General features: G+C 35.0%; 18 protein-coding genes, 2 long non-coding RNA genes, 1 other non-coding gene and 3 pseudogenes across 40 annotated transcripts; 12 read left to right on the forward strand and 12 right to left on the reverse strand.

The window, feature by feature from the left end:
• The first annotated feature begins 2,885 nt into the window (after window positions 1–2,885).
• Window positions 2,886–9,786, forward strand: LOC125189142 (glutamate--cysteine ligase, chloroplastic-like). Of its 4 annotated transcripts, none has more exons than XM_048086379.2 (17): window positions 2,887–3,070; window positions 3,726–4,051; window positions 4,339–4,489; window positions 4,754–4,861; window positions 5,432–5,524; window positions 6,608–6,691; window positions 6,771–6,839; window positions 6,906–6,976; window positions 7,091–7,159; window positions 7,497–7,590; window positions 7,685–7,774; window positions 7,857–7,937; window positions 8,289–8,381; window positions 8,867–8,947; window positions 9,107–9,176; window positions 9,322–9,412; window positions 9,494–9,786. In XM_048086379.2, exons 2-16 carry the CDS (start codon window positions 3,735–3,737, stop codon window positions 9,408–9,410), a joined length of 1,560 nt encoding a protein of 519 aa, XP_047942336.1. In that variant the 5' UTR covers window positions 2,887–3,070; window positions 3,726–3,734; the 3' UTR covers window positions 9,411–9,412; window positions 9,494–9,786. The 4 variants fall into 4 exon arrangements, 3 of the variants coding, with proteins under 3 accessions (XP_047942336.1, XP_047942335.1, XP_088915554.1); XM_048086378.2 differs by having other exon boundaries at window positions 2,887–3,061; XM_089059428.1 differs by having other exon boundaries at window positions 2,887–3,061; window positions 9,504–9,786.
• A 4,889-nt stretch (window positions 9,787–14,675) lies between these two features.
• Window positions 14,676–19,346, forward strand: LOC125186112 (putative transcription factor GLK1). The gene is made up of 8 exons (XM_048082430.2): window positions 14,676–14,928; window positions 15,062–15,144; window positions 16,412–16,735; window positions 17,042–17,182; window positions 17,398–17,730; window positions 17,802–17,849; window positions 17,982–18,107; window positions 18,837–19,346. Exons 3-8 carry the CDS (start codon window positions 16,424–16,426, stop codon window positions 18,984–18,986), a joined length of 1,110 nt encoding a protein of 369 aa, XP_047938387.1. The 5' UTR covers window positions 14,676–14,928; window positions 15,062–15,144; window positions 16,412–16,423; the 3' UTR covers window positions 18,987–19,346.
• A 1,037-nt stretch (window positions 19,347–20,383) lies between these two features.
• On the forward strand, window positions 20,384–29,379 carry LOC125188218 (26S proteasome non-ATPase regulatory subunit 2 homolog A-like). The gene is made up of 25 exons (XM_089059490.1): window positions 20,384–20,643; window positions 20,756–20,856; window positions 21,323–21,443; window positions 21,542–21,601; window positions 22,470–22,537; window positions 23,025–23,067; window positions 23,722–23,787; window positions 23,977–24,015; window positions 24,105–24,187; window positions 24,587–24,701; window positions 24,880–24,954; window positions 25,584–25,742; window positions 25,949–26,056; window positions 26,147–26,251; window positions 26,335–26,475; window positions 26,626–26,730; window positions 26,828–27,049; window positions 27,226–27,339; window positions 27,422–27,637; window positions 28,004–28,063; window positions 28,161–28,274; window positions 28,362–28,447; window positions 28,557–28,665; window positions 28,802–28,980; window positions 29,054–29,379. The coding sequence occupies exons 1-25, from the start codon at window positions 20,533–20,535 to the stop codon at window positions 29,127–29,129; spliced, it is 2,676 nt and encodes an 891-aa protein (XP_088915616.1). The 5' UTR covers window positions 20,384–20,532; the 3' UTR covers window positions 29,130–29,379.
• An 860-nt stretch (window positions 29,380–30,239) lies between these two features.
• Window positions 30,240–35,631, forward strand: LOC125190901 (uncharacterized). The gene is made up of 17 exons (XM_089058175.1): window positions 30,240–30,396; window positions 30,484–30,573; window positions 30,686–30,797; window positions 31,012–31,039; window positions 31,280–31,378; window positions 31,477–31,543; window positions 31,642–31,676; window positions 31,808–31,882; window positions 31,964–32,059; window positions 32,272–32,335; window positions 33,074–33,127; window positions 33,619–33,704; window positions 33,812–33,872; window positions 33,965–34,029; window positions 34,252–34,357; window positions 34,654–34,742; window positions 35,225–35,631. The coding sequence occupies exons 1-17, from the start codon at window positions 30,331–30,333 to the stop codon at window positions 35,385–35,387; spliced, it is 1,356 nt and encodes a 451-aa protein (XP_088914301.1). The 5' UTR covers window positions 30,240–30,330; the 3' UTR covers window positions 35,388–35,631.
• A 1,195-nt stretch (window positions 35,632–36,826) lies between these two features.
• LOC148926939 (protein NUCLEAR FUSION DEFECTIVE 6, mitochondrial-like) lies at window positions 36,827–39,495 on the forward strand. 8 transcript variants are annotated; one of them, XR_016130452.1, is made up of 5 exons: window positions 36,829–37,081; window positions 37,203–37,324; window positions 38,211–38,266; window positions 39,030–39,082; window positions 39,301–39,495. XR_016130452.1 is itself a non-coding variant. In XM_089058476.1 (4 exons), the coding sequence occupies exons 1-3, from the start codon at window positions 36,927–36,929 to the stop codon at window positions 39,047–39,049; spliced, it is 297 nt and encodes a 98-aa protein (XP_088914602.1). In that variant the 5' UTR covers window positions 36,827–36,926; the 3' UTR covers window positions 39,050–39,082; window positions 39,301–39,495. The 8 variants fall into 8 exon arrangements, 7 of the variants coding, with proteins under 7 accessions (XP_088914602.1, XP_088914600.1, XP_088914601.1 ...); XM_089058476.1 differs by lacking the exon at window positions 38,211–38,266 and having other exon boundaries at window positions 36,827–37,081; XM_089058480.1 differs by lacking the exon at window positions 39,301–39,495 and having other exon boundaries at window positions 39,030–39,299.
• LOC148926940 (reticulon-like protein B17) lies at window positions 39,493–41,729 on the reverse strand. 3 transcript variants are annotated; one of them, XM_089058472.1, is made up of 8 exons: window positions 40,945–41,729; window positions 40,685–40,835; window positions 40,514–40,588; window positions 40,275–40,431; window positions 40,116–40,185; window positions 39,972–40,037; window positions 39,765–39,887; window positions 39,493–39,680 (listed from the first exon to the last, which is right to left on the reverse strand). In XM_089058472.1, exons 1-8 carry the CDS (start codon window positions 41,378–41,380, stop codon window positions 39,493–39,495), a joined length of 1,266 nt encoding a protein of 421 aa, XP_088914598.1. In that variant the 5' UTR covers window positions 41,381–41,729. The 3 variants fall into 3 exon arrangements, with proteins under 3 accessions (XP_088914598.1, XP_088914597.1, XP_088914599.1); XM_089058471.1 differs by having other exon boundaries at window positions 40,685–40,838; window positions 40,945–41,725; XM_089058473.1 differs by having other exon boundaries at window positions 40,275–40,422; window positions 40,685–40,838; window positions 40,945–41,724.
• Window positions 41,730–43,461: 1,732 nt separating this feature from the next.
• LOC148926941 (uncharacterized) lies at window positions 43,462–45,303 on the forward strand. Its single transcript, XR_016130453.1, has 3 exons — window positions 43,462–44,128; window positions 44,840–44,921; window positions 45,011–45,303. It is a non-coding gene; the product is annotated as an uncharacterized LOC148926941 (long non-coding RNA).
• A 513-nt stretch (window positions 45,304–45,816) lies between these two features.
• LOC125187295 (nicotianamine aminotransferase 1-like) lies at window positions 45,817–48,984 on the reverse strand (annotated as a pseudogene). Its single transcript, XR_016130378.1, has 7 exons — window positions 48,656–48,984; window positions 47,214–47,553; window positions 46,918–47,136; window positions 46,752–46,811; window positions 46,468–46,623; window positions 46,281–46,374; window positions 45,817–46,154 (listed from the first exon to the last, which is right to left on the reverse strand). The product of XR_016130378.1 is annotated as a nicotianamine aminotransferase 1-like (transcript).
• Window positions 48,985–53,842: 4,858 nt separating this feature from the next.
• LOC125191168 (putative aminotransferase TAT2) lies at window positions 53,843–56,626 on the reverse strand. Its single transcript, XM_048088658.2, has 6 exons — window positions 56,318–56,626; window positions 54,839–55,397; window positions 54,671–54,730; window positions 54,358–54,513; window positions 54,173–54,266; window positions 53,843–54,078 (listed from the first exon to the last, which is right to left on the reverse strand). Exons 1-6 carry the CDS (start codon window positions 56,575–56,577, stop codon window positions 53,909–53,911), a joined length of 1,299 nt encoding a protein of 432 aa, XP_047944615.2. The 5' UTR covers window positions 56,578–56,626; the 3' UTR covers window positions 53,843–53,908.
• A 1,413-nt stretch (window positions 56,627–58,039) lies between these two features.
• Window positions 58,040–60,299, reverse strand: LOC125187852 (putative aminotransferase TAT2). The gene is made up of 6 exons (XM_048084501.2): window positions 59,950–60,299; window positions 59,272–59,830; window positions 59,099–59,158; window positions 58,818–58,973; window positions 58,631–58,724; window positions 58,040–58,507 (listed from the first exon to the last, which is right to left on the reverse strand). The coding sequence occupies exons 1-6, from the start codon at window positions 60,210–60,212 to the stop codon at window positions 58,338–58,340; spliced, it is 1,302 nt and encodes a 433-aa protein (XP_047940458.1). The 5' UTR covers window positions 60,213–60,299; the 3' UTR covers window positions 58,040–58,337.
• A 3,367-nt stretch (window positions 60,300–63,666) lies between these two features.
• LOC148926942 (aromatic amino acid aminotransferase 4-like) lies at window positions 63,667–64,514 on the reverse strand. Its single transcript, XM_089059643.1, has 3 exons — window positions 64,376–64,514; window positions 64,176–64,269; window positions 63,667–64,064 (listed from the first exon to the last, which is right to left on the reverse strand). Exons 1-3 carry the CDS (start codon window positions 64,385–64,387, stop codon window positions 63,895–63,897), a joined length of 276 nt encoding a protein of 91 aa, XP_088915769.1. The 5' UTR covers window positions 64,388–64,514; the 3' UTR covers window positions 63,667–63,894.
• Window positions 64,396–65,815, reverse strand: LOC125187374 (nicotianamine aminotransferase 1-like). Its single transcript, XM_089059644.1, has 4 exons — window positions 65,553–65,815; window positions 64,865–65,423; window positions 64,692–64,751; window positions 64,396–64,530 (listed from the first exon to the last, which is right to left on the reverse strand). Exons 1-4 carry the CDS (start codon window positions 65,813–65,815, stop codon window positions 64,414–64,416), a joined length of 999 nt encoding a protein of 332 aa, XP_088915770.1. The 3' UTR covers window positions 64,396–64,413.
• A 2,080-nt stretch (window positions 65,816–67,895) lies between these two features.
• LOC125188217 (putative aminotransferase TAT2) lies at window positions 67,896–69,103 on the reverse strand (annotated as a pseudogene). The gene is made up of 5 exons (XR_016130791.1): window positions 68,810–69,103; window positions 68,648–68,701; window positions 68,361–68,522; window positions 68,174–68,267; window positions 67,896–68,064 (listed from the first exon to the last, which is right to left on the reverse strand). The product of XR_016130791.1 is annotated as a putative aminotransferase TAT2 (transcript).
• A 1,219-nt stretch (window positions 69,104–70,322) lies between these two features.
• Window positions 70,323–72,360, forward strand: LOC125187375 (uncharacterized). Of its 2 annotated transcripts, none has more exons than XM_048083956.2 (5): window positions 70,323–70,708; window positions 70,791–70,828; window positions 71,225–71,516; window positions 71,649–71,800; window positions 71,869–72,360. In XM_048083956.2, the coding sequence occupies exons 1-5, from the start codon at window positions 70,382–70,384 to the stop codon at window positions 72,197–72,199; spliced, it is 1,140 nt and encodes a 379-aa protein (XP_047939913.1). In that variant the 5' UTR covers window positions 70,323–70,381; the 3' UTR covers window positions 72,200–72,360. The 2 variants fall into 2 exon arrangements, with proteins under 2 accessions (XP_047939913.1, XP_088914451.1); XM_089058325.1 differs by having other exon boundaries at window positions 71,291–71,516.
• Window positions 72,361–73,812: 1,452 nt separating this feature from the next.
• On the reverse strand, window positions 73,813–75,841 carry LOC125187373 (putative aminotransferase TAT2). The gene is made up of 6 exons (XM_048083955.2): window positions 75,514–75,841; window positions 74,859–75,417; window positions 74,684–74,743; window positions 74,369–74,524; window positions 74,170–74,263; window positions 73,813–74,056 (listed from the first exon to the last, which is right to left on the reverse strand). The coding sequence occupies exons 1-6, from the start codon at window positions 75,774–75,776 to the stop codon at window positions 73,887–73,889; spliced, it is 1,302 nt and encodes a 433-aa protein (XP_047939912.1). The 5' UTR covers window positions 75,777–75,841; the 3' UTR covers window positions 73,813–73,886.
• Window positions 75,842–77,839: 1,998 nt separating this feature from the next.
• LOC125187372 (tyrosine aminotransferase-like) lies at window positions 77,840–79,900 on the reverse strand (annotated as a pseudogene). Its single transcript, XR_016130181.1, has 6 exons — window positions 79,574–79,900; window positions 78,908–79,466; window positions 78,735–78,794; window positions 78,454–78,609; window positions 78,267–78,360; window positions 77,840–78,140 (listed from the first exon to the last, which is right to left on the reverse strand). The product of XR_016130181.1 is annotated as a tyrosine aminotransferase-like (transcript).
• Window positions 79,901–83,092: 3,192 nt separating this feature from the next.
• On the reverse strand, window positions 83,093–85,206 carry LOC125187371 (putative aminotransferase TAT2). The gene is made up of 6 exons (XM_048083953.2): window positions 84,880–85,206; window positions 84,217–84,775; window positions 84,043–84,102; window positions 83,760–83,915; window positions 83,574–83,667; window positions 83,093–83,462 (listed from the first exon to the last, which is right to left on the reverse strand). The coding sequence occupies exons 1-6, from the start codon at window positions 85,140–85,142 to the stop codon at window positions 83,293–83,295; spliced, it is 1,302 nt and encodes a 433-aa protein (XP_047939910.2). The 5' UTR covers window positions 85,143–85,206; the 3' UTR covers window positions 83,093–83,292.
• A 12,120-nt stretch (window positions 85,207–97,326) lies between these two features.
• Window positions 97,327–98,373, forward strand: LOC125190225 (ethylene-responsive transcription factor 4-like). The gene has a single exon (XM_048087468.2). The coding sequence runs from the start codon at window positions 97,465–97,467 to the stop codon at window positions 98,080–98,082; it is 618 nt and encodes a 205-aa protein (XP_047943425.1). The 5' UTR covers window positions 97,327–97,464; the 3' UTR covers window positions 98,083–98,373.
• A 4,551-nt stretch (window positions 98,374–102,924) lies between these two features.
• On the forward strand, window positions 102,925–106,179 carry LOC125188215 (caffeoylshikimate esterase-like). Of its 2 annotated transcripts, none has more exons than XM_048084979.2 (8): window positions 102,925–102,974; window positions 103,656–103,746; window positions 103,842–103,874; window positions 104,470–104,616; window positions 104,778–104,908; window positions 105,060–105,197; window positions 105,282–105,380; window positions 105,770–106,179. In XM_048084979.2, the coding sequence occupies exons 3-8, from the start codon at window positions 103,850–103,852 to the stop codon at window positions 106,103–106,105; spliced, it is 876 nt and encodes a 291-aa protein (XP_047940936.2). In that variant the 5' UTR covers window positions 102,925–102,974; window positions 103,656–103,746; window positions 103,842–103,849; the 3' UTR covers window positions 106,106–106,179. The 2 variants fall into 2 exon arrangements, with proteins under 2 accessions (XP_047940936.2, XP_088914565.1); XM_089058439.1 differs by lacking the exon at window positions 102,925–102,974 and adding an exon at window positions 103,386–103,561.
• A 2,013-nt stretch (window positions 106,180–108,192) lies between these two features.
• LOC125191088 (uncharacterized) lies at window positions 108,193–109,341 on the forward strand. The gene is made up of 2 exons (XR_016130963.1): window positions 108,193–108,457; window positions 109,120–109,341. It is a non-coding gene; the product is annotated as an uncharacterized LOC125191088 (long non-coding RNA).
• Window positions 109,342–118,704: 9,363 nt separating this feature from the next.
• Window positions 118,705–119,986, reverse strand: LOC125187525 (zinc finger CCCH domain-containing protein 2-like). The gene has a single exon (XM_048084131.2). It carries the CDS (start codon window positions 119,931–119,933, stop codon window positions 118,995–118,997), a length of 939 nt encoding a protein of 312 aa, XP_047940088.1. The 5' UTR covers window positions 119,934–119,986; the 3' UTR covers window positions 118,705–118,994.
• Window positions 119,987–122,862: 2,876 nt separating this feature from the next.
• Window positions 122,863–125,159, reverse strand: LOC125190371 (putative protein phosphatase 2C 58). 3 transcript variants are annotated; one of them, XM_048087653.2, is made up of 5 exons: window positions 125,030–125,159; window positions 123,791–124,042; window positions 123,445–123,721; window positions 123,210–123,364; window positions 122,863–123,118 (listed from the first exon to the last, which is right to left on the reverse strand). In XM_048087653.2, the coding sequence occupies exons 1-5, from the start codon at window positions 125,060–125,062 to the stop codon at window positions 122,981–122,983; spliced, it is 855 nt and encodes a 284-aa protein (XP_047943610.1). In that variant the 5' UTR covers window positions 125,063–125,159; the 3' UTR covers window positions 122,863–122,980. The 3 variants fall into 3 exon arrangements, with proteins under 3 accessions (XP_047943610.1, XP_088914559.1, XP_088914560.1); XM_089058433.1 differs by having other exon boundaries at window positions 123,791–124,036; window positions 125,030–125,140; XM_089058434.1 differs by having other exon boundaries at window positions 123,791–124,081; window positions 125,030–125,111.
• A 5,590-nt stretch (window positions 125,160–130,749) lies between these two features.
• Window positions 130,750–135,342, forward strand: LOC125187335 (protein TPX2-like). The gene is made up of 20 exons (XM_048083902.2): window positions 130,750–131,048; window positions 131,414–131,493; window positions 131,589–131,659; window positions 131,740–131,820; window positions 131,913–131,974; window positions 132,058–132,223; window positions 132,307–132,400; window positions 132,474–132,590; window positions 132,687–132,977; window positions 133,066–133,128; window positions 133,217–133,294; window positions 133,398–133,556; window positions 133,656–133,787; window positions 133,867–133,947; window positions 134,031–134,150; window positions 134,236–134,402; window positions 134,500–134,608; window positions 134,707–134,766; window positions 134,867–134,961; window positions 135,044–135,342. Exons 1-20 carry the CDS (start codon window positions 130,892–130,894, stop codon window positions 135,162–135,164), a joined length of 2,304 nt encoding a protein of 767 aa, XP_047939859.1. The 5' UTR covers window positions 130,750–130,891; the 3' UTR covers window positions 135,165–135,342.
• Window positions 135,343–137,422: 2,080 nt separating this feature from the next.
• Window positions 137,423–137,644, forward strand: LOC125191462 (small nucleolar RNA U3). The gene has a single exon (XR_007171144.1). It is a non-coding gene; the product is annotated as a small nucleolar RNA U3 (small nucleolar RNA).
• The last annotated feature ends 166 nt before the right edge of the window (window positions 137,645–137,810 follow it).

Genomic DNA, 137,810 nt, shown 5'->3' on the forward strand with positions numbered 1-137,810 from the left:
ACTGGAAGTACTCGTCGCGCGCCTCCAACGCGTGAACAATCTGGAGAAACAGCTCTCGCCGCATCCTAAACCGTCGACGAAAAACCGGCGCGCCCCACCGGGGATGTTCAGCGAAGTAGTCCTCGAACAGACGTTGATGAGCTAGGACATGCTCTTGACGGACGGATGTCCGTCAGCGGATGGGCCTCGGGACCTGCTCTTGGGTCTGTTGTTCGGCTTGCTCTTGCTCATGTATTGCACGAATACCAGCGAGAATCTGGTTCCTGAAAGCAAACATTGCGCGTTCCATAGACCGACCAATATCTTCCCCGGGAAACATTTTGGAAAAGTGAGTGAAAGAGATATTGCAATGGAGAGAGATGTGTGAGAGTTGTGTGAAAAATGAGTGAAATTAAGGTATATTTATAGAATTGAAAAAGAAAAAAAATATACAAAAACGCGTTGATCGGGCCAACGCGTGATCGGGCGCGCCTCTGCAATGGGCGCCCGATCTCACGCCCGATCGATCGGGCTCGCGATCGATCGCACTCGGGCGTGACCGGGGCTTGCAATGGATGCCCGACCACGCCCGAGCCCGATCTCGGCTGATCGGGCGCGCGATCGGGCATCCATTGTGAATGCTCTTACACGGATGAACTTTCGATTTAAACATGACTCCATTCTATGTTGGGAAGTATTTATTTTTCGGCATAAAATTTTATGAGTTTTATGGTGATTGTTGACTATATATGTTTTAAGTATGGAAATCAAATAAAAAAGTTTTTTATGAATTCGGACAAAGTTACTCCCGGAGTAAATGCGATCAATGTGATCTTATTATGCATTAATCAAGATTCGTGTCAAAATTACAATTTATTAATATTAAGGTGGTATTCGGTTTACAAGATAAAAAATAGCAAGATACAATTTAGGATTGAGTTGTGAGATTATTGTAGTCAAAGAGGGTTAGCTATGGTTAATTATCCCATGATTATCCATCTAGGATTGAGTTGTGGAGTTGAATCTCATGAACAAAATTTGATCTCGAATACAATCTTACAAACCGAACCCCCCTAAGTTGATGGTCCCATTAGATTTTCTATATGTATTTTGCACCATTATAGTTTATACATTAGGTAGGTAGCTAGAGATTAAATTAAATAATGTGTTTTTTGTTAGTAACAAGTGATGCAAAAGATAGTGGTAAAAGATGAAGTACTACTATCAATCAGATATTTACCTTTTGATTTAAATCAAACTATATATATATATATATATATGTGCATGCAAAGAGTGAATTTACCTTTTGATTTAAATCAAACTATATATATATATATGTGCATGCAAAGAGTGAAACAATGATTAATTATTAACATGCTTCCTCCATCTTATCTAAATAGGCAATTTTTCTTTTTATATAGTCTCATGAAAATAATTTATATCTATTTACAGAAATATCTTATCCTTTAATTCTTTCACTTTATTATTTATGAGTCTCATCAATCTAGTACATTATTTTAACTTCATTTTTTTTTATTTTACTTTACTAATGATCATGCATTAAAATCATCATCTACTAGCCTATTTCTTTAGTATCAAATTAAAAAAAAAAAATACTATACTCCATATAGGATTGATAGTCAAACAATGAATCGATGATTGCAATGTGAATAAGACACTTTATTTAATTTTGTATTTAAACTGATTGTATATATAATGATATCTGATTAGATCAAAAGTTTGGTAGGATACATAATCATCTATTTTAGAGTTATATAAGCAAAAATAACTTAAAATATTATATTTTTATCATATTTTATTAGAGTTATATAAGCAAAAATAACTTAAAATATTATGTTTTTATCATATTTTATTTATTTGTCTTACCTATATCAAACTGCCCCATAATATAAATACATATATTCGTAATAATGTTTTAAATATTTTTGGCTGCATTAATAAAAAATTTCTTTGGCCGGTGTAAGAATGGTGGGGAGACATAGACACCGTTACTAGGATATGAAGTGATTAAATGTAAATAATTAAGTTTTTTTTATCAATAAGTAGACACCGTTATAAGTTACGATCTTAATTTATCTTCCCTCATTCTCTCCACCAAAATTATTTAGAGGCAAACCTAAATTAGTAATCTATTGCTCTATTTTAATAATACTAAAAGTAGTTTAAAATCTAAATATTTTAAAAATTTACAAATTTGAAATCTAAAAAATACCTACTACTGTACTCCTATAATTTTTTTTTTAGTTTCTATTCTTGGAGGCGTGTGGACAGTCATGAGTATCGCTGTTTTTTATATTGTTCGTAAAATTCCATCCTGGATGAGTTATCATCCCTACCAAATATGTCATTACAAAATAAATTCAAAATAAGAGCAGGTCATTTCTTATAAAGAAAAAATGAAAAATAACTAATACTCCAGTAAATAATTACTTAATTAGCTAGGCAAACTGGAAAAGTCAAAAAAATGAGGGGAAAAAGGATTGACGACATTAACCATATAGCTCTAACATTTTATACTCATATAATTTTGTCAACGATATAACTCTTTGTTCCCTTTAAAAATACAATACGCAGTCAAATATTATACAAATTCTAAACTAAATGACAAAATTACAACAACAAAAAATATTAACAAAATTTTAACACTATGTCAACACATTATCAACGGTTGACACTGTGTTAATATTTTTCTTTGCTAGTATTTTATATCTATTGATATTTTCTAATTGTCCAAATTATAGTTTGCCGTTTCTATAATATTTAGAGTTTGAATTTAATCACCTCCTAAAAACTAATATAGTTTTTTTTATAAGAGAAGTTTATTTTATAAAAAGTTTTATTTATAGAAAGTAGAATTTCATTTATAAACTTACAAAATTTTTTATGACAAATGAAATGGACCACAGCAAAAAGAGTGAACGGCGCCGCACATTATAGTAGCCCCATCGCCTTCTTTCCCTCTTTCGTTCAGGTTTCTGCTCACCAAATCCTACTGTTCAATCACGCCATTTTCCTGCTGTGACTTGTGCTTCTGATTCTGCTTATTTGAGGTCGATTAAAGGTAGATAAGGTATCGAGTTTGTTTCGTTACTGTTGAGTGTTACTGTTACTGATTGTGCTTTTTTTTTTTCTTCGGATTTTTCTGGCGTTGGTTTCTACGCCATGGATTCTGTGTGTTTCTCGATTTAAATATTAATTTACACTAGTTTAAGTTTCTCCTACTTGTGGATTATTCTCAATTGTTTAATTAGTTAACGGAAATAAGTGAGCTGCTGAGAATTTGTAATTCAAGTCCGATGTTATAATTGTTGGTGAATTGTGTGTGTGTATCTGCGTTAACATATGTGCACCAGCTAAAAAATTGTGTGAAGTTTCTGATTATGGAAAAAAATGTGGAACATACACTGAAACAGGGTTAATCTGAGCATCAGCATGTTTAGAATTTTGATGATCATTCCGCTACTGCCTCTCCGGCTCATAAGATAATATTTTGCACCGTTACCATGAGAATCAGTATTGCTTTGATTTGCAGGTTTTGCATACTTAGTTTGAAAATTGAATGAATGATATAATTGGCACTGATTTGCGTAATTGAATGAATTTTTTCATGACAAAAATGTCGAGAACGCGTGTTGTTGGATATTTTGTTATGTGCCAGTGTGTTGATTTGATTGTGAGAACATTTTTCTTAAGCCCAATATTGGTTCTTTGGTGTTTTTATGCAGGTGCTAGTCATGGCATTGATGTCCCATCCTGGGTCATCTCACAGCATTCATTCCAGGATTATACAGTGTAAAATTAGGCAAAATGGAGTTAATAGCTTTGCCAACACAGTTGACTCGGCCAGAATGCGGTCCCCTTATTGGAGTTCCCTGAAGGTGAAACCAAGCTCAAGTTCCATAGGCATTGGACTGGGAAGCAGGCATGGGCGCCAGGTAACTGTTGCTGCAAGTCCTCCTACAGAAGATGCTGTTATCTCGACCGAGCCACTTACAAAGGAAGATCTCGTAGGTTACCTTGCTTCGGGTTGCAAACCCAAGGAAAACTGGAGGTTGAAGTTATAGCTTTTCTTAGTACTAAGATTTTGATTGCATCTTGTTCTTACAAAAGTATTCTCCAGTTTCAATATGTACCGATGTGCTTCTAGAGTTGCTATTCAGCATTTCGTGTTGTTCCAAACACCAGTACTTTTTTTGTTTATTTGAATTTTATGGATGGATTTTGCTTCATTATGAGAATCCAACTTCTAGTTAACATAGTATGATTATGCATACTTTATTTGTTTTATTTTAATAAAATCTGATAATTGATGAAGCCATATATCATTCTTTTGTACAGGATAGGCACTGAACATGAAAAATTTGGGTTTGAGATCGGAACATTAAACCCCATGAAATATGAACAGATAGCAGAGCTTCTTAACGGTATATCTGAGAGATTTGACTGGGATAAAATAATGGAAGGTGAAAACATTATTGGACTCAAACAGGTACGTTATTTATTTCTTCAATTCCCAAAAAAATATGTGGTCGTTCCTAAATAATCTGTCTACGCTATGCACACTGGTTTCCATGTAAAATTAGGCAATTACTAATACATATTAATTGCTAAACTCCTATTCTATCAGGACACATATTGCCTGACTTAATTCCAAGTTAATGATTAAGTTAATTAGAACAACACTATTCTCGTATCTGAATTCTATGATGCTAAGGACACACTTAAAATTGTTTAAGTTTTTAATAACTGGCAGAATAATCAAAGTATCTCGCTGGAGCCTGGTGGCCAATTTGAGCTTAGTGGTGCACCCCTTGAAACTCTGCACCAAACTTGTGCTGAAGTCAATTCTCATCTCTATCAGGTTAGTAGTTCTGTTTTGTGGTACAAAGTTTGAGGAATCTAGTGTTTTTGGTAATCTGTTTCTTACACGGAAGTTTCATTTGTTTGTTTGTTTTCTGATATGCTTTGGCCTGGATGAACATATGATTGTCTCTTGTTACCTCAACTGCATTAAAAGAGGAACCATAGTTTTGCACATATTGACTTCTTTAACTTGAAAAGTTATTTCATCTGATAAATATGTTCCTTTTAGATGTAATGACAAACCAGAATTAGTGGGAATGATATTGGCTAGAATCGATTTCTATCACGAAATCATATGTTTTTTTTATCATATTATAAAAAGATTTATTCAGAATCGCAATGCGCCTTAAATGAGAGAAGCTTTCCTCAGAAGTATAGTTCAGCCCATGGGCCCTTTAAATTAGGTGCCTTTATTTCATGCATGATGCATATGATCGAATTTTGCGAAGAACCTCCCGATGCCCAGTCCATTGAATTTGCAGAAATTCTCTTTAAAAATCTGAATTCAAGGGATAATAATCAGTTCAATGAAATACACTGGATGATATAAGTTTAATGAAATGCTCAGGTTAAGGCTGTTGCAGAAGAAATGGGGATTGGATTTCTAGGAATTGGCTTCCAGCCCAAATGGAGACGTGAAGACATACCAATAATGCCCAAGGTAACATCACTTGCACTCATATATTTAAATTTCAAAATATCTTGAGGCTGAAATTTCTAGGAATAAGAAACTTAATCATCTACTCTCTACATATAATGCAAGTTATAACACGTTTGACAATACTCTTGATGATAATGTTATGATGCCATATGCACAACTCTTGAATGCTAATGTCAAAATTTCAAAGAGTGCCCACAGCATGACAGCATATCCCCATCTCATTTCCTGAGAAGGTTGTGATTGAAATTTGAAAGATAATGTCTCTGCATGATGGCTTGAAAATTGAGCAAATGTGTCAAATAGTTATTGTGCCATTCTCTTGAATGCTAATGACAAACTTTCAGACAATGCCCACAGCATGACAGCATATCTCCATCTCATTTTCTGAGAAGGTTGCGATTGAAATTTGAAAGATAATGTCTCTGCATGATGGCTTGAGAATTGAGCAAATGTGTCAAATAGTTATTGTGCCATTCTCTGCTCAGGGATTAAGAAATTGTTCTTGAAACATAGTATAAGATATTGATACTAGAGGCAAAATTTAGAATAGAGAAACAGATAGAAAATTTAAATAGGTGAAAGAAGGTAAAAATGGATTACTTAAATGAAGGGAATTTATGCGTCTTCAAGTCAAACTTGTCTATATATATGTTGAAACAAAATTGGTGCATAACTTGTAGTCTTGACTATCTAAAAGTGCTATTACTCACTTATTATTAGCTAGATACCTATAGAATAGATAGAAACCATGTTGGGGAATTGAGTTGTAGATTTGGACACAGTTAGACAACTACTATGTCTGGCATGTTCTCATCGCGGTTCTAACTGATCGTACGTAGAATTTCCAATTTTCACTGCACACTGATCTTTTAATTTTCTTGAGATGTTTCAATCAATTGTACATATCTTAATTCCGGATTGTTTTTTCTCATATGTTTTGAGATATTGTATTTCATCATGGCATATATGTTTCCTTAGTTATGGTATAATGTATTGCATATTGTCCTTTCCATGTTTGTACAAGTTTTAATTCTTATATTGTTGAATTTCTATCTATACTGCTGACAACATAACTATTCTCAGGGAAGATATGTAATCATGAAAAATTACATGCCCAAAGTTGGGTCGCTGGGACTTGATATGATGTTTAGAACATGTACTGTCCAGGTGAGGAGTAATGCTGAATTTTAAGTTGGATGTCAATATACTATGTTCAGTCTTCCATTTCTCACTTTGTCTTATATAGGTGAACCTGGATTTTGATTCCGAAGCTGATATGATAAAGAAATTCCGGGCTGGTCTTGCCTTACAGCCTGTAAGTTGACATTACTCTTTTGATGGAAATAATTAATGTATTGGATCTAATGTTTTTATTAAATAGATAGCTACGGCATTGTTTGCAAATTCACCATTCACTGAAGGGAAACCAAACGGATATCTTAGCATGAGAAGGTAGTTATGATGTCCCATGATTAAAATAGTTCTGTTTTTTACTGCCCTGAGTTATATGTAATTGATATTGGCTTTTAATAAGTTGTTGACATGATAATTCATGTTTCTGCACAGCCAAATATGGACAGATACTGACAATGACCGGTCTGGAATGCTTCCTTTTGTCTTTGATGACTCCTTTGGGTAAGTCCTCTACAGTACTATTTCTAAATAGCCTGTGTGTTTGTGTTAGCAGGTGTACGAGTTTTGTCACATCTCCCAGAATAATCTCTCTTTAACTTTTGATTTTTGGCATGTATATGTTGATAATAGAAAGATACAAATCTAACTAATCATAGCAACTAAACACAATGTAATAAAAAAGCTCAAAGTAGATGTTTCCTTTTGACATTCCTCATATGAAGTTTTCTTATTCTGTTACTAAATCATAAAGAACTTTGAGGCACCTATGATTTTATTTTCATATGTTAATGGACTGTTTGTATGATTGTATTTAGTGCGAATTTGTTTGCTGGCATAGGTTTGAACAATATGTAGAGTATGCTCTTGACGTCCCAATGTACTTTGTCTATCGGAAGAAAAAGTATATAGATTGTGCTGGAATGTCCTTCCGGGTATTTACCTCCACCCGATTCTTTCTATTTAGATTATTTCCTGTAATTCTGCTGGGCATGACATGACTGTTATTCTCTTATAAATCTTCTGCAGGACTTTTTGGCTGGGAAACTTCCTTCTCTTCCAGGTGAATATCCAACTCTCAACGACTGGGAGAATCATTTAACAACAATATTTCCGGAGGTTCGTATTGTGAATGATTAAGCAAAAATGGTTGGCAGTTATCTTCCCCGCTTTACTAATATCAGTTATTATCTTTCCCCAGGTTAGGCTTAAAAGATACTTGGAGATGAGGGGTGCTGACGGAGGACCTTGGAGGCGGCTATGTGCACTACCTGCATTTTGGGTGCATTCTCTTAATCTGCATAGTATTTTATCTTGTTCTTTGTTTATGTGGTTTATCTGCTTGCGTTTATCAAACTATGAAAATGAGAACATAAATATTTTTAGGATTTATAAAGAAAAATAATTGGTGCTGCATGTGCCTTAAGCATGACACTTCTCGAGCTCTTCATATATTGAAGGACAAGGGTGGTAGGGTTGATAAGGAATGTGATATAGTGAGAACAAGCCTAGACATAGCTGCATGTTCATAAAATAGAAGATGAACTGATTCAAGATTCTGAATTTGCTAAGTCTTTATTCAGGTTTTTGACCTCTGAATTTGGTTTGCTATACTAAGATTACTGTGTTTCAGGTTGGTCTCTTGTATGACAATGATTCTCTGCAAAATGTTCTGGACATGATAGCAGATTGGACACTCGAGGAAAGAGAGATGCTTAGAAATAAGGTAACATCCTCACTCTTTAATGTCTTAAGAAACGGATATCCAAGAGGTCTTGATCGTATGTCTTTGCTAATTGAAAACTATTGGTTCATTTACTATGAATATTTTAAAAGATTTCTGCACGTCCCAGAGGTGATGTAGGTGCTTTTACTTTGGTTTATCTTGCTGAGAATCAATGTTATTCCAAAATAACTTCTTTCCAGTTGACTTGAGATATCTTCACAAAATTAGTTAATGTTGGGTAGAACAATCATTTGGTGAGACAAAATTTAGTCTGCTTCGACAAACCAAAGAAGATTTGTGATGAAATAATGGGCAGAGCCACAGAAAACTAATCAGCGTGTTACCTTCCTTCTCTGTAATTTCTAATTTATGTCTCTTGCATCTTCCAATACACACACTCTTTAATATATCCCAACCTTTAGAACTTGCGAAATTCATTTATAGCTAGCCATGAAGATCCCTTTTAATCTAAAATTTTGTAGTAGGTCCCAAAGGAGGGGCTGAAGACGCCATTTCGTGATGGCTTGCTGAAGCATGTCGCGCAAGAAGTTCTCAAAATTTCCAAGGTGACTTCATTAACAGTAATCCTGTTTTGTCTTGCTCTGTCCTGGTTTCCTATGATTTTTACGTAATAGCTTTCACTCAATTACTGTGACAAGGCTAGGTTAAGCGGTCTTGCTATTTCTGTGTCTACTGTTCATCTTTCGTTGTGTTCTTTCTCATAGGATGGCTTGGAAAGAAGAGGCTTCAAGGAGGCTGGATTCTTAAATGAACTGACGGAAGTCGTTAATACAGGTGAGCACCGACCATCAAACTGCTACTAGTTTCTTTTCATGCATAAGTTCTCGGAATCTTGTCAAATTTGTTTCTCATCTTAATCGACTTCCTTTTAATACTATGATTTTGGCTTGATGTTTTTTTGTGAAAATTCGTAATACAGGCATAACTCCAGCGGAAAAGCTCCTCGCTCTGTACCACGGGAAGTGGGGACGAAGTGTCGATCCTGTATTTGAGGAGCTGCTCTACTAGAGGTTGTTTGAGAAATGAATGCTAAGCATGCTTGATTTTATTTCATTTTGTTATTATTGACATTTTCCATTCTTTTTTTCAAGATTGGAGCAGGTCAGTTTGATAGTATCAAAGCTTGGGGAGCAAAATAATGAGTTGTAAGTTTTTTTTCAAGAGGATTCAATAATGGTTCCCCTTAGTCGAGGAAGTTTCGGTTACGACATGTTTCAATACGGTTATGAAGACATTTCATGTTTACTCTTTTCTGTACGAGTCTTACATTGCAGTTGCGATTCGCAAACTAGATGAGAGATATTGATTTGTAAATTGTATTAAGAAAATTGTAAACCGGGTTTACAATTTTCCGGGTTCAAGAAAATCGACATGTTATGATGCAGTGTGATGGATATTGCCGCTCCTTGTTCGCATTCATGCATCTGAAGTGATTCGAACTCCCAATCTATTGTGACCCGAGTCTATGCAACTTTATTTTTCATGAAAGCAAATGTGGTTTTTTTTTTTTTTTTTAATACTACATAAATATCGTCATTTCACAACACAAATGATAAGATTGAAATATATCTCGAACCCTATGTTTTGCTAAAACAAGGTCAAAATTTACCAAAATGACATAAAGTAATGATGCTCTTCAATATTCAAACATACCAAGTTCAACGAAACAATTCCAGCAATTAAATGTTTAAAAGGTTCGAGCAATAATAGCATATGCATAATCATTGATGGATCGACAACAAAAATAAATTACTAGAAATTGCATAGCTTGGATATTGAAGTATATGATTAATTAATTGCATTTATAGTTAGTTGCTGAATTTAAATACAGAATCTAGTTATATTGTGACCAGCAATAAAAGAATAGTTTATAAAGTCTTATGAAAAGAATAATAATTAATATAGTACTAAGTAATTACTCTTTAATGCTCAAATCTATTTATACTATTATTCTCAATTACTTACTCTTTGTTCTAGAGACATTCTAATGGAATGAATCGATGGAGTCACATTGTGGCTTTACATAAACACTTTTTTGTAAAACACTTAACGAATGAATACTACTCTCTCCATCCCATAATAGATAACATATTTGGGGATTGGCACGTGATTTTAGGTGATGTTGCTTTGTGTGTTAGGTAAAGAGAGAAGATAATATATTTATATTAATGTGAGAAAGAGCTCAAAAAAAAATGTGACATCTTTTGTGGGACAAACTAAAAGGGAAAGTATGACATTTATTATGAGACGGATGGAGTAATATTTTTTGTTTAAATTGAAATTATGTGATATGTTATGTTGAAGTGAATTTCCATCAAAATTGGCAAAGCATTTATAGGTGATGGGAATTACAAAATTGGAATTTTCTATGTTAGGAAAGAAAATTGAAACAAATCACTAAGGCATGGGGCTCCCAAAGCAAGCACCCAAACAAGTACTAAAAGGTGTTATGTGGCTTATTTGGAGCCTCACAATTCTGTTTTGGACTTTTCATTGTCAATTATTATCTCAATTTTTTTTTATAATACTCTCTCTTTTAATTATTCATTCTTGTTCATATGGGGTCATTCTATTTTCATTGATACAGTACTATTCATTTTCCTTTTTATGTATATCCAACACCAACAAAAATCAAAACAAAACAAGACCAACAAAATTGAGCTATTTTTGGGACCTATACAATATATTTTGCTAGTTATATTCCCATTTCAAAGATTTGACTATAGTGTATTTTTTGTGGAATCTTGAAAATAACAAAGACAAACACAACACTATTTGAAAATGCTAATAATTGTACCCATACAATGTGGAGAGATAAAAAGAGATATGATTAAAGGATGGATTTGACTAGTTGAAAAAACAAGGGGCCAACCTCTAAACATAGTGGTATTCTTCTCACCTACTATAGAGAGCAACATAATTCGGCTTTTTGTTTACTAAAATTAATTTATTTTTAAGATTATTCTATATTGAATTGCTTCAAGATTATCCGAGGGTAATTTTATTTAAGAAAAATCAAGAATCCTAAAACTAATCATATATGCTAATGTTTTGAAATTTAGTATCAGACCCTATAAACTCAACTAAACAAGCTTCATAAAATTCAATAGTATTATCTAATTCATCGAACCTCATACTTTTATCTAGGGTTAGTTTTTTATACTTTTATAATTTTATTCATTTTCCTAGATAATAAATCCATCTTTTATAACTTTGCAACGAATGCAAGAGGTTCACGTGTATTGTTTGGCACACACGTCAACTTTAGGTAACTGATAATAGGTTCATATTGTAAACCACACAAACTATAAACGTCATAATATTTTTAATGCCAAATTAATGCTAGTAGTATGTGTATATTGTAATATAGGATGACATAGGAATATTTAGTTCTATGATAGGTCTAATGTGATCTATCTTTTTAAGAAAGGGATATTGGCATCTAATATTACGGAACTTTAAAAAAAATTGAGTTTTTACCATGAATTTTGAAATTGAAAAATAATATCACGAACTTTACCCCGAATTTGTTATTTCTCATCAATAAAAAAATTCACACAAATAATATTATGATACATATTTTTTTTCGTAATTTCTCGACAACAATTTTGAGAGCTTCAAGTTTTTCAAATTTTGAAGATAGTTTTTCTTGAAGCACACGTTCCAAAATCAATCTATTAAAATAACATGAATTTTTTCATTCATAGGAAAAGACAAAACCGGGGTAAAGTTCGTGATATTATTTGTTAATTTTAAAATTTATGGGAAAAACATAATTTTTTGGAAGTTTCATAATATTAGATGTCAATATTCCTTTTAAAAATTATAGCAAATTTTCCATTTTGTATCAAAACCATTAGTACATTATTTTAGGAAAGTACTAGGTATTCCTTATTTTATCATGTACTTCAACACATGGTGTGTTAAAAAAATACTAGGTACAAAATAATGTGTGTGAATTAGCTTAGTGTGGTAGAGCGGTAAGCCGTTAATGCATGGTGCCAAAAGTTTCCGTTTGAGTCCATTGTGACGTGGTTTTTAAATTTTTATTCATTTGCCTCAAAAAAAATAATTGCAAAATAATCAAATTCTATAAATTGGAGCAAATTTATTTTTATATAAATTATTTAATTTTTTTCTCTTTAATATTTTGTGTGCTTTTTTGTGTGCAATGTGTTTTAAGTATTTTGTTTTTATGTGTGTTATTTTAAGTTTTAAATTTGCATGAACTAATGTTATTGCAGATAAAAGTAGAACAATATTAGCAAATGTCTCATATATACAGTATATAACGTAATGGTAGAAAAAGAAGGATATTGGGTAACTTTTTTATTGTATTTTTTCAGAAGAAACTTTTATTTTTGAGTGTAAAGAAGATTGTCTTTAAAAAAACTTTACATAGATAATTTAAAAAGAGTAATGATGAAATCAAGAATTGTTGTTTGATTTTGAATCATTAACATTGGGGAAATGAATATTCCTTGTCGCATACAACGGAAATGGAAATTCACACATGTGAATTATACATTATAACGGTTCTTTGTATGCTAGAATTGTTTAATGAATTCTCAATTTTATTCATTGTAAATTAAATTTTGAACCCTCAATTTTATTAAAAAAACTATAGTGGAGTATAATTTATCAAGTATCCATACTCCATTTATCCATTATTTATAACAGAAAGTGGAAGAACAAGTACGATCGAGAATTATACATGAAGAGAGACGAAAAGATAGAGCAAATGAAACAGCAATACGATGCATGCGAGCAACCCCTCATCGACGGTGCAACACTGATCGCTCCGCTCGTACATTCTCCTGGTCCTTATATAAATATTTGTTGAACTTCTATTTGAAACACTATTGATATGCACCCTCAAAAAGTGTGTTTCATACTACTTTGCATGATTTAAAACTTTATTCATGCAAATTATTTTAAAATATTATTATGGCATTGTTAAAGTACTCTTTGCTACTAGCTATCATCACTAAAAGATTGCTTAATCATTTGTTTCATTTGATTACTTTTTGTGTTCTCTCTTTAATACTTTATTTTCATTATCTTTAAGACCTCGTTCTTTCAAATGTAATCTCTTCATTTTTTACAAGTAATTTTTAGTCGAATTTCGTTTGAATTACGTACTACTAGTATTTAATTTTGTTAGTACAATAGCACAAAATGATGCATGAGACTTTCTATAATATATACTCTAATTTAACTTTTTATTTCACACTCTCTAGTCAAAAGCCATATCGTTATAATCGCAAAATGAAGATTATAAATACATAACAGGAAACGAATAAAATAAATAGAATATTGAAATTTAAAATACACTATCAAATATTAATGCTGACAGCATACTCTCGAAACGTCATAAATCAATGTGTATTTATTATTTTCAAATTGATTAACTTTATTATGGAATAATATGATTTAATCTTATCATTAATGTGAATGAGCTAACATTTATACTAAGGCGAATAGTCAAGCATGCGCCGTTGACATTTTTACTAACAATATTGATAAATATGACTTACGAGTATATTATGTAGATTATTTTTTTTAAAAATAAAGTAGTTTATTTATTAAACGCAATTAGAGGTGCCCACGGTTCAGGAACCGACAGTTACGGTTCAGAACCGCCGGTTCCGGTTTTGGAAATTGTTGAACCGGAACTGAACTGCGAGGGTGTTTTGCGGTTACGGTTACGGTTCCGGTTCCAAAACCGTCGATTTCGGTTCCGAACCGGCGGTTTTTCACGGTTCCAAACCGCTAATTTTTTGCGGTTCCGGCTTGATTTCACGGTTTTTCGGCTGTTTTCGCGGTTCTGGTACGGTTTCGGTTCGAAAATTTTTGAACCTGAACCGAACCACGGTTCAAAAATCGACGGTTTCGGTTCGGGTAAATTCTCACGGTTTCAGTTCGGAACTGTAACCGACCGTTACAGTTTCGGTTTTAACCGCCCGTTCGATAAACCTTGGGCAGGTCTAAACACAATCAATAACAAATTTAGGTTGAGAAGGGGGATCCGATCTCTCATCCAATCATTTCCGTTATTCCCTCGTCATTCATTGCCAGCATCGAATTATCATATGACCGTTGGCTACTAATGCAAATGCGACATTCTTTTACTATGTCCGATTCTATGAGTTTCGTTTTATGAATATATATGTCATAAAATAAGCTTTTAACTTTTTATCACCTAAAAAAGGAAAAGAAAAAATGAATGATAATTATCTATAAGTGAAAATAAGAAACTGAAGCCACAAATAACGTAGTTATGATCACAAGCTTTTTGCAGGCACTCACTCATTCTCACTCATAAACTCATTAATGACTGTTAGCTCTCAGCAAAGAGAGAGAAACAGCGAAAAGCGGAGGAGGCGATCAGAGCCGCGCAGCGCGCACGTGACCGATCTCTGCTGAAATCGCAGCTCGCCGATCCACGGAAGCGCCGCTCGCCGCTGCTGATTTCGACCTGCCGCCGCGCGCATGCCGTCGGAGACGGAAGAAACGCGAGGATCTCGTGAGTTTTGAGCTGGATAATGTTTTGTGGCGTGATTTCAAAGTGTCTACTGCTTTTGATTTGGAGTGGAAGTCGGTGCAGTTTTTTTTTTTCTTCTTCTTATCGATGAGTTAATTGGTTTTTCTGATTTTAGTGTTTCTGTGAGTCGGAGAAGTTGGCGGCGAAGCTGCGGAGTCTGATCCTCGACGGCAGCGAGTTGAGCTTTGAGAGCATGAGGTTCGTAGTTCCTTAATTTTGTGTTTTGCAGCTCATTCCGGCGAGAGATTTGTTGTTATGAGTTTATCTGAAATTGAAGCTGCGTAATGTGTTGTTCTATTGGAGTTTATTTATCTGAAGTTAAGTGCTTCTGTACCGATAATCACTTCTATGGAATAAATGTTGTGCAGTTAATGCTTATCAATGTTGATAGGAGGTGCAATTTAGAAGAATATTAGGCGTTTATGAGCCTTAATTAGACAAATACCGATGTATTGCAGATTTGCAGTGTGTATGTTGGTTTTTTATAGCTAAGAAGGATATAGTGAATATTCTTCTCTTTAATTGTCCCTAATTATTTAATTCCCAATAATTTTGGAACATTATGATAATATTATAATCTCTTACTATTCAGCATACATATACTTCATTAGATGTAGCGTTGTGGACTTGGTGGGAGGAGTAAAATGGAGTTTCAAGGATGTGAACGCATGGGGATTCAAAAGGTCTTATATAAAGAGAATAGCGAAACTAAAGATTTCACTAATGCATGGGGTCATTAATTGTGTTTCTAGGGCTATTATGTGCATTGGAAAATCTGTGGATTTGGCATCTATCTTTTGTGACTACATCTCCCTGTCATTTAAATCGGCAGGACATATGAATTCAATGTTTGTTTCTCTAACTCATAAGGGAAATTAGGCCATCCGGTCTCGTGTGCTTGTTGTGAAAGTTTACTGGAATCAAATTAAGTATAAAGTCAAATTGGGATTTCTGAGATCCAGTTCTTTATAATTCAATGACACTAGAAATAAAAAACAGAAAATAGGAGGAAAGGAGATTGATTTATAGGCTATAGCTAATGCAGTTTAGCATCTTTCTACCAGAAAGAGAATTGATGTGCAACCTAGTTTATATAGCTTATAATATCAGCAGCAATGTAGAAATTTCTATTACTATTATGGAAAGAGAAAAAGATTATTTTTTTATTAGATATTTTATTGAATGTTTGTATGCAGCAAATTTACTTTATATAGCTTATAACATCTGCACTAATGTAGTATCTACATCATTATGGGATAACGCACTTTAAGTTTTTCATGTGTAAACTACCATGGATGTATAAAATACTGCAGAATGCTTTGTGTCCATCAATGAGTAAAAGTGAAAGACAAAAGCTTGATGGACAGTTAGTTTCTCAATGAAACGTAATGAGTTCTTACCTTCTTCTGTAATGGGAATCTGCTTGACAATGCTGACCTATTGTTGGGATCACCAAAATATGCAGCTGGACTTGGAGATGGACCGAAAAGTTTGTGCTCAAATCTCTTCTAGTGCTTGTGACGAATCGGAGATGAGTTCTAATGCTACTGGATCTGTTCAAGTTGACATAGATGATGAAGGAAATATTCTTATCAAAGAAGAAAAGGCTCCTGCCGCTTCTGCCTCGGCATCAGCCTCAAATCATGGTTCGGGGTCAAGCATAATTCAGGAAGAGGAAACTGTGAGTGTAAAGGAGAAATTGGTGGCTAATCTGTATCCCAGAAAAGTTGATAAAGGAAGAAAGTCATCAGCTCATACAAACAGTTCTTCAGGGAAGAGGAAAGTGAAGGTAATTACAAGTAATCTAAAAAAAACTAGTATAACTTATATTCAAACAGTTTAGGCTCGATATATGATTTTTTTTTTCCTTATTTGGAAAACCGATACACATTAAATTGCTTCTACCAACTTAATTTCCACAATCATGCTTGTGGAGTATGACATGGCACATTTACTATCACCATCTTAAGTTTGGTGGTTTTATGAACATTAGTTTAGGATTGATGTTGGGCTCCAGTGAGTGATGTAGGCTGAGTTGCATTCATTTGACTTTTGGAAAGAAGATGCTGAATGGCTTCTCAATTTATGTGCATAGGTGGATTGGACACCTGAGCTGCACAAACAGTTTGTTCAAGCAGTTGAACAGCTTGGCGTGGACAAGGCCGTGCCTTCAAAGATTCTTGAGCTTATGGGAACTGATTGTCTTACTCGCCATAATATTGCCAGCCATCTTCAAGTATGCACATACCTTTTGCTTTTTACCTTCAAGTATGCACATACCTTTCCAGAAACAGGATGCATCAACTCTTAATCTCATTTGTAAAATGGTTTAGTTTGCAGTTTTCCTTTTTCCTAGGCTAGCCTACTATGTTGGCTAATTTCTTATATTTGTCACTTTTTTTCTGGCTAATTCAATAATGTGTAGTCAAATGAGTTTCTCTTAATTTGCAGAAGTATCGATCTCATAGGAAACATATGCTAGCTCGAGAAGCAGAGGTAGCAACCTGGAGCCGAAAGAAGCAGCTATACAGAACCACAGGGAGCACAGGCAAGAGTGATGCAAACTCTTGGGCTGTACCCGCCACGGGGTTCCCCCCAGTGACATCAGTGTCTCGTTCTAGACCCTTCCATGTTTGGGGTCATCCATCACCAAACCAATCGTTGGTTTATATGTGGCCTGGTCATCCAGCCTCGTCACCTTCTCCTCCTGCTTGGGGTGCTGGTCATCCTCCGCCACCATCTCTACCTGGGGACCCTTCTTTCTGGAACTGTCACCACCAAAATGTAAGTTCATCACTTATATATTGTTCTGTGGTTACTCTTCTGGTTCTAATGGCTCCTTTCGACATATGTAGGTTCCTGCACAAGGAATGCCTTACTATCCCTCTCATTTTCCTCAACCGGTAACTACTAATAACATACTAGTTGTTTGATTTTCAGTGGCATCACTGTGGTTTTTCGTGTTCATGTCTAATCTGAAAGTGCCGATTCACATAAATGATGATATGTTTCCATTTGACCAAACAATGATGCAGACATTTGCAACTCCACCGGTCCAAGGACTACCACCTTCTTCTATGTACAGAGTAGCACCAAGCATAGGTGTCCCTGTCGGCCTAACTGGACAAAAACCGGTACAACCACTAATGGAATCTCACCTGGTGAGATTTTTTTCTTCAGCCCTTTACTTCGCATCACATTCGTTCAAAAGTAATTCTAAGATGGTCGCTGAAAAAAGGCATCGACTGAATCAGTTCATTGGCTCTTTGTTCTAAATGCTGTTAGTTTCTTTCTAGCTTTCTGACATCCAGTAAGACTGAATGTAGCGAATTTAACCAGTGAACAAATTGTTTCCAGCAGTAACTAAAAAACTTAGACGAACCTAATGATCACAGACAAAACTAGGAACAAAGTGTCTCATGATTTACTTTTATGTAAAGACTAAATAGCCTACACTTAAGTGATTAGAAGGTAAAACTAAACTAAACTAAAGAAGAATTAAACAAATAACGCTTGATTGTAAAACTGAACTAAAGAAATAAAATCATTAGCAAGTAGCAACCTTCATCCAGGATCTTCCCATGAACAAAGTTTAAATCGAGGATGCTTATTTCTTCTAAACTTCCGACTTGGTTCTTTAACTGCGTCATCCTAGCATTATTGTTACTATTGTGACTCAAGTATCTACACTATGGTCTATTTACATTATATTTGAATCTTGTAACACCACTAGATGATGCATACGTACTAAATCTTTATCCGTGTCACATGTAAGTGGTAACTAGATGTAGTTTGAATCTATCATGGCATTACATTCGATGCAAAAGCTTGAAGTATGTTGTCAATATTACCTTATGTTTCTGACTCCACAGTCATAAATGTTGTGGCAGTCTACGGAGAGCATAGATGCAGTTATAGGGGACGTCCTATCAAAGCCATGGCTGCCGCTGCCACTTGGGCTCAAGCCCCCATCCACAGACAGCGTCGTGGTGGAGCTGCAACGCCAAGGAATATCAAAGATACCACCAATCCGTGCTTAACCAGAAGTTCGTACGATCTCTCCCATGTTACCTTAGATGGAAATTATCTCCGTGTGCATAACTTGTCTCCTCAGTCCTCCTCCGTTCTTAGTTTTGTCTGCCTGACGAGTTGAATCGAGCTACTCCAGCGAAAGTTCTTATATGAATCGCGTGAGCATAGAGCGTGTTCGACGTCGACGACGTGACATAATCTTTGGCACCAGATTCATATGAATTTTCCATATAAGTGGAAGTATGGAAGTCGAATGTTGTGAAAATATTTGTAAATGAGGACACTCTGTGACTGGCTTTAATCCAACAGTAGTCTCAACTGAGGACACCATGCACTTGCGTGGGCCCCCTTGCTCTGTTTTTCTCTCACATGTTTGAGATCCACACATTTGTTCCATTTTATGCACTTCATTATCTCTAAAGATAAAATTTGATTTGGTTCAAAATTGATCGTGCACATGTATGTATCTTTTAAAAAAATCGTATAATACTTATGACCAGTGGCGAATCTAGGAATTTATATTCGGGAGTACGAGTAGTCGAATAGGAATAGGGGTACATTTTAATATAAAATTAAAATTTTCTATATATATATATATATATAATAGTACTAAATAAATAAATAAAAAGGGGGGGTCACTTGAACCCCCTGGTTACCACCTCCCTCCGCCACTGCTTATGATAATTCGCTGCAACAGCACTCGGTCTTGCCCCATGTTCGACCCCCTTTTTTGGTGTTGTTGTGAATGCTCTCCCTTGGTTGCGCCTCATGTTAGATCCATTTTTTTCGTGTCGTTGTGAATGCTCTAATAAAGGCATTTTCAATCATTTATACCAAACTCAAATCCATTTTTTGAGCGTATACATGTATGTATCTTTTAAGAAATCGTATACTTTATGATACTCCGCTACAACAGCACTCCCTCGGTCTCGCCCCATGTTCAACCCCCTTTTTTTGGTGTTGTTGTGAATGCTCTCCCTCGGTTGTGCCTCATGTTAGATCCATTTTTTTTTTCATACAGTTGTGAATGCTCTAATAAAGGCATTTTCAATCATTTATACTAAAACTCAAATTCAAACTTAAACTCATTTTTGAGTATATGTGTCACACCAAAAACTAATTTTACATCAATCATTTACACCATTTTTGAGTATATGCTTTATATTATTCAATTATTTTTTCTCTTTCGAATTTTATCAATTATATATTAAAATTTGTGTAATCTTCAAATAATTTTTTTTATGAACCTGAGGGAGTACATTATGTATATATCAAATCACTCATGATTTTCCAAAAGGATGGAATAAACAGCAAAGCCCAATCTTGGTTTGAAAGTAAAAGTTGGGCCGTCGTAAGTAGCCCAATTTTGCATCTCCTTTTACACTAACTTCACACTTTGCTTGGCGAAAAGGAAAGCTTCTCTCTCATTATTTATTCATATACACTCACTCCCGGCTTCGTTCAGCTCAATTTCATTCGTCTAGGGCTCAAGATTGCTGTGTCGATCCACAAATTGTGTTTCTCTATCAATTTCTCGGCAATCTAGCACTACACATGGCACCTGCGGAGCCTAACAGCAGTGGCGGAGCCACCCAAGGACAGCCGCCGGTTAAGGCGCCGGCGAACGACGCCAAAAAAAAGGATGAGAAGAAGGACGAAGATCTCGTAAGTTTGTAGAAATGATTGTGTCACTTAAATGAGCTCGGAATTTGGCGCCGATCGACATTTGAAGCTTAATTCATGGATTCATGCCCCTCCCCTTTGTTTTGTGTTGTAGTCGGAGGAGGACTTGGCGTTGAAGCAGCAATTGGAGCTGTACGTAGAGAGAGCACAGGATACGGATCCTGGATTGCAGAAAGTTGCGCTAGAGAGCATGCGGTGAGTGGTCTTAGTTAATCTATTCAGAATTGAAGTTAGCTGGATGATTTTGTAAACTTTTAGCTGTGCTGCAGTTTAGTGCATTGCCTAATTGAATTGGAATTCTCTCGATTCAGTTAGATTGACATCAACCACTACGTTTACAGCAACAAAGTTGCATACCAGAAATTCCTTACCAAATATTTGAGGATTAGATATAAGCTTATGCTGTTACTTGCTTTTCAAAAAAGCCTTATACTGTTTGTTTTTTAGTAGATTAATCCTTTTATTTTTTACCTTTAGGTAATGAGCTTCAGATTTTCAACTTGCCTTTTTTCTAGTATTAACCATGCAAACCTTAAAGTATGCAAACCTCGCATTAGTTTCTGTCCCTAGTTCACACTTTGTAACATTTCCATGAACTGAGTTTTGCTTCAGCATAGAACAAGTTGTTTGTGGATGCTTATAGTTAATTTTTATTATCTAGGCAAGAAATTCGTACTGCGACCAGCTCTATGACTTCAGTGCCCAAGCCACTGAAGTTCTTACGGCCTCATTATGGAACTCTACAAGCACACTACGAGAAAATGTCAGAATCAGATTTGAAGGTGATAGTTATTGATTTTGTTTTTTTTTTTCTTTCTTTCATGCTCACAGCTCACCTCGTCTCCGTTTATTTATCTTTTGACTTTGTTTGCTCCTTCAGAAACTGCTTGCGGACATACTCTCTGTTTTGGCCTTGACAATGTCCCCTGAAGGAGAAAGAGTATGTGGCATTTATTATTTGGTGCAATATAAAATAGTCTATGGTTCCTTTTCCAGCATATTAGTGCCTGTCTTTGGTGTCACTTATTGTCCCTCTGGCAAGCTTCTGGGACCTCTAAAAGACTAAATTATTCTATTTGCTGTTATGAATGCTGTTTTATTCCTTCATTTCTGATCAAACTCCATTGTTCAGTTAATTTTGGTTTTTGCTTGGCTTAAACCTCAAGCTGAGGTTCTTATTGAACAAATGAACAGCATATTTACTTTTAGTTACATGTGGGAGTCAGAACTATGTAAGCTAGAGCTAGTGAAGAATCTTTACCGCTTCTTTTTAGCTACAGAAGCTGTAAAAGAAATCCATTTTGGAATTGAAGTACTTTTGTAAGCTATATTATTACATATTGGATGCTCAGAAGAATCTCAAATTATCTCTGGTTGATTCTACTCATGAGTGTCATCATTGTCAGAAATGTTTTATTTGTTGGATATGGTCACTGCCTCATTCTTTATGAAAATTACATAATATATAATATTTTCTGTATGCTGGTGTAGAGTGTTGTGAATTTTAACCAAAGAAATTACAGAGACTTACTTTGAATTCCCAATTTCATACTGAGAGGAGAGCCAAAAGTAAATGGTGACAATTTACGAATTTTAGATTAATTTTCAAATTCTTGGATGGTAGTAGGAATATTACTTGACAAAGCTTGGGTCGAGTCCTTTCAAGTGCATGAATGAACCTTATGTCTAAAATAGTGCTCCTAGAAGTAGCCTGAAAATGTTTCATCACCTATCATATCTTTCTAATTGAAATGTCTGCTGTATTGCATTCTTCTGTGTAACCATCATTTCAAATTCATTAATTTCAGGAGAGCTTGAAATACAGATTACTTGGTTCTGATGGTGATATTGGTTCATGGGGACATGAGTATGTCAGGTGAGGATTTACACTTCTTGTTCTTATTATCTAACAAGTGATGATTCTCCTGCATGATAGCAGAAATTTCAACTAGTGCATTCTACATAATTATTTCATCCCCCGTCAGAATGCTTTTTATACTGCTGCTAAAGATTTTATGTGAGTATGGAGTACGATAATCTTCATTTGTAAATTAGAAGTTCATTGGATTCATTTGGGACATTTCTTAATCACCAATTTCTAAATCTTTACATAATGTACCATAACACATATCTTCTGGCACAGTTTATTTATTGCATTCCAACTGTAACTCTTCTTATCTTATACTTACATGAGACATGTAGAGCATATTACCATTTACTGTCAATGATTATATGTGTGTGTGTGTGTCTGTATTAACTATAAATTCAATTTGGCTTGAGGTTATTATTTTTCTTATATACTAGCTGAATATAATCCCAAAAATTGTGTATGAGTTCAGTCTGAAGTTATGAATGTGTTGCAGGAACTTGGCTGGGGAAATTTCTCAAGAGTATTCAAAACGACAGGTGATAACTTCTACACGTGATTTGAGGAAAATGCTTATTGCTTGCAAAAAGTTTGAGCTTCTTCCCTTGCATCTCAAAAGTATAATCGCAAATCGATTCTAAATTGGTTACCGATTTTCTTTAGTACATAACATATACTCCCTCGGTCCCCAATAGCATGCAACATTTAAGTTACCCAAAGTTATAAGAAAATGGTTGGTAGATGTATTTGAGTTGATACTTGATAAATGGTATTGCAAGGGTCCCACTATGTAGAAATGTTTTTGCTAAGAGTGCTTGTAAGCTTGAAATGTAAAGTAGACTCTAAAGGCAGGTTCTAAAATGGAAAGTGGTATGCTTTTAGGGTAGAGTCGATTAGTCGAAGACCAAATATAGTATTTATTGCATACTAGTTCGGGACACAAGGAGCATGATCTACATTACATATAGTCAACATATATGGTTAATGCATTAAAATGTTGATAGTTAATGGATATAATATGATACTATCACTTTCCATGTATAGTAATTGAATTTGGGAGGAAACATTTACTATTTCTGTATTTTAAGAAGCCTTGTGATATATTTGTACACCCACATATATACGTTCTGATGAATATACCAATTTGGAATGCTAAACATTTTCCATACCTTCTAAATTTCCATGTATTACAGATCGAAGAAGCACCAATACATGATCTAATGGACCTGGTGGTTCAAATTGTTGCGTTCCATATGAAGGTATACTAAATTTTTTACTCTTTGTGAAACAATTAATGCATAGCATGGTAAGTTAGAGGACTTTGTCTGGGGTAGGCAGTTCATCAATCTAGAAAACATGGAGATTTACATTTATTAACGTGATGCCTTCATATATGCTTCTCACTCTTGTGATATGTATCTAAGCATGGAAATTTTATGTATTTGCAGCATAATGCTGAGCCTGAGGCAGTCGATCTTCTTATGGAGGTATTGTAACCATCTTTTATAATTGGATTTTTGATGCTACTTCTAAACAACTTTATATGTGACTAGAAGTTTGGCCTATTTACTATCAGGTTGAAGATCTTGATCTGCTAATGGAACATGTCGATAGTGCAAACTATAAACGGACATGCCTCTATCTTACTAGTTCAGCAAAGTAAGTGTGTTGTCATGCCTATAGCTTGGCTTTTGGTTTTGTTAATTCTGTATGTTAATGCTAGGGTGTTGTTATGTTTTCAATGGAATCAAGGTTACACAGAACTGTCTTATTTCTCCTGATGTTGGAGTTAGTTCATAAGTCGCACTTGTCCATTATTACTGCCTATATTTTAGAATAAGTATGATATGTGGGTGTATTGTTTGGTAGCTGAGCTCTGATAGCTAAATTTCACTCGTTAACATTGCTGCTTTTTATTTGAAAAAGATTCCACTGAAATTCTGCATCAGGTGACCTTATAAGTTAGTACAGCAGACAGCCGTCTCTTCCTTTTGATAGCTAATTACTCTTATATGGTGATGATTGCTCATTGCAATGCTGCATATCGAAAATTTCCAGATATCTTCCCGGACCAGATGACATGTTAGTTTTGGATATTGCACATTCTATCTATATGAAATTTGAAGAGTATCCAAGAGCACTGCAGATTGCGTTGTATCTCGATAACTTCCAGGTTCATACTTCTGTATTTATGAGATATTGTAGCAAATAAAAAATTATTGGGATCAAACTTAGTAACTTTATATTTGTTACGAAATGAAAATTCCAATATGATATACTTAACACATTTAGTGGAGAAAACTATTATCAAATTTCCGCATTAGTTATGTTGACTGGGTGCACCATTGCAGTATGTGAGTGAACTTTTCCAGCGTTGTAAAGATCCTCTGAAAAGGCAGCAGTTTTGCTTCATCCTGGCTCGCCATGTAAGTTATCTTGAATTTGGTCTTTCAACCCAATTATGCTGCCATCAAAACTTCCCCTTTCTCTTTCCCCAATCCCATTTAGATTTTTCTTCTTTTATGCTGTTTTGGTGTTGTCTTGGTTAAATGGGTGCATGGATAGAGTTCACATCTTGTTTCTAATATTTGGATAAGTAGTGTCCAATCGGGTAGCTTGTAAGGGCTCTGCCAATAGAATGAATAATGTGCCGTGGTGGTGGTGCACATATTTTGTCATACAAGCTTTTGCCATGTAAGTTTAGTTTTGTTATGATTCCTTTGTAAGGTGGTTCGTTTGATCATGTCCTGCAAGGATACTTTTCTTTTGCCATTATGGGGGTCACACTGAAGTTAGGTGTGGAGGATGGAAACTGGAAAGTCTAGTTGATGATAGTTTGGTGCCCCACTTACTTGATTTTATTTCATTGTCAATGCATATCCTCAATAGTGCATGATTTTCTGAGATTACACTCACTAAAATGAACTTATGTCAATGCGCAAAAATGTAATCTTGTTACTCTTGTTATCCTAAGAGAGAGGCACTGTTTTGCATTTAGTCTCACCTGAATTTCTTCCCATCAGTTACAATGTGCTAATGGTACTGTCATGTGCAGGGTGTTTCTTTTGAACTTACTGAAAGCATGATTGCAGACGATGGAGAAAGGTATGCTTTGCAAGAGATCATCAACAATACCAGATTGAGTGGAGGCTATCTAACACTTGCTCGTGATATTGAAGTCATGGAGCCCAAATCTCCTGAGGATATATACAAGGTAGACTCTCTTTAGCATTGATGTTCTGTTAGCTATGATTGTTGCATCATGCATTTATTCTTGACTTGTCGATAAACATCCAATATTAATATGGACATACCCCATGCTGGTGCTATTGTTTTATTTATTTTCCATATAGTTCCTTCAAGATGAACGTAATGCTCAAAATAATTTGTTTGTTTCTATATTTTTTGTTGGCTTGGCAGGCACATCTAATTGAAGGCCGTGGTAGTGGTGGGGGAACTGTTGATTCTGCCAGGCAGAATTTGGCAGCAACATTTGTTAATGCATTTGTAAATGCTGGTTTTGGTCAGGTTCGTATAAGATTGCATGTGCTAATCGCAAGGGAATATTTTCCTATGTTTCTTTTATGCTGAGTGTGGTGTTCCCTTTCGCCTGTGAAGGATAAGTTGATGACAGTTCCAGCTGAAGCATCTAGTGGTGGTTCTTCGTCAAGCTGGCTCTTCAAAAATAAGGAACATGGGAAAGCCAGTGCTACAGCAAGTCTGGTGTGTCTCTACTCTGTATTGCGCTCTTGCTTTTTATATTTTCTCATTTGGCCGGGCTAATCCTTCTGTTTGAACTTCTCTAGGGCATGATTATGCTTTGGGATATTGATTCTGGACTTGCACAACTGGACAAGTATTTCCACAGTCCTGACACTCATGTCGTAGCTGGTGCATTACTGGGAGTTGGGATTATAAACACTAACGTCCAGAGTGATTGTGATCCTGTAAGTTGTAAAGAATTTTTGCAATACAAAATCTTCTCCAAACGAAATTGAGGAAATACATTTGTATTTAGTGTTAATTTATAACCACTATGCTACTAAATATGTAATTTAATTTGTTCCTGAGCTCTAAAATGTTATATGCTTTCTCAGGCATTGGCACTATTGGCGGAGTATGTGGAGAAAGAAGATGCTTCGATTAAAATAGGTGCAATAATGGGTCTAGGTCTTGCATATGCAGGTTCTCAAAATGAGCAAGTGGGTTTTCTTTCTCTCACTTTTCATTCAAATTGGCCGACCAAAAATTTATATCCCTGATTATATGCAGTTTATCTAATTTTTATAACATTATCAGATACGTAGCATATTAATGCCCCTCCTCCTAGATGGAAGATCATCTGTTGATGTGATTGCATTTGCTGCTATTGCGTTGGGCCTAGTATATGTGGGTTCTTGTAATGAAGATGTTGCCCAGAACATTGTACTTGCATTGATGGAACGAAGTGAGGCAGAACTGGGGGACCCCTTAGCTCGTTTCTTGCCTTTGGGCCTCGGTCTGCTTTTCTTAGGGAAGCAGGTAATCATTATCTCCCTCCGTGCTTAAAAATTAGCTACCCCGTGCCTCTTCGCCTTCCAATTAATAAAACTTGATTATCATTAGGGACCATTCTGTATAAAACCGGAAAGCTTCTTGTTCTGTCTTCTTTAATGCTCCCTTTATAGTTGCTAATATTTTATCTCTATATCTGACAGGAAAATGTTGAAGCTACAGCTGAGGTTTCAAAGACATTTAATGAAAAAATTAGGAAACACTGTGACATGACCCTCCTATCTTGTGCATATGCAGGAACTGGAAATGTTCTGAAGGTAACAAATTCTTAATGTTGGTTGGACTGAGGATGAACTTTGCTCCAATGTCTATTATTTTACCAAATTGCATTTATCACAGGTGCAACACTTCCTGGGTCAGTGCGCACAACATCTTGAGAAGGGCGAATCCTACCAGGGGCCAGCTGTTCTAGGAATTGCTATGGTAGCAATGGCTGAAGAACTCGGGCTTGAGATGGCCATTCGTTCACTGGAGCATCTTTTGCAGTACGGGGAGCAGAATATTAGAAGGGCTGTTCCATTGGCACTTGGTCTCCTTTGTGTATCTAATCCTAAGGTAATATGCTCTTGGTGTCTCCAGGTGTAAGAACTCAAGGATGGAATTCTATGCTCTTATTAGAAATGATTGTATGGATCTGCTTCTTTCAACCCTAGAAAATGAACTAATGGGTTATTGTTGCTTGACCACTTGTATATGATAGCATCAGCAATAGTTACTGAACTTATATAGTGCAGGAATCCAAATATGTTTATGATGTGGACTAACCATTATTGATAAATTTGTTTTATGGAAGCAATTTCTGAAATGAATCTTACGATTGTCCGGGAAGTTTCATCTAGAAGGACCAGTCTTCCTAGACTTCCTGTTAGTGCTTGTATTGTTATCTACTTGTCAAATTGATTTGGTGGCTGTTTTGGACAGGTCAATGTCATGGACACATTAAGCAGGCTCAGTCATGATTCAGACTCGGAAGTTGCAATGGTTATATTAATCAGCCTGTTCATTATTCCTTGATATTTCACATTCTGTGTGCTAAAAACCTTTGTTTCTAAATACGCATGCCTTCTTGATGTTACAGGCTGCCATTATTTCTTTGGGTTTGATTGGTGCCGGGACCAACAATGCCAGAATAGCTGGAATGCTTCGCAATCTGTCAAGCTATTATTATAAAGATGCTAGCCTTCTTTTTTGTGTATGGGCTCAATCCGACTGTTTGAACAATTCTCCTTTTTTTTCACGTCGAAATGCAAGTATTTATATTATAGATTCTAAAATGCAGGTCCGCATTGCTCAAGGTCTTGTTCATCTTGGCAAAGGGTTGTTGACTCTTTCTCCTTATCATTCTGAACGTGCTCTCCTGTCACCGTAAGTTACATATCGAAAATTCTATTTGATTTTGATCATTCCCTAGAGCCTGAAATAGGAGGCCTATTGGAAGATAATAATCTTGGCTCCGTTTTATGCCTTCTACCAGGACTGCACTTGCTGGACTTGTGGTCATGCTGCACGCATGTCTCGATATGAAGGCTATAATCTTGGGGAAATATCATTACGTTCTATACTTCCTCGTTCTAGCCATGCAGGTAATCCGAATAATGATGGATCCGAAGCAATGACGGCTTCGTATTCTTTTTGGTCCCATTCTTCTCCGTTCTTCCCCTTCCTCAGCATCACTATGCTATTTTTCTAAACAAAGCTGTCTGTCTCACTCACCCACAGCCAAGAATGCTGTTGACCGTGGATGAGAACTTGAAGCCTCTCTCTGTACCCGTCCGTGTTGGCCAAGCTGTTGATGTCGTTGGCCAAGCAGGTCGACCCAAGACCATAACCGGTTTCCAGACCCACTCAACTCCCGTCCTTCTGGCTGCTGGTGACAGAGCCGAGCTTGCAACTGAGAAGTAAAATTTCATCTATATTTTTCGTTTTTCGTCCTCTACCTGAACTGCACACTAATGTCGGATGCTTTTGCAGGTATATTCCCCTTTCGCCCATTCTCGAGGGCTTTGTCATCCTGAAAGAGAATCCAGACTACAAAGAAGAGAGTTGATAGTTGATCCTAAATAGGGTGGGCAATGGTTCAACGTCGCCTATTACCTCGTTTAACCTTGCACGGGGTGCAGAACCGCGTGTCCAGTAAGAAGTCTGGATGAGCAAAATGGCAATTTGGTGCTATTTTTATTGTTTCATCTATTTAATGCTGGATGGTTTTATACTAACTACACCATTTTTGAATATTTACACACACTGTAACTTAATTTCAGCTTAGGGTTTAATAGATTATATACATGTTCTCTCCATATATGATTTCTTATGTATGCGTGTGTGAATAGTCACTTGCAACTTACAACCTCTTACATGTATCCAAAATCTTGCATTGTAAAAGATGATAGATTCCAATGTGTTCTGTCAAAATACAAAAATAAATAAATTTAAATGTTATATGAACGTAAATATCATATCATATCACGTACGAGTAACTAATAAAATATTCTAGTCTATAAAATACTTGGTTCTAAATGTCAAGTGAAAAAGAACCCGGTGATTATAATCTAAATTAAAAAGTTATACATATATCTAAAAAATACTTGATTCTAAAAAGTCCAAAAAATGAAAATGGATCTTGTGATTATATCTTGATCCAGAGATTGGTAGTTACTCTAATTTACCATAAAGCAAAAAGAAACTAAAATGACATGCTACCTCCGATGTCACATTTATTTTTTTCACTCAGTTCTGTAAAAATGATAGTAATAAATAATTAAAATGAAAAATAATAAAGTAAGAGAGAGAATAATGTAAAGAAGACTCTTCTTTATCTTATTCTCTTTCTTATTTTACTATTTCTCGATTTTAACTATTTATTATTATTTTTATAAAACGAGTGCAGAAAAATAAATATGACAATATGCGAGACGGAGGTAGTAGTTCATAGACGCTAATGAATTTCACTCTAATTTAGCAAGAAGGCAAAAAAGAAACTAAATTAACATGAGGCAAATTAGTTATTTTAGTTGTAGTGTTTTAAAATGAATTAAATTTATTTATTTTTAATATAGAAGATTAGTAGTAGTAGTAGTGAAACTTAATTAACAATAGAATTTTTAATCCATTTATAAAAATCAACTAATTAATTAATTAACAAATAGCGTGGCGGCCTCTCTGTGTGTCTCTTTCCTTGGGGTTTAGATTGTCTCTAGGGTTTTTGAGCTTCCACTTCCCACACCCAAATTACAGACGCACTTCACACAATGAAGGTGAAAGTAATTTCTCGCTCTACCGATGAATTCACCCGAGAACGAAGTCAGGACCTTCAGGTTTTCTCCATCCCACCACTTTTCCTAATGCCAATTTTTTTGATTTTGCGATGGGGGCAAATTGATATTTTGGGGGTTTTTTCGCAGAGGGTGTTCCGCAACTTTGATCCTACCCTTCGCACCCAAGAGAAAGCAGTCGAGTATGTTCGCGCTCTCAATGCAGCTAAATTAGATAAGGTGGCTCTCTCCTCTGATATTTGGGTGTAACAGTTTTTTTAATAAATATTTGCAGCTCAATTTTATGATTAGATGAGTAAATGGCTGAAATTTGGGCTCTTTTGTTGCGTAGATATTTGCGCGTCCTTTCATTGGGGCCATGGATGGGCACATTGATGCGGTTTCGGCGATGGCTAAGAACCCAGCTAATTTGAAGTGGCTTTTTTCGGGGTCTATGGATGGAGGTATGCTTTTGTTGCAACTTTCTATGTATTTTGATATGTTGTTGTATAATACGAAGGAATGAAGCAAATTAAAGATGAGGATAGTTATTGGTTGATTCAAAAGAAATTGCTTGATTTGTTCTTTGAAGGTGGAAAATGGTGTTTAAGCATTTTTATAAGTGATGAGATGTGTTTTTATTAGAAACTAACACTCCTACTTTGTTTCCATCTACAGATATTCGTCTTTGGGATTTGGCTACTAGGTAATGCAAACAACAGCCTCTGACTTGTTTCATATATTAACTAATCTTGGGATAACTATTTAGATTTCCCTTTCTTTCCGCATATGTATTTGTAGCATGTAGATATACTAATATCTTAAGTGTAACATTTGGTCAAGTGCATTTGTTGGATGCTTAAGAGAAACCTTTGCATATTAGTTAGCAGATGGCTGATATTTTAGTTGTTTATGCCTTGAAAATGTATATTTGCTGTGCCATCAGGCAGACAGTATGCCAGTTTCCTGGTCACCAAGGTGCCGTACGGGGTCTGACAGCATCAACAGATGGTCGTGTTCTTGTTTCATGTGGGACTGATTCCACGTAAGGCTTTATATCTGAATGTCTAAAACTGTTCAAGTTTTGGTTTAGATGGGAATTCTTATACCTATACAATGTTGGATTGGTTCTTCACTTTTCAGTGTCAGGCTCTGGAATGTTCCCCTTCCTACTCACGCCCAAGATGATTCATCGGATAACGAAGCCAAGGTTAATATTTGTTATTTATCTTTTCTATCATCTCAGTTCAAATACCAGCTGATCTTCTGTTACCTAAACAAGTGCATTTGGATTTGGTTTTCTGGCAGCCACTAGCAACCTATGTTTGGAAAAGTGCCTTCTGGTAAATTTTATTTGTTTTATATGAAATGTCTTACGTGACTTCACAACTATGCATAACATAATCTGGTTTTGCTTCATAACACTCTTGATTTAAAACACTTCTTGTCTCCGTCGTGTATTATTCTCTCTCAGGGGTGTTGATCACCAAGAGAATGGGGAACTTTTTGCCACAGCTGGAGCTCAAGTAGACATATGGAACCACAACAGGTTTTTAAGTGCCTTCATATGTATGTTTTGTTATTTGAAAATGCATTAGGTTCCAACACATTATATCTCTTTCACAATCAGGTCTCAGCCAATCAACACTTTTGAATGGGGCAAAGATACAGTTATATCTGTGCGGTTTAATCCAGGGGAACCAAATGTATTAGCAACATCAGGCAGGTCTGCATTTTTCATGACTGCAGTATTTTATTCAGATATCTGTAATGTGCTCTCTAACTAACTTCCCTGTGGTGTAAAAGTCACTATTCATGCATGAAAAGTATTGTATGCATAGTTATTGACGATGCAATGTTCACACAGACTGAGTTTTGACAAGATTGGCATGTGATTTTAGGTAGCTATATTAAAATTTTTCACCTTTGCAATTGCAGTGATCGAAGCATTACTATATATGATTTACGGCTGTCTTCTCCTGCAAGAAAGATTATTATGCAGGTTAGTGAATTGAATTTATTTTGTCTGTATGTGAACAATACTTTTTGTTTATTACGTGACATATCCATGTTTAGAACTTGCTGGAGCTAAAATATTTTTGGGCTTATATAATGAACTCATTAGTTGCTATCACATTTTATTATAGTTAAGAATTTACCCTAGAAATAGAAATTACTTTTAACTAGCTCCATTCCTAGTTCTCCTTGAGTGGCATTGTCTGTTATTGGAATATTGGGTACTGTGTTACTTTTTTACGCTGAAACAGCATATAACTTGAGTTCCTGCAATGACTTTATCGCTAATATCTACTGGCATGTTATAATATTTTAATTTTAATTGTTCTAATAATAAGGTTTCTTGCATTAAGACTAGTTGATATGCCTGCATCTTCCTACAGAGGTATCATTCTCTACTAGCATTTATTAGAAGTTAAAAGCATTTGGTAGAGAGCCAACATATTGTCTCTCTCTTTAGGGTTTGGAAGAGAGCTCTGCATTGCTTGATTATTGGCCTGAACTCAATTGTTTTTTGATCTGAATATATGGATCTTATAGACTTGTACTGCTGAAGAATTGAATGTTAAGCTGCGATTTTATGATGGTCACGTCGCATTTAGCAATCTGTTTGTTTACCTTTTGTTTTTTATGGATGCTCATCGGCCTAATTTTTACATATATTATTGCATTTTATTTTAATTAGTTAATTACATTTCCTAAAGATTTGTCTCGTCTTCCACAGACAAAAACAAATTCCATAGCATGGAACCCAATGGAGCCTATGAACTTTACAGCTGTAAGCTAATTCTGCAACTACTTGTCTTCCTTTTCTCGTGTTTTCTTTTGATGCCCATTTGGAAACTAAAAAAGGCTTTGTAAATTTGAATAATAGCAGCTAAATGTTCACAAGAAACGAAAAAGTGTGTTTTATACCTGGGTGGGAGCTCTGCTCTTTTTACCTATGGACTTCGTTTGGACTTTGTTCTTTACAACCTGCTGCATGTGTCTTCTCATGCTGCATTAGGATGCTGGCTTCTTACGTGTTATCTGGTTTCATTTTCATCATTTTCTAATATATCTTTGAGGCAGTAGTAGAAGAAATGCTATTGATATATACACTTAATTGCAGTGCATCATATATTATTCAATTTCTCAATAAGCATGTAAAATTTGGTGGGAATATATGCATTAAAAACTTAGAGCTTGTTTTCCTTGATTCCTTCCATGGTGTGAAACTATACGTTTTGAACTGCTATGATCATAAATTAAAATATCATGTCAATTCAGGCAAATGAAGATTGCAATTGCTATAGTTATGATGTCCGAAAAATGAATGAGGCGAGATGTGTGCACAGAGATCATGTTTCTGCAGTGTAAGTCTCAACTACTAATTTCTTACAAGTCGTACTAATTTTTGAGGTTGTGATTTATTATGCAGTGCAAACATTTTGCTTTACTAACTTTTCATGGCTCATCACAGAATGGATATTGATTATTCACCAACTGGCCGTGAGTTTGTAACTGGATCTTATGATAGAACTGTAAGAATTCTGTTTCTTATCTTTATTACTTGTTGAATCGTTATATGTTCTTTCTGAGACGCATCTTTTGATGTCCCCATTGCACTTTGCAGGTCAGAATATTTCAATATAATGGTGGCCACAGCCGAGAAATATATCATACTAAGAGAATGCAAAGGTTAAGGACATTGAGAACTACTAATGTTGAATCCTTCTTATACAATTACTATGTGTTTTATGGAAAATTTCTATCGTAAACTATGAACTATGATTGGGTTCCTTAGATGACAAACTCACTTAGTGGCTAGGATTTATGCTTATGGCTTCATACCATGTCAGACGGTATATCTTTTTCTAACATTAGATGTGTCCTAATCTGTTTATTTTTCCTCATCTACAGGGTCTTTTGTGTTAAGTTCAGCAATGATGGAAGCTACATTATCTCTGGTAGTGATGACACCAACCTTCGACTTTGGAAGGCCAAAGCTTCTGAGCAACTGGGAGTTGTATGAATCTCTTCCTTCACAACTTTTAATACTTTCTTTTCTAGACGCAATTATCCTTTCCTATGCTGTTGCAACATGTTGAATGTATTTTATTTCGTGCTACAATTTTCAATCTCAAATATGGCATGTTTAGTTTCTATAGCTTATACCTGGTAGTTAATGGTCATCGACTAAACTAGATGAAGTAATAGGAGTGCTAAATAGTGGGTTCATGTAGTCAAAACGGGGTGTCTTTTGGTCAATTCTGCAAGCCAGAAGCCGTTTCTAGTGTAACTGAATCATTTGCATGCCTGCAGCTTTTGCCAAGAGAGCGTAAAAACCATGAATACCTGGAAGCTGTTAAGAATCGCTACAAGCATCTTCCTGAGGTCAAGCGCATAGTCAGGTACATTCAGTTTTATATAAATATCTACAAGTTTTTGTAGAACTATAGTTTGTGGTTGGTTCTAACTTTTAATAGAGTCAAATTTATTTTCAAGAGGTGAAAACTCTTCCTGTTGCATTTTAAAATGTAGGAAAGTCATACATTTGCTCTCTTCCAGAAATTTCCACTATGCATTTATTTCTCAAAATCGATACAAGAATTGCTGTAGTAAAAATGATATATGATCTGCATTGAAGACACCCTACCCCATACTGGTTGATAGTCATTCATTCGGGGGTGACGTACAGACTTGTCTGTTCCTATTATTGCACTTATTTAGATAGTCAAGGGGCAGTGAGAAAGATGGAAAAAGAAACGGCATTGCTTCTCTCTTCATATGTGTGTCTCCATTGTAGAACTATTGACCACATGTCCAAATATACATATAACCCGTCTTTCTTCTTTTTGTGTCTCGCTTATTATCCTTAATTGTGATGCTACAGGCACAGGCACTTGCCCAAGCCAATCTATAAAGCAGCTTCTCTGCGTCGCATCATGACTGATGCCCAGAGAAAGAAAGACGAGAGGAGGAGAGCTCACAGCGCCCCGGGCAGTATCATCAACAAGCCATTGCGTAAAAGAAGAATCATCAAAGAAGTTGAGTGATTTCTTGGTCTGATGCTTCACATGTGGATACACACCATTGAAGAACATTATAAAGGTTGTTGATGGGGAAAAGATCCTCTCTATGCTGGAAATTTTCGAGCCCATTCGGAAACTAACATACGAGTGTAACAGGTCTATCAGATGAGCTTATAATCTTATACTTCCATGGTGAACACCAATGCCACAAGTAAAATTTTGATCCAACTTTTTTCACTCATTCTATAGAATGCATTGTTCTGAGCCATCTAGGTTCACATTTTTTTATAAGTATATTTTAATATTTATTATACTTAACTTGTTTTCGGTTATATAACAAGTTAAGTATAATAGTGCTACAAAAATAATAAGCTCTTTCACTAATTATATTTTTTTACCAAGACTTTTTCACTATTACTCGTGGAAAATAGTTTTATAATTATATAGGTAATGCTAATTCGTAAAAAAGGGAAATCCAAATAAAAAAAAAAAAAAACTCACATTGAATTTCAAATAAAAAAATCTGAAATTTTGAAGTGTTGTAATTATAGGGGTGGGTCGATATGATATATCGTATCGAAAACGTTGTATCGTGTATTGTATCGAAAATATCGATATGAAAGAATTTCATATCGTTATTGTATCGAAAGTTTCGATATTTTAAATTTCGATATATCGAACTTTCGATATAAAATTTTTTCATATCGTTATCGTATCGATATTTCGATATATCGCACCGAAATTCGAAATATCGTTAAATATCGATATATATCGAAATTTTCGATATATATCGATATATATCGAAAATAAAATATCGATATATATCGAAAATTTTCGATATATATATATATATATATATATATATATCATATTTTCGATATAAAACGATATATCGCGATATAAGGAAATTCATATCGTTATCGTATCGAAAACTTACGATACTGTATCGTATCGTATCGAAAATTACGATATATCAAAAATTCAATAATTTTTCGATAATTTTCAATACGATACGAGCGATATATCATGTTTTCGGTATTTTTTCCCAGCCCTAGTTGTAAATAGAGATTTTTAGTCAATAAAATGGATGAAAATATTAAAAAAAAAATAAAGATCAAAATGAGATCTTTATTCTCACTTACTTTAAAGTCAATTGACAATTGAAAACTACTCCCTCCGTCCCCGATTAGGAGTCACGGTTTGACCGGGCACGGGTTTTAAGAAATGTAAAGAAAAGTTGGTTGAAAAAGTTAGTAGAATTCAAGATCCATCTTTTTATATTGGTTTTATAATAAAATGTGTGTGAAGTGAGTTAGTGGAATGTGGGACCTACTTACCATTTATGGTAAAAATGAAGTGTGACTCTTAATTGGGGACGGACCGAAATGGAAAAATGTGACTCTTAATGGGGGACGGAGGGAATATTTTAATAAATTTAAAGAAAAGAAAAGAAAACAACAAAAATAAAACAAACTAACTCTCAGTAGGGTTTTAGGCTCCCCTCAATTTGGGCGAAACGATAAACCAATAAACCCCAATTTCCTCATTTCATCCACCACAAAAATGGCTATCGCCGCCGCCAGATCCGTTTTCCGGTCGCCAGCTGTCCGCAGCGCCGCCGCAAGGCTGGGGTCCAAAGCGAAGTCCGCTCCCTCCCCCTCCCCCTCGCCATTCCGCCTCCCCTCCAGAACGCCCTTACTAGCTCCTCGCATCTTCCGGTACCTCTTCTATCCTCCATCCATCGATCTGAGCTATGGATTTGAGCTCAATTGATCAGTGCGATGATGTGATCGTGAATTTGATCAGTAATTTGTTTAATTTTTTTTCATTTTACGGCAGTTCGCCAGCTGAATTGAGTGCGTGCGTGGAGTCGATGCAGCCGTTCCACACCGCCACTGCCTCAGCGTTGATGACATCGATGCTCACCGTCTCTCGATTCGGTTACGGTTGGCTCGCTGAAGGTAGTTTGACAGCATCTTTTTATTTATTTTGTTTCTGTTATGAGTTTTGTTTCTATTTTTGTGTATTTGCTGGCTTTGTTTTGTGTTGCCTCATCATATTTTTGGTGAATGGCGACTGTGTGTGTGCGTATTTTCTATTGCATTTGCTACCTTCTCGTTGGAAAATGGTTTGCCCTTTGTTTCTGAATGATGAGATGGATGTGCTGCATATATATTCCATATAGGGAACTGTCAATTTGGTAACTTGCTTATATATCTAGCGAGTAATAAATAAATTTCATCACCAAACCTTTTGTGTGTGCCAAAAGGGGAATGTGTGCCAAAAGGGGAATGTGTGCTTATATATAAAAAGCAAAGGAAGGCTAAGATAATGTCACTTAAATAATTGATATAGCATATTGAGAATTTGCAGGCTATCTTATTTTTCACTGTTTTTAAGATTCCAGAATTTCACTGAGATTCCATGAGTAAGTTGTTTAAAGGACTCTTCACGTGGAAAACACTTATGCGTAGGGTAAGAACTTGGGTTCTTTTTAAGAGGATCGATTGACTTATGTCAGTGAGTACATTCAGTGTATTTGGATGCTTGCTCTAACCAGTAGTATGTCAAATCTTGTTTGTCTGCTGTAACCCCCAGCTATAACACTGACCACCGTATTCTTCTCTCCATGCAATTTTTTTGCCTTCTATTTATAAGTGAGGTAAACTTCAGCAGAGGCCATCAGACTTTCTTGTATACCATAAAAATCGTCATATGTATGACTCTTATGCTCCAATCCTTCATCTTTCTCCATAAGCTCTCTTTGCTTAGATTTCTATTTAGCCTAATGCTTAAAATTGGTATGCTGATGGATTGCCTAACCAACAGCTTTTCATCTTGATTTAGGTATCTAACGATGTAGAATCCTCTTTTGGTGACCTTGTCCTGTTTTCATGACCCTGGTGAGTCAGTTTTTCATGAAGAGTCTCCTGCCACCTGACAGTCTTTGAACCAATTGTATACTGATTAAGTTGAAGCTAGTCCACTACATGATGCTGTTTCATACGATATTCTGAATTCATCTTCAATAATTCCTTCCCTTCTTAGTACCATGGTCAACTTTCTAGAATACAATAGCTACTTAGATGACATTCAGTTCTATGACTTCTTTTACGAATAATTCCTATTCAATTTGAATACTATCATATGTCTTATCTTCGACATGCCTGTTTTCTTATTTTGATAAAGAAGTCCATGCTTCTTTCTTGCTGTTGTAGGCCTTGACAAGACTAGATGAAGATGGCAAAGCAAAGAAGAATTACTTGGATTATTTTTCCTTAGAAAATACCTACAAGAAGACAATGCTTAAGCTTAGACATGATTGGCTGCTTTTACATGAATAAAGACTTGTGTTTTGCAGTTGTTAAGAAACTATAGAACTCTCAATTGTAGATTTCTACTAACACCCTTTTCATTCTCAAACGCCCATGTCTCAGACATTCACGTTCGCTTATGAGTTTTCTTTCGCCAGATTGTGCATTTCCTAACTGTGTGAATTAGGTTTATGTGGTTGCTTGCAAGTTTTCTTCCATCATATTCTGTATTTCTCAATTATATAATGTCTCTTAACTGGATTAGTATAATATGTGTGATTAACAAATATGTGAACTCCTTAGAGTAATGTCATTCGTAATGTCTACTTATATTTCATCATTACTGAATCAGCTTGCAATGATGATGTGTGATGATCTTGATCTTTGGAAGCCATGGGATAATAAGTGTGCAAAACCTTCTTCCTTCTAATCATTGTTGTGAAGTGAAGAAAGTCTTGTTTGAGCTTGAAGCCCCAGTTTTACTGTATTCAGACAATAACTTTCTGATATTCTGATATGTAGCCGGGAGATGATATTAGCATATTTTCAGATCGTTCCCTGTTTGCTGTTTTTGTCTCGAACATTTCCCTGCCAGAAGTTGAATGAATCTCGTTTTTTGCCAGGTATTGATGATGCATAATGGAAGTAGTGGCATCTTCTTTGAAGCTTTGGCGTCAATTTCTCTGTTGAAACTATGTTTTGGATAATTTTTTTTAGTAGTTCAAAACATTAGTTGTATTAGATATAAACATGTCGTTACAACATTACAGAACTCTGATCTCGACAAGATTATTTTTCTATAAGATCAATTATCTTTACTTCTTCGATTCAATTTCTACTGCAATTATTGCCTTCTGCTCTTCTTGCTTCTCATCGGCTGCTACTTCCTTTGCATCATCTATTGCGGCCTTCGTGTCGCCTGCTGCTGCTGCTGTGTCGTCGTCTGCTACTTCTGCTACCACATGCTGTCTGCGGTATCTGAATATCACAAGACACAAGAATGCTGCCAAATGCATAGCAAAATATCAGCTAAACCATTACAGAAATCGCTACAAGGCAAAATCTCAGCAACGTTCGTCATTCATACCAGCAAATATTCGAGTCCTGATGGATGTTAGGTTCCAGAAGGCCGTCACGGCCGATGCAGCCACGATCTTTTTGTGCGCACAGCCTCCCCATACACCCAGTGCCCATGCTTTCACATGTTCAACTGTTCAATTCCAAGCATTTACATCTTTTAGTGAAAACAATTGTTAATGAAATGAAAAATGAGATTAAAACACACCACACCAACCTTTCTCGGATAATCGAGGAGAGTAAGCCGAGTATAACCTTGGACCAGTGAAGCTAGCAAAAAACCCTACAATAAAAGCATTCAAACATCAAGAACTTGAGACATTCCTCACTATTTCAAACCATGTTGTCAAAGCCTACTCACCAAGAGCACACAATCTCCATAGGGTGATAAAATGGCCATACTCTGCTCCCACAAGCAAGAATGGAACAACCTAAAACAGCCACAAGATTCATCAATGTCCGAATTCCATCAATTCAAGTCAATTTCAGACAGGCTATGTTTGAGATCAAGTGGAACTACTTTGAGGGTCATGTCTGGTTCTCCTGAAAAAACCTCTCTGGTTTTCGAGATCACGAGATTGGCAGCTGGAAGTATCAATCTCCCAACTCTTAATATATCATCTTCTTTCAACTTGAACTCGCGCTTCGCCTCCGCCTCTGCCCCCTCCCTGCATAATCTTCAACAAATGGTTCAAAACAAAAGGTAGTGTGAATGAAGCCCACATAGCTCTCAAATAGTTTCAGTGATCATATCCATACCTTTGCCTCACTGAGTTGGAGAAGAATGAAACTCCCAAGAACAAAAGTCCCACTTGAGATAGGAATGAGAAAATGCTGCTTACAAAATCATATGCAATTCAATCAAATCCCAACAAAATCTCACCAATAAAGGGAAAAAATCAAGATAAGTAATTGAAAGTTGAAACAAACCTAAAGCTGACTCCCTTTGTGAAACAAGAAGACAAGAAACAGAGAGTTCCAAAACCAAACCAAAGGCTTGATTTTGAGACATCTTTCCACATAACCAAATCATGTATAATCTCCCCAATCCCATCAAGATTGTAGACTTCACCACCAGCTTCTTCTAAAATCAGATTCAATTAACAAAAAAACATGAATCAATAAACCAACCCTAAACCTAGAAATGATGAATTTCGATGATGATCAATCAATTACTAATAAATGCATACTGTTTGAAGGGGCAATTTGAGATGAGGAAGAAGTATTCAATTTCTCCTTTCTAGATTGCCTCTTCTTCCTCGGCTTCGCCGCCAATTCCTCCACAATCTCCCTCTCCTCCTGATCGAGCCGCCGCCTCGATCTCCGGACGCCCCGCGGCGAGGCTGTGGAGGTCCTGCTCCTGCACCTCCTCCCATCGGCGGCGTCGGCTTTCGATCTTTTAAGAGGCAATGGGGAGAGAGCGAGAAGCTCCTTCAGCGGCAGGGTGTAGGGGGGCCTGGGGGAGACGGATGATTCCGGCGGAGGAGTCGAGATTTTGGGCGAAGACGGGACTATGTCGAGCGAGAGCTGAGTGATCGTTCCGCCGCTGTAGTGGCGGAGCTTCGAGAGGCGCGAGGCGGATTTGGTTCGGCGATCGGACGACTGAGGCGGTGGGGTGGAATCCATGGATTGATTTTGCTGATTTGATCGATTTAGGGATTTTTTTGATGCTTTGATTGATTTGGGGATTTTGATGAAGAAGGTGAGATTTTGAGAAGGTTTTTGTATTTGAAATTAGGCTCGGGTAGCCGTTGGAGAATGGGCTTTTGTTTTTGAATATTTTTAACGGCGGTTAGTGGGTTTCCACTACTTTTAACGGTAACGATGAAAAACAAGCTAGTAGTAATTTCTTTATAAATGATTGATTAATAATTGAGAGTCCTTTAAGAGAATTAAATTTAAATAAATTTTTTTAGTCAGTTGTATAAAATTTGAAAACATAAATTATGCAAATTTATAGTTTTTTCAATTGTAATAGATGTGTACAAAATAATGTGTTTTTAATTATACTAAAAACAAAAGCTATTTTTAAAAAATGATAAAAGAAAATAACAAACATTTATTTCATAAAATGATGTCGTTGAGTATCGGTGAAAGAGTCATTTAACGAAATTTTGTACGTATGAAACTTTTTGACTTAATATTCCATTTTAAAACATTATAGACCGACAAAAATTTAACCTATTTCTGTACATAGAAGAAACAAACGAGAAAAAACTAGAACTTCACAACTTAACAGGGGCGGATCTAGCATGGTTGATGGTGGGGCAAATGCCCCTCTGTCACGACCACAAACTTCCTAATGATAGTGACTGCATCTAAACGTGATTCAATAGCACCTTAGAGTCAAGGGATGAAAAATAATCATGATTTAAAAGAAGAAGCCTAGGACAAAAGTCCCGCAGGTGAAAGTGAAATGGGACAACATAAAGTCAGAGTGCGGTCTAGGTTCACAATCCTTCTAACATAGAATCCTATTACAGCGGAAACGTCCAAGACAAGGCAGTATGTATGGAGACATACTACCCTGGGCTACCTATTGACTTATGCGAGGATTCATGCCCAACACCATCGCCTGCCCGTCCACGTTCAACCTGCACATTTGAAAATAACATGCAGGGCTGAGTATTTGATATACTCAGTGAGCACATTGCCAAAAACAGTTTTGATTTTAATTGTCAAGCCACAGTTGAGAGATCACGGGGTTTTTATTTAAAAGGCCCGAGTCTCTAAATACTTTTCCTTTCATAAGAATTTTGATTGCGCAATCACGTAACATAGATATACCATATCTGAACCTTGTGTGAACCGGGAATGTGGCCACATTCCACGACGGTCACTGGACCGGCCAACCCCTTTTGTTAGCTCACGGTCCCCTTATGTGTACACTAGTCCGAGTAGGGTTTGCGGCCCTACTGGGACCCGAATTCGATTTAACTTGAATTGGCATAGCCAAGCAGATAGGTAATCATAAAACAAAACATGGCATGACAACATACTTGAGCAAAATTTCACATTTTCATACTAGAAACACGTTTTAAAAGAATGCCCACCTCAAAAGCTAAAGCTCCTTCCGGAAATTCCTTAACTTGGTCTTAGATGACGTTCGAAGACGTCCCTTTAGGAAATAAAATGATACTCAATTAGATTTTTGAGGTATCCATTAAGCTTAAACATGAATGCATCCTAAGTGCGTGATCATTTTACTCTTTCTCTAAATTTTCTAGAAGAGTTCTAGAATTCTTGAGTATTAATTAAATCAGCAGATTTAATTAAATTTGAGGAATTTATTCGCTTTACTAGAGGGTGTTACCTCCTAAGCCATTTATTTAAGTACTAAAAATTAGGCTCGAGGTCTATTCATCGTTAGCGTATTATAATTTCTTAAAATTAATCATCCGAGCACTTAAGCTAAGGTCCGGAAAATTAGGCTCGTCTTCGTGAAAATAATTAGCGAACCATTAATTATTTAATCAACATCATAGGGGAGCCCATGATTTAATTAAATTCTTAGCCTATACTTTTATTTTAGTTGGTGGTCCAGGCTTAATAATTAACTTTCATAAAAGGGCAGCCCATCTCTAACTATTTCCTTAGCCCAAGATTTAATTTACAATCCTAGCCCACTTTTGTTTAATTAGTGAAGCCCAAACAATTAAGAGAGAAGGGCCCAAACATACACTCCCAAAAACCATCGGCCTCTCTCTCTCAATTCACAATTCAACTAAAACCCCAATTCCAACCCTAGATTAGAAGGGAGGCGGCGGCGTCTCTTCCTCACGCCCCTCTCTCGCCGGCGATTCGCCGGCTTCGCTGTTCGCTGCTCCGGTCGGCGTCTTCCTCACGCCGCCGGAAACCCGCTCCTCCTCCCCGATTCGCTCTCGTATTTACACTGTCGATTACACAACAGCGGCTTCAGAGCCATCACTTCAGCTCCTCCACGGTGCTGCCGCCGCTGGTCACGGAACCAGCTCCTTCGCGTTGCTGCGCAGTCGGAAGAAGAGGGGAGGCATCGCCTCTGTAAATCCCTCTACCATTACTCTCGTTCGGTCCGCCGTTGGAGAAGGAGAGGAATCATCGCCTCTCTCTCTCTCTGCACTCACGGCTCTGTCCCGCCAGCACCGCCGACAGCTTGTTCCTCCTTCCATCTCTGCGACAACACAGCGCCATCACAGTCATTTCTCCGGCGCTAGGCCAGCTACGGCGTCGTCGACGCCCACGTCGCCATTTTTCCCTGCTGCCGGAGCAGCATCTGCTTCGAGGACGGTTCACGGCATCTGATCGACGCCATACGCTCCTCCATCGGCTAGACTCGGAACTGACCAAGCCTCACCGACGCCTCGTTTTGCCGCTGCTTCGCCGGGCAGTGGCTAAGTACTTAACCCCTCTCCCTAACTCTCTCTATCTTACACATCAGTGGAGTTTTGTTCCTTTTACATACTCTTGGTTTAACATAGGTGTTAAAGTGAAAGGGGCCCTATTGTTTTAGCATGATTAAAAATGTCGTTGAAACTTTGTTCCTAAAAGAAGAGCTAACCAAACTAAAAGGCAAAAATCCTAGTTGAAGCCATGTCTTGCATCTTGAAAAGGAAATTAGGACTCAGCATAATGTGCTTATGCGATGGTGCTCTACATGGAAGAAGATGAGTGAATCATAAAGGGGTCGTGTGTATGTTTACCTCTAGTGATGGTGGTTGTTAAACCTTTGTGTAGAAGATCTGTTCTCTTTTACTTTCTCTCTTTGCTCTCTTTCACAAAGACAATCTCTCTCGGTTTCTTCTCTTTAATGTGTATGGGTGATGTGAAGCTGATTTGAGTGTTGTGTGTGTAAGAAAATATATAGGAGAAAAGAAGTCTACATGTGGTTGGGATATTGGCAGAAAATCAAATCTGTAACTCATTGTCTTATGTTCACTTTAGTTGGCTGTTTACTCTTGAGTAATTAAGGAGCTGCTTTAGCTCTTTGTTCTCTTATTGCAGTCAATCCTTTCTGATGGTCTTCACCCTACTTTTATTTAATTTATTTTGTTTCTATTCTGGAGTACAAGTACTCTTGCATTCATATAACTTGTCTGATTATTGCAGGGTGCATAAGAGAGACATTGGGAGTGGAAAGGAGTGTAGGGGCTGACTTGCCATTTTTGGGGAGGCTCTAGATTTATTATGGGTAAAACAAGTTTGTTCCATTTCTCTTGCAAAGGGGCTCTTTTAATTCTCTTGTACATATGCATTAAATATCTTGTTTGTATTTTGCAGGTGGGGAAGAGAAGTGTAGGCTGCGTAGGCTGCTCCAAATGTGGCTGCCCTCGGCCCAAAGGGCTGACTTAATGGGCCGCGACGGGGTGTAACGTGGACTTGGTTAGAGAAGGCCCGAAAGAACATTTCCTTTGTATTTTAAATTCCTTTTTGTGGTTTCATGAGTTCAACAAGTAAGCTAAGTAGTAAGCTCAGGGGTGTGTACATATATTCTCATTCATGACGTCGACCTTGTATTCTTTTAAATATTAAATTTTGTTTACCAACGCAATTAAACACGACTTCATTTTTCATTCGTTCGTCGTTCCCTTCTCATTTGTATTTCGCAACTTAATGTTTAGTTAGGCATATCAGCCAAGGTTAACAACTAAATCAAACATTAACAAACATCTAAAGGATGGCATGCGTTCCTAAGCACGACAAAAAAAAAAAAAAAAAAAAAATTTGTAAGCTAAGGCGACTTAAGAGGCGGGTATTACACCCTCCTCACTCCTTCACCTTTACACATTTATCGCAAATTTTTTTAATATTATACATAGAATTATACCAATTGACATATAAAAAAATATCATATATTATAATTTTGCCGCTCTTACAATTAAATCCTAGCTCCGCTAACATTTTGTTTTAAAACTTTATGTACTAAACAAAATTTGATCAAATTTTGTTTAGTAAATAGTTATTATTCCTTAATATGTCCATGAACTAATTTACTTCTGATTTCAATAATCAATAAGATTGTTTTCCCTTTTTCTTTTGTTCTGAAAAATATAGAACATTATCAGCATAAATAATGCGAAAACATCTTAAAACCAAGAATGTCATTTCCTTAACATCCAATAAATAAAATTGTCTCAAACCATAATCCAAATTCAATCCACTAAAGTAACCAAGCACAAATTTTAATCTTTCTCCATAAAAAGTTCTTAGTAATTTTGATGGCATAGGAAACTGCATTTGCTACTAACAATCATCATGCATGAGATTTGATGAAGCACATATTCTCGATTCGAGCTTCATATATCCTTGAAGGTGCTAGAGTGCCTCGAGCAGAATGCTCTTATCCTCTCGAGCCCGTCTCTCAGGATAGCCGGCTCCACTGAGAAGCTGAGGCGCAGCCAGTTCTTCAGCCCCAAGATCGATCCTGTAACAAAAACACATCGGTTTTAAGAATTTGGGGCGAGCGAACGAAGGGAGTAGTATCCAACGGAAACTCCTAACTCATTCCAAGAGAAGTAGAAATTATTGTGTTTTTGCATATTCTAGTTACCTGGCATGATCATAACTGATTCCTCTCTAGCAAGCTTCATGGCGAAATCCACGTCATCTTTCACATCATCGAGCAACAAGGGATTGATCTCGATCTAGGATGCGTAGAGGTTGATGAACAGAGAGTGTGAAAATATGCAGTTAAAGTAAAACTAGTAAAGTGGTTTATGTTTAATTAAGCCTCTCACCATTGTAGACATAGCGCCTTCGGGTTTATGTGGGCAAGAAAGCGAGGGGATCTCGCTGATCGTAGCGTAGCACGCATCTGCAGATTCTCTAAGAGTGTCGTTTGTTCTTGAAAAGAACGCGTCTGTTGACTTCTCGAGGATTTCAGGAACAGCACCCTTCAGAAAATACTTCATCTCATAACGATACTCAAAACAGAAATCGTAGACAAATTTATTTAACGGTAACAAGGCAAACTCGAACAATAATCTTGAAACAAAGAATGAGCAAGAAATCGATCGTGTACCTGGATGAGAGTTGCGGGATCAGCTGTGATGCAGAGATAGTTTTCAATGGATTCAATGATCTGAAAGATAAACGAAAATCGGGTTATACATGTACATCATGATAGATAGCTATTTTTGTTCTAATTTTGCAATCGCTTTGATTGCAAAGAGGATTGGAGATCGAACCCCGGATTTCTTAAGGACTCCGTTGGGATCAGAAGCAGCAATCCAGCCGAGGCGCCAGCCTGGAATGAGCCATCTCTTCGACATTGATCCAAGAGTAAGCACAGGAGTGACTGATCCCAAAATCCCCATAGGCAGAAACTTGTTGCTCCCGAAAACAATATGGTTATAAACTTCATCCGAGATCAACAGAATCCCCAACCTCTGTGCCGTCTCTGCAATCTTTCAAACACGAAATCGTGTCAAAAACCTATTCTAGATTTCCAACAGCAATAGGCATATATCTATAGTTGGGTTACCTTTTGCATATGCTCAAATGTGAAAACATTTCCACACGGATTTCCCGGGTTGATTACAACCATGGCAATAGTCTTGTCATCTGCAAGAGCCTCAACGCCATCAAGATCGACCTCCCAGCCTCTCCCTGGCAGGAGGTTGAAATGACGGACCTCAAGATTGCTGAATGCAGCACGCGCTTCATACACCGGGTAGCCTGGTTTTGGGAATAATATGTTGGCACCCGGGCGAGCCAGGGCTGATAGCACGACCTCTATCGCGTGATTTGCCCCTGCAGTTAGGAAAACATCGCCTTCCGACAACTTGTGAGGAAGGTCTTTGCTCAGATGCTCTGCAATTGACCTGTTTCAGAGTGAAAGGCATAGGCAGTAGAGTCAGCTACACAAGTTCCCTTTTGCTTCAGCCATTATTAGCAAGAATCTCCTAAACAAGCTTTTTTAAGCAAGAATCTCCTAAACAAGTCTATTTTGCAAGAATATTTATGCAAGGATCCCCAATGTAAGTAAATTTTTTTGCAAGAATCACCTAAACAAGCCTTTTTTGCAAGAATATTTATGCAAGGATCCCCAATGAAAGTAAATTTTTTTGCAAGAATCACCTAAACAAGCCTTTTTTGCAAGAATCTTTATGCAAGGATCTCCAATGCAAGTAATTTATTTTTGCAAGAATCTTTATGGAAGAATCTCCAATGCAAGTAATTTATTTTTGCAAGAATCTTTATGGAAGAATCTCCAATGCAAGTAATTTATTTTTGCAAGAATCTTTATGGAAGAATCTCCAATGCAAGTATTTTTTTTCAAGAATCTTTATAGAAGAATCTCCTAAACAAGCCTATTTTTGCAGAATCTCCTAAGCAAGCCTTTTATTGCAAGAATCTTTATGGAAGAATCTCCTAAGCAAGCCATTTTTTGCAAGAATCTTTATGCAAGAATCTCCTAAGCAAGCCATTTTTTGCAAGAATCTTTATGCAAGAATCTCCCAAACAAGCCTTAATTGCAAGAATCTCTGAAGTTCCTCAGAAAATCACACAGAGAGACAGACACAAACAAGCATGCATTGGATACACAAAATTACAGTAATTTTGAGCAATCATTCAGAACTGAGCCTTGCAATCAGTCACAAAGCTATCTTTTTTCTTGCCTAAAATAGTCATAAGTTGATAAAGCCAATTATCCAGTTTCACAGATGAGAAACAACAGCAATCAAGAAACAGCAAGATAATCAATTCTTGAGATTCAAAACAGCTTCTTTTTTGTGAAATCTAAAATCTTTTAAACCAAAAAACAAACATGGGTTTTCAAGCAATAAGCACACCAAATCAAATACAACCAAAATCAAGAACACTAAATGTAAAAAGACACAATCTTTCTCATCCCTGCATGTCAAATTTGAGACCCTCTCTCTCTCTTACACACACACACACACAAATAGAGAGAGGAGTTACGCTCTAGCGGGAGAAAGGCCAGCAGAAGGGGGGTAGCCATTGAAGAGAGAGGAGCGAAGGGCATTGAGAAGGGATTCCTCAGCAACAGGAGTTGTTTTGAAACTGGGATACGGCGAGGGATCTCCATGCCCAAGATGGATCACATCCCTTTTATCATTCTTGTTCAGATTCCCCTTCAATGTTTCAAGAAAGTCTCTGATTGTCACCGTTCGCTTCTCGCTTTTGAAACCCCACTTTGCCATTTTCTGCTCCATCAGTGAGTATGACTGTGTCACGAGTCACAAAGTTTGGTAGTACCAAAAATAAAATACAAAACAATGGTTTAATAGAGACAAACTGTTGAGAGGTTGGAAGTGAATGAGACAAAGATTTTAATCTTTTGCTTTGTTTCGAAATTCGCACGGAAAAATATAGTAAGAGTGAACTGTATCATTTTTAGTCCACTAATATAATTATCAATAAGACCAAAATACCATTGACAAAAAAAAGTATTGTTATACACTTCTATCAATAAGACCAAAATACCCTTAGCAATGGAGGGTAGTTTTGTACATTTGATGGCAGTTGTCATTCCCTTATTTTTTGGAGATATTGATTTATTGAGATAGCACGACACAAGCTTCTAGGGGTGCGGAAACGGTTCTCGGTTCTTGGTTAACTGAGAACCGAACTTTATTTTTTCGGTTATAGGTTAACTGAGAATCGAAAAAATAAGGTTAAGGTTCGGTCCCGGTTAGTGGGTTTAGGATTTAGGCGATTCCGGTTCTAACCGAGAACCGAAAGGTTAGAACCGAAGAACCGATTAGTGTGTTTAATTTTGATTTTTATAGATTCATTTTAATTTCATAAACTCAAACTCTATGTACCCATAATTTGTATGCATTTTAGACAAGAGAATACACAAATCAGAGAGATAATTAATCTCATGTAGCTACTTTGTTTATTAAAATTTAGATTGGTTATCATGAGATATAGGTATATTGACTTATCTTCCTCTCTCATCTAAATTCTCTTAGCACGCCGACACCGTTGCTCTCTCCCATACCGGTGACGACGAGGCTGCTGCTTTCTCCACACCGCTGCTCTCTCCGACGAGGCTGCTGTCCAACTCTCCACACCGCTGCTCTCTCCGACGAGGCTGCTGTCCAACTCTCCACGCCGATGTTCTCTCATTCGGTTCCTCTGGTGGAACCGAAGAACCTTTCGGTTAGGACCGATCGGTTCCTCAAGGAACCAAACTGACAGAGGATGCGGTTCCGATTCTAGATTTTGGAAAAATTGGGATTCGGTTAATCGACTAATCGGTTCGGTTAGAACCGAACTGGTTCAGTTGAACCAAACCGATCAAATCCCCACCCCTACAGGCTCCTTTTCATACAATTATGTGAGTACTTCCTCGGTGACTTAAAATTTGTCATTTATCTTTTGTCCATCCTTAAAAATTTATCATATTTTGCTTTTATGATTTTTAGTCGTAAACTTTATATTTTTACTAATTTATTTTCACTCATATTTCATTATAAAATTAATATATAAAAATAGAACTTATATATCATTAAGTTTTTCAACTCACTTTTTATTTGTATATTTTTAAAATCCATGTCGAATCAAATAGTTACCATTATAAGGAATAGAGGAAGTATACCACACAAGTATGTTCATGAATTTTTATTTGTTTATTTTGTACTCCATATGTGGTTTTTACTCAGAGAGATCCTAAACATAACATCCCATTTTGGAATTTTAAAGTAATTGAGGGGAAAATGGCAATGTAAAGAGCCTTTTCTAGATTCCCATTTCGATTCTTTTACTTTCTTCCCATTTTTGTTAAAAGACATAAATATATTTCTTTATATATACACTTTGTAGTTTTCCTCAATCTAAAATATATTGCCTGATTTGTAATGTCACCCATAATAAATTTGATTAATATTCTTCCTATTTTGATAGTGATTATATCTTCCATCGATGTGATTAAATTCCACATTTTTAAAATTTTAGTAATAATTTTTTTACAAGAGTTGTCTTTCTTTTTCAAATCTTACAACGTGGGTTCATAAAAAAGGTTATTATCTTTTCGTAATAATTTATGTTCTAAATAAGCTTTATATCATAAAATAGCTTCTTAAAATAGCTTCCACACGCAAATTTTAGGAGATTTATTTATATTACTCTCTCTCCCGTCCAACAACGAGAGTTACATATTGTCATTTTGGTCCGTCCCACCGTTAGAGTTACATTTCACTTTTACCATAAATGGTAAATAGGTCATAGATTCCACTAATTCACTTCACTCACATTCTATTATAAAACCAATATAAAAAAGTGGACCTCATATTCCACTAACTTTTTCAGTCTTTTATACTCCCTTCGTCCCAAGGAAGATGACCCATTCCATGGGCGGAATGAGAATTTATGCAACTTTATTTTGTGTGTGAAGTGGAGAGAGTAAAGTAAGAGAGAGGAAATAAAGTAGAGAGAAATGTGTTTCCATTTTTAGTAATGAGTCATCTTGATGGGGACAAACTAAAAAGGAAAGTGAGTCATCTTCAATGGGACGGTGGGAGTATTTCTTAAAACTCATGTCCATACCAAATGTAACTCCTGTTGTGAGACAAATGAAGTATTATATTTCTGATGATATACATACTCCCTCCTAGAGCTGCCCAAGGTTTATCGAATCGACGGTTAAAACCGAAACCGTAACCGCCGGTTACGGTTCCGAACCGAAACCGCGAGAAATATTCCGAACCGAAACCGTGAATTTTAGAACCGTGATTCGGTTCAAGTTCCAAATTTTTCGAACCGAAACCGCGACTGAACCGCCGGTTCCGAACCGCCGGTTAACCGGCGGTTTCACAATTCCAACATGATATATACCTTTGAAAAATCTTGATGAATGGTGTTTGTACATATAGTCCGGATTTAAAAAGCCATCAAAATCTCGTCCATCCAAATTCCACATCAAATTCAATAGTCACAAGTTGTCCCATCAAATTCTGATGATCTTTTAATATGAGACTAATTAACATAGACCTTTTTAATTTTTATCATTCTCGAGAGTAAATGGCTGGCTTTTGATACAATACATATTATAAACCCTATTTAACGATTATTTTTTGTAAAACTTGATATACAAAATCCTATTTAATGATTTCTCGAGAGTAAATGCCTGGCTTTTGATATCATATATAATATACATATTATAAACCCTATTTAATGATTATCTAAATGGGATATTTTGATATTTGATTCAATTTATATTAGAAATTTCAAGGAAATATTGTTAAATGATCATCCATTCGGTTATTCCAAAATGAAATTAATATTAATATAAGTAATTTTCTTGATTGATCATACATTTCCAATTGTACTCTTTTTATATGATCATACATGATTTAGTTAATGCAATCTCACCATTTTTAAGTATGATTATGCAGTCTTCAAAATATGAATATGCATTCTTCAAAATTGATTGGTTCATTGGTTGGTGGTGAGTGATGGTTGCACTCTTCAAAAATGATTGCACAAAACACTATTTTTTTAATTTTATTTATTTATTTATTTATTATTTAAAAGTTGATTTTAAATTCAAATTGGATCTCATTTCCCTCTATCTTTATCTATAAATACTCCCATCTATTCTCACTTACATTCACCCTATTCTTGTTTTAACAAAAATTTCTCTCTTCAAGGCGGGCTGTATGGTTCTAGAAAGATCATTTCAGCCAATCCAGAACGTAAATTTATCAAACTCTGCTTCACCCAAATTTGGTTTCAGTTAATTGATATCATTTTCACCTAACTCATTTTACTTCAATTTAAACTATCTATTTTCTTGTTTCAATTTATTTTATAATTTCAAACTACATGGCAAAAAAAAAATGAAAAAAACCGCGAAACCGAACCTAAACCGCTACGAACCGTCCAAAAACCGACGGTTTGGAACCGAAACCGAAACTGCCGATTTTCGAACCGAAACCAAAACCGTGAAATAGCCTCACGGTTCGGTTCCGGTTCCATATTTTCCAAAACCGGAACCTGCGGTTCCGAACCGAAACCGCCGTTTCATGAACCGTGGGCAGGTCTACTCCCTCCGTCCCATTCAAGATGACCACTTTTCAATTTTGAAAATAATCTCCTCTCTTCTCGTTCAAATATTTAACTACCTTTTTCCTCTTTACTTTATTCCACCTTACAACACTTTCTAAAATCTCGTGCCACTCAAGAATGTGGTCATCTTGAGTGAGACGGAGGGAGTATTAAAGGTGACACGAACAACATATTACAATAACAAAATGAAAAACACAATCTAATAATCTGGTAAATCATAACCAGATCCTCCAATATTGTTGAAGTCTGAAGAATATGTTCTAGTTGCATCATCATTTGATTGTTCTTGTTGTTGAGCGCTTTTATTAAAATGCGTCTTCTTTCAGCTTGGAATAAGCACGACTATGGGGATCATCTATGAAGCCAAGTTCATAGCCGTTATTTTTATTATAGGTGTATTTTAACTTTTAAATTAGTGTAATTTTTTTTAATATAAAGTATATTTATTACATACATATATTAATAAGAAAATTTTATTTTATTTATATAGATTATTAATAATGTGTCGTGGTATTAATGTGTAATTTAAAAGAGTGTATAGCTTTAACTGAAATATAGAATATTCTTTTGTGTTAATAAAATTTGGAGTAAATGATTGGAATAAAATTACTTTCAAATGACATAAATTTAAAAATAGATTCGAACTTAATGTAAATTTATTGAAGATGACTTAAAGGCAAAATACACCAACTAAGAATTTATATACAATTTCTTATAAAATCGAATTTCACTCGATCTAATTTCTTCTTGACAAATAGGAACGTCTGTTTCGACTCACCGGTCATTTCTAATACGACGTGATAAGTTAAATCACAAGTATGCTTCTTCTTAGAACAAATAAAACTTCTTTTCTCTTGCCTTCGGTTGTTGCGATGGCGATACGAAAGGGAAAAATCTATTGAAAAGCACTTATAAGCAAGTAAAATTTCCCAAGAATTGAACCAAATTGGGTTGTTAAAACTTAAAAGAAGACTCACTAATTCTTCTCACTAATTTAAAATATATAGCATATCATTACTGGAATATAGCATTAGATGATAACAATTATAATTAACAATATATCTTCTCACTAAACACTACGCACGTAAACATACATATTTTACAAAATAGCAATAAATTAATCACCTAAATGTATCATGACTAAACATAGACAAAATCTAAGATAGGTGATTCAACATGATATAATATTTTTGTATGTTTCTTGGCATGTCTTTCACAGAAAGCTCTCATTCTTCCAAAGGCTTCGTCGATGTACAATTCCTCCACAGCAAATGTCACTCTCACCCAATTCTTCAACCCTAATCCGACCCCTACACCCATCAAAGAATTAATCTTGTCAAAAATAAATTAATCATGAATAATTTTTTTAAAACTATTTATATAGATTTTTGCACAATAATTCACCTGGAACAAGCACAACCGATTCCTCCTTAGCCAGTTTGCAACAGAAGTCCAAATCATCCTTAATCCCTTCTAGCTTCGACAAATCCAGTTTTATCTGATCATGCAAATTAAAATCTCATTATCATCATGCCAGTATTTAATTTAAAATTTGCAAAAATAATTAATTTATGTGCATTTGATTTTACCATAAGAAACATGCATCCTTGAGGTTTGATGGGGCAGCTGATGCCTGGGATTTCATTGGTAAGTTTGTAGCATTTGTCTGCTGATTCTCTTAACTGATTCACAATTTTATCGTAGAATTCAGTTGGAGTTTTTAATAGAATCTCGGGAAGCGCCGCCTACATTATTCACATTAACCTAGATTAATGGATTGTTAATCGATATGTTTATAGTATTAAATAAAATGCTCGAGCCAAAAATAACGAGCAACACATCAATAGTATATAAACAATAACAAAGAAGGCAACGAACTCAATCTGTGATTGAGGAATTAACCTGTATAAAGGTCACTGGGTCAGACGAAATGTTAAAAAAACCTTTGATGGTGTCAACAATCTGCAATTAAGAAAATTTAATTAGTGTAATTTCTTGGTACTAATTAAAATGTCATTACTTATAGCAATAATTAAAAGGGTTTGAGAGATTTATATATAAGAAAAGTACCCCATGCTTAATGAGGATGTCATCTAGGTCATTAAGGACAAGCCAACCAATTCTCCAACCTGGTACTATCCATTTTTTAGACAATGATCCAAGGGTAATAATTGGTGCAATTGATGCAAAAACTCCCATTGGTGTAAAAGGATTGCTTCCAAAAGTGAGATGGCCATAAACTTCATCTGCAATCACTAATATCCCCATCTTTCTTGATGTTTCTGCAATCTTTTTCAAGTGGTCATATTTGAAAACATTCCCACATGGATTCCCAGGATTTATAATAACGATGGCGACTGTGTTCTCGTCTCCCAAGGCTTCAACGGCGGCCAGATCAACCTCCCAGTCCAATTCCGGGACAAGATCATAGTGGCGGACCTCAAGGCCCGCGAAGGCTGCCCTAGCCTCGTAGTCTGGATAGCCAGGCCGGGGAAGTAGAATGTTTGCCCCAGGGCAGGCAAGGGCGGTTAGAGCGGCTTCCAATGCTTGGGTGCATCCATTGGTTAGGAAAACATCATCACATGTTACGTTGTAGGGAAGGTCTTTGGATAGATATTCTGCTACAGCACTGCCAAAATTAAAATAATGTAAATAATAAGTATGTAGTAAATATAGTGTGTGTAATAGAATATAGAATAATTTATATATGCATACAAGATTGATAATACATTTATTTCCAAGAGACACTTAATTTGGGATGAAATTGTTTATTTCACTCAAAGATGACCAATTGAATTATTGTTTGTATCTTGATCAATTTATAGGTTATTTTGGAAATGAAAATAACATAATCAATAAATTATAGGTAATAAAATTAAATTAAACTCAACATGCCATACATATAGCTAGTAGTATATTATATAAAATAATATTTATTTTATTTATATTTATTCAAGTTATACAAGACTTCAACACCAATTATCATTTAATACTATTAGCAAATAAACAAGTTAAATAGAATAGTATATCTCAGTTCACAACGGTAAGAAATTTAGCTAGAATAAGAGGTAAATATTTTTAGTTTAGTGATACTTTCTATGTTTACACCAAGTAATAGTAACTAAAAGTTGTGATAAACTTCTCAATTAAAAATATGAACTTACTATTTCAGGCTATATAGCCGTTATGTAATAACTTACCTGAGCATGTACCAAATTTTAAAGACAAAAAAAGAAAAAGACAAGCATATACCTAAGATTGAATTGGTATTGAATTTCTCCGAGATTAATTTTATCACATGATACAAACTACAAGACAAGACTCATAAATCAAGACTAATCATCCTGAGATTAAGTATGAGGTCCTTTCAATCTGATCATAAAACTCAAAATCATGTCCAATTATTTTATTAGTCTATTTATTAAACTAGAGATACTAAGCAAGTATAATTGTGCATGCATGTAGCTAGGTTTTCATGCAGCGGACGTATCAATCCCAATTAATTCACATTTAATTAATCAAATCCAAGATAGAGATGATAATATATACCTGCGGGCGGCGGGGAGACCTGCGGTGGTCGAGTAGCCGTTGAAGTTGGCCGAGCAAAGGGCATTGGAGACGGCCTCCTCCACGAAAACCGAGGTGCGAAAGGAAGGGAAGGCGGAGGGATCCCCTTGGCTTAAATGAATAACGCTTTTACCATTATTTTCATCTAAAGTTACAACTCCATCCATCACCCCTCTCAATGTCATCGCTCCCGCTCCAATCACTTTTGAGTTTCCTCCGAAACGCCACCGTGATTCCGCCATCCAAATAAATTTAGAGAGAAATTTTAGCTATGGAAGTAGCTAGGTTAGTTCAAATTGCAATGGTGTTTGAGATTTGGTGAAATTAAAGAGGTTAGTTAGTCACATTTTATAGTTGCATGAGGCAATCAATTAATTAACGGTCTTTCTTTTAGAATTAAAGAGAAATTTCGAAGAGGGATCAATTATAGTAAATGAAATGATAAACTCGTGATTTTTCACATAAAATTAATCCCACACCTTTTATTTTTTTTAAATATTTCTATTGTGGTCCAAAAATGTACTAATGGCTTTTCAAATAAAATTAATCCCACCACTTTTTTTTTTTCTTAAATATTTCTATTGTGGTCCAAAAATGTACTAATCAGTTGGTGACTTAGAGTATTTATATTCTGTATGACTGAAGACTTGTGCATGTGTAATGCATGAAATGTTTAAACTAATAATGGATTGTAACATTATTCATTTGAATTACCCAATCCGTTACATCCTTATGCATATATATAGTATATAACAAATTTTGTATATTTTTTTAAATTAAATTTGTAGATGATTCACCTTCGTTTAAGGTAGCTTCTAAGAATATTCATACCTAGCTATAGGATGACTCATACCTAGCTTTAGGTCTCTATGTTGTATATGTCTTTTTTAGTATGTATGACTATTTTAATTTATTTTAGCACGTTTCAGAGATTATAAAAATAGTAGTATCGTATAAGTTGATTGTTTGAAGGTGTAATCATGCTATATGCGTAACGACCGAGTGAAAATATTCTATCAATAATTAGTCAAATAATATTACTTCCATATGGGGAGAAAATAATTATTAATGAATGATTCTATCCATAAGCTAGGGGAGAAATGATTAATCAAATATTATAAGCATTATAGTACGATTTATTTTTAGTCGGTCTTGTTTAGTTGTTATATACTTGTCATATTTGTTGAGTCTTCCTTGACTGGATGCAAAAGTTTTGAAGTCTATCTCGAAATTACTTTTGCAAAAGATAACAACTATGTTTTGAAATGCAGTTTTTCTATAGCCTTGTTTATAGTTATTTAAAAAATAACTCGAAATATCCATTTTGCTTGACAAGTTTGAAATAAAAAAAATGTCTCAAAATAGAGCGATTCCAAGAATTTGAAATTTATAACACGTAGTTAGATATGTACTAATGTAATTTTAGAATATTACGAATGAATCACTAAGATAACAAGTGAATGAGAGACAACAAGTCATCCTTTGTAAACCACCACAAACCCTAACCCGGTCCCCGACCAACGGGTAAGCTTCACACATAAGCCCGAACCAACAGCCATGAAGAAGAAGAAAAGTCGTGGATTGAAGGACACCGATCTTCGCGTGTTGAAGTGCGAGTCTCAATCTTTAAGGGGAATGTGTGCCAAGGGTTTGGATTGGCTTTTACTTAAGAGACTTGGGCAACAATACTTGTGCCTTAATTTCTCACAATATCAATTAGTGACATCACTTGAGTAATGTGACAATCGAATAAGGGACGTTGCACAATTATTATAGTCCTCACTAGTGATATTCAAACCATATTTGAGGAAGGAACCGAGAAAAATCGATTGATTGATTCTAACACTATTGCATAGCTTATATTCTATTACATGTGTAATGTAAAGGAACTTATGTAAAAAGAAATACATCGATTTAATAAGTTAGTAACAACCTCTTCCAACTAAACACTAGGTAGTGTTTTACAAAATAACACTAAATCAATATCCTAAATATGTTATGACTAAACATAAACAAAATCAAAGACAGGTGATTCAACATAATATGATATTTTCGTATGTCTCTTAGCATGTCTTTCGCAAAAAGCTCTCATTCTTCGAAAGGCTTCATCAATGTATGATTCCTCCACAGCAAATGTCACTCTCATCCAGTTCTTCAGCCCTAATCCAACACCTACACCCACCAACAAATTATTCTTGTCAAAAAATTATGAACCAATTTTTTATTTTTTTATAAAAAAAATCAACTTTTTTTTTTTTTTTTTTTTTATATATCGATTTTGGCATTAAAATTCACCTGGGACAAGAACAACCGATTCCTCCTCAGCCAGTTTGCAGCAGAAGTCCAAATCGTCTTTAATCCCTTCCAGCTTCGAAATATCGAGTTTAATCTGATCATGCAAATTAAAATCTCATTACCATCATGCCAATTATTTAATTTAAAATTTGCAAAAATAATTAATTTATGGGCATTTGATTATTACCATAAGAAACATGCATCCTTGAGGTTTGATGGGACAACTTATGCTCGAGATTTCATTAGTAAGCTTGTAGCATTTTTCTGCAGATTCTCTAAAAAGATTCACGATCTTGTCATAGAATTCAGTTGGAGTCTTTAATAAAATCTCAGGAAGTGCCGCCTGCATTATTCACAAAAACACAAATTAATGGATTGTTAACCGATATATTTTTTATTAAATAAAACACTCGAGCAAAAATAACATGAAACATCACAACAAAATCAATATGTAATTGAGGAATTAACCTGTATAAAGGTCACTGGGTCGGACGAAATGTTAAAAAAACCCTTGATGGTGTCAACAATCTGCAATTAAGAAAATTTAATTACTCTTCTAACTATTTAAAATGTCATGAAGATTGATTATAGCTATAATATTAGTAACAAAAAAGGGTTTGGGTGATATATAAGAAAATTACCCCATGGTTAGTGAGAATGCCATGTAGGTCATTTATGACAAGCCAACCTAATCTCCAACCAGGCACAATCCATTTCTTTGACAATGATCCAAGAGTAATAATGGGAGCAATTGATGCAAATACCCCCATTGGAGTAAATGGATTGCTTCCAAAAGTGAGATGGCAATAAACTTCGTCTGCAATCACTAAGATTCCCATCTTTCTTGCTGTTTCTGCAATCTTCTTCAAGTGGTCATATTTGAAAACATTCCCACATGGATTCACAGGGTTTATTATAACGATGGCGACCGTGTTCTCGTCTCCCAAGGCTTCAACCGCGGCCAGATCAACCTCCCAGTCGTTTTCAGGGACTAGGTCAAAGTGGCGGACCTCAAGCCCCGCAAAGGCTGCCCTAGCCTCGTAGTCAGGGTAGCCTGGCCGGGGAAGCAGAATGTTTGCCCTAGGGCGGGCAAGGGCGGTTAGAGCGGCTTCCAATGCTTGGGTGCATCCATTGGTTAGGAAAACATCATCACCTTTTACGTTGTAGGGAAGGTCTTTTGAGAGATACTCTGCCACAGCACTGCCAAAATATATAGAGATTTTGCTTGTTAATTATTACTATACAATAAATTAAACCGAAAAATGTATAATTATGCATGCATGTAAAATGTTTTATATATATATATATAATATATATACCTGCGGGCGGTGGGGAGACCGGCGGTGGAGGAGTAGCCGTTGAAGTTGGCGGAGCGGAGGGCATTGGAGACGGCCTCCTCCACGAAAGCGGAAGTGCGGAAGGAAGGGAAGGCGGAGGGATCGCCTTGGCTTAGATGAATAACGCTTTTTCCATTATTTTCATCTAAACTTTTGATAACTCCGTCCATCACCCCTCTAAGCGTCATCGCTCCCGCTCCGATCACTTTCGAGTTTCCTCCGAAACGCCACTGTGATTCAGCCATTGATGTAAATTAAGTGAGATAGAGAAATTTTAGCTATGGAAGTAGCAAGTTTAGTTTGCAGTTGTGTTTGAGATTTGATGAAATTACTGAGGTCAATTTGCCCTTTTATAGTTTCATGAGGCGCGTGATTAATTAACGGCCTCTTTTAAAATTTTGAAGAGAAATTTCGCAGAGAGATCAGTTATTCTACATGAAATGATAAACTCGTGCCCTTTTACATATAATTAATCCCACCACCTTTTGTTTTTATTTTTTATTTCAATTCTCTCTTGTGGTCCAAAAAATGAACCAATCAGTAGTTAGTACGTATGGCAATAGTGCAGCAGGCCAAGTAGTGATGAATGATTAGTGAATTAGTAGTATAAACTAATGATGGAGACTAGTATACTAATTATTTTTAAAATTATTAGTTTGAACCACTCTAAGTTCTACATCTATACAGATTTTGCATATATAATTATTAGAAATATATAGGATATATGTTGGAGGAGTAATTTAGTTTGGAGGAAATATTTGAGAGGAGGATGTGTGGAATATGTAGGAAGTAATTTAGGAGATGTTGGTGATGTGGGAAAAGTAAGAACACTTTATTTCTCAAACTTCAACTTCATCCACTTCTCCAAAATGGTACAACTCTCACATATTTATAGGCATACATCTCCTATTCTAGAATTCTCTACTAGATATTTTTCTACATAAAAATCTATTTATTCTAGGGAATTCTACTAAAAATATCTAGATATTCTCCTACTTAATTCTAGAGAATTCTATATTATCTACTCTATTCTCCTTAAATATCTAGATATTTCTACTAAAATATATAGATATTTTCTTAATCCCATTCTAATAATTCAACATAATATCTAGATATTTATCCTATCTAGATAATTCTACTAAAAAAATCAAGTTTAATTATTTTTATTCCAACAATAATACTGATAGCGCCCTCACGTTGTTTAAAGTAAAAAAATGTGTTGTATAGTGTAGTTGTTAATTGTTAATAATGACAGTGCTTAGTAATATTGAGGTAGCTTCTTAGAATATTCATACCTGGAGTCTCTATGTTTTGTATTTCTTTTTAGTATGTATAGCAATTTTAATTTATTTAAACAGTACTTACATATTATGGATAAGATTTAAGCTATTAGATAGTGCTAAGATAATATCAAGATACAAGAATAAGTAAAAATATATTTTATCTTTAATTAAATTAGTCACATAGAGCGGGCGAGATCGAATTGATCATGCATGCATTTGAATGATGGATAACTGGTCAGTTTAAAACCCCTAAACAAAGATTCGTCATTGAGCACATAATTCTCGCTTTAAAATCTTAATCCACACACTATTAGTTAGTATAAGGAAGTAAAGATGGATCCACGAGGAAGAAGGCTTTTCAACCATATGCTTAGACATTTTGGAAGGTTTTTGGCTATACTGCAACGCTTTAAGGTGAGTTAAATTAAACTACGAACATGAAATTAAACTACGAACTAAACTGGCCAAGAGGCCATCCAAATGCACATGGTTGTAGGTAAAGGAAATCAAAACACTTATGGTTTGTGAAATATAGTAAAACCACTATATTCTAAGTAATTATTAGGGTTAATAGTAGGTTATGGCTTAAGTTTGTTATTATAAATCAAAATTGAGACAAAAATTTCAAAAAGATGCGAACTTGGGATCGTTTAAATTTTAACGGGCCTTGTTCAAATCACGTCAACGACTCGTTTAAATTATTTTGTTCTCCTATTTATAATTAGGTTATAAACAATCATAAAAAAATGCTAAAGTTGAGATCATTTAGTATCTCCCTTCTTTAAATCATGTCAACAGATTTGTTAAATTAATAATTAGGTTAAAAGTATTTATCTTGAACTCAAAAACTTATTATTAAAAGGTCATGATATAAGCATGTGAAGAGTTTAGATATTAAAATTTGATAAGATCTACATATTCACGTCTCGGATATTATAAAAAGATCAATATATAGTAGTATTTGGAAGGTAGTATAGGTTTTAGAATATACACGTTGTTACAAATTCAGTTTCTTCGTTAATAAATACTACTACTAAGCATGATTTTAATATGGTCTTGTTTGGTTATTAAATTCGTGAGTATTTGGAGAGAGTGTTTCTTAATTGACTGTAATCAGACCAATTTATATACTGCACTAAAAATTATACCTTCATTTCTCATCAGACTTATATATATAGCAGTTTCAATGGAAATGATATATAAACTCGAGCCTTTTCAGTTTCACATAAAATTAATACCACCACCTTTTATTTAAAAATAAAATAAAATTCGGTTGTGGTTCAAAAAATACCAATCAGTAGTTGTATACTCCCTCCGTCCCAGAAAGATTGTCCCAGTTTATTTTTTACACTCGTTTTGCAAAAATAATAATAAATAGGTAAAGTTGAAAGAGAGTAAAATAAGAGAAAGAATAATATAGGTAAGACTATTCTCTACGTTATTCTCTATTTTACTTTACTCTCTCCCTAGTTTAACTATTTATTATTATTTTTGCAAAACGAGTGTGAAAAAGGAAATGGGACAATCTTTCTGGGACGGAGGGAGTATAATATAGTAGGAGTAGTATGTATGACTCATAACATTTGCAGGTGTATTGCATGAAATGTTTAAACTAATAATGGATGGTATATTATACTAGTAAGTTTTGACATTATTCATTTGAATTACTCAAAGTCTTTCACGCATATACATATACATATAGTATAACCGTTTTGCTAAATAAGATAAGAAATGCGGGCTTCGTGTCAAGATAAGCTCGGATGAAGGTTTTTTCGTTGTTGTTTGGTAGACAAGAAATTATCTAGATTTTGTATTAATAAATCATAATAAATGAGGTAGAAATGCTATCCGACCAAATTTGTGAGATACATATCTTTGTATTTTAAGAAAAATTTTGCGGGCTCGGATGGGCTATAGAGAAAACCACGGGCTGACATAATAGGTTAACTATGATATCAAACACTTAGAAATAGTCATATAAGTATCTATATCTAGACATTACTAACTTATCAAACGAGAAGACTTAATTTTTAGCTCATGATTCACCTTTGTTTAGGGTATCTTCTGAGAATATTCATACTGAGCCCTAGGTTTCTATGTTGTACGTATATGGCTTATTTAAGTATATATGTATGACTATTTTGAATTATTTAACACGTTTCGAATATTATAAAAATAGCATCGAATAAGTTTGAAGGTGCAATCATGTCGTATGTTTAATTAACAAGTGAAAATATTCTATCATTAGTCAAATAGTACTATTACTTCCATAAGGGGAGAAAATGATTATAAATTCGTCACTATTTGTAGAGAGTCTTCCTTTGACTGGATGCAAAAGTATTGAAGTCTATCTTGATATCCATTTTTCAAAAAAATCAACTAAGCTTTGAAGTGTAGTTTTTCTTTAACCTTGATATTTGAAAAATAACTCCAATTCTGTATTTGTTTGATAAGTTTATTCGAAAAAAAAATGATACAAGAATTTCATTCATGGAATAAAGAATGCATTCTTAAGTATACGGAGTATTTATTTTCCGGTACATATCATTAAATGATACTACAAGAATTTCTAATAATCTAATTCCAACTACACACTACGTATTTTTCAAATTAACACTGAATCAGTCTTCTAAACGTATTATGACTAAACATAAACAAATTCAAAGACAGGTGATTCAACATAATATGATACTTTTGTATGTATCTTAGCATGTCTTTCACAAAAAGCTCTCATTCTTCGAAAAGCTTCATCGATGTATGATTCCTCCACAACAAATGTCACTCTCATCCAGTTCTTCAGCCCTAATCCAACACCTACACCCACCAACAAATTATTCTTGTCAAAAAATTATGAATTAATTTAATTAAAAAAAAAAACAACTTTCTTAATTTCTTTTATTTATAGATTTTGGCATAAAGATTCACCTGGGACAAGAACAACTGATTCCTCCTTAGCCAGTTTGCAGCAGAAGTCCAAATCATCTTTAATCCCTTCCAGCTTCGACATATCAAGTTTGATCTGATAATGCAAATTAAAATAACATTATATATCGTCATGCAAATATTTAAATTTTTTTAATTTTAAACAGATGCAAAATTTAATTTCATAGGTATTTGATTATTACCATAAGAAACATGCATCCTTGAGGTTTGATGGGACAACTTATGCCGTGATTTCATTAGTAAGTTTGTAGCATTTTTCTGCGGATTCTCTAAACAGATTCACAATCTTGTCATAGAATTCTGTTGGAGTCTTCAATAGAATTTCGGGAAGCGCCGCCTGCATTATTCACATAAACACAAATTAATGTATTGTTTAACCGATATGTTTTTTTATGAAATAAAATACTCGAGCCAAAAATAATGAGCAACATCACAAGCAATTGAGGAAAGAAACAATAATAAAAGACAACGAAATCAATATGTAATAGAGGAATTAACCTGTATAAAAGTCACTGGGTCAGACGAGATGTTAAAAAAACCCTTGATGGTGTCAACAATCTGCAATTAAGAAAATTTAATTAGTCTTGTAACTATTTAAAATGTCAAGAAGATTGATTATAGCTATAATATTAGTAACAAAAAAGGGTTTGGGAGATATATAAGAAAATTACCCCATGGTTAGTGAGAATGCCATGTAGGTCATTTATGACAAGCCAACCAATTCTCCAACCAGGCACAATCCATTTCTTTGACAATGATCCAAGTGTAATAATGGGAACAATTGATGCAAACACCCCCATTGGTGTAAATGGATTGCTTCCAAAAGTGAGATGGCAGTAAACTTCATCTGCAATCACTAATATCCCCATCTTTCTTGCCGTTTGTGCAATCTTCTTCAAGTGGTCATATTTGAAAACATTCCCACATGGATTTCCCGGGTTTATAATAACAATGGCAACCGTGTTTTCATCTCCCAAGGCTTCAACTGCCGCCAGATCGACTTCCCAGTCGTTCTCAGGGACCAGGTCAAAGTGGCGGACCTCAAGCCCCGCAAAGGCTGCCCTAGCCTCGTAGTCAGGGTAGCCCGGCCGGGGAAGCAAAATGTTTGCCCCCGAGCGGGCAAGGGCGGTTAGAGCGGCTTCCAATGCTTGGGTGCATCCATTGGTTAGGAAAACATCATCACCTTTTACGTTGTAGGGAAGGTCTTTTGAGAGATACTCTGCTACAGCACTGCCAAAATTCATAGAGATTTTGCTCGTTAATTACTATACAATAAATTAAACCACAATTATGCATGCATGTAAGTTTTCATGTAAACTATTTTTGTATATATATATATATATATATATATATATATACCTGCGGGCGGTGGGGAGACCGGCGGTGGAGGAGTAGCCGTTGAAGTTGGCGGAGCGGAGAGCATTGGAGACGGCCTCCTCAACAAAAGCAGAAGTGCGGAAGGAAGGGAAGGCGGAGGGATCGCCTTGGCTTAGATGAATAACGCTTTTTCCATTATTTTCATCTAAATTTTTCATAACTCCTTCCATCACCCCTCTCAGCGTCATCGCTCCCGCTCCGATCACTTTCGAGTTTCCTCCGAATCGCCACTGTGATTCGGCCATCGATGTAAATTTAGAGATATGGAGAATGATTTTAGGTATGGAATTAAGTAGCAAGTTTAATTTGCAGTTGTGTTTGAGTTTTGATGAAATTAATGAGGTTAATTTGCTCTTTTATAGTTGCTTGAGGCGCGTGATTCATTCACTTTCGTTTTAAAAATAAGTAAAGAGAAATTTCGCAGAGAGATCAGTTATATACTTGTATTTGAAATGATAAACTCATGCCCTTTTACATATAATTAATCCCTCACACCACCTTTTATTTTATTTTTAAAATTTTCTGCTGTGGTCAAAAAAATGAACCAATCAGTTGTTAGTATGGCAATAGTGCAGCAGGCCGAGTAGTGATGAATGATTAGTGAATTAGTAATTTAAACTAATGATTGAGACTAGTATATTAATTATTTATTCGTTTGAACTACTCAAAGATATACATCTATAGTACTCCTATAATTTTTGCACATATATAGTATAAAATTGGTAGCTGGTCACGTTGTTTAAAGTAAAAAAATGTGTTGTATAGTGTAGTTGTTAATTGTTATTTATGACAGTGCTTAGAAATATTGAGGTAGCTTCTTAGAATATTCATACCTAACTCTAAGTCTCTGTGTTGTGTATGACTCTTTTAGTATGTGTAGCTCTTTTAATTTATTTAAACAGTACTTACTACATACATATTATGGATAGGATATAATATACTTAGATAGGGTTGTGTCCATTAGAAAAGATAACTGATCATCCATCATTCAAATGCATGCATGATTAATCCTCCGGTTTATAATTAGGTTATAAAGAATCATAAAAATGTGCTAAACTTGAGATCATTTAGTATCTCCCTTCTCTAAATCATTTAGGTTAAAAACTACTATATTCACGTTTAGATATTATAAATAGAATAGTAGTTGGAAGGTACTACGTTTTAGAATATACACGTTCTTGCATATAATTTGTGGTTATGATTACAAAATTCCGTTTCTTCATTAATAAATACTGAGCTCATGATTAAATTTGTAGCTCATGATTCGCCTTTGTTTAAGGTATCTTATGAGAATATTCATACCTAGCCCTAGGTGTCTATGTTGTACATATATGGCTTTTTATTTTAGTATGTAGGACTATTTCACTTTATTTAACACGTTTTGAATATTATAAAAATAGCATAGGTGCAATCATATCATATGTTTAACGAGTCAAAATGTTCTATCATTAGTCAAATAGTACTATTACTTCCATAAGGGGAGAAAATGATTATTAATGAATGATTTTATCCATAAGATCATAATTAATAAATTAGTCAATCCGTTAAGGTCTTGTTTAGTTGTTAAATTCGTCGCTATTTGTAGAGAGTCTTTCTTGACTGGATGCAAAAGTTCTGAAGTCTATCTTGAAATCACTTTTTTTTTCAAAAAAAAAAAAAACAACTAAGTTTTGAAGTGTAGTTTTTCTTTAACCTTGATATTTGAAAAATAACTCCGATTATGAAAAAGAAAAAAAAATCATCTCCAATGATAATTATTTATTTTCTGAAATCTGAATCCTTATTTCTAACTTCTAAGCCCATAAAGGATTCACTTTACTAATAATTTTTCCCATGAATGTGAAAAGATCAACCCTTACTAAACGGATACAAATAAAGTAGATTGACAAGTAATACAACAAATAATATCTACAAGATTTAATCTGAAATGTAACACAAAGTTAGATATGTATAGAACTAAAAATATTACCAGTGAATCGGTAATTAAGAAAACAAGTGAATGAGTAAAAGATTTAGGACGTAATGGTTTAGTTCTATAAGGAGCCAACAAGTCTTCCTATGTAAACCATCACAAACCCTAAGTCTAACTACCAAACACAGTTCTTCGAATCCTTAAAAACCAGAAACTAATTAGGTCCATGTCACAAATAAATGATGGATAAGAATATGAGATTGCATTCATAATAATATTTATTTTGCGATACATATCATTAAATAATACTTACAAGAATTTCTAATAATCTATTTCCAACTAAACACTAGGTAAACATACATAGTATATATTTTACAAAATAACACTAAATCAATATCCTAAATGTGTTATGACTAAACATAAACAAAATCAAAGACAGGTGATTCAACATAATATGATATTTTTGTATGTCTCTTAGCATGTCTTCGCAAAAAGCTCTCATTCTTCGAAAGGCTTCGTCAATGCACGATTCCTCCACAGCAAATGTCACTCTCATCCAGTTCTTCAGCCCTAATCCAACACCTTCACCCACCAACAAATTATTCTTGTCAAAAAATTATGAATAAAATTTTTAAAAAAAAGTCAACTTCCTTATTTTCATTTATATATAGATTTTGGCACAAAAATTCACCTGGGACAAGAACAACTGATTCCTCCTTAGCCAGTTTGTAGCAGAAGTCCAAATCATCTTTAATCCCTTCCAGCTTTGACAAATCGAGTTTAATCTGATCATGCAAATCAAAATCTCATTATCATCATGCCAATTATTTAATTTAAAATTTGCAAAAATAATTAATTTATGGGCATTTGATTATTACCATAAGAAACATGCATCCTTGAGGTTTGATGGGACCACTTATGCCCGGGATTTCATTAGTAAGTTTGTAGCATTTTTCTGCGCATTCTCTAAATAGATTCACGATCTTATCATAGAATTCAGTTGGAGTCTTCAATAGAATCTCGGGAAGCGCCACCGGCATTATTCACATAAACACAAATTAATCGATTGTTAACCGATATGCTTTTTATTAAATAAAATACTCGAGCAAAAATAACAAGCAACATCACAACGAAATCAATATGTAATTGAGGAATTAACCTATATAAAGGTCACTGGGTCAGACGAGATGTTAAAAAAACCTTTGATGGTGTCAACAATCTGCAATTAAGAAAATTTAATTAGTCTTGCAACTATTTAAAATGTCATGAAGATTGATTAAAGCTATTAGTATCAAAAAAGGGTTTAGGCGATTTATAAGAAAATTACCCCATGGTTAGTGAGAATGCCATGTAGGTCATTTATGACAAGCCAACCAATTCTCCAACCAGGCACAATCCATTTCTTTGACAATGATCCAAGTGTAATAATGGGAACAATTGATGCAAACACCCCCATTGGTGTAAATGGATTGCTTCCAAAAGTGAGATGGCAGTAAACTTCATTTGCAATCACTAATATCCCCATCTTTCTTGCCGTTTGTGCAATCTTCTTCAAGTGGTCATATTTGAAAACATTCCCATATAGATTCCCGGGGTTTATAATAACAATGGCAAGGGGCATGTCTCATGAAGAGACTATCTACGATTGAAGACTAGTGCAAGGGGCATGTCTCATGAAGGCACTATATCAAGTGTTAACATTTTCGAAAATATGATTAAAATAACTCTTCATATTTCTCTACTAAAAATAATGTAATTCACACTTTTAACAAAATAATGAATCATAATTCATAATATTCAAAACTTCAAAATTATGACCATATAAAAATTCAAATGATAAACTATATAAAAAAAAAAATACTTTAATTGGTTGAATTAACATATAGCCCTTTTGAATGTTGGAGCGTATATCTTTAATTATTACACTTTTTAACGTGGCATGTTGGAACATGAAACATCTATACTATTTTTATACTACTAGTTTACAATTTTCTTTTTCTAAAAATATACCTAATATGAAGTATTTATTTTACTCAGCATGATAACCTACAGATAAGATAATTAGATTCTCCATATAATCGTATCCTATAAAATTACATCATTAGTAAACAAAATTTAGTAGCAGACTATTTTATTTTGTTTGAACAATAAATATTATGCATGTTTGAGTTAAGGATGTTACAGTTCGTCCCTCTCTAAGAACTCTAAGAAATATAGGGATAAAATTCTCGAACCATATACACACGGTACTCTAACTATTGTAATCAAAGAAAAAAAAACAACAATAAATGAAATGAAAGTTATAATGAATCTCTTCCCACACAACACAACCTCTCTATCCCGACCAAGAGAGATGTTCCATAGCTTTGTGGCTATTAGAGCATTAGCAATGAAAGAGCCCTTCTTTTTTCGAGGGCCAATCTTGTAGCAAAAAGGTGATGCGGTCACCCCAGCCGCCCCCACACTCCGTCCCGACAGTTTGTGAGGGGGTACAATCAGGGTACACAGTGGCCCGTTAGAGGGGAGGCCTTCAACCCACTGTCCTGATAGGAGGACATCTCTCAAGGCCTCACACTTGTGCCTGAGAAATGGAAGCTCCCAGATGCCAGTAGTGGGATTCGAACCCAGCTCCTTGTAGCAATGGAAGGGTCCTCCCATTTCCAATTAATTGCACGTCATCATTTATTTTGCTTTTAAATTTGCAGCACTTTTACATTTAGAGTATGTTATTAATTTAATTAAATTAAATATAAAAATATTATAATACATGAAATAAATTTTAATTTATCTCCAAGTTACAAGACCTATTCTTCCTCAACCTATTAATTAAACAAGACCTATTAAAACCCTTTCTTCTTCTTCTTCTCTCTCATTCTGTTTTAGCAAAAAGAAAAAAAAAATGAGGATCATACTACAATGGAGGGCCGATCGACGCCGCATTTGGATCGGCCTTTTTGGAGAGAGGGGATGGAGCCGACGGATGGCCCTAAGGTGGGACGATGGAGGCCGATGGGGAAGGCCCTCCCATCGGCCCTCCATTTCCCCAAAATTAACATCTTCTTTCCAATCTACTTCCACTTCCGACTTCCGCAGACGCCTCCGCATCGAGGATAACTCCTTCGCCGAAGGCATCCGGTTTAAGAGGGATAGCCACGGCCAATTGCAAACCGCTATTCTCACCTACCGCAAGAAGTTCCCCTTCTCCATTTTTCAACCCTTACTCCGAGTATAATTTCTTTTTTCTTTACCCCCAATCAATCAATCGCGCCTTTTATTCATAGCTATTTTTTTTTTTTTTTGCTCTATAGGTTGATTTGGTCTCCACGATTCATATTGCTGAGAAGGAGTAAGTATTTTTGAATTTCAATTAAATTTTCAGTGCTCAAGTTTCAGAATTGAAAATTTTCAACTCAATTGTCAAATATGAGCAAGTGTATTATATAATTTCTGGCCGTGTTTATGCAATCTAATTCTGAAATTGGGGATTTAAATATGATGTATGAAAGGGATGAATGAGTGAAATCAGATATGCACAGTTGAATTTGTTTCTCATTGTTGTGTGCATAAGAAACTCTAGACTAAGGGGCTTCTTGGTATGATGGAATGGAATGTGATTCCTACTTTTATTCTATTCATTTGCTTGGTGTGATGGAATGAACGAGATGGATGAAAATGCAAAGGAAATCCAAGGATATTGACATTCCATTCCATCATACCAAGCATGCTATAAATGTTTTTGTAGGTACTATGCAACCCTACAGAAAGAACTCGAGGGATATGATTGTGTTCTTTATGAGTTGGTTGTTAGCAGAAGGTGCCTAATGACCAGTAGGAGCCTAAAAAACAGTAGGAGCCGTGTTTTTTACAACGACTTCGGGGGATCTGTCTTATGGACTCCAACTTCGGGGGGATCTGTCTTACAACGACTACTGGCCAAGTTTTTTACGCTTGACTTTCAATTAGATTGTCTTGACTACCAGGCAGATAATTGGTATCATGCTGATCTTGACAAGGAAACTTTTGTATCGCTTCAGGTATAATTGTCCTCAGTTAAATTGTATTGCATACATTTTTCTATCAAGATCGATATTGTTTCAGCAAAATACTTGTTTGTTGTCTTTCAGTATTCATGAAGTGTTTTGTATCCTTTTATCTAACTCACTCAGAATGAAAGGGGTGAAAACATCTCCACATTTTTCAGAGATACGAAACGTAAGTCGAGAGAAGCTCTGCCCCGGGAAGATCTTGGTCCGTGGAGGTCCAGGCGCGATTTCGGTGCATCAATGAGATTTTTACTAGCAAAGGGGCTGGCAAAAGAGTAAGTTTTCCTAATTGAACACTAGTTATAATTAACAAGTTTATGCATATAAGTCCCTCTGTTTATAGTGTTGCACAGATAACAGCTGATGTGGAAGACACATCTGTGATGATCGGCGAGAGGAACAGAGCTGCAACAAGGGCGCTACGGAGAGCCATTGATGGAGGCAACAAGAAGATTGCGATCATTTACGGGGCAGGGCACATGAAGGACTTGGGGCGAAGGCTGCGGAAAGAGTTCGATCTCATCCCCACCCAGGTGCACTGGATAACGGCGTTTTCCATAAAGAATAGGAATCTCACAAGCAGCTCTCTCCCATTAAATATATGGCAAACTCTAGCATTTCTCATAATATCTTCACTTCTTGCATGGGATCTCTGGGGTTGGAAACTCTTATAGGGTTGGGTGTCGAGTGAGGCTTCGGATTTTATTCATTATGTTATCAACATATTCATGTGATTTGATTTGAAGATGGTTCTGAAGTTTAACTTCAAGAATATTATGTATTCAAACCGTGATATTTGATGAATAATTATAGAATTCTTTAAATTTGTTCGTTAGTCCATATACTTGTAGTTTTAAAAAATGCAACATCAATTCATGTGTCATCATCTACTAAGAAAACTAACAATATTGGTTACTATTTCTCTAGTTATACACTTTCTTTTAAATAGAATAAAAAACATGAAAAATATTGTTAATACAAAGTCAATAAAATAAACGTAAACACATTATTTAAATTAAGATTTAGTTAATGAGATATAAATACAAGTTATATGTTTTATTTTTGCATATAATACATTTAAGATATCTTTAAAATATATAAACAAAAATTTTAAATTAAGCCAAGCCTAGCCCGGCCTGGGCCCACATGGCAAATCGACCTGAGCAGGGCAAGGTTAAGCAAAATTTAAAAAAGCCCAGCCCAACCCAGACCCCTCTCACACATGGGCCTGTGCTGGGCTGGGCCTCAATAAAGGCGGGCCTCAATGGGCCCGGGCTGGGCTGAGCCGGCCCGACCCACTTGGTTCCTAGTAAACGTACTTTGCACCTTTTAGATCTTTAAATTATGAAAAATATCACTTAAGATATATGAATTAAAAATATGACTTATTTTTTCTATCACTTCTCTTCCCTCTTCTCTCCCTGAGGAGTATAACTCTTCTCTTTAATCGTGTGATACCTCTTTATATGACACTTAAATTTCCATAATTTATAGATAAAAATTGTATAATATATTAATTTTATAAAGAGTTAAGGCCAAAATTGTTCTCATTTTATCATTTTGGTCATAGACTTTATCTTTTGGTTTTTTCGCATCCTGAACATTTCAATTCGGATCACAATCGGTCCAAAACTGATGATTCCGTCAAATTCTAACGGTCAATGTCGTTTAACCTTATTTTGACCCAATTAAGAATATTAATTATTATTTTTCATTATTTTAAAAAATAAAATACAAAAATAATGATAAAAATAAAATTGGATTAATATTCAAATGCACTACTATAATTTTAGAATATTACAAATGAATCACAAAGATAACAAGTGAACGAGAGACAACAAGTCATCCTTTGTAAACCACCATAAACCCTAACCCGGTTCCCGACCAACGAGTAAACTTCACACATAAGCCCTAACCAACAGTCACGAAGAAGAAGAAAAGTCGAGGATCGAAGGACACTGATCTTCGCGTGTTGAAGGGCGAGTCTCAATCTTGAAGGGGAATATGTGCCAAGGGTTTGGATTGGCTTTTACTTAAGAAACTTAGGCAACAATACTTGTGCCTTACTTTCTCACAATATCAATAAGTGACATCACTTGATTAATTTGACAATCTAATAAGGGACGTTGCACAATTATTATAGTCCTCACTAGTGATATTCTGAACATATTTGAGGAAGGAAAAATCGGTTGATTAATTCTAACACTATTACATAGCCTCGTATATTCTTTTACAAGTGTAATATGTACGTAAAGGAACTTATGTAAAAGAAATTACATCGATTACCTTATAAGTTAATAACAACCTCTTCCCACTAAATATAACACTAAATCAATCATCTAAATGTATTGTGGCTACTGACTAAACATAAACAAATTCAAAGACGGGTGATTCAACGTAATATGATATTTTTGTATGTTTCTTAGTATGTCTTTCACAAAAAGCCCTCATTCTTCGAAAGGCTTTGTTGATGTATGATTCCTCCACAGCAAATGTCACTCTCATCCAATTCTTCAACCCTAATCCAACACCTATAGCCACCAATAAATTAATCTTGTCAAAAATTTGATATATTAAAGAAAAATATATTTTTTTTCATATATTTCTTTGTTTTATATATATAGATTTTGGCACAAAAATTCACCTGGAACAAGTACAACCGATTCTTCCTTAGCCAACTTGCAGCAGAAATCAAAATCATCCTTAATCCCTTCCAGCTTCGACAAATCCAGTTTGATCTGATAATGCAAATTAAAATACCGTTATAAATCATCATGCAAATATTTAAATATTTTTATTTTAAACAAATGCAAAAATTTAATCCATAGACATTTGATTATTACCATAAGAAACATGCATCCTTGAGGTTTGATAGGGCAACTTATGCCTGGAATTTCATTGGTAAGTTTGTAGCATTTGTCGGCAGATTCTCTAAACAAATTCACAATCTTGTCATAGAATTCAGTTGGAGTCTTCAATAGAATCTCCGGAAGTGCGGCCTGCATTATTCATATTAATACATATTAATGGATTGGTACTCGATTATTTCTTTATTAAATAAAATACTAGAGCCAAAATTAACGAACAACAAAAGAAGCAATTCATAATAGAAACAAATCATGAAAGGCAACGAAATCAACATGTAATTGAAAAATCACCTGTATAAAGGTCACTGGGTCGGACGAGATGTTAAAAAAGCCCTTGATGGTGTCAACAATCTGCACTTAAGAAAATTTAATTAGTTTAATATCTTGCAACTATTTAAAATGTCATGAAGATTGCCTAAAGCTATTAGTAACAAAGCAGGGTTTGGGTGATTTATAAGAAAATTACCCCATGGTTAGCGAGAATGCCATGTAGGTCATTTATGACAAGCCAACCTATTCTCCAACCAGGCACAATCCATTTCTTTGACAATGATCCAAGTGTAATAATGGGAACAATTGATGCAAACACTGCCATTGGTGTGAATGGGTTGCTTCCAAAAGTGAGATGACAATAAACTTCATCTGCAATCACTAATATCCCCATCTTTCTTGCTGTTTCTGCAATCTTCTTCAAGTGTTCATACTTGAAAACATTCCCACATGGATTCCCAGGGTTTATAATTACAATGGCAACCGTATTCTCGTCTCCCAATGCTTCAACTGCCGCCAAATCGACCTCCCAGTCGTTTTCAGGGACTAGGTCAAAGTGGCGGACCTCAAGGCCCGCAAAGGCTGCCCTAGCCTCGTAGTCAGGGTAGCCCGGCCGGGGAAGCAGAATGTTTGCCCCCGGGCGGGCAAGGGCGGTTAGAGCGGCTTCCAATGCTTGGGTGCATCCATTGGTTAGGAAAACATCATCACTTTTTACATCGTAGGGGAGGTCTTTTGAGAGATACTCGGCTACAGCACTGCCAAAATTTATAGAAATGTTACTTGTTAGTTATAATTAAATGATTGCAACTTTAATATGGAGTGTATAATTAATTAAGTATGAAGTTATATACCTGCGGGCGGCGGGGAGACCGGCGGTGGAGGAGTAGCCGTTGAAGTTGGCGGAGCGGAGGGCATTGGAGACGGCCTCCTCCACGAAAGCGGAAGCACGGAAGGAAGGGAAGGCGGAGGGATCGCCTTGGCTTAGATGAATTACGCTTTTTCCATTATTTTCATCTAAACTTTTGATAACTCCGTCCATCACCCCTCTCAGCGTCATCGCTCCCGCTCCGATCACTTTCGAGTTTCCCCCAAAACGCCACTGTGATTCAGCCATAGATGTAAATTCAAAGAGAGAAAAATTTAATTTTTAGGTATGGAAGTAGCCAGGTTAGTTTTCAGTTGTGTTTGAGATTTGATGAAATTAATGAAGTTATAATTTGCCCTTTTATAGTTGCATTAGGCGCGTGATTAATTCACTGTCATTTTTAAAACAAGTAAAGAGAAATTTCGCAGAGAGATCAACTGTATATGAAATGACTAACTCGTGCCTTTTTACATATAATTAATCCTACCACCCTTTACTTTTATTTTTAAAAAAATTTTGTTGTGGTCCAAAAAATGAACCAATCAGTTGTTAGTATGGGTATAGTGCAGCAGGCCGAGTAGTGATATCTGATTAATGAATTAGTAAATTAAACTAATGACTGAGACTAGTATATTAATTATTGTTAAATTTTTATAATTATTCGTTTGAACCACTCAAAGTTTTACATCTATAGTACTCCTATAATTTTTGCATATAGTATAAAACTGGCAGCTGGTCACGTTGTTTAAAGTAAATAAAAATGTGTTGTATAGTGTAGTTGTTAATTGTTATTTATGACAGTGCTTAAAAATACTCTCATTGAGGTAGTTTCTTAGAATATTCATACCTATCTCTAAGTCTCTATGTAGTGCATGACTTTCTTTTTAGTATGCACAGCTAATTTAATTTATTTAAACAGTACTTACATATTATGGATAAGATTTAATCTATTAGATAGTGTTATGTATGTTAGATACTCCTATAAGATAATACCAAGATTCAGGAATAAGTAAAAAATATATTTTTTCTTTAAATAAATTAGTCACATAGAGCGGCCGAGAATTGGTCATGCGTGAGTTTGAATGATGGATAACTGATCCGTTTAACACCCTAGACCTAGATTCGTTGTTGAGCTCATAATTCTCGCCTCAAAATCTTAATCACACCTTATAATTTACTAATATAGAGAAGTAAGGATCGATCTACGAGGAAGAAGGCTTTTCATCAATATGCTTAGACATTTTGGAGGGTTTTGGATGTACTGTAACGCTTTAAGGTGGGTTAAATTAAACTACGAACACGAAATTAAACTGCAAACTAAACAGGGGTAACTCAAATGCACATGCTTGTAGGTAAAGGAAATCAAAACACTTATGGTTTGTGAACCACTATATTCTAGGAGTAATTATTAAAGGGTTAATAGTAGTTTATGGCTTAAGCTTGTTATTATAAATCAAAAATTGAGACCAAAATTTCAAAAAGATGCCGAACTTGGGATCATTTAATTTTTAACGTGCCATGTTCAAATCACGTCAACGACTCGTTTAAATTATTTTGTTCTCCGATTTATAATTAGGTGATAGACTTAGACTTATATGTATAGGAGTTTTAGTATCTCTTACAATGATACCAACTGTTGTTTTTTTATTTCATTTGCCAACATTCTTCCTCAAACTATTCAAGATGAACCTTGGAGGGGTGAGATATATTTTATTTGTGTTGGACCAGCCCTTTATCTAACGTCCTCAAACTAGTAACGTTTTTGCATATTACTAAGATTTAATTTCTAGCTCATGATTCACCTTTGTTTATGGTATCTTCTGAGAATATTCACACATACCCCTAGGTGTCTATGTTGTACGTATATGGATTTTTTTAGTACATATGTATGACTATTTTAAATTATTTAACACGTTTGGAATATTATAGCATCGAATAAGTTTGAAGGTGCAATCATGTCATATGTTTAACAAGTGAAACTATTCTATCATTAGTCAAATAGTACTATTACTTCTTTAAGGGGAGAAAATGATTATTAAGGAATGATTTTATCCATAGGGAGAAGATTAATAAATTACTCCTGTTAAGGACTTGTTTGGTAGTTAAATTCGTTACTATTTGTAGAGTGATTTCTTTGACTGGATGCAAAAGTATAGAAGTCTATCTTGAAATCACTTTTTCAAAAAATACAACTAGGTTTTGAAGTATGTATAGTTTTTCTTTAACCTTGATATTTGAAAAATAACTCCAATTCTCTATTTGTTTGATAACTTTATTCGTAAAAGAAAAAAAAATCTCTCAATCCATTCGTAAAAGATAACTTTATTTTCTGATACGTATAATTAAATGATAGTATAAGAATTTCTAATAATCTAACTCCAACTAAACACCTAAATATACATTTTTTGAAATAACACTAAATCAGTCTTCTAAATGTACTATGACTAAACATAAACAAACTCAAAGACAGGTGATTCAACATAATATGATACTTTTGTATGTATCTTAGCATGTCTTTCAAAAAAGCTCTCATTCTTTGAAAGGCTTCGTCGATATATGATTCCTCCACAGCAAATGTCACTCTCATCCAGTTCTTCAGCCCTAATCCAACCCCTACACCCACCAACAAATTATTCTTGTCAAAAAATTATGAATCAAAATAATTATTTAAAAAAAAAAAAAAAAAAAAAAAAACTTCCTTATTTTCTTTTATATATTGATTTTGGCACAAAAATTTACCTGGGACAAGAACAACCGATTCCTCCTTAGCTAGTTTGCAGCAGAAGTCCAAATCATCTTTAATCCCTTCGAGCTTTGACAAATCAAGTTTAATCTGATCATGCAAATTAAAATCTCATTATCATCATGCCAATTATTTAATTTAAAATTTGCAAAAGTAATTAATTTAAAGGCATTTGATTATTACCATAAGAAACATGCATCCTTGAGGTTTGATGGGACAACTTATGCCAGGGATTTCATTAGTAAGTTTGTAGCATTTTTCTGCGGATTCTCTAAAAAGGTTCACGATCTTATCATAGAATTCAGTTGGAGTCTTCAATAAAATCTCGGGAAGCGCCGCCTGTAATATTCACATAAACACAAATTAATGGATTGTTAACCGATATGGTTTTTATTAAATAAAATACTCGAGCAAAAATAACAAGCAACATCACAACGAAATCAATATGCAATTGAGAAATTAACCTGTATAAAGGTCACTGGGTCGGACGAGATGTTAAAAAAGCCCTTGATGGTGTCAACAATCTGCACGTAAGAAAATTTAATTAGTTTTGTAACTATTTAAAATGTCTTGAAGATTGATTTTAGCTATAATATTAGTAACAAAAAAGGGTTTGGGAGATATATAAGAAAATTACCCCATGGTTAGAGAGAATGCCATGTAGGTCATTTATGACAAGCCAACCTAATCTCCAACCAGGCACAATCCATTTCTTTGACAATGATCCAAGAGTAATAATGGGAACAATGGATGCAAAAACCGCCATTGGTGTAAATGGATTGCTTCCAAAAGTGAGATGGCAATAAACTTCATCTGCAATCACTAATATCCCCATCTTTCTTGCTGTTTCTGCAATCTTCTTCAAGTGTTCATACTTGAAAACATTCCCACATGGATTCCCAGGGTTTATAATAACGATGGCGACCGTGTTCTCGTCTCCCAAGGCTTCAACTGCCGCCAGGTCGACTTCCCAGTCGTTTTCAGGGACTAGGTCAAAGTGGCGGACCTCAAGGCCCGCAAAGGCTGCCCTAGCCTCGTAGTCAGGGTAGCCCGGCCGGGGAAGCAGAATGTTTGCCCCCGGGCGGGCAAGGGCGGTTAGAGCGGCTTCCAATGCTTGTGTGCATCCATTAGTTAGATAAACATCATCACTTGTTACATTATAGGGAAGGTCTTTTGAGAGATACTCTGCTACAGCACTGCCAAAATATATATAGATTTTGCTTGTTAATTACTATACAATAAATTAAACCGAAAAATATACAATTATGCATGCATGTAAGTTTTCATGTAAATATATATATACCTGCGGGCGGCGGGGAGACCAGCGGTGGAGGAGTAGCCGTTGAAGTTGGCGGAGCGGAGGGCATTGGAGACGGCCTCCTCCACGAAAGAGGAAGTGCGGAAGGAAGGGAAGGCGGAGGGATCGCCTTGGCTTAGATGAATTACGCTTTTTCCATTATTTTCATCTAAATTTTTCATAACTCCGTCCATCACCCCTCTCAGCGTCATCGCTCCCGCTCCGATCACTTTCGAGTTTCCCCCGAAACGCCACTGTTGTTTGGCCATCAATGTAAATTTCGAGAGAGATAGAGAATTTTAGGTATGGAAGTAGCAAGTTTAATTTGCAGTGGTGTTTGAGTTTTGATGAAATTAATGAGGTTAATTTGCGCTTTTATACTTGCATGAGGCGCGTGATTAATACACTGTCATTTTTAAAATAAGTAAAGAGAAATTTCGCAGAGAGATCAGTTATATTAGGTATATGAAATGATAAACTCATGCCCTTTTACATATAATTAATCTTACCACCTTTTATTTTTGTTTTTTAAAACTTTCTCTTGTGGTCCAAAAAATGAACCAATCAGTTGTTAGTATGGCAATAGTGCTGCAGGCCAAGTAGTGATGAATGATTAGTGAATTAGTAGTTTAAACTAATGATGGAGACTAGTATACTAATTATTTTTAATTTTTTTAAATTATTCGTTTGAACCACTCAAAGTTCTACATCTATACAGATTTTGCATATATAAAACTAGTAGTTGTCTCACGTTGTTTAAAGTTAAAAAATGTGTTGTATAGTGTATTTGTTAATTGTTAATTATGACAGTGCTTGGAATTAATCCTATTGAGGTTGCTTCTTAGAATATTCATATACCTAGCTGATTAGCTCTAAGTCTCTATGTTGTGTACGACTTTATTTTTGTATGTATTTGCATTTTAATTTATTAAACATATTTACTACTTACTTATTATGGACAAGATATAATCTATTTGATAGTGTTACGCGCATGTTATATTTCTAACTATTTAAGTTGTTAACTCATCAATACAGTGTATTAAAAATGTCAACACGGTCACATAAAAAATGTCAACGCATAATATCAACACATTATAATGAAGTTCAATAAAATTATGTGTTGACATTTTTATATCATCGTGTTGACATTTTTAATACATTGAATTGATGAGTTTACAAGTTAGCAACTTAAGAAAGTTAGCAATTGATCACACCTGTTACGTGCATGTGTGCATTAGATAAGATAACATAAAGTGGCCGAGAATTGATCACTTCATTTTTTGGTCCCCGATTAATAATTAGGTTAAAAAGTAGTACTAGTATTTATCTTGAAAAGGATAACTTATTATTAAAAGGTCATGATACAAGCATGTGAATTAAGAGTTTAGATATTAAAATTTGATAATAATATATTCACGTTTCGGATATTAATTACAAAAAAGAATATACACGTTGTTGCATAAATCGTACGTGGTCATGATTACAAATTCCGTTTCTTTATTAATAAATACTGAGCATGATTTTAATATGGTCTTGTTTGGTTATTAAATACGTGAGTATTTGGAGAGAGTGTTTCTTGACTGGAAATCAAACCAATTTATATAATTATACCCTCCTTACTCATGCCCTCCGGTTTTTTTTGATATATCAAAAAGACTCAAGCCAAAATCGGCGAGCGAGCAAGCAAGTTTAGAGTAAAAAAAAACCTAAACTAAAGAAACAACAAACAACAACCGTCAAAGCTACCTGACCACGAACAAAACGCGTCTATGGCCAAAAAACCAACACGCCCGCCCAAACAGCCGAAAAACTAAAAAGAACACACAACCAAACGCACCCTACAAACAACAGTACAGACAAAAAGCACGACAAGCGGAGAGAAGAGACAACAAAAAATAATACCGGGAAAGCTAGATACCTGGTCCCAACTTATATCCCCGGTCTCTCAAGTTCGGCCTTTCTAGCTCTTTGTGTCTTCATATCTCTCGTCCATTTGGTTAAATAATTTGATAACTCAGTTGGAAGCACGTGTGAAATAATTTGTGTAGTGATAGAAATTTATGGAGTTATATTCTAAAATTAATTGGGGATAGAAAAAATCATCCATTAGACTCATATACATATAGCAGTTTTAGTACTCTCTTTACAATAATGTACTCCCTCTGTCCCATAAAAGTTGAGTCGTATTCCTTTTTAGTCCGTCCCAACGTACTCTCTTTACAATAATGTACTCCCTCTGTCCCATAAAAGTTGAGTCGTATTCCTTTTTAGTCCGTCCCAACAAAGTTGAGTCATTTCCTTTTTTAACAAAAGACAAAACATCTAATCACTCTTATTTTATTCCATCATTTACTTTACTCTCTCTTATCTTTCCTACTTTTTTCATCTCTCCTATTTATTTAATATAAATTCTTAATCTCCGTGCCCAAAAGTTTTGTCTCAACTTTTATAGGACGGAGGGAGTAAGATATATTTACAGCTGTAATTTTTTTATTCAATTGCCACCACTCTTCCTCAAACCATTCAAGATAAATCTTGTGGGGGTGAGATTTGTTTTATATTGTGTTGGGCCGACACTTTATCTAACTTATTCAAATGGCCATATATATCGTAGGAATAGTCATGTTTCAATTTCAGTCCAAATATAATGTTGGATCAGTTAAATTTAGCATACACAGTGTCCCGTATTAATACTATATTAGATACTGAGAGAGATGAAGATGGGATAATATGATTCATGTTAAAATGGTTCTTTTGAATTTGTTCAACATGTGAACAACATTTCTCCTTTATAGGGAGATGCTACAAAGTATTACTATGAAAATTATCCATCTATTCTATAGTATATCAATTACTACTCTCAAATACAACTTTCATTTCTTGATGATATTTGACTTATATTCCTGATTCAACACGTTGTCAATTCAATTTTTAAGATTAAATTAATTTGTAGCTCTGATTCGCCTTTGTTTAGGTATCTACTGAGAACATTCTTACCTAAGATGACTCATACTTAGCCCTAGGTGTCTATGTTGTACGTACATGGCTTTTTTTTAGTATGTATGACTATTTAAATTTATTTAACACGTTTCGAATATTATAAAAATAGCATCGAATAAGTTTGAAGGTGCAATCATGTCATCTGTTTAACGACCAATCATTAGTCAAATAGTACTATTACATCCTTAAGGGGAGAAAATGATTATTAATTAATGAATGATTTTATCCATAAGGGGGAGAAGATTAATAAATTAGTCCATCCGTTAAGGTCTTGTTTAGTTGTTAAATTCGTCACTATTAGTAGAGAGTCTTCTTTGACTGGAAGCAAAAGTATAGAAGTCTATCTTGAAATCACTTTTTCAAAAAAACAACTAAGTTTTGAAGTATTAGTTTTTCTTTTAACCTTGATACTTTTAAAAATAACTCCAATTCTCAATTTGTTTGATAAGTTTGTTATTCGTAAAAGAAAAAAAAATATCTCTCCAGTCAAAGCAAATAAAGATATACTATTAAACTAGTACTGTCTAAGATAAAATGGTCAACCCACATTTTCATTCATGGAATAGAGATTGCGTTCTTAATTATACTAGTATTTATTTTCTGATACGTGTAATTAAATGATAGTACAAGAATTTTTAATAATCTAATTTCAACTAAACTCTAGGTAAACCTAAATATACATTTTTCAACAATAACACTAAATCAATCTCCTAAATGTATTATGACTAAACATAAACAAATTCAAAGACGGGTGATTCAATGTAATATGATACTTTTGTATGTATCTTCGCATGTCTTTCACAAAAAGCTCTCATTCTTTGAAAGGCTTCGTCGATGTATGATTCCTCCACAGCAAAGGTCACTCTCATCCAATTCTTCAGCCCTAATCCAACCCCTACATCCACCATCAAATTATTCTTATCAAAAAATTATGAACCAATTTTTTTTTAAAAAAAATCAACTTTCTTATTTTCTTTTATACATAGTTTTTGGCATAAAAATTCACCTGGGACAAGAACAACTGATTCCTCCTTAGCCAGTTTGCAGCAGAAGTCCAAATCGTCTTTAATCCCTTCTAGCTTCGACAAATCGAGTTTAATCTGATCATGCAAATTAAAATCTCATTATCATCATGCCAATTATTTGATTTAAATTTGCAAAAATAATTAATTTATGGGCATTTGATTATTACCATAAGAAACATGCATCCTTGAGGTTTGATGGGACAACTTATGCCCGGGATTTCATTAGTAAGTTTGTAGCATTTTTCTGCGGATTCTCTAAAAAGATTCACGATCTTATCATAGAATTCAGTTGGAGTCTTCAATAAAATCTCGGGAAGCGCCGCCTGCATTATTCACATAAACACAAATTAATGGATTGTTAACCGATATGTTTTTTATTAAATAAAATACTCGAGCAAAAATAACAAGCAACATCACAACGAAATCAATATGTAAAATTGAGGAATTAACCTGTATGAAGGTCACTGGGTCAGACGATATGTTAAAAAAACCCTTGATGGTGTCAACAATCTGCACTTAAGAAAATTTAATTAGTCTTCTAACTATTTAAAATGTCATGAAGATGGATTATAGCTATAATATTAGTAACAAAAAAGGGGTTTGGGAGGTCTATAAGAAAATTACCCCATGGTTAGTGAGAATGCCATGTAGGTCATTTATGACAAGCCAACCAAGTCTCCAACCCGGCACAATCCATTTCTTTGACAATGATCCAAGTGTAATAATGGGAACAATTGATGCAAAAACCCCCATTGGTGTAAATGGATGGCTTCCAAAAGTGAGATGGCAATAAACTTCATCTGCAATCACTAATATCCCCATCTTTCTTGCTGTTTCTGCAATCTTCTTCAAGTGGTCATATTTGAAAACATTCCCACATGGATTCCCCGGGTTTATTATAACGATGGCGACCGTGTTCTCATCTCCCAAAGCTTCAACGGCGGCCAGGTCGACTTCCCAGTCGTTCTCAGGGACTAGGTCAAAGTGGCGGACCTCAAGGCCCGCAAAGGCTGCCCTAGCCTCGTAGTCAGGGTAGCCCGGCCGGGGAAGCAGAATGTTTGCCCCCGGGCGGGCAAGGGCGGTTAGAGCGGCTTCCAATGCTTGGGTGCATCCATTGGTTAGGAAAACATCATCACTTGTTACATTGTAGGGAAGGTCTTTTGAGAGATACTCTGCTACAGCACTGCCAAAATTTATAGAGATTTTGCGTGTTAATTACTATACAATAAATTAAACCAAAAAATGTACAATTATGCATGCATGTAAATATTTTGTATATATATATACCTGCGGGCGGCGGGGAGACCGGCGGTGGAGGAGTAGCCGTTGAAGTTGGCCGAGCGGAGGGCATCGGAGACGGCCTCCTCCACGAAAGCGGAAGTGCGGAAGGAAGGGAAGGCGGAGGGATCGCCTTGGCTTAGATGAATAACGCTTTTTCCATTATTTTCATTTAAATTTTTTGTTACTCCGTCCATCACCCCTCTCAGCGTCATCGCTCCAGCTCCGATCACCTTCGAGTTTCCCCCGAAACGCCACTGTTGTTCGGCCATCAATGTAAATTTAGAGAGAGATAGAGAATTTTAGGTATGGAAGTAGCAAGTTTAATTTGCAGTGGTGTTTGAGATTTGATGAAATTAATGAGGTTAATTTGCCCTTTTATAGTTGCTTGAGGCGCGTTATTAATTAACGGTCATTTAAAAAATAGTACTACAGAGAAATTTCGCAGAGAGATCAATTGTATATGGAATGATAAACTCGTGTAAAATTAATCCCACCACCTTTTATTTTTTAAAATATTTTGGGTTGTGGTCCTAAAATGTAGTACCAATCACTTGTTATACATATACTATTAAATGTAGATAGTATGCATGATTGAAGACTGGTGCAAGGGGCATGACTAATGAATATATTATTGTAAATTTTGGCATAACTCATTGAATTAATCAAAGTTTTACATCCACGTATACAAATGTGACACTTTTTGCATATTTAAAATTTGTAGTTGGCTCACGTTGGTTTATAGTAAAACATTGTGGTGAACAGTGTAGTTGTTATGAAATAGTGCTAATTAGATTATAAAATATTGAGGTAGCTTCTGAGAATATTCTTACCTTGCTCTAAGTCTCTATTTTGTATACGAGTTTCCTAGTGTATGTATGAGTGTATGACTATTTTAATTTATGAAAAAAGTGCATGTTATGGATAAGATTTACTCTATTAGTGCGACATGGAGGATTATCTTGAATTATTAATCAATTCATCCTTTTCCCTCGTAAACAGATAAAATTAAAGATTATATGAAAAAAAAAAAGGTAAAACCACTATTCATATTATTAAATTTATATCATTATTTGAAGGGTTAGTAGTAGTTTATGGCTTCTACTTTGGCTTTAAGCTTTTTACAATAAATAAAAATTGATATCACAATTTTTTTAAAATTATGCCAAAGTTGAGGTCATTTAAATCATGTCAAAAACAGATTTGTTTTATATTATAATTTTATTTCAGATTTATAATTAGGCAATACATTATACTATATCTTTATCTTGCATTATTAAAGAGTCATGCATGTGAGGAGTGTAGAAATAAAAAATTGTTAAAAAGAATATATTCACGTTGCGAATGATATAAAATAGTAGAGTACAAGCTAGCTACTAAGTTGGAACGTAGTAATATAATCATGCGGAATATGCATTGTATTAAGTTGATATACTAGAATCTATGAATCATTTTTTTCCCTTAAATTAAAAAATACGGTTCATGCTCAAGGGTTAGAAATAAGTGGGAAAAAAAAATCAATTTTAAAATTATACATTTACCAGAGAAATTAACGCACAAATATATGGAGTAGTATGACTTAATGATATGAATAGGTGGAGTCTTTTCATAATTAAAATTTTGACTCGATCATTTGAATATTATATATAACAGATTATACGAGGACGATTAAAGTATTAAGGAATGATTTTACCAGAAGGAGAGGAAATGATTATATGTGTACAATATTACAATTCATTAATAAATACTAATCGTTATTTTAATTTGGTCTTGTTTAGTAGTAGTAGTAGTAGTTAATTCGTCACTATTTGTAGAGTGTCTTTCTTGACTGGATCCAAACCAATTTATATAATATAGCCTAATTACTCATGCTTCCGATTACTACAGCATGCTAGCTTAGTTGTCAGCATGTGTGAAATAATGTACGTGGTCAACTTTGAGGTTGTTACAAACTCATTGTAATTTAATTAATCCCTAAAATGTTACTACTACCATAACTAAAACTCAATAATATGGAAGGATAGACAAGACAAAGTGTTTGAAAAGCCTTGGTTGAATAGCTAGAAATAAACCGAGTTTATCAATGACTATATTCGTTGTTGATTGCCAACAGATTTCGGGTTGTCGGTAAATCTCACTGATTTACCGACGGAATGCATTTAGTTTTTGTACTCATACGCTCTGTGGTTTGTTGGTGGTGATGATGTACAACAATGATGATATTGTTTGCCCGTGATGCGAAGCGGCTAATGCAGTTTTAGCCGACGACACCATAAATGCTGAAAACCATCATTTTTGTCGGAATAATTTGAAATTCTCACAGTACTTGTGAAAAATGTTGTTAAATCAAAGTTATCGTTACGTAATGTTTTGCAGTGAATTGTGGCACTCGAGCATCGTTTCAAGGGCGAAATAGTTTATTTCATTATTTTTTTTAAAGATTTTCTTTAAAATTTATGTAATTTTGCTTTATTTCCTTTTGAGTTTTTAGGGTTTTCGAAACAATCTATACATATATAAAATGCGAGTTTTGGTCGTAATTTGATATATTTAAAAGTTATGGGGTGAATTTGAATTATTATAAAATATGTAACTCTCATGAATATTTATTTAAATATTTTAATGCTTTGACTAATCTTTAAATAGGATAATGAGCATTTAACAAATTTTGTAACCTCTATTCTCTTAATTTTATAATTTATGATGTTTTAATTTCATGATTTCTCATATTCTAATTTTGTGCCTATAAAAAGCATAGAGTTGTAGATGAATTACACATTCACCATTCTCTCTCAAGCTCTTAACATTTTATTGTATATTTTAGAGTATTGCTCAGGAACTCCATCAAGTTCATCGGTGCCAGCGGGTTTGAGAAGTTATACACGTTAGGAGGAAGACGTTACATCTTTGGGGATAATACGTCAATTCGAAAGTATTAACCGTGATGTACTTTGTCGTGCGGAAAGAGGATTTTTCTCAACTAGACTTATAGTTCGGTTTATTTTATAATTTTCATTGTAATTTCCATTTCATTTTTTTTATCGCAATAGTTAGAGTACTGCGTGTATATGGTTCGAGAATTCTATGCTAATATTTTTTACAATTCTTAGAGATGGAAGAATTGTAACATCCTTAACTCAAACAAGCATAATGTTTATCTTCATCTTTACACAATTTATTATTTTATATATTTATATTCCAATTTGTGCTGTATTTTAATTATATTATATAGTGTCTCAAAAATAATATTTTATGACTTATGATGAATTAATAAGTGGTGCATAATATGTATATTTGCAATGAGATAATTAAACCTTTCAAAATAGAGTTGATCAAACAATTAGTTGTTCAAACAAAATAAAATAGTTTATAACCAAATTTTGGTTTACAAATAATACTATTGTTGAAATTAGGATTTGGCACTTAATTGTTCCGGGATACAACTGATTTTCTATAGAGAATCTAATTATCTTATATATAGGTGATCAACTAAGTAAAATATATACTTATATTAAATATATTTTACAAAAAGAAAATTTGCAGTATTGAGAATTGTAAAATAGCATAAAAAATAATATAGATTTTTCATATTCCAACAAGCCACGTTTAAAAGTACAATAAATAAAGATAAACTTTCCAACATTCAAAAGGGCTATCATTATTCATTAATATAATAGTGTTAATTCAACCAATTAATGTAATATTTTTTGTATAGTTTATCATTTGAATTTTTTTATGGTCATAGTTTTGACATTTTGAATATTATGAGTTATCGATTTATTATTTTGTTAAAAGTGTGATATACATTATTTTAGTTGAGAAATATGAAGGATTGTTTTAAACATATTTTTAAATGTGTCTAACACTTGATATAGTCTCTTCATCGTTGTCCAAATAATTGTGTCTGCCTTGATTCCATTTCAAATATGTTTAATTTTATGATTTTAAGTGTAAAATGCATCGAGGAGCATATATTTATTGAATTTTTATTATATGTATATTTTTCTATTTTTAAATTTTATATAGTTATATTTTCATATTTTAATTAATCAATTAACAATTTAAAAATATGTGATAAAAAAAATATTTTATTGTGCATCGCACGTGGGTTAACACTAGTTACTCCATAAAAGACAAAATATACCTACACAATTAAACTACATACAATACACTTTATTATTCTTTCAAATATCCAAACAAGAAATCACATAAATATTGGACTTGTGTGTTTCGCAATTAATATGTAGGTAAAGAGCCCAATTCAGCCCTAAGTAATTCACATTTTTAGTGGGCCGAGGAGGGAAAGATACAGGCCCAATACTGGGCCCAATATATAGCTTTGTTAATTACTCCGTAAATCAATATACATTAATTTATAATTCGTATTCGACTTTTAAAACATTACAATTACTTTTTTTTTCCAATAATATTATTAATAATGTCGTGTCAAAACCACCAAAATTATAAAACCCCACCGTATCTTTGTATAATGGCTTCATTTTCGGCAGTGATGGATGCCAGACATTTCACGTCAACTTAAAACAAAAATTAAGTTAACAAACCTCAAAAAAATTTAGTACAGTTGGAATAAAGGAGATATAACAAAGAGAGAAAAATAGGATTAATTAAACCTCCGAAATAGAAAATTTCATGAATCTCAAATTTAACTAATTAAATAATACTCTTCATACGGAAATAAATATCACATATTGGATTAACGTAATTAAATTTTACTTTTATATTGAATTAATTAGTTTTTTTTAATAAATTATGTGTGAAATGAGTAAATGAATAGAGTACATTTATGAAAATAAATTTTGAATTCGAATAAAAATTGAGTTGTTAGAGCATCTCCAACCATTCCACTAAACTCAAACTCATTTTAGTGTAAATGTCACACTAAATATTGATTTTACTCCAACCATATACTCTAAACTCATACTTAAAAGAATATTCTCTAAATTATGCCTTTTTTATTCACAAAATTTGAAAAAAAATTAGATTTTGGTTTATTGTAAATCTAAAGATAGGTATTTTTTTTCTCAAAAACCGAAAATGGGATTGGTTTTTGAGTACTATTGAAACTAAATACCTATCCCATTTTAGATTTTAGAATACCCTTGCAGATGGTCTTAGAGCATTCCCAATGGTCCGGCGATAACACTTGGGGATTTTTCGCCGAAAATCGCCGACCGTTGGGAGTGTTTCAGCATTTTTTCGGCGTTAATTCTACCAAATTAACGCCGGCTCCCGCTGCATCGCCGATTCATCGCCGCCCACTGTAGGCGCGATTCGGCGATTTTTCCGCGTTTTTTTTTTTTTTTTTTTTTTCCAACGGCTTTATTCCAACCTATATATAATTCCTCTTCCTCCTCCATTCATCACACACAATCTTCATTCTCTCAATTTTTCAATCTCATTATCTCAATCTTCAATCTTCAAAATTATGAGTTCAAGTAGGAAAAATTCCCGAAAAGGTAAGGGCAAAGAGCCGAGTCCGCAAATTCCCAACCCCACTGATGAAACAAATCAGCAGTGGATGAACTCGTTGTTGTCGATGGGTTCTCCTCCCGGCCAATATCCATATGCGGGTCCGTCCCCATTGCAGACTCCTCCGGTGCGCAGACTTTCTCCGTACTTCCAGTCTGCCCTCAGCATGCCCTCTCCAGCCGACGATGTGTATCGCCCCCAGATAGTCACATCGTTGTTCGACACCCCTGGATCAATCCCAGGCGACGAAGGATCTCAGGACGCGACGTACACAACGGATCCGACACTCAGCACGGACAACTACGAGGTGGAAGAAACGCCCGCCGAGCAGCCTTCCAGGAGCAGGAAGGGGAAGGCGCCGGCGTCGACGGCTGCGACTGATACGGCTTCCGATGAGAAGCCGAAGCGGGTAAGGACTACTTACACTCTGGAAGAGTCCGAGCTGATAGCCAACTGCTGGGCGGACACGACGCAGAACGCGGAGTGCAGCAACTACCAGACTGAGATCATGTTCTGGGAGCGGGTTGCGGAGAAGTACACGAGCAACAAGACTGCCTCGATGAAGGACCATGGTAGCGAGGCGATCCGCCGGCATTGGGAGCGCCTCATGAGGGACTGCGGCCATTTCAACGGTATATATTCTAACTTGATGAAGAACATGACGAGTGGCCAGAACGAGCACATGGTCCGAGATGAGGCCATGCAGAGGTATAGTGGCCAGTTCTTGTCGAAGGGCTTCAAGTATTGGAACATCTATGATAGGCTGAAGGATCTCCCCAAATTCCGGACGGGGATGCACAGCGCGCTGCACGGGAAATCGGTGCGCTCGCGACTTAGCGATGCGGAGAGCGAGGGGAGCGCGTCCCCCATCGACTTGACTGGGGATGGTCCGCACGAGCGCCCCGTGGGAGCGAAGAAGGCGAAGGGGAGGCGAAAGGGGAAGGGCGCATCGTCGGATGCCCAGTCGGAACCCCAGTTCATACAACAAGCCACGCTCTCTCCCAATGTCGCCAATCTGACGCAGCTGTACACGCTGTACTTCACCGGCGGCGGAACCCCAGAAGAGAAGCAGTCCCTCTGGTCGACCATCCAAAATTCGAAGATCCTGATGGGCCTCCCGTCGGACGCCCCTCCTCTTAGTTTTTTAAATCTTTGTTTTTTATGGTTTTTTATTTGTAGTTTTTTTTTTCTCGTTGTATTATATTTTGCAATGATTAATACAACGATGAATTGTTCATTATAAATCTATTTATTAAACACATTTGTAGGGAAAATTAAACAATATTAGTGATGATGTAAAAATGAAATGTTGAGTTAGAGAAAAATAAGGGAGAAATAAGGGAGAAACTATTGGAGCAGTTGGCTAAAAGTTGGCTAAAAACTATAAATAAATTTTGGTGCTGATGTGGCGCTGATATGGCAAGAGTTAGGGAGAAATAAGGGAGTTTTTAAGGAGACCATCGGTAATGCTCTTACTAATTTTAAAATTCTGACCAATCCTAAATTGTCTGTTTACTTAGAACTGTAAAAAGTACTCCTTCTTGCTAGTTTTCTTATTTTATCTTTAATTAGGTTGGTTAACCGACTATTAGCAGCCTACTTTCTGAAAGTAGTGTGTGGCATTAAAAATAGTGAAATCCGAATTAAATCATTATTATAAAAACTTTTTAAAATAATAGAAAAAAGATAAACCTACCTAACAGATTCTTGAGATCTAGAAATAGGGCTCAACGACCAAGTCTTTGATTCAAAGCTCTCTTCAAATTCATAATTATTGTGTCTCATAATTGGGGAGACGCGTAGACAGGACCAACAGACACGTGGCGCAGGTGTATTGGGAGATGGATATATGTGGCTGCTGGTTGAATATGGTTTGAAAATTTTGTACACGGTAGTCCTTCTCTTACTAGTGCATTCATAGTAGGGGAACGATCTCACTGCTGATCAATCGGCGATTTGATCGTTCCCATTGCAGTATAACCGTCGATCCACGGCCCTTCCCCGACATCTCGTTTGTGCCTGCAGTGATCGACGTCTATTGCAACGCCGACCGCTAATCAAACTGTCAATATCTCCACTATTGTGGATACTTTTATGGGTTACATGAGACATTCCCTATTAAATGTTTTATTTTAGTTATATTGTTTTTATTAAATCAATTTTTTATATTAACAATTTAACTTATTATGCATTCCACAGTTGACTTTTTGGTAAAGTTCATACTACCTGCCTATGTCCACAAAGAATTACTACATGATGTTTCGTTTGTGGTGGTCTACCAATATTAGTTTCTATTTATTTTTGGTAAGTTGCTTTTTCTAATGATGTTAGTCTCGTTTTCTATTAACGATACTCTAGTATCTCTCAAGTTTACATTAAAACACATGTTGTTCACCACCAAGACTACTTTTGGTGGACCGCGCTAGTATCATTTTTTATCTTCGGTCTTTACCACCCATGACTCGATGACATGACACATGTTGTTGTCGGAGTAGAGGTTGAGCTTCATGAGTCGGGCATAGTGATGCATAAGCTCGGTGACGATTGAGTAGGAGTAGAGATTCATGAATGCGTATGAGTCGAATGTACAGATTTTAAGTATTTCATTATAATTTATTAGTAAAGAAAGTTCAATTTCTAATAATGGAGAGAGGAATTTGGGAAACAACTACACGAGGAGGGTATGGTGTATGTGGTGTGCTTATTTATGTTGAAAGGCTCAATGTTTCGAAGATTGCATGTAGAAGAAGTGATTGCATGAAAGATTTAAGGTTACTAAATTTTTAAGTTTTAGTCAAACTCTAATATGTTCTATAACATATAAAATTAGACTATTAAATTATGAAATTTAATTTTTCTAAATTGTTTTATCCATTAATATATTGCCTAATTAATGATGATGTTCAAAACGACGAGTTTTATTAAAATAAATATTTTTCTAATTTTTCTTTTTTTTCCTTGGTGAAATAATGTCGTTTTTTAAATCTCTATCTTTTTTTTTTCTAATGAAATAATATTTTACCAACTAAATTGTGTTTGATAGTCTTTATCGTGATGGTCGTTGTGGTTATATACCTTTATTACTTTTAAATGTATATTTATTATAAAGTAACTTTCCAATTATCGCACTATGAAAGTCGATAATACAATGTGGATTGAGTACGAGTTAATTGGAAGCTAATGCAAAGACGGCTTATTATTAAATCATGAGAGAGAAATTGGTATTTCCTCGTATTTTGCCGTGTGTTCCACCCCTCCAATTATTTATTTCATTTATTGTATCTACTCTTTTAAAAAATCTCATATATTTAAATGATATCCAATGGAAGTTTTACATGATTTTACTATATTCAAAACACTTTATGAATGCGATGGTTTTACCAAATTATATAATAAATGTCAAAATTCATTAATTTTGTACGATATTATTATTATCAGTATATATTATTAAATTGAGAGGCTAGAATTGCAAAATTCTCCCTAGCCAGCTTTTCGTTTAACCAGTCAAAAAGTAGACAAAAATATAAGAGGCAATTTGTATTTAATTTCTACATTCTATAAATACTTGCATTGAATTATTATATCGATTTGATAAGTTCATACAAATATAATTTCAAATATGTTACTGTATTGTTAAAAGATCAAATTTTTATACGCTTAAATAGGTTGCATATTATTGTTAAAAAAAATATTCAATGCACACTGCCTTACCATGAATTTTATATTTAAACGAAATCACAACTTATGAAATAAAGCTATAACTAAATCTTGCTTTAAAAAAACGTGAAATTTGTGAGAAAAATTACTCAATTGACCAAGTCTTCGGTATTAGTCCTAGTTTACTATAGTACTATACAAAAATGTTAATTCGTATTTATATTAGTCCAAATACTTTCCCAAATATTCCACCATCTCACTTAAGGAAAATAAAAAATAATATGCAGTATTCCAACAAATACATCGCTGTACATCTGGGCTTGTTATAGAATTAATTTATTGAAGGATAATAATTTTGAGATACTAATTCTTAATGTTGCTATTTTATAGATAGACGTTCTTACTCTAACTATTTCAGATTAAAGATTTCACTAAAATGATTGTTGAATTTGACAAAATAAATCTAATCTATTTTTAAATTAATTCAAGTACTCATTCTATAATTATGAAAATCATTTATATAGTTATAACTACTACGTTTTATCTTTTGTCTGAATGCTTTTTTATCATTTACCAAAGTTAGTAATTATATATATTTGGTATTTGGTAAGTTTTTCTCTCTATAAAATATGCTTATTATCCACTAAAAATATTCTAAAACCTTTTCTTTTAATTTAATTACCCTGTATATCTAATTTCCATAATAACTCTTATTTTCGATTATAAAAAGCATCATTAGTAAAGTACTAGCTGTATCTTTATCAACTCTGAATGTCTGAATTAGTATGTATTACATGAGATAAGTATCAAGTTTACACGACTTTGCCGTTATATGTTTGGAGTTCACTGTAATTATTACTTCTACTACTACTATACTATTATTTTTATTTATTTATTTGACCACAGATGTATGATTGTATCGATCTGTTTTCGGCGGAATCCGCCTAATACTGCTTGACCGGTGAATTTACAGATTAAAGTCGAAAATCTCCTAGCGGATGGCGGGATTTAAACCCGTGACCTCATGATTGTCTCAGCTCCGCACTGCCAACTGCGATATAATCCGTTGGTATTGTAATTATTTCTTTCATATTGCATTAATTAACCAAAATCACATACTACCACTCTCTCATACTATTATTATTTAAACTGTTTTTTTGGGAATATGAATTTGTAAGACAATTATGTCTAATAAAATAAACGAGAGATAATAATATAGGAATGAAAAAAAGGAATAATATAGGAATGAAAAAAAGGAATAAAGTAGGAAAAATATAAAATATTAGAAAGTACTAGATATTTTATTTGTGGCATAATAAAATAATTTATAGGATAATCCAAAATGAAATAAGATTCAAATAATTTGGGATGCAGTAATTTTAGTAACTTAAGCATGATAAGTTCTACGTTGTAACGCTACACGTGTGCCTTCGAGAACTCATTTACGTGATTTGTGATCGGTTTGTCGTACGGATTATATTTTATCCATATTCAGGATAAGGCTGAATTTGGAATTATAAGAAAATCAGAATTCATAATTAATTCAAAATACATTAATCAAAACATCAATAATTACGAATAATTAATCATTTGCCATTTAAAATTGACAAAAAAGTCTAATCCATTTCGTAATTAATTCAAGTATTCATTCTATAATTACATTTAAATAGTTATAGTACTACTTTTTTTTCCGAATGCTTTTTTACTATCATTACCTAATATAATTTCATTACTTTGTTAATGATATATACTCCTATTACCTCCGTCAGCAACTAATAATATACAGTACTTTTCTATTTTCGATCGTCTACAAAATGTGCTTATTAGCCATTAAAATACTCTAATAGTCTTTATTTTCTTTTATCCCATATCCAATTTTTCATTAACTCTTGTTTTCCAATATTAAAAATTTAAAACCATCATTAGGCTAGCTGTATTTTATCAACTGTGAATGACTGAATTAGTATGTATTTGTACTTGAGATAAGTATCAAGACTACAATACTTTGCCGTTATATATTTGGAGCTCATTGTAATTATTTCTTTCATATTTCATTAATTAACCAAAATCATATATTGCGACCGTCTCATACTATTATTTAAAATGTTTTCGTTAGAAATAATATGAATTTAAGAAAGTTGTGTTTAGTAAATTAAAATAAAATAATAAAATAGAAATGATAAAAAAGAGTAACGCTTGAAAAAATAAAATATGAGATTTGACATAAAATTAAATTACACAAAAGACAATTATTTTTTATTTTTGACATAAATTATCCAAAATGAAATAAGATTCGAACAATTCGGGATGTAGTAACATTAATAACTTGAGCATTATAAGTTCTACATTGCAACGCTACACGTGTGCCTTCGAGAACTCACTTGCGCGATTTATGATTGGTTTGTCGCATGGAGTTTATTTTATATTCAGGATAAGGCTGAATCTAGAATTACAAGGAAATTACATTAGTCAAATTACAAGTAAGAAATCATTTTCCATTTAATCATTTCTTTCATATTTCATTAATTAACCAAAATCTTATACTGTCAATATCTCAAACTATTATCTAAAGTTTGTCTTAGAAATAATATGAATTTAAGAAAATTGCGTTTAGAAAACTAAAATCAAATAAACTAAAATAATAAAATTGAAATGATAAAAAAATAACATATGAAAAAAATAGTAAAATATTAGATTTGACATAAAATTATATTAAATTAAATTAAATAAAAGCCAATTATTTATTTTTTATCATAAAAGTATGACTCGGATGATCCAAAATGAAATAAGATTCGAACAATTTGGATGTAGTAACATTAATGACTTAAGCGTCATATGTTCGATTTATGATTGGTTTGTCGTATAGAGTATATTTTATATCTTCAGGATAAGACTGAATTTGGTGGAATCACAAGGAAATTACAATTCATAATACATTAGTCAAAATATACAACCCTCCACATAATTACAAGTAAGACATCATTTTCCATTTAATCACTAAATTAATATATTTGCGTAAATCTAAATCTCCCAAAAACAGCGGCCGCATACAATGCTAATTGCCGGCACATCAACGTCTTTGGCGCTCTTGTCTTCTTCCCCCACCGCGTGCCACGTCGCCCTCCCTCCTGTGGACCCCACACCCGCATTTCTCATTTTCTCTCTCACACACAGCCGTACGTACAAATACACACACACACATACACATACATACTCTCTAATTAATTGGGCGGCGCCCCCAGTCAAATCCCTCGTTGACCGCGCCACCCCCTACCCCTCCATTTCCCCCTATTTAAACGCCCGTTTCCCCAAACCGAAACCACACCTCCTCTCAATTCACTCTCTCTCCCTCCCTCAAAACGCAGCGTTTCAATTGAAAATTCCGCCGCCTGTTTTTAGGCAGAGCGCGAAGAAGAAGAAAAAAAAAAAAAAAAAAATTAATCGGAGATGGCGATGAAGGACAAGGCGATCGGAGGCGCCAAGGCTACCGGCGCCAAGGAGGTGCACTACCGCGGCGTCAGGAAGCGGCCGTGGGGCCGCTACGCGGCCGAAATCCGCGATCCGGGGAAGAAATCGCGCGTCTGGCTCGGCACGTTCGACACCGCCGAGGAGGCCGCGCGTGCCTACGACGCGGCGGCGCGCGAGTTCCGCGGCGCGAAGGCGAAGACGAATTTCCCCGCCAATGCCGTCGTCGTGCACAGCCCCAGCCAGAGCAGCACGGTGGAGTCGTCCAGCGCGGATCTGAGCGCGCGCGGGGCTCCGGTGGAGCTGGATCTCACGCGCCGCCTCGGCGCGGCGCCGGATCGGGCGGTGACAGTCGCCGGCGCCGCTCCGGTCGGAGGCTACCGGTTCGTGCGGACGATGGCGGTGCTGCCGAACGGGCAGCCGGTGATCCTCTTCGATCCGGCGGCGGCGGCGGCGTACGGGATCGGGTACGGCCGCGGCGGCGGGGCGAGGAGCGAGTCCGACACCTCGTCGGTGGTGGACGAGAACAATTTTGACGGCGCGGAGGCGAAGCGCGGCCTGGATCTCGATCTGAACATGCCGCCGCCGATCGAGGATTGAGCTGATTCCGGCGCCGGAGATAATAACTGACGTTCGATTTCTGTAAATAGATTTGAAAATTGAAGAAAGGAACCCTTGCTTTTTTGCAGCTGAGAGTAATTAACCTCTCCGGTTGTTTCAACCGCCGCCGGCGGCGATTAGGGTTTGATTAATTCCGTTTTGTTGTTTTTGGGGAAAAAAAACAGAGATAAAAAAAAAATTGATGTAGCTGATTCAATTTTCGCATCAGATCTAAGAAATGTTGTTGAATTCTGTTAGATTCGTGAATAATATTAGTCTCGTTTCAGATAATTTCATTCGTTTATTCCAGCTGGAAAATAAATTGAAATGAGAGAATAATTGAATAAAAGGGGAGAGTAGTCAAAAAAGCAGTGATTTTTTTTTTAAATTTTATAATTTCATATTGATATTTTTTATACGATTAATTAAAAAGCAGTAGAGATTAATTAAAAAGCAGTAGAGAGCGCCGACGGCGAAATGGGAGAGGGTGTGGGCCCGGGGGAGCTCCGAATTCCGTGTTGACGGGGTACATGTCGTGCCGAAGGTGGACGGCACGTGTTGCTTTTAGCTGCCGCCCACTATATAAATATGCTTGCGCGAATTCTTTTTTGTGAAAAATAATTATGGGATTAGTTTCTCGCCGCTTTCGCCAATAATGCGCCCGTTTTGAAAACAGCCTCTTTATTTAATGATTATAATGATCTTTTGCATTTAATTTATATTTTCTCAAAAGGGAGGAGGGGCTAATCCGAATTTTAGAGATTTAGTAGTTCACATTCATTGATGAATCATACTGAAATTAATGGCAAATTGTCGGCAAATATGGAGATTAATTAAATTTTAGTTCGTATTAACATTTTCAAAATATTTTTGAACAAAACATCAATATTAAACATTATTGTCATAACATGATAACATCATATTCACTTAAAATCAACAAAAATGACATTATTAGATTGAAATTCTAAAACAATATACATTACATGTGGTCGATTGTTATTTTCGAATAAAATCAAACTTAGTACTTTGTTAGGTCTATTTTAAAGTTAGAGTAAATATACAGAGTAAATTAAAATTCAGAGCAAATGGTAAAATTAGTCCTGAATATATGCTCTTTATGATTTTGGTCTTATACTTTATCTTTTGAAATTTTGCATCCTGAACTTTTCAACTTGGATTGCAATTGGTCCAATTCCGTCAATTTTTAAACGGTATTAACCCGATTTTGACCGAATTGAAATTTTCAGGATGCAAAAATTCAAAAGATAAAGTATATGATCAAAATCATAAAATGAGCCTATGTTAAAGACCAGTTTTGGTCTTTACTCTAAAATTTTTGAATTTTTAACGAATTTTTAAATTTGGAGAATATATTAAACCTATAACATGATTTTACGATTTATATGATTAATTTATAAACTTGTGGGACATGCCTTAAATATTTTCTCAACGATTTTAAATAGGGATGGGCATATTTGTAATTTCGAAAGGAGGGGGGGGAGCAAGAAGCGTGTGGGAGAGCGGGAGGCCGACAGGAGGCGGTGGGGTCCACGGATGTCGAGCCATCCGCCGGCTGGTATCGTGTGGGCCCCAGCCTTTTTGTGTGCGTCGGCGGAATTTGTGGACTACACTCTGGTTTCCGCTTTCCCCTACCTAGCTCACCTTCCTATTATATCCTCTCCTTTTTTTATATTCCACATATATTTACCAATTTTTTATTTATGTGTTCCTTTTGTTTTCTTATTTTCACACCAACATCTAGAATTATTGGTACTCGAATATTTCTTGTTTAATATAGTGTGGGGAATGTTTGATTGGGTCAAGTGATTTTAAGTTGTGGGTGCACATTGAAGATAAGTTGTGGAAAAAATAATTTATTTCATCTTTGTCCCAATTCACTAAAGATGGTCTTAATTTTTTCCTAATTTATTTTAGACATTAAATCATTATGTTTCTTTTCTTTTTCTATTGCTTGTGTTAATTTTTGAGATAAAATAACGACTATTATATGATACGCGACAAGGATATACAGTGCATATCGAACTAAATGTCCAAACGTGTTTACCTACTGTATGTTTTCATGTTTTTATTGCGGAAAAAGAACTTATTACATTAATTTTTTATTTATTCGAGATGGTCTAATTTTTTCCTAATTTGCTTTAGACATTAAATCATTATGTTCCTTTTCTTCTTTATTGCTTGTGTTATCTTTTAGATAAAATAAACGACAGTTATGTGATACGCGACAAGGATATCACACGTGCACACCGAACCAAATGTCTCAACGTACTTACCTACTGTATGATTTAATGTTTTTGTTGAGACCTTTTTTACACGCGGAACCTCGTATATTTTCTGTCGTCTCCGTTTTTTTTGTTCCATGTATTTTTTTTTTAACTCCTTTCTTTATTTTGTTTTGTTATTTTTACACCAACATCTAGAATTCTTGTTACTTAGAATAATTTTTGTCTGATAAAATATGGAGTGGGGATATTTGATTGTGTCAATATTTATTTAGTAGTGACACTGACAAACCCAAAATATTACAGTGTGTTTACAATATTTTTATATATATTATAGTGATAAATTAAAACTCGGAAAGGGATATTTAATTTAGTGGTCCTCTCTCTCAAAATTCGGAAAGTGGTATTCAATTTGCCTTGGATTCTTTTATTATATGTTGTACATTTTTGTTCAAGGTACTGCTATATATACTCCATCACCTACAAAATATTTATGGTTATAGTTTAAAAATAGCTAAAACCAAGACCTAATTGCATTTTGTCGTTTCGATGTCCAATTATTTTCAATTAAAATAAACTCATTTTACAACCATTTAAAATTTAAAATTATCTTACAAAAATTATAATTTTCAAAATTAAAAAATTCAACCTCTACCGAAAAAAAATCTGCGTCGACGACCCATGTTCCAAAATACACGTACTAAGCTAGGGTCATTATCATATCATAGCCTCATAGGCTTATATTTTTGTTTACATTCACAAAAATAGAATAATTCTCTGAATATGTAGGAAGAAATAATGATCTTTCAATAATAATAACACCGAAAATTTTCGTCACATCAATATACCACTCTATCAACCTGTTGCATTCCTATAATAGTTGTTTGATTTCAATAATGATCTCTCATATAGCCGTTTATACGATTTGGAAAATATTATTAATAGCGATATTTGAAACTCTTATCAACTATCGTTCTTTGTGAAGCTTCATTGCAAAACCTTTCGAAGTTGGTGAGAGTCTTTTTCACTATGTCGAATCATATGATTTTTACAACTTAACCTTTTGAAGATGGTGACAATCTTTTTTCACTGTGTCGAATCCTACGAGTTATGTTTCTAATCAGACATTGTTCTGCTTCCCCGATAGCAATAAGAATGGTTGCGTTGGCACAACAAAATTTTGGTAAATCTTGGCCGATTTCAGATTTTGAATATCAATTTTAACATTGTCTATAAATGGTTGAACCATTAATATGTTTTGGTTTTGTAACTGAACTATTGATAACCTAGGTGAAACGATCGGTCATCAGCTAAAATGACGTCACGTTGTAGATAATAATGAAATAAAATCTCAGTTTAACAAATTAAACAATTCTTCCTACAGTAAATTACGATTTACTACTATATTAAGAGATTCGGAGCACAACAAATGAAATATTTAATGTTAGATAGTTGCCTACAATGTGACCGTAGCTTTGTTTTATATTCCTTTAATATTTTAGTTAACTCCAATAAATATATACTTTCTTCGTCCTAGTCAAAGTGAATGGCTGATTTTCGGCACGTGTTTTAGGAAAATGCTCATTTCTAACTACTCCCACCGTCCCAGATAATTCGTCTCAGTTTTCCATTTCGGTCCGTCCCACATAATTTGTCTCATTTCACTTTTACTCCCTCCGTCCCAGATAATTTGTCCCAATTTTCCATTTCGGTTCGTCCCACATAATTTGTTCCATTTCACTTTTACCATTTTTGGTAGTGGGCCTCATATTCCACTAACTCATTTTTACTCACATTTTATTATAAAACTAATATATAAAGGTAGGACCCACATTCCAATAACTTTTTCAACCCATTTTTCATTACAATTCTTAAAACCCGTGCCCGGTCAAAGTGACCCGAATTATCTGGGACGGAGGGAGTACCATTTTTGGTAGTGGACCCCATATTCCACTAACTCATTCCTACTCACATTTTATTATAAAACTAATATATAAAGGTGGGACCCACATTCCACAAACTTTTTCAACCCACTTTTCATTACAATTCTTAAAATCCGTGCACGGTTAAAGGGACCCGAATTATCCGAGACGGAAGGAACTAATATTTATATATTATAAACATTGGCTGTTGATATTATAATTTTCAACTCAATTTAATTACTCCCTCCGTCCCTCATTAAGAGTCATACTTTTCCATTTCGCTCCATCCCCAATTAAGAGTCACATTTCATTTTTACCATAAATGATAAGTAGGTCCCACATTCCACTACCTCACTTCACTCGCATTTTATTATAAAACCAATATAAAAAGGTGGGTCCCACATTCCACTAACTTTTCAACCAACTTTTCTTTACATTTCTTAAAACCCGTGCCCGGTCAAACTGTGACTCCTAATCGGGGACGGAGGGAGTATAAGATTAGCTTTAGATTCAGTACATTTTCTAAGTGTTCTTCCTTGTTAAGTTAACATGGCAAAAGTATAGTTGTATACTTGTATTGGTACCAAGCGGATACCCTTGTGAGAAGCTTCTCGTGGTTCTATCATTTGTATTCCTAGATTACCTCTGTTACATTAACCATCATTGATTTTAGTTACCCACTGAATTGCAGAAAGCTCTGGAGCAGACCAATGGCAGTGTAGAACAGGTATGCAATTGTTCACCTCCATTCTCTATGTTGATGTAAAGCCACCATCCTTACAGAAGGGTCTGAACATCAGCCTTCTTCCATTGATGCATTAATAATTGTTCTTTGTTTCCTCGTCAGAGCTGATATTTCCCAATTTTGGGGACTGTTTACCTTGCAATATTTTTCTTCAAATATTGTGCATTCTGTTTGACTTTCGTCTCTTAAACTTTTAATATTATTTATTTCGAAAAACGTGATGAAGAGAGAGCGAGAGGAGGATAAAGAAGAATGGGTGTCTGAATCTTCATCCTCAATTCCAATGATTCACCCCACATGCATCCCCATCATATTCATATAAATATTCTATTATATTGCCATTTTTGTCTACACGTAACCCCAAGCACAGGATTTGGAACTTTTCCAACTTCATTTTAATCAAAACCAAATAATACAACCACATCAATCAAACCGCCTCATTTGCTCGTGCCTTATCCACTTTCTTCATAGTTGAAAAATAATTTTGCTTATTTTCTAGTCTCAAGTCAAAATATGTTTGTGTTTTGATCCGGTAAAATTGGATCTAGATGGATGTTATATATTGTGAGGTGGCCTTTTGTTTGATTCTTCTTTCTTTTTTTTTTTTGGCTAAATGCTTCGAGAATTTTGTTGACATGAGCTTGTTTTTGTGTTGAATTTTAGGAGTATATAACGAATTCTAGAGGGGTGGAGCTGTTTACTTGCAAATGGTTGCCTATTTCTTCTCCAAAAGCTCTGGTTTTTCTCTGCCATGGTTTCTCCACTCTCTCTCTTACATACAAACTCATTCTAATGTGTTTTCTTCATCAATGTTTTTCATTTTAAATGATGGTAATGAATGGATTGCAGGTTATGGCATGGAATGTGGTAACTTCATGAAAGGTAATTTTATCTCACATTAGAACAATCAGTTTTCATAATTGAATGATGTGTGTAGAAACATGTGAGTGTTGTTTGTTTCCATCAAAGAATTCTGCTTAAATCTGTTGTTTGTTTGATATTTTTATTTAACTTGGATGAACTTGGAAATTGTGTTGCAAATGTAGTAAATAACTCGATACCTTAATCGTAAGTGCAAGAACCGGTTAGTCGATTGTATGCCAAAAGACTTATCTATTTCAGTCATTTAGCATGGTAAAGGTGCTACTATTAGTGCGAGGTTAGAATGTCGATTGCTACTTGACCAAGAAATTTTCATTGTTTGGTTATTAGGTTTACCTAACTGATGTTCTCTGCCGATATATATTTATGGAGGCACGTTAATCTAATAATCTGGTTAGAGTGGAAAACCTAGGTGTGTGTTCGTTGTTTCATCATGGCTGCACTTTGTTGATTTAGGCGATGCCAGGATATGATTCCTTAAGACTTGTATCGGTGTAAAGTTACTCTAGCAGTGATTGTATTAGAACTATAACATGAATTGCACTTTTTAAGTTCCAATTGAATAATTTTATCCTTTTATTGTTTTGATCGTTAGGTGTTGGGGTTGAACTGTCGAATCATGGCTATGCTGTGTTTGGAATTGATTACGAAGGCCACGGACAGTCCTCAGGTGCTCGATGTTACATCAAGAGGTTCGACAATATTGTTAACGACTGCAGTGAATATTTTAAGTCAGTCTGTGGTGAGTCACCGAACTCTGGTGGTAAAAAATCATGAATCAGGGAGGATGGAATTGATTAGTTTGTAGAGATATATGGAACGAACCTGATTGCTAATTATATTTCACACTTGAGAATCCTCTTCAATAGTAATAAGCAATAATGGTTTTCTTGAATATTTCAGCACGGGAAGAGTATAAGAGAAAGAGAAGATTCTTATACGGAGAATCAATGGGAGGCGCAGTTGCTCTGCTAATACACAAGAAAGATGCTAGTTTTTGGGATGGTGCCATTCTAGTCGCTCCTATGTGCAAGGTCGTGCAATGCGTTTCAATTTGTCAACAGAGATATCGAACTTTAGTGTTTGGTCCATGTCTTTGTGCATATTTAGTAATACTGTGTACCGACATACAGCAGAGACTCACTTGTGTTGATTTTGGTTTCGCTTTTGTTGTGAAATTGTTAGATATCGGAGAAGGTGAAGCCGCACCCTATAATCATCAGCCTATTAACTAGAGTCGAAGACGTCATTCCTAAATGGAAGATTGTTCCAACAAAGGACGTCATTGATTCAGCCTTCAAGGATCCTGTAAAACGAGAACAGGTGAGTGTTAAACTTCCAGAATTTGACATTTTTCTCGATATAGTTTTGTGGTACAATTATGAACGCCACGGCATTTTCACGCAGATACGTGGCAACAAGTTGATATATCAAGAGAAACCAAGGTTAAAGACAGCGCTTGAACTTCTCAGAACTAGCATGAACCTCGAGGACAGCTTGAATGAGGTGTCTCCTATACTAATTCAGTTGTTTTTTTCTTTCATTTCACGAGCTCGTTTCGTTGTTTTTTACTATTATCGGTGCTGCTGACATTGAGTGCTTCTTTTCATACTCCATGTTCGTTAAATCATCTGCTCTTCTTGACGAATCTGAGATTCTTGAAGTATGCACATAATCAACACAACATACTAAAATTCATTTCTCTCTTCGATTTCATTTTTTCAATTGGTTTTGTTGTTACATTTTCATGATACATTTCGTGATGCAATCTATATCTTTGAGCTTGATTCCGTTTGTGTACTCGTTTCCATGATACCTCTTGTTGGATTACATTTTCATGTTGCATTTCTTTCCATGTTATATGAGAAACTTATATTTTGTTTATCATTCGACAGGTGACACTGCCATTCTTCGTTTTGCACGGTGAAGCAGACACTGTGACAGATCCGGAAGTTAGCAGGGCCTTGTACGAGCAAGCCAGCAGCGCAGACAAGACGATGAAGATGTATGCCGGGATGTGGCATGGGCTAACGGCGGGCGAGCCAGACGACAACATCAAGATTGTGTTCACAGACATCTTGGCATGGCTGGACAAGCGATCAGAAGATGAGAGTGCTCACTTCTCCAAACTCAGTCAACCAGAGAGAGAACAGAACGAGTGCGAAACCCGGTCCAACGCCAAGAATTCACATGGATGGAAAGGTCGTTGCTTATTTCATTCCGCAATGTAACATGAAAAAATTGGCTTTGGACTTATAAATGGATGCAATTCATTGGTATCATATATTATCATGGAATTATAATCTCGATTTTTTTAAGGAAAGAAAATAGGGCACAATTTTGGATGATATAGCTGACTCAAAAGTTTTGATGGTATAAATCTGCTTGCGGTCGAAAATCCTTCCTTTTTCGGGAGAGTATGTTTGTTGTTGACCCGACCCAAGGACGTGTTGTAGGAGTAACCCATTACCTTCTGGGTGGAATTGGCGGCTCGCCCCCTGGGTGGTGCGGCTGAGCCGGAGTGGGCTCAGCAGTCGTATCTCACATTGAAAGTGGTCAATTCATTTTTTAGATCTGTTTTCAAATTGGTGAATGGTGGCGACATTCACCAAGGGGAATGTCCAATAGCGCTGATAAACCCTTCCTATACGATCGGCGGGTTTATTAGCACTATTGCAGGTACTTGGACGATAAACCCACCCTAGGGCGCGCCGATCGGTGCTATTACAAGGTGTTTCGCGGAATTTGTCCTTGAATTTTTTTATTTTTAAAAAAACATTGTAAATACCTAAATTCTCATGTTATTTCATTCACCCCTTCACTCCAATCAAGTATCTCTTCCTATTTTTTCCAAAATCTACTCCAAATGAATCTCGAAGGTGTCGATCTTACGGGTGCCTTAGAACAAGCCATGTTGGACTATGGTATGCAGTATTACGAGAGGTTAATGCAGCAATGACGGCAACAACAGGAAGAACAGTTACCTAGGTCAATCCTCAATCGGGAGCTAGTCTTCGGAGAGCACGCGTAGCTCGAACAGCTAATCGCAGACTACTTTGCCGACAAACCACGGTGGGGCCTGACTGTTTTTCGTTGACCTTTTTAGAATGTGATGAGTTGTTTTCTTACGCATTGATAACAAATTGGAGGAGCATGATGAATACTTCCACCAGCGTCCCGACGCTAGTGGCAGACTTGGCATACTGCAGAAGTGCACGACCAAGAATAAGACAATTGGCTTATGGAGGAATTGTCCAACCTCGTAGAGAGGCCAATTCACGAATGGTACAAAAGAACGCACCCTATGATGTTTTTCAAAGTTGTTGTTGACCAACGACTTTAGATATAACATGCTTACTTTGGTATGGTCGGGTCAAACAACGACATCAATGTCTTGAACCAGTCGCCTCTCTTCAACGAAGTATGTTGTGGTAGATGCTCGGCCATCGAATTCATTGCCAACGACCAATAGTATCATATGGACCCTATTTGGCTGATGCCATATACCCGAGGTGGCCAGTATTTTTGAAGTCGATAACTTGTCCAATGGATGGGAAGAGAGATTTATTTGCTCAAAGGCAAGAGCTGCACGGAAGGATGTCGAGCATGCATCTGGTGTACTACAATCGCATTAGGCAATGGTGAAAGGCCTAGCGTGTTTCTTCTACAAATCTTGTATCACTAATATCGTGTATGCATGCATCGTCATTCCTAACATGATAGTCAAGGATAAAGGTGAATGAGTCACCAATTGGGGCGAGGATGACACTAGACCTAGCTCCGGTGTAGCCCGCAAGCCCCAAAATGGGGATTACTGCTCCAATTAGGTTCTTCATGAACAGACTACAATGCTTGAGGAAGAAATTTGTAACATCCATGACCCAAAACATACATTATTTTACATATATTTGCACATTTTATTATCACTCCAATTATAAATGTATTGTATAAATATTATGGAACATAGTATTTACTAAATTTTGGGAGTGTCAATATAGCTTGGATTCAGAAGTTATTAAGGGCAACAAATAATAATATTTATAAAGTATCTTTTTGTTAGTTTAGAATTGTGACATTTCTTCTATAAACATACGTGTCTTAAATATATGTGTATTATGACTATGCAATTCTTATGCGGCAAAGTAGCTATATATATATGTATAGGCTTTAGAATTTAATTAAAATAGTAATAAAGTATAGCATATGCTTTCATATATATGTGTGGTACACATATACCTACACGTGTACACCATTCCTATATACAACTAATGTTTAGCTTGATGCATGTTTTTGGTGTAAAAAGATGAGGTAGTACACGTGTATTCTTTTAACACCATCTCATCTTACTAGGATGTGTGGCCGACTTCTTTCGAATAAAGAGATAAAAATATGTATTTTGGCTATTCATTAGGGAGCGTATAGAACAGAGGAGGAAAAGTGGAAAATAGAAGAAAAAAGAGACACACATATTTACTTATTTGTAAAAAGAAAGGGGAAAAAGAAAGTAATTGAGCGTTTGAAGTGAATGTTGTGGATCAGGAGACGAACTCAAGAATCTGGTTAAATTACTTCTATATCGTCAGGTTCTATATTATCACGTGTGTATAAATCACACTTTTAATTTTACATGCATTATCTGATTAATTGATATGTGTTAAATTAAAGTGAATAATTGGATTATACGATGTGATACTGATACGATATGTGTTTAATTATGACGATGGAGATATATGCTTGCTGCAATAAATAGTATATTAAATTGGAATTATTGAGTGGAATATGATATGGATATGTGATTGGTGCAATAGATATGTTTTGCATATGGTATTGGAATAAATTGAATCATTTGATTAAAGAGGATCTGTGACAGCATGTCTTGGATCTGAAATTATAGTGGACATATTGGGACCTTCGGGTCAATCATATTGGGACCTTCGGGTCAAATCATATTGGGATCAACGGGTCAATTCACAGTGGGACCTACGGGTCAAATCGTAGTGGGACCTTCGGGTCAAATCATAGTGGCATATTGGAAATCCCGGACAGATATCATGCTTGAACTATCACAGAATAATAAACTGAACAGAGTGGCATATGCATATGTGTATGGAATTATTTTTAATATTTGTTGATTATTCTTTTATATATTGGTTAAAGAATATAATTGATTGTTTGGGCTGTGGAATTAAAGGTAAGATTTATATACACTGAATTGTGGCTCATATAAACCACTAATATTTTTCAGGAATAAGATATTAATGATTCGTGGGTTGATGTGAGTTACAGTTATTATAAGGGCCGGCGGCTGACGCATTTTGGCGACCTTCTCCTCCTCATCATTTTTGCATGTAGATAAATGTGTAGTATATAGAGTGGTGAGAGGGTCCCACTGCTTTTAAGAATATTTTGAAATATGTACTTGATATATGTTGATTTTTGAACTTATATAATATATGTGTTTTTTGTACTTGACGCGCCGGGTAATTTATATTAAAATATAAAAATTATTTATAGTAAGTGCATACGTCATAAGGGTTGAGGTGTGACAAAATTCATGCTCAACTCCAGCGCAGTATGATCGAAGAAATTTTGGTCAAGTAACTGTTGAAGATTGTTTGTACCTTTTATATTAGTTTGTATCAGGTTTTTCAGCATTTTAATATCACGAAAATTTAAATATCGTGTTCTAAAATCTTTGTTACTTTGTGTTGTGACAGAATAGAGCAATTGCGTAATCGAGACAAACAAAAAACGTAAAGAGACAGGAATTTACATGGTTCACCAACGTTGTGTTGGCTACGTCCATAGAAAGGAAAGGAGGGCAGATTGTATTCAGATTACAGAGTTATGTGCCTTACTTGTATATAAATAGGCATACGAGACAGCTAGGTCAATATAACAATTAGGACAAAAAACAGAAACATAACATAGCTTCGGGTAACAATATAGATTCAAGGCATATTAACATTTTGTTATTTTACTTTATATGATAACACAAAAATTAAAAAAAATAATGATAATGTTGGTGAAATCGCTATTGCAGGTAGGGGTGAGCATTCGGGTTTCGGTTCAATTTTTTGACCAAATCGAACCGAAATCGAAAAACTGAATTTATGCTAAAATCAAAATCGAACCGAAACTGAAAAATCAAAAACCAAAAAATCAAAAACCGAACTTAAAAAATCGAACTAAACCAAAAAACCAAAATTATGTGTGATTTTAAAAAGCCTAAAAACTTAAAACCGAAAAATAACACAAAAAATCATAAAATCATAACATCCATCAACCATATCAACCAACAAAAATTAATATTTAGGCCAAAACATTAAAAAAAGTGTTTCATAATATCTAATTAATCTACAACAAATTATAACAATGTAAATCTATTCCCAAGTTTTCAATACTTCCAAGGGATGAGCTTTGGTCATATCTCTTGCCCATGGTCATAAGCTTTGAATCAACTTTGTAAAATCTGAAATACAAAATAATAGTACCATAAGTTATTAATAATGAAGCAGAGAATATATGAATGTCTAAGAAAATGCTAATGAAAAGTAGAGAGGTTGAGAAAATTAAAATAAAAATATTTGAATATGGGGTAGCAGATCTGGATTGATCAGGGCCATAATCATTTTTAAATATCAAAATTTATGTGTCTTATCATGTTTGTGGATTCTTTAATTATTTCTAGTTCCTAAAAGAACAAATCCAAATACTCATCATCTAAAGAATACATTAATGCCTAAACACAATAACCTTAGAAGTATTTTAATTTTGAACACTAATTTGAGAGTTAGTGAAGAAAATAGATGAGTTTGAGTTTTTACCTTCTTCTGAAGACGGCGTGGATGGCTGGAGCACGGTCGAAGGCGGCATGGATGGTTGGAGCACGGCTGGAGGCGATGGGCTGGAACCAATGGCGTATACACATAGTAACAAGGGGGTACCCCCAAAATTGTATGCTTTAATATTATATGTAGTCCTATTTTGGCATAATCCGGTGGTGGCCCAGTGGCAAGTTGGTTCTCATTCAAGAGGGCTGGGTTCAATTCTTCTTGGCCACATTTTTTGCCATTAATTTTTACTTTAACTTTCTCTTCTCCAAATTAACTTTGTTTTAATCTATATCACCTCTAATTCGATTTTATTTTGTTCTCAATTCATATTTAAGTTTTATTATTTATTTTGGTTTTAACAAATATTTATGTGTTTAACCACTAACTTGCTCTTTTTGAATTTAGTTTTGTATTCTTTCATATTTAATTTTCATTAATTATTTTTTAGTAGATACTTATATGACTAATATAAAGTATATATTTTTGTAGTTTAAAAAAATCTCAATAATAAAACTAATTTCCTCATTATATATTGTTAATTAACAAAACATACATGGATACTTGTATTTCAAATGTACAATTTTCGTTATACAATAAAATAATTTATCGAAATTTAAAATGAAGCTTTTTTATAAAAAAGTAAAGATAAAGATTTTATTTTGAAAAAATGAATAATTGAAAAAACATAACAAAGAAAACAAAAACGATTAGTCACATTTTGAAATATTGTTTTTATAATTATTTTTCGCACCCCCAAATTGAAAATCCTGGATACGCCACTGGCTGGAACAGAGATAGGCGCCGGGTTGGAGGCTTAGAGTTTGTGAGATTTAACCTTTAGGGTTAGAGACTTAGAGTGGAGACCGGAATCGAGAACGGAGGCGGAGAGATTGAGAATGGAGTATATACATCATCAGTGGATTTCAGTGGTACAACACACCTGAGCTTTTATGACCACAAATTTGAAAAATAAGATTTGGATGCACGTAGGGCAAGAAGATATTGAAGAAACCAGCAGCAAGCATGCACACGTTTCCCCAGCAAATTTAAAACAATCAAATGTATATGGTGTGGTATTAGGGAAAGAAATTTGAAAATATGTTTTAAATTTAAGCTCCTCTCTTGTATCATCTGAACTGCATGTTACCACCAATAACTGTGTATGAAAGTAAGAGAAAAAGAGACATTCCTCTTAAAACAGTTCTGTTTCCTTAAAATATTCAGTGAGATTTTTGTACCCCTATATTACATGGTCAACTTTTATAGACTGCGGTCTTGTAGTTTTTTTTTATTTGGGATTCCAATTGAAGTACTTGTCTCCATCTTACTATTCTGCACTTTATATGGATTACAGGTTTGACCGCACAATTTGAATTAGTGTAGTCCAAAACAGATTCGTCAAACTCATCTATTTAGGTGTCATTTATTTTGACATTCTTTCCTACTATACTATGCATAATAACAAAAGACATTTTCTCCATTCCAAAACAATGAATAACATAGACATTTTATCCAAAAGCATGAATACGTATAACATCATCACTCATCATTACATAAATATGTAGCATATCTCCAGGGTAAAACACCAAAAATAAAAAAAATAAAAAATAAAAAAAGAAGAAATTCAAGAGACGGTTAGGTCTAAGTGATGGTGAAGTTTGTGATTAAAGCATAAATGTTGTGTTTGTCACTGACATTTTTCACTAGTTTTTCTTTTATTTGTTAATTTATATGTCGAGTCAAAGTGAGACAATCAATCCGAACAAAAGGAGAAATATTCATGTGGAAAAATAGATTTTTTAGAAAAATATTTATCATAATTTTTCAATTTTAAGTAATTAATGCTTATATGATAAAAGTTAACATTAAATATCTTTAAAAACAATTACAGATAATTTTGATAATGAGTACTTCTTCTGTCCCAGAACATGAGTATTATTTTGACTAAGAATGAGTTTTAATAAATGTAAAAAAAAGTGAGTCGAAAAAGTTGATAGTATGAGTCTCAATTTATATACTCGTAACAAAATGTGAGTCAAAAATAAATTATAAGGAGTAGAATTTAAGAACAGCTTATCGTTTATAGCAATAGTGAAAATAAACTCTTATTATGAGACAGACTAAAATGACAAAAACGGACTTTATTATAAATCAAAGGGAGTACAAAATTTAACAAAGCATATAAAAATTAAAATTAAAAAGTACTGGTAATAATAAAAGGTGGTGTTCGGTTTGTTAGCTAAAATATAATCTACGACTAAGTTGTTTTTCCGCAACAAAAACATGAAAACATGCAGTAGGTAAACGCGTTTGGACATTTAGTTCAGTATGCAGTGTGATATCCTTGTCGTGTATCATATAATAGTCATTATTTTATCTCAAAAATTTACACAAAATAAAAAAAAAAAAAAGAAACATAACGATTTAATGTCTAAAATAAATTAGGAAAAAATTAAGACCATCTTTAACGAATTGGGACAAAGATGAAATAAATTATTTTTCAATGTGCACCCTCAACTTAAAATCACTTGACCCAATCAAACATTCCCACACTATATTAAACAAGAAATATTCGAGTACCAATAATTCTAGATGTTGGTGTGAAAATAACAAAACAAAAGGAATACAAAAATAAAAAATTGGTAAATATGTGGAATATAAAAAAAGGAGGATATAATAGGAAGGTGAGCTAGGTAGGGGAAAGCGGAAACCAGAGTGTAGTCCACAAATTCCGCCGACGCAAATAAAAAGGCTGGGGCCCACACGATAGCAGCCGGCGGATGGCTCGACATCCGTGGACCCCACCGCCTCCTGTCGGCCTCCCGCTCTCCCACACACTTCTTGCTCCCCCTCCCTTCCCAAATTACAAATATGCCCATCCCTATTTAAAATCGTTGAGAAAATGTATTTAAATTTGATAAAAGTTTAGGCATGTCCCACAAGTTAATTAATTAATAAAAAAATGTAAAATTATGTATAGGAATGAGTTGGTGGAATATGTGGTCTACCACCAAAAATGGTACTCCCTCCGTCTCAGATAATTTGGGTCACTTTGATCGGCACGGGTTTTAAGAATTGTAATGAAAATTGGGTTGAAAAAGTCAGTGAAATGTGGGTCCTACCTTTATATATTAGTTTTATACTCCCTCCGTCCCGGCTTAGATGAGGCATTCCTTAGCCGGCACGGGATTTTAGGAGTTATTGATTAATGTGTTTAATTGGAGAGAAAAAAGGTAGGTGGAAGTATTAAAATAGAGAGAGAAAGAAAGATGAATATTTTAATAGGGGTGGGAAAAAGTAGTTGGGTGTATTAATTAGAGACAGAAAGTTTCCATAAAAAGAAATGTGTCATCTTAGTTGGGACAAACTAAAACGGAAAACGTGTCATCTTAAGTGGGACGAAGGGAGTAATAAAATGTGAGTAAAAATGAGTCAGTGGAATATGGGGCCCACTACTAAAAATGGTAAAAAGTGAAATGGGACAAATTATGTGGGACGAACCGAAATGAAAAACTGGGACGAATTATCCGGGACGGAGGGAGTAAAAGTGAAATGAGACAAATTATGTAGAACGGACCGAAATGGAAAACTGATATGAATTATCGAGGACGGAGGGAGGTAGTTAGAGAAAAAATAAAAATAAATAAAATAAAAGAAAATGCACTTATTTCGATTTACAGGCAGTTGGTTGCTAGGGGCAAAGTTACATGGACAAATGCACTTATCTCATCTAAAACAGTATGAAGTGGGACCCAGGCAAGGCTATAGTGGAAAAGGCTGAGGTGGAGAATAAAAAAGAAAGAAAGCAGACGAAGGAGAAGAGCACGTGGCGGTGGAGCGCGTGAGGGGCGGACGTGTCGTGAGGAGAGAGAGAGGCGGCCGGCAGAGTCGGCTGTCACGTGGGGGCCGCCAACTGCTGGGAAGTTGCGTAATTATTCGCCACGTCTCACGTGCGTCCCACCCATGCCGTCATCACAAGCATCCCATCCCATGGCGGCTGCCCCATCTCTCTCTCCTCTCTCTCATTATTCTTTTCAAATTAAACGTCAGTTTTTTGGGTTGCCGTTAGTTGGCCATTGTAGATAGAAGGTAGTTGGATAGATGACGTGTAACTCTAACTATATCCACTGACTTGCAAAATTAGTACTCCCCCCGTCCCTGCTAAAATGACACATTGCTTAGCTGACACGAGATTTTAAAAGTTATTGGTTAAAGTGTTTAATTGGAGAGAAAGAAAGTGGGTGTAAGTATTAAAGTAGAGAGATAAAGAAAGATGGATATTTTAATAGGAGTGCGAAAAAGTGGTTGAGTGTATTAATTAGAGAGAGAAAGTTACCAAAAAAGGAAATGTATCATCTTAATTGGGACAAACTAAAAAGGAAAACGTGTCATCTTAAGCGGGACGAAGGGAGTAGGACTAATAGACTCCCGTCCCAGGAAGATTACTCTTTTGACTTTTTTAAGTGGAATGATACTCTGTCGTTCGCAACGAAGATGATCTCTTCTTAGAACGTCACGAAATTTTATATATATTAATATAAAATATTTAAAAAGAAAGAGAAAGTTGCTGTGTACTTAAAATAAGAGAGATAAACTTTTAGTCCAGAGATGTCTGACGATATTTTTAAAGTCATGTGAATATGAACGAGATAAATCCATAGTCCAAGGACCATTTTTATAGTTCACTCAAAAGAATAAAGTAAGATATGCGAAATAAAATAGAAATAAAAGAGATTCAATACTCCATCCATCCCAGATTTGTAGTAACATTTTGCCATAAAAGTCCGTCCCACATTTGGAGTAACATTTAGAATTTACCATATTTGCACATAAAATTTTACCCCATTATTCACTAAAATTACACAAAAATGTCATTATCTATATTAAAATAAATCAAAACAAAAATAAAAAACTAAAAAGTCAAAGAGGGAACCACCTTCAACCAACTCACTTCATTTATTACACACTCCATCATCTCACTTCATTTATTACACACTCCACCATTTCATTTAATTTATTACACACCCACCTCTCACTTCATTAATTACACACTCCACCAATTCCTTAAAACCCGTGCCATAACTAAATGTTACTATACATGTGGGACGGAGGGAGTATTTAGTTATAAGTCATTTTGGGTGAGATAAATTAAAAAGGAATGTGGAGCTTCTTCGATAGAATGAAGGGAATATTAATTTTTGTGTGATAAGAGGATTCGCTATATTATTCTTTTTCTTGTTTTACTATTTCTCCATTTTAATTATTATTATCATTTTTATAAGACGAATGCAGAAAAATTAATGAGATTTCTAATGGCGGACGGAGTACACTCTAATATATTGATATGAGGCATGGGAGTGCAGAATTAAATAATATCATGAATTTTATATTGGGAGAAGCCGCAATTCCAAGTCCAATGTAGAGAAACTGATTAAACTGGACTTATTAATCTGTGGATCACTAGGCCCAATACTCAGTCCAGTTATTCATTTTTGGTAATAGTATTAGACCTTCTTATTAGGCCTATTCATTTTAAGTAGTAGTACTACTATAAAAAACTTGCCAATATTTGACAAAAATTATCTTAAAACGCAAGAAAAATATTTAAAAAACAAAAAATAAAATAAAATAATAAGATGAATTACAGTTGCACCCATTGTAAAGGTTCTTGAGTCCATACTATATCTAGATAGTATGGGCTCATGTCTCAATGTCTCATCAATTGATTGCAAAGTTCAATGATCTAACCCTTTTTTTATATTAAAAACAAATGCTGATATTTAAAATTGGTTAACATTTAGCAACGTAGTACCAATGTGGAATAGAAACAAGAATAAAAACAATGAAATTAGAACATCTACAAAAGATACTCTATCCAAAACTATTGTAGAACAGTAGAAGAGAAAACTACGAAAAAACAAAATAGGAGCAAAATAACAACACACATCCTGACGTTTTCATTTTCTATGCATATTAAATTGTTATAGTAAAAATTTTCCTAAAACATAATATCTCTCTTCCTCCAAAAGGGGTATAGATAAAAGTGTAGATGTGTTGAGACATGTGAGTGGTAATAATTAATGGAGGGCCCTAAATTGAAGCTAAATAGGCCACTTTAAGCATATGTTCTAGTTCTTGATAAAGTTAAGACATAGAGTTGTGAATTGAGGGCAAGAGTCCACCTAAGTTTGGAAAAATCCTCACATACTTTTTATTGTGGTCTCATCAATCAAGCAAAATCTCTACCCTACTTCCCTTGCTGTCCACCACGTGAGCTCCCTTCCTAGGAAACACACATACATTGCATATCAAATTATTCACTCACATTATTCATTTTCTTGTCCCAGTATCATTACACCATCATCTTCTTCTAGTATTTTCAACAACTTCATAAATAATACTCCACTATCTACATCTTTATGTCTATCTATAACTTATCAATCATATACAGTATATATACTCCCTCATTCCGTCTGGTTCTAAGTGAAACATTTCTTGTTCGGTAAAAAATTTTATGCACTGCTACTTTGTGAGTTGAGTGGAGAGAGTATAAAGTAAGAGAGAGAAAAAGTATAGAGATTAAGAAATTTGTCATGAGACATCACAAAAAGGAAAAAATGTCACTTAGAGTAGGACGAAGAGATTATATATGTGTTAATGTGTGTGTAAATAGGCATGTAGGGGTCGGTTAATCAATGGCGGCTTTAGGAATCGAAACTTGTAGTGCTAGCCATAGTGAATTTGTGTTGGCGTCGAAAGGAGCAGTGGTGTTGCAACGGCCGTTACTAGTTAAGAACTTATGAATGGTAGACGAAAAAGAAAATTGAATCTCAACCCTTAATGGTTAGGCCCGGAGCTGCCGCACCGACTGACAACAACTCTAAAGACCGAATTTGATGAAGTCTCCGCCCTCATAACCATTGGTGGGATTGGTTGATTCTCAACCCCACTTAGATTCTCCATTAGTAAGAATTCATTTACATCCACTGTAAAATTTTACTACTATGCTAAGCTAAAAATTATTCTCCAATCTTGTTGTCAATATAGGCTTTGATTTGACAAAATTAATGATTCTCCGTTCTTATTATTGGCGTGACAATTTCTGACCATTTTAGGTATATCACCTGTTACTTTTGTAGACTATTAAAGACTGAGAGTTTTGGTGTATCATTTACAATCATTATTTAATGTGACAGATCGCCAGCAATTCTAGCTGGTATTTTCTTATGATTTAAGTAATTCTAGTACATAACTTTTTTCATATTGTATATATCTCATTTATTAGGATGCACAATTGAAATAATTACTTAATTGATATCATCCCTAGAGCCAGCTGTGACAATGTACTTTGTACTAAAAATTTTCAGATAATATCAATTGGATACACTTAAAATCGAATAATTAGTATTATCTGAATTGACTATTTTACATGTATGTACATAAATTCAAAATTTGTTATGCATTATTGTCGAATTGAGTTTTACATGTATACTTCAGTCTTCATTTTCTTAGAATATGCAATCGTGCAATACAAAAAAGACTATCTAATTGTATATGTGTTACTCCAAATTAATATATACTCTCGACAGAATAAGCACTTACCAGAATTTTAACAAATTAAACAAATGGAAATTATAATAGGTTATCCTAATTCCAGACTCACCACGTGGCATGTTTGCATGTGTGCCATATATATATGTAACACTCATATCCTTGATTATTCCATCTTATTGTTTTCTCAATTTGCATATTTTAATATTACAACATAATGTACACAAATCTAAAATGTTTCTACAATAAAATAGTAGAGTTAGATCAAGAATCTTTTTATTCCAATGTACGTATGAAGTTCATCTTATTTTTTTGCTGATATAAATGCAAAACCACATATATTATATTTCTTCCACCTCACATATAAAACAAATGACCACATTTCAAATAATATACATATACGATTTGATATTATATAGAGCCAAATAAAAAAAGAGATGCAATAACAGAAGTAGATGTTCATTAATTAAGCAAAAAAGGATCATATCGTACATGATCACATTACAATTCACAGTGATCATCAAAACAAGAATTACACCTCCAAATTTCCCAACTTAATTAACAAGACGCCTAATTATTCATGATCAACACACATTATATAGCCCCATAACCAACAATTCCACAAAAATAATCACATCCCATCAAAATCCCACTCTTGGTACCTTCATCCTCATATATACATCAGGATAAGGATCCCAACCCGAACCCGAATCCGAACCCGATATCGCATCATTCATGTCAGAAGATCGTTGACCCACCCGAGATCCGGCCCACCGGAACCACCCTCATTGGCATTAAACCTGCTTTCATTCATCAAATTCCTACCGGAATATTCCTCCTGGTAAAATTTGCTATGTCCACGGCTCACCGGAGTCGAAGTTGATGGCGACATCACAAACTGTGGCTCCTCCACATTGAAATTCACATCCAGCCACGGAAGGCCACCCTGAGGGCGGCCTGTCGCCTCACTCGGGCTCATAGCCTCAAACGAGGCCATGAGCTCAGCGAGCGCATCCTTGTACGAGTCCAAGGACCCATACCCCATGTCCCCTGTGTCGCCCCTGTACAAGGGCGACATAGGTGGGGAAATGTTATGATGGCCCATAAGGGTTGAAGTCGGCGACGCAGTCGCCGACTTCAACTCATGGTGGCAGTACAAACAGCAATGGCTGGAAGATTTCCTCTTGTCCTCCGGGGCGGGTTCGGGGTCGGGGACGAGGCGGAGCTGGCGGGAGGAGTGCGCGAAGAAGCACACCTTCCGCTTGCAGGCCTTCCCGTCCTTGCAGGCCTCGGTGCGGTAGCGGGAGGGGTGGAGCCAGCACTCGAACACGCCGTGCGAGAACTCGCAGGCGTCGCCCTTCCCGCAGTGGCCCTTCCGGTACTCGGGGCAGACGAGCCCCGAGTAGCGGAAGCGCCTGGGGTCGCGGCGCCTGGCCTTCTCGCCCGGGTGTGCGAAGGGGCAGTCGGTCCAGTCGTGGCTCCGGCTCCGGCTGCACTTCCGCACCTTGAACTCGTACATGCGGAAGTGGTCGGAGGCGTAGGGCTCCTCGTCCGAGCCGTCGACGTCGTTGCACGGGAGGAATCTCGAGAACGCGGCCGCGGTCGGGGAGCCGGAGAGGAGGAGGAGCTGATGCTGCCGGCGGGGAGGGATGTCGATGGTTCCCATCATCATAAATAAATAAAAATTGATTCTTGATTTTGTAATTTTGTGATTTGATGAGAGAGAAGAAGGAAAGGGGGGGTTTATATATTGTGCGAGAGGGATGGGCAGAGAGGTGCGTGGCGGCATAGTATTAGGGATGTTTGCATGCAAAGGGAGATAATGTGGCAGCTCACTAACACACTATTACATGCAGTGATGCAAACATCTCTATTAATTTTTCTCTCTCTCCTGTAGTTTTCTACTCCCTCCGTCCTAGATAATTTGGGATACTTTGACCCGACACAAATTTTAAGAAATCTAATGGAAAGTGAGTTAAAAAAGTTGGTGAGATATGAATCCTACTTTTAAAATATTAGTTTTATAATAAAATATGAGTAGGAATGAGTTACTGGAATATGAGGTCCACTACTAAAAATGGTAAAAGTAAAGTGGGACAAATTATATGGGACGACTCGAAATGAAATACTGGGTTGAATTATCTGGGACGGAGGGAGTAGGTCAATTTTGATGCCATGGGTATAATTTAGTGATTCTTTTTATGTCGTATGTGAATACTATTCTTGAGAAAAGACAGTGGGTTTCAATTTTATTTTGTTTGGAGATGGTAACGTTTTTGTTTCATTTTATGTTTTGATTGTGATTGATCCGTGGCTATCTAATTCTTGTGGGCGGATTAGGAGTTATTTGGTGTATGTAGTTTGATCCTGAATTTTGCCAAAAAATAAGTTGGATACTAATATTTCACTTCATTATCTAATTAAAATTGATACTAAGTTATCAAAGTAAAAATAATTTATAACAATTGGTAGAGGTTGAGATAGAATTAATTGATAAAAGTATATGGTATGTTTATCTTTCACATATTTTATTTAAGAAGAATTTTAATGAAACCAAAATGTGAACTATAGTACTAATAAACGAAAGTAAGGAGGTGTGACATGTAATGGACTACTATGTTGCACAACCTACTTCATTACTTGTCGGATATTTTTGATGCCATTTTATTATATTTAAAATAAATGTACCTTGATATATAATAATTGAACACATAATGTAACATAATAGAGAAATCTAATTAATGACAAGAATGCTGCCTACCACTATACTGTCATACTCCCTCTGTTCCATAATAGTGCAGTCATTTTATTATTTTGGTACGTATAGTAGTAGAGTCATTTCCTTTTTTCAGTAAAAGTTAACATATTTTTTTCTCACTTGCTTTATTCTCTCTTACTTTATTCTCTTTTCATCTCTCAACCTTTTTCATTTTCTAATTTATTCTTCTTTTTCATAACTCACTCAACACAATTTTTCACTGCTATGGAACGGAGGGAGCAAATATTTGGATTTTCGTTGCAGAAATACTTGATACTAGCCATTTGTACTATGATTTCCATGTTTATCTCTTTTGATTTTGCCAAAATTTGTGAAGATTTAGCCAATATATAAAACAAATACCCAGCACGGAATTCGTCAAAATGCAAAATTCCTAGCAAATTTTGTCCGTCATGTATATAATATGATCCATAAATTGGATTTCAGCGCCCATTATATGGCTATAGCCCAATGTACTCATATTTGCAAATATAAATTTTCGATTTTATTCCTATTATTTTAATTTTCTTAACAAAAATATTTTAATCAATTGTAAAATATATATCCATTTTTATAATCTCAACAAAAATGATCAATCGTCACCACACAAACAGTAAATAAATTGAGAATTTGTACTTCTAAGTCTCTAATTAATTATATTTCACAAAAATCTAAAATGTAAACAATTTGTTTTGTGACAAGAATAAAATTGAAAACTAACGTCATTATATATTCAAATCCCCGAGATAGATGGGACGAAGGGAGTATATCATGTTATATTTTTATAAGTTTTTCTCTATAATAAAACAAATTTAATACTTTTATCATTTTTTTCTCTATTCTTATATTTATGAATTCACATTAGTATAATTTATATAATTAATTATTTGATGATAGAAGAAGAAAGTATAATTTTATATTTCTATAAATAAATAAATAAATAAAATAAAAAAACTTCACCTAATGCACTGATACATTAATTGGCTATAGTAGAGGTTGTTTTTTATGAACGCTGAAACGTGTCATCTAATAAAAGGAGTATTCCAAAAATGGATAAGTTAATGAAATTTTGTCGTGTAGGAAAGAAAATAAGAATTAAATGTTTTAAATTTTGCAGAAAGATGTGATGTCTCATTATGATGGAATATCCAAAATAGGAATACAATTATCGGATCATGGTTACATGGAACGAAGGTAGGATGACTATCTAATAAACGATCCTCCAGGAAGTATCGGTCATCTTTTTTAGCTAGATAAGATAGGTGAGCATGTCTCTCGATCTGTTGCTGCCTAAACATTTGTCTCCCTAGAGTTTTGACTCTCCTCTCGTAACCAAAAAAAAAAAAAAAAAAAAAACCGAGCTTAACTGGTAAGCCATTTCTCGTTAACCAAATAAATTAATGTAAAAACATAATCAAACTTTTATGATTGACATCAATAAGTATTGGATTAATGAAATCTATATTAATTTTTAGCCTATTTATTATTTAAATCTTAATTTTTATAGTTACCAATCATATCTAATCATTTTCCACTTATCAATCATATCCTAATTATTTCAAATTTTGATTTAATTATTTCTACGATATAAGTGTTAATGTGAGATATTAAAAACATAAGTAAACAACATGTCTTGTCACGGAACTTTTGAAGTATGAAAATACAATGAATACGTTTCAATAGGAGAAGGGTGGCTTTGTATGGTAGATCATTATATAGATAAAAAAAAATTCAATTTGATGGGATAGACAATTTTGAATTTATTCAAAAGGGTAATACCTAAATATGCAAGTATAATATTCACATTTTTGGTATAAAACTATACAAAAGTATGCATTCCATATGCAAAAATCAGGGCCTTCTTAAGTAGAAAAAAAATATCATTCAATTTCTTGCAAAATAAATTCAAATCCTAAGTAGCTAAACTAACTAAGTGAAAGCAAAAAACCTATCTAATCAAGCTATTGAAACCTAACGACGACGCACGAGATGTCGTCCCGGCTTTTCCTCGACAGCGCCTCATCAACGAGACGCTTGGCTGCTGCGTGTGGATCCTTGATCGCTTTGATGGAGTTGACCGCGTCTTGGTTCGACATTACCTGCATAAATACAAGGGCAAATAAATGAGCCCTCAGTTGTATTATCGACTCAAGAATGCGTGTAAGGAAAGTTTTATGGATAGTATCGCACGGTCCACACTCCATCGCTCGCTAAAATTAAGAACTCAACGTCGTCGTCTATGGTCTGGACCGCAATATCAGGCTCGGACGTCACGTGTTTCTTCAAGCTCTTGTCGCCGAATGCTCTGGCCACCGCCAGCTGGCCATCAACGCGAGGAACGTCGCCTGTGACAATAAACCTAATTAAAATTTCTGGATTATTGGTAGAAATTAGAAGCATTAGATCAGATAATGTGGATGTGTACCTGGCCGGTTTGACACGAATCCGCCCTTGCTCTCGATCAACTCCTTTTCCCTAGTGGGGTCGTGATCGACAGAGAGCTGCTTCGCGACGCCTTTCTTGCTGATGACAGCTCGGGAGTCCCCCACGTTTGCAACCACGAGCCTCTGTCCGTTGATCAAGATTGCATTTACCGCTGTCGACCCTCCTTTCCCCAATTCAAAGGACTTCTCCAATATTTCCTTGTCAGTCGTCTGATAAGCGCTCTTTATTGCGAGTTTGATGTCGGTCCAGAAGTCACCCTGCTCGGGAAAGAACGTTATCGTAAATACACGAAGATTGCATCAAAGGAAGTGTGTATAGCACCATACCTGCTTCAGAATGTTGTCGAAGAGGTTCAGTTGCAAGTAGTTTGCAACACCGTGCCCCATGTGTCCGTCATAGATGGCAAACAATCCCAACGCGTCCTCGCCTATCACCCTGAGTTCAGAGACCAGATAGTCTTCCATGGGACGGTTCGACTTTCCTTTCATCAGATAGGAGCCATGTGTGACTTGCCTCGAGAATTTTCCACCGCCTTTCTTTCCATCCGGGGTAAGAGGCGAGGAAAAGCACACCTTTTCCTAAGCCCGAAAAAGAGTGAGAGATAGAGTCAATACCAACTGCAAATGCACAAATGCTCAAGCTAAATACGCGAAAAGCACAGAGCCGGACACAAAAGCTACAAGGCCTAGTCCTTATCTATCGAGGCTATTGCACGAGACACAACACAGATGCTACCACCAATCACGAGCAAGAATCAGAACGACAAATAACGCTCTTTTTAGAACGTAATCAGCTGAAAAACGCAACATCATTTCAACGTCTCAACCTACATAAACAGAGCTATTGCCTCCAAGCAAGGCAAGCAACGAAAAGGAAGTTTTCATACGATCAGACTAATATACAACGAGACACAACACAGAACGAAAACGTTGCACGAGAAGCTGGACTTCACTGCTGCAACTGATCATGATCAAGAATCAGAAGACAAGCAAGTAGGCGACGAAAAACGCTCTTTTTAGAACAAAATCGTATCAACGATCCAACACCTTCGCCCGAATAAACAGAACACAGCATTCCATGTATCAGATTGGCATCACACAGAGAGCCTACATCCCTTACACCATCCACATTTCATCACAGTGAGACAAAACCAAGAAACATACATCAAAATTTCCAAATGCATGATCTCTTTGTGCTACTAAAAGAGCCACAGTTGCTGAAATCAAGTAAGAAAATACAATTACAACAATAAGCCTCCATAATTTGAAACAAACAGCAATGATTTTACACAAAAAAATTGATCATATTTTCCAATAAATCAACATTCTTTACAAGAAAAATCAGCAATTTCGTCCAATTCATGACTCAAACCATGCTGATCAAACACCAACCAAGAAACCCCCCTCAAAAAACACACACACAAACACAAATTGTGAAAATTTGAGTAAAGAAAGTTCGAAAAAAACAACAATCAAGAACTCAAAAACGAACTACTTTTTCCAACATAATAGAAACAAGAAATTGCCCCCATTAAATAGCATGAGAAAGAGAGGCAAGAAAGTAACCTTCATCTTGTGAAGGAGCTCTCTTCCTATCATGGCTGTCTCTTTTCAAGAAATCTTGTATTTTGGCAGCTACTCTAAAACCCATGAAAACCCAGAAAAGTATCGAATTTGATTATTTATAGAGCGCAAAAAGATTAGATTTTTATAATGTTCTGTTGCGAAATTGCTGCTACCTGATTTTAAATTATCTATAAAGATATTTATCCACCGTTGACCTCGCGATTCCTTTCACAGTTGCTTTTTTCGGATAATTAATCACTAAATATGAATAAAAAGGTGTGAAAATTGAAAAAAGTTGGGATTTTTAGAGATATAATAGGGATTGGTTAATTTTTTTATTAATTTTGAAATTTGAATTTGAATATTTTACGCGTGGGTATTTTAAAATATTTTATGTTCTATATATGTAGTATTTATTAAGATTACGATAAATATTTTATGTTTTAAATTGATAAAATAAATATATTCTGTTTCATCAATAAAAAATATCAGCAATGAAAAGCATTAACGGAAAATCCTCTTTGGGTTCTTTAAAATCTAGGGATATACACTCAATGTGATTTTTAAATCCAAACTTATTTTCATTATAATTCATATCAATCTTGTTAATGTTGAGTAAATATGTTGTTTTTTTTTGGATAATAATATTTAGTTAAATTTGATTATCTTTATCTAAATTATATGGATGTGTATTTATTGGTTAAAACGTGAACTATCATTTTCCAGATTATCATTCAAGTTTCCCAAATTTATTGTATTACTCGTATATATCTATATCTGTTTTATTTCTAATATCTTACCAATTTGGGAGGTAGGAAATAAAATACATAATCTAAATGTCTAGGTACAAGATAAAGTCTAGGTACAAGATTGTTAGTTCAAAAATTTATGATAGAAAAATCACTAATTGCATTATCACATATGCCAACCTTTTCATTCAAGGACGTAGCTTAAAACTCCGAATTTAGTTTTTCGACGCTCATGGATGGCAGTGGAATCGGTCGACCCATCCCGATCTCACTTGGATCCTTTGAATTAAAATCAGGAATTTTGAAGAAATTTTGCAGTTACCAACAATTTTTACACATATATATGAATTGTTGATTTGTTGTACTATATCTTAACATTAACCATACCATGTATTTGATACACATATATAGAAAAAGCTAAGTTATAACTTCTTTATTTAATTCCACCATTATAAGGAAACAAATTTACTAACATATACTACATGGAGTATTAACTTACTAATCAAATAATGGTAGAGACTAATCTTTCAAATGATCCTGCACCAAAACAAACAATTATTTATATTAAATAATAAAAACAAATTAATTATAAATTAACTTTTGATTATTAGTATGTTTATTTACCTATTACAATTCATGCGCTCCGAAATCGGAAAACTCAAGTGTGTGTTGCACTTGAGAGGCAGTTCTCGGATGCGCGATTCATTGAACGGGTTGGAGGCTTTATAAGTCCCAAAATGCTCGATACATTTGCATATTCTTATCGAACCACCTGTTTCTTGCTTCGCCATAAAATTCAAATTCATTACACTATGGCAGCACGTTGGTGTCGGATCGGTGCCTTCCCCTTGAATATAGTCCGCACATTGGCTAAAATCATCGAACACGTCTTTGCAGCCTTTGCAAGGCCACGCGGTGATTGGTCTCGAGAAAGCGAATGCAAGAGTGAAAAGAAGTATAAGATGATTCATATTTGTGTTGTTAAGTTCTTCACATTGAGAAAGAATGTGTTTGATGTGTGTTTATATAGATATATTGTTACAACCCTTTATCTTCGAAGATTAATTAGGGTTGTGCATCAATTCAAGATTCGTGAATATAATTCATTTTCTACTTTAATTTAATTGTTCATGCCTTTTGTGTTGCCTATGAATAGGACTAAAATGGGGATGATTATCATTCTAGGATTTTTCTAGATATTTCATAATAAAATTATACTCTCTCGATATGTCCCAGGGTAAGTGAGACATATTCATCTATAGGCCGTCCCAAACTAAAATCATGATGCCTTGACTGAAACAAGAGAAATGTCTCATTTTTTCACCCCTTATTTTTTCTTCCTCCTACTTTATTCTCTTTATTTAATCACTAAATAACATTATCTAAAATTTTATGCCTTCAAATCTTATGGTGGAACTGAAGGAATAGTAATTAAAGTTTTTATTATGTAAAATGCTAGTAATTGGAGTGCTTTTACAATTTTTATGTTATTAGGGCATCTACACTGCAACCGGAAATGGGGTCTATTTTCTTATATAAGTTTAATTGCACAACTAAAATCATGATCACGAGTTAATTTACAACATTATGAAATTATAATAGTATAACTTTTTTATTTATGCTCCTCGAATACATCGAAACAATATGGTAATAGCCCTTACAACCTTATTACATTACATATCCATATATATTTTTAAGTAGTATGAGTATTAGCCAAATAATGGTAGAGATTAATCTTTCAAACAGCCCTGCACCAAAACAAACAATTAATTACTTCAATTAGATGATAAAACAACTTAATTGAACAATCATACATAACTTTTTAAGATATGTTTATTTACCGATTACAGTCCATGCGCTCCGAAATAGGAAAACTCAAACGCGTGTTGCACTTACGAGGCAGGTCTCTGATACGCGTGCCAACGAATGGATGGTGTCTATAACTTGCAAAATGCTCTATGCATTGGCATATTCTTACCGAACCACCCGGTTCATGTTTCGCGATGGAATTCAGATTCGTTACACTTAGGCAACACACTCGCGATGGTTTGTTGCCTAGACCTTGAATATAGCCCGCGCAATGGCCAAAATTGTTGAACACGTCTCTGCAGCCTTTGTTGCGCGACGCGGTGATTGGCATCGCGAGAGTGAGTGCAAGTGCGAGCGCGAAGAGAAGGATAAGAGGCTTCATATTGTGAGTATAAGCTGTTAAGTACATTGATAAAGAATGCATTTGATGTGTGTATATATAGAAATATTGTGACAAGCTTAGTTAGGGATGAAATATTCATGCGTTTTGAGTTGCCTTTTGATAGGGCTTGAATTTTGGTTAGATTAAGCATTTGATTTACATTTCCAATCGATATGAAGTTGTGGAGGATTATACTTCTCTTTCCATTTTCTTTTTTCTTTTTCTTTCACCAAAGTTTCTACTTTATTTCTTATTTTTTGAAAGAAATAAATGCATGTGATTCATGATGTAATTGTTTAATTTTCATTTTTTTTAAAATTTAATGGGAGTATAATTTTAAAAATATTATAAATTAAAAAATATATAAAATTAATATATGATGAATTAAATAAATAGTGGAATAATGAATTATAATGTTCTGACTGAATTTGTAATATGTTTTGTTGAGATTTGTTGATGATTGTGATAATGTTTAAGATGCTAACGGGACACGTAAATAATACTACTATAGATTTAGTTGAATTTATGACATTAACTCGTGAATGACCTTATTTTAGCATCTAGTTGCTTTAATAAGTTCAATTGGAACCAAAATCACAGTGCTTCTTTGATTTTTATTTTTTTTTTCTTTTGGTGATTCTACTACAAAGGTTTCCAATATGAATGTTTTAAAAAATTCCGAGTTTGGATAAAACGCGTAGCCTTTCACATGTTTAAAAATGCGAATTAGTTGCATGTGTTTAAACACGTGAATCGGCTACACATTTTAAAATAACTCTTGCCGGCACGATTTATACTTATTCGAAAGGTAAGAAATTAAAATAACACAATATTGGGTGTGAGGCCGTGGGTTTGAAACCAGCGTCCATCAATATTCTCTTTTACACACTCAAATTATCAATTCTTTAGTTTCTTTATTTGGTCCATATCATTCGAAATTGCTTCAAAAATATTTTTATTCAAATAATTTAAATCATTTTTATTTTGTAGGAATATCTAAAAAATAGTGTGATAAATACAAAAAATTATAATATAAGTTATATGATTAATGTAAACTAAGTTGTAAGTTTTAATTGAAATTACAAAATAATGTTATTACTTCAATTGTTTTACCTTTCTTGGTCGCAATATGATTCAAAATTATTTTGCAAAATATTTAATTTTAAATATTTTGAATAATTTCCTTTTTGTAGAAAGATTTTTTTTTTCTTGAGTGTGCCGAAAGGTGACGACTTATACAAAAGTATAATCTTCTTGACCAAGTTTCTAATTTCACATTAAATTAGAGTCATCGCATAAAGGTCCCATCATTTGAAAGGTGACATGTCAATCAATTTCTTAATTCTTTATTCAAACAAAATATAATTAACAATATACAAGAATGAGGATCTTATGAGTGAAGGATTTCATAACTCGATTCGAAAAAAATATTTAAAACTTACATCTTCGAGTTTAATTGACCTTTTTGTGATTTAATCATGCACAGTTAGAGGGTAAATAATGTTGGTTGATAGTTTAATTTGGGCCTTTATACAAATGGAATTACGTGACAGTATATTATTAGTTTTATGTAATTTGGATTTTTTATGTTAGTTATTGTGCTTGTAATATTATACTAATACAAATTTGTAATTTACGTATATATAATGGAACTTCCTTTTACCAAAACATTATTTCCAATTTCGATTTTTTCAGAGTTTTTTATAAAATTATATATTGCCATAGTTTTCTTTATTATTTATTTTGAATAAAGTTAGTACAATAATCTTTTTAGCTAGGCCTTTTTAAGAATTTCTATTTTGAGGACTATTATCTAGGCCCGGTTCAGGCCTGACCCAAGTAAGCCCATTAACGTTTACATCCTATTTTTAATTTAATTTTAAAATTGTTTAAACCTTAATATTTACAAACAAATATATTTTCTTCTTGTCCCTTCTTCCAATTTAATTTATTCAAATAGTTGCAATAAGACATTCATACCTTTTAGAAAATAGTATTAAATTATCAAACAATTATACTCCTATATGTGAACTACAACAGAAAAAGATGAAGCTCTTTATATGCTACTTGTATAATTTATAGTACGTAACATTTAATTAAAATATTTAAAAATATATGAGAAATTCGAGAAATGCATAAAATAAATACTGTCCACTACCTTGGTCTAATCACATCTACTTACCAAATGGATTAGATTAGATTAGAACTGATCCAAACTTTTTATGGAAAATTAAGCTTGAATTTCTTCAGTAATGAGCTAGATTGGATTGACCTGGCCCATTAAAAATAAAACAGATGTGATTAAAGTTACCTTAAAATTTTTTCCTGATTAAGGGAAAAAATGCACACTAAACTGCAAAATTATCCGAGATTTAGGAGTAAAAATATTACCTAAACAGTTTCATTTTTAATTACATTTAATCAAAAAAAATTTATCATACGTCATATACCATCCAACTCACTGCTCTAAAATGGAATCCACTTAAAAATAATTAAATAATAATAAATAAAATTTAAATAAAATAAATCACAATAATTTTACATGAATTTGATTTGTAATTTTATCGTAGGAGTATATTTTTACTCACAATAATAATTTCAGGTAAACAAATCATTCATTCATACACCATTTAGTCTGAAATGATTCAAAATACATTGAAAATACACCATAATTAAACGTTTAATTTTAGAATTAATTTTGTTTCCATGAAAACGGTCACCACCTCCATATTCCCCCTTTTTCAAAATTTCGACCGTTACACAAAATTCGACCGTTAATATCCTTCCCTCTTCTCTCTCTCTAAACAACGCAACGCAGCGCCATTTTCTTCGTCACCGATCGTATATACAGCGCCACATTTCTCTCTCTTCCTGCGAATTGCCGGGGCAGGTGGTTAATCGATCGATTATTCCCGATTGAACATGGCAGCGGTGGAGGAGTCGAGCAATCTGTTCGTGGTCGACGAGGCGTATGAGTTCTCGGCGCCGCGATTTCATGATTTCATGGCGGAGGAGACTGTTGAGGAGCTTCGCAGGGCGGAGCTGTGGTTCGAGAGCGCCCTCGCTTACGCCCCTTCTCGTGCGTCCGATTTCCCCTCTTTTTGCTTAATTGGATGCTAATTTTTGTTTTCCCCCAAATTTCACAGAGAATATCTCGAATTGTATGCTGATTACAGTTTTCACGATTTATTAGAGCTCGTTGCATTATTTTTTATGAGAATTGGGCGTTTCTGGAGTTCTAGGGTTTGCATTCTGTGATTTCTCAATTGGAGAGAGGGGGAGAGATTAGGGTTTTTTGAAATAATCATTTTATCTTTTGAATTTCTTGAATCAATTGGTGTTTTGGTGTTTTGCAATGTCCTTCAGTGGCTTGGCGATTAGTGTTTCTGGAAATTTGTGAATGTGAGTGAGGATTCATATATAGCATTATTTTTGGATTTGCAGCGTTTATGCCTAGAATCAGATCTACCAGAACTGTTCAACAGATTCTTTGCAATTTCAATGAGGATGAGCAAATTCAGAAGGTGGAATTTCTTTTTATCATGTCTGTGGCTTCCTTATCTTATCAATGTGATGATGGATGTATGTGATAGATGTAAAATGTCTCTACTTGTTTCAGCCACCGAAATCATCTGAAAATGCATCGAATTCTGCTCAAGAACCAGCTCCAAAATCACTGAACCAGACACTGTTAGTAACATTTAATTACTGTGTCTTGTTGCTGTTATATCTCTTCGGAGGAAGAGACTCAATTTTTTCCTACATTACAGAGATAAAGTGAAGGTGATTTCAGCTGAAACAACGGAGAAGACACCTGATACAGAAAGCTCATGCTCTCAGGAAAAGCAGAAGTAGGTTCATTTCTTGCTCACCTGTTCTTCTAATGTTGGTAGCCTCTTACATAGTCTAACGAGCAATGAAATTTCCGGTTCCGATTTCTCAGCATTGCTAAAGGCAGCGGCCCGGTATCCTCCTCCTCTGTCCCTAAAGAAGTTGCTGGACAAGGTTAGTCTCCTTTTTTTCCCATGAGTTACCAATGTGGCCTTTTTTCTTGCATCACATATGAAACGAGTCGTTGGTGGTATTAGGACCGGAGATTTACTGCACTCCAGCACCACAAAAGCAGAGGGATGATAGGAAGCTTCAGACAGCAAAAAAGATTGCTAGTATGCTGAAAAATCCTTCTGCGGTCAATTCAAAGAAACAGTTGCCAAAATCACAAGCCAAGAGTGCTAAACCTGCTAGTGTTAGGAGGTGTGAATTGTTTCTTTTAGTAGCTTTTTTTTCACTAGTTAATCATCTATCACCATGAACTAAGAAATGGTAATTTCGTTCAGGGACGGTAATAAGAACATTGTTGGAACTCCCAGCTTTGCCCATGAAAACCCTGCCATAAAGAAGCAAAAGCTGGATGGAGGAAAATCTCGACAGGTAGATATAGTGCTTATACCGGAGTTTCTTCATGGTTTTCAAATTTTCACATTTTTAACATATGGTTTTTCAGATTCTTGGAGTTAACAAACCTTCAAACCTTTCTCACAAAACAAGAACTGGAATTGTTAGCAGCAGCACCTCCACCTTCTGCCCTGCAACTGCTAAAACTTGTAAAGAAGATAGAAAGGTATGGTGCCTGTCTACATTAATTCAAGTGTATTACTTTGTTCTTCACATCGAATGTCGTTATTGGGATGCTGATTTAATCATATTCTTCGTGTAGATGTATGTCCGAGAACCAGTAGCACCATTTGTTTCTATGGCGGAAATGATGAAGAAATTCCAATCAGGGACGAGAGAGATGCCTTCGATGCGTAGCAGCTGCTCTCTTTCTCAGAGCGATGCTGCTGGAGCAACGCAGAGGAGGCATAAGCTTGTGCTCACAAGGCCTAAAACACCTGAATTTGAAACATCTCAGCGCGTGCGTTCTGTTAAAATCAAAAGCTCAGCAGAAATCGAGGAAGAGATGATGGCTAAGCTTCCCAAGTTCAAGGCTCGTCCACTAAACAAAAAGGTAGAAAAATCATCAATTTTAACAGAAAATCTTTGAAACAAATTTTAGACGTGAGTGTTCATCCTTCCTAATCTGTTTTATCTTGTAGATCTTTGAGGCTGCAACTTTACCGCCATTGCCAAGAAGCACACCACAGCTTCCGGAGTTCAAGGTAGATTAATGTCTCTTATCAGTGCAAGTCCGAAAAAGTGGAATATTATTCAAGCATAGTATATGAAACAATGTCTTTATTTTAACAGGAATTCCGTCTAGAAACAATGTCAAGGGCCACTCAGAATGCAGAAACATCCTCTGTGGCTTCGGTTGAACCAACAGAGGTATAGAAACTCAGTTCATGCTCTCAGACGTTTAGCTAATTCGTTGACTTGTTTCCACAAGGCATTGAAACTCAGCATACATGCACCCTTGTTTTTTATGCAGAGTCATCTATGGAAACCACGTCACCTTACTGCCCCGAGGTCACCTGCTCTTCAAACATCTCTCCGAGCACGTCCTCCCAAGATCAAGAGTTCCGAGGAGTTGGAGAAAGAGGAGCTTGAAAATATTTCACATTTCAAGGCTAGACCATTGAATAGAAAGGTAAATTCATGACCTTCTGGTGAAATTTTTCTGTTAGAATGTTGTCTTTTTTTGCTTAACCACCGTTATTTAATAAATTTTCGATTTTCGATTGTTCAGATATTTGAAAGCAAAGGGGAGATGGGAATGTTCTGCAACATGAAGAAGCAAGTTACCATTCCTCAGGAATTTAATTTTGCCATAGATAAAAGGATCCCTCCACCAACTTCTGTGGTTGATCTCTTCGACAAGGTAGGAGCAGAACATGTTTTCCGAAGTCTCTTTTGTTAGTTATGTAGCTAAATACTGAATCCTTTTCTACTCCTTTCAGCTTTCAATATGTTCAGAATCTCAACGTGAGAAGCCTCTCACTAGAAACACTACACCAAACCCATTCCATCTCCACACAGAGGTATGAAACAACTTCTCCGTATAAATATGAATTCACCGGTATTTTTTCCTACTTCGACTCATGTTTTTCCTTCGTTCGATCAGGAAAGAGGGGCAGAGAAAGAGCGAAGGATAGCTGCAGAACTCATGCAGAAACAGTTAGAAGAGGAGAGGGCTAGGATACCTAGAGCTCATCCGTATCCTTACACAACTGATTTTCCTGTGGTATGAATCTACATATCCTTACACAACCCTAAACCGTTATCTTTACTTCGTTGATGATCTTGACATGTAATTTTCTCTGTTGCAGATTCCGCCAAAGCCAGAGGCAAAGCCATGTACGAAACCAGAGCCATTCGAATTGGAAAGTTTGGTGAGGCATGAACAGGAGATGCAGAGAGAAATGGAGGAAAGGATGAGGATGGAAATGGAAGAAGCTGAGAGGAGAAGATTCAAAGCCCATCCTATCTTGAAAGAGTACGAATTAAACGAAAAATAATTTCAATCATTAACATCTTTCTGTTTCCCTGTTATCATGGCTCTAACTGATTATGTCGAATCTGTCAACTATCAGGGACCCGATTCCACTCCCGGAGAAGGAGCGAAAGCCCCTCACAGAGGTTCAAGGATTCAATCTACACCTCGTGAACAGGGCTGTTGAGAGAGCAGAATTTGATAAAAAGGTCACTTTCCTTTCCTTTTCCCTCTTCAATAAGCACAAAGTTCCTTGTCAACAGTTGTGTTTTTACCATTCTTACCAAGAGTTGTGTTTTTTTACCAGATTAAGGAGACAGAAATGGTCTACAAGAGATACAGAGAGGAGACAGAAGCTGCAAGGATGGTGAGCAACATTCATTTTAATAGAGTCCATTCAAGTTCAACCTTATGTCATTCGATAATTATTTAGAATCAAAATTTTAATTCATCATAAAAACACACAGATGGAGGAGGAGAAGGCCTTGAAACAGTTGAGGAGGACTATGGTTCCTCATGCAAGACCAGTACCTAAATTCAACCACCCTTTCTTACCACAGAAGTATGCATCTCTTCAGACATCAATTATTTTTGTTTCCTACTTTGCTCTGTTTCTAATATCATATTTACCGAATAAACAACAGGTCTACTAAAGACACCACAAAACCCAAGTCTCCAAAACTGCGTGTGGATTATAGGAAGGAGAAACGAAGGATGGTCCCCTCTGGCAAAGCTTCGGGTGCAGCAGCATGCTTTATGAGGTGACCGGTGATTGGTTGTGCAGTTTAAGTCACCTTGAACTATAACCATTATTATTTATTAGGATCGTGGGACGTTGGTTGCTCCAGTCCTACAATCCTGTATTAATTTGTACAAGAGTGATGCTATTGTAATACAATACAAATACTTCATCTGATCTATTATAGAAATCAAATTGCAAGAAGCCAATTATTTCTCTATATCTATTTTAATCGAATGGCTCGATTTGCTATCTTGTTTGATCGACTATTAGTATGGTCGTCGAGGGAAGCCTCATCTCACCGGTCTGGCTTCAATCATCTTGCAAACAGGAAAAATTATGCAGTTATGTTAATAAAATGAATCAATCCCTCGTTGACTTTACAATATCACTATCTCCAGCCATTACCATGTTGATGTTGTTCCTTCTCCAACAACTTGTATCTTTGACAGATTCTTGCACAGTTCCAGCTTCCAGTGGATACTTTTACCTCTCGGGTACGAAATGGGTACAAGCATATCCTTCCTCCACCTTTCCACTCAAGAGTTCTTACGTGTTTCCACGCCTCGAAAAGTGGACAAATTCCTTTTCTTAAGTCTTTAGAACGCAAACAAGATTCGTCTTAGTTTTTGGTTCAGTTTATGCATGGCGAACGGGGGCAAAAAGATTGAAAGGTTATGAATTCTGTTAAAAAAATTATTAGGGCTGATAAAATCCAACTTAATAAGTATAGAGACTGAAATTCATGAAAATGTAAATACCAAAACACATAAATATAAATAGCTAAAAACATAAAACTCGTGAAAATGTAAACAACTGAATTCACTATCTCTTATTCCCATATTAATATCTTAATTCGTGACCAATTATTCCCATATTTTATGGAGCTCACCATAAGTTCATGATTTTAACATAGAAACATTATTAATTATTGGACACTCACCACAAATAAATATAACACGTGAATCTTTAAAATATTCACAAGCTACACAACAAAAAGACATTGATGATTCTAACTTCATCGATAAATGCACCCTAATGATCACATCCATCCAACCAAGAAATCGAAAGAGAGAAGAAGTAAACAAACAATCACTATGTGCAGCGTGACGATAGTGTAATTTAATTGGCAAGACGTTTCTCATCCAATCAATTATAAGTTGGGGTTTGAATCATCGTAGTCATAAAGAAGTAACAAATCCAGTAAATGAAAGTCGTGGAGTCAAAACTCGCCGGATAAAGAAGGTTGTCCGAGTTTGTCTCATGTTGGCATGTTAGTATCTCTTCGCCATCATAAGTCAAAGACCGATTAATGGAGTTTTTAGCCATACTCATAAAATGTGGTGGGATCAGTCAACCCCGCCCGATTTATTGGTCGGCCACTAGTTAAACGATAAATAAAGAACCATTATTGATGATTAAAAAAAAACACCATGTGTAGCATTGAATAGTTGTACCCTCAAAAAGTACACATCTTGGACCCAATGAGATTAATTCTTAACATAACAAGGTACAACCAAGACCCTGAAAAATTGGTTGGCCTCATCTGCCCATGCAGTGTGCTATGCTATCCCCCTTCCCCACCACCACTAGTGCATGCATGAGAGGGTTGTACCTTTGAAAGGACAGAAACCACATGTAAATCACTACATTCGAAACATAGTGAAATCGACCACGTTTCGATCTTTGATTGAACAAAGGAGATCTAGCCAATGGGATAATAGGAAATGCATTTATGAAATCAATGAATTTCACACAAAATCACAAACCCTAACTTCAATTTTTGTGCAAGCCAACGTTTTGCCCTTTATTTGAACTGTGGAGGGCCCCACCCCCACTCACGAGAACTTTGATCCCTCTTTTGTTTTTGTTACTTTAATTTTTTTTTTCTTTTTTTTGTGAGAATTTAATTCGTGGATGAGTGTTGATGAGACATGCACCCTTGTTAGGGTTCTCTCTCTAGATCTATTTCTGTCTCAAGATTGTTATGCTTGATGATGATAAAATGTTATGTATTGAAATATAGTGTTGTAGATTAATAAAGAAAGTCATATTGACATATTGTTGAGATATAGAATTTGGGAAAATATTAAATCAAAGTGTGGAGCATAGAATGTGGCTTTGTATTGCTTAATGGTTCTTGTTTCTTCATCTTTTACATCAGCTATTTATAGGATTGATTCCTATTATAAATGAGGAATAAAAATGAAATGCAATCATTCTACTTTAATCTTAGATCTTTAACTTGGTATTTACAGCTGAAGTTACCTTCTTGATTCTATTTGCGACCTTACTTGAACATGATTTGTTTTATAGGCTCGTATAACTGTACCTTTGATTTCTAAGGAGATAGGAAACCATGTCTGGTGGATGAATCGTGGCTACCTTGCCAGGGTGTGATTAACAACGCCTATGTCAGATTTCTATCTGGCCTTGGTGTGGTAGACGATTATTCATGGTCTGACTTTGGTCCAACTTAGATGGCTAGACAACTATCTGGCAGACTTTAAATTATACCACCTTGATTCTATACCTTGATTCTATTCTCGATTGCTCTTGGTTCTGGTCTCCATTTCAACACTCTCATTTAAGTTAAATATCGTACTTATTCATATATAACTTACAATGACCTTCAATTTGTTTCTTATTTCTTGTCTTCTTTCCAACAAATA

This window comes from Salvia hispanica, chromosome 5 (genome assembly GCF_029641045.1).
Source record: "Salvia hispanica isolate PSC_SH4W2 chromosome 5, Shi_PSC_v1, whole genome shotgun sequence".
NCBI lineage: Eukaryota > Viridiplantae > Streptophyta > Magnoliopsida > Lamiales > Lamiaceae > Salvia > Salvia hispanica.

Coding starts and splice junctions, on each gene's coding strand:
- LOC125189142 (XM_048086379.2), top strand. CDS start 3,735: ATGGCATTGATGTCCCATCCTGGGTCATCTCACAGCATTCATTCCAGG. Junction 4,862..5,431: donor TCAATTCTCATCTCTATCAG/GTTAGTAGTTCT, acceptor TGAAATGCTCAG/GTTAAGGCTGTTGCAGAAGA. Junction 6,977..7,090: donor GGATATCTTAGCATGAGAAG/GTAGTTATGATG, acceptor GTTTCTGCACAG/CCAAATATGGACAGATACTG.
- LOC125186112 (XM_048082430.2), top strand. CDS start 16,424: ATGGACCGAAAAGTTTGTGCTCAAATCTCTTCTAGTGCTTGTGACGAA. Junction 17,183..17,397: donor ATATTGCCAGCCATCTTCAA/GTATGCACATAC, acceptor CTTAATTTGCAG/AAGTATCGATCTCATAGGAA. Junction 18,108..18,836: donor CACTAATGGAATCTCACCTG/GTGAGATTTTTT, acceptor ATGTTGTGGCAG/TCTACGGAGAGCATAGATGC.
- LOC125188218 (XM_089059490.1), top strand. CDS start 20,533: ATGGCACCTGCGGAGCCTAACAGCAGTGGCGGAGCCACCCAAGGACAG. Junction 24,188..24,586: donor TATCTTACTAGTTCAGCAAA/GTAAGTGTGTTG, acceptor GAAAATTTCCAG/ATATCTTCCCGGACCAGATG. Junction 26,057..26,146: donor TAAATGCTGGTTTTGGTCAG/GTTCGTATAAGA, acceptor TCGCCTGTGAAG/GATAAGTTGATGACAGTTCC.
- LOC125190901 (XM_089058175.1), top strand. CDS start 30,331: ATGAAGGTGAAAGTAATTTCTCGCTCTACCGATGAATTCACCCGAGAA. Junction 31,883..31,963: donor GACATATGGAACCACAACAG/GTTTTTAAGTGC, acceptor TTTCACAATCAG/GTCTCAGCCAATCAACACTT. Junction 32,336..33,073: donor CAAGAAAGATTATTATGCAG/GTTAGTGAATTG, acceptor CGTCTTCCACAG/ACAAAAACAAATTCCATAGC.
- LOC148926939 (XM_089058476.1), top strand. CDS start 36,927: ATGGCTATCGCCGCCGCCAGATCCGTTTTCCGGTCGCCAGCTGTCCGC. Junction 37,082..37,202: donor CTAGCTCCTCGCATCTTCCG/GTACCTCTTCTA, acceptor ATTTTACGGCAG/TTCGCCAGCTGAATTGAGTG. Junction 37,325..39,029: donor TTACGGTTGGCTCGCTGAAG/GTAGTTTGACAG, acceptor TTACTGAATCAG/CTTGCAATGATGATGTGTGA.
- LOC148926940 (XM_089058471.1), bottom strand. CDS start 41,380: ATGGATTCCACCCCACCGCCTCAGTCGTCCGATCGCCGAACCAAATCC. Junction 40,432..40,513: donor TCCAACTCAGTGAGGCAAAG/GTATGGATATGA, acceptor CATTTGTTGAAG/ATTATGCAGGGAGGGGGCAG. Junction 39,681..39,764: donor CAGGACTCGAATATTTGCTG/GTATGAATGACG, acceptor TGCATTTGGCAG/CATTCTTGTGTCTTGTGATA.
- LOC125191168 (XM_048088658.2), bottom strand. CDS start 56,577: ATGGCGGAATCACGGTGGCGTTTCGGAGGAAACTCAAAAGTGATTGGA. Junction 55,398..56,317: donor GGTCTCCCCGCCGCCCGCAG/GTATATATTATC, acceptor TAATTTTGGCAG/TGCTGTAGCAGAATATCTAT. Junction 54,731..54,838: donor ACATCCTCATTAAGCATGGG/GTACTTTTCTTA, acceptor TCTTAATTGCAG/ATTGTTGACACCATCAAAGG.
- LOC125187852 (XM_048084501.2), bottom strand. CDS start 60,212: ATGGCTGAATCACAGTGGCGTTTCGGAGGAAACTCGAAAGTGATCGGA. Junction 59,831..59,949: donor GGTCTCCCCACCGCCCGCAG/GTATATATATTA, acceptor ATATTTTGGCAG/TGCTGTGGCAGAGTATCTCT. Junction 58,508..58,630: donor ATCGGTTGTTCTTGTCCCAG/GTGAATTTTAAT, acceptor TGGTGGGTGTAG/GTGTTGGATTAGGGCTGAAG.
- LOC148926942 (XM_089059643.1), bottom strand. Junction 64,065..64,175: donor ATCAGTTGTTCTTGTCCCAG/GTGAATCTTTAT, acceptor TGGTGGGTGTAG/GTGTTGGATTAGGGCTGAAG.
- LOC125187374 (XM_089059644.1), bottom strand. CDS start 65,815: ATGGCCGAATCACAGTGGCGATTCGGAGGAAACTCGAAAGTGATCGGA. Junction 65,424..65,552: donor GGTCTCCCCACCGCCCGCAG/GTATATATATAT, acceptor GAATTTTGGCAG/TGCTGTAGCAGAGTATCTCT. Junction 64,531..64,691: donor ACCCAGTGACTTTTATACAG/GTTAATTCCTCT, acceptor TGAATAATGCAG/GCGGCGCTTCCCGAAATTCT.
- LOC125187375 (XM_048083956.2), top strand. CDS start 70,382: ATGAGGATCATACTACAATGGAGGGCCGATCGACGCCGCATTTGGATC. Junction 70,709..70,790: donor TTTTTCAACCCTTACTCCGA/GTATAATTTCTT, acceptor TTTGCTCTATAG/GTTGATTTGGTCTCCACGAT. Junction 70,829..71,224: donor ATTCATATTGCTGAGAAGGA/GTAAGTATTTTT, acceptor ATGTTTTTGTAG/GTACTATGCAACCCTACAGA.
- LOC125187373 (XM_048083955.2), bottom strand. CDS start 75,776: ATGGCTGAATCACAGTGGCGTTTTGGGGGAAACTCGAAAGTGATCGGA. Junction 74,264..74,368: donor AAGGATGCATGTTTCTTATG/GTAATAATCAAA, acceptor TTGCATTATCAG/ATCAAACTGGATTTGTCGAA. Junction 74,057..74,169: donor ATCGGTTGTACTTGTTCCAG/GTGAATTTTTGT, acceptor TGGTGGCTATAG/GTGTTGGATTAGGGTTGAAG.
- LOC125187371 (XM_048083953.2), bottom strand. CDS start 85,142: ATGGCCGAACAACAGTGGCGTTTCGGGGGAAACTCGAAGGTGATCGGA. Junction 84,103..84,216: donor GCATTCTCACTAACCATGGG/GTAATTTTCTTA, acceptor TCTTAAGTGCAG/ATTGTTGACACCATCAAGGG. Junction 83,668..83,759: donor AAGGATGCATGTTTCTTATG/GTAATAATCAAA, acceptor TTGCATGATCAG/ATTAAACTCGATTTGTCGAA.
- LOC125190225 (XM_048087468.2), top strand. CDS start 97,465: ATGGCGATGAAGGACAAGGCGATCGGAGGCGCCAAGGCTACCGGCGCC.
- LOC125188215 (XM_089058439.1), top strand. CDS start 103,541: ATGGATGTTATATATTGTGAG. Junction 103,875..104,469: donor ATGTGGTAACTTCATGAAAG/GTAATTTTATCT, acceptor TTTGATCGTTAG/GTGTTGGGGTTGAACTGTCG. Junction 105,381..105,769: donor TCGAGGACAGCTTGAATGAG/GTGTCTCCTATA, acceptor ATCATTCGACAG/GTGACACTGCCATTCTTCGT.
- LOC125187525 (XM_048084131.2), bottom strand. CDS start 119,933: ATGATGATGGGAACCATCGACATCCCTCCCCGCCGGCAGCATCAGCTC.
- LOC125190371 (XM_048087653.2), bottom strand. CDS start 125,062: ATGATAGGAAGAGAGCTCCTTCACAAGATGAAG. Junction 123,722..123,790: donor TCGACAACATTCTGAAGCAG/GTATGGTGCTAT, acceptor TTTCCCGAGCAG/GGTGACTTCTGGACCGACAT. Junction 123,365..123,444: donor ATTCGTGTCAAACCGGCCAG/GTACACATCCAC, acceptor TTATTGTCACAG/GCGACGTTCCTCGCGTTGAT.
- LOC125187335 (XM_048083902.2), top strand. CDS start 130,892: ATGGCAGCGGTGGAGGAGTCGAGCAATCTGTTCGTGGTCGACGAGGCG. Junction 133,129..133,216: donor CACAGCTTCCGGAGTTCAAG/GTAGATTAATGT, acceptor TTATTTTAACAG/GAATTCCGTCTAGAAACAAT. Junction 133,948..134,030: donor CATTCCATCTCCACACAGAG/GTATGAAACAAC, acceptor TCGTTCGATCAG/GAAAGAGGGGCAGAGAAAGA.